We start from the raw sequence: 142,218 nt of genomic DNA on the forward strand, positions 1-142,218 counted from the left end.
ACAACAAATATAATAATATAAAACATTAAACTACATACAATTGAGATAATACGTTACTAAATAACTCATCAAGCTGTCAAACATTATCAATGTAGATGATGATTATTTATTTTTAATATAGTTTAGTTTACGTTGATGACTATATATATATGTGCGTGTGTAAAATGTGTGAATAGAAATTTCCATCCGTCAGTGGTGTATGTCCATCATCCTACAATAATTATTAAAACAATATTTAAATTTAATAAAAACGGTCTCAGGTGGATTATAGAATTGAAAAATAGGCATCTAATATTTGTGATGTAATCATGATTTTTGGTAAAAGAAATGATTTTACTTTTTCACGAAAACTCAATCATTGTATATAGTGTCTTCCGAACACATAACCTGAACACTAGAAGATTACTAGCACTTTTTGTACTACTGGGTTAACCCAACCTTGGTTATGTAATCATCATTTCAAGTTTTTCATGCATGAAAATATGATTGTAAAATTTGATCATATGATACTTGTTATTAAAATAAAGTATAAATGTTGTGTTATAAATATCAATTGTTATAAATATCAACATGAATTAAAGACAACTCCACAAACCAAAAGAATATCAAAATACTTTTTAAAGGGAGTCTTGGGATAACTAATACGTACCAACAGTAAAGGCTATACCATAACATAATAATACTTTGAGGTAGAAGTGCACCGCCATTTGCAGGAAGCAATAAGCCATGTATATACTTATATAATGGTTATATATAGTTTTATAAATTAAGATAATAATTAAGTAAGCTAAAAACTTTCTGCGGCGAATGAGCTGCAAATTTCACTTTACGCCTAATTGTGATGAAGCGATTCGTATACGTATCCAATGATATCATCTTCCCCCTTTTCTCTCTAACGCGTGATAATTGACCATCGTTTTTCTATTTGTTTACTTTAGTACTTTGATATATTGATCATTAATTTGCTTCAGTTTTTAATTTATGTTTAAGCTTATAAAGCCATGAAATTGGCATAGTAAAGAAAAAAGAGAAAGATATAGTTGGCATAAGAAACCAAACTAATTAAGGGTTTCCGAAAATATGGCTAATATTGCATATACCACACTAGTATTGTATCTAATTATAAAATAGAGTTTGGTACCTTTTATCGTGATCAGAAACCAACAAAAAAGTTATTAACTAGTGGTCGTGACTCACACGCACGATGATAATACCTTGATTCATACCTAATAAGCTTTTCTCGTAAACCATATTTCAAGTGCTTTTATAGAAAAGGTGAATGTATTGTTTAAAACCGTGAAAGTACTACGTATCCTCATTTCTCAGAAAGGAAAAAAAGTACTACGTATCCTTTCGGACCAAACGATCAGGATGAATTTAACGAGAGTGATTCAATCCGACAACGATGACTAACACTCTTAACCGGCTTGAAGCTAATAAGTTTGAAATGAGTGCATACATACATAGACATGCCAAACTCAAAGCTTCCAAAGTGTTGTGGCATGAAAAGAAGAGAAAACTCCATGGAAACCAAGGTTCTATGCACATGGCTTTACATCTCACTTTTAAGTTTCTTCTTTCAACAATCCTAACTAGTGTATTTTTTGTGGGATCCTATATTTTTTAGTTTCTATAAGTATATAAAAAACTTTTGACAAACTAAAAAAATTGACACATATCCACTAATATGAGTAGGGTTAGGCATTTTATTCGTTAAATTTGATTTGACATGTTATTTGCTTCAATTTGATCTAACAAACCCAGATATCCGTAAAGTTTCGGAGAAAAATAAATACTAAATATCAATATCCGTTAAAAACAAAGTAAATCACAAATACTAAAATTTTAATAAATGGATATCCGCTCCCCGACAACTATATAAATATAAATAAATATGTATGTATATATATATATATGTAGAGTTTTAAATGTATAAGTTTATATAATTTTATTTTATCATGTGGTTTAATAAATTATATTCACATTATTACTTGTAAAGGTATTAAAATAAAATAAAATTTATGATATGTATATTTTTTTCCTTAGGTTTATCTTTCTGATAACTAATTTTACAATTTATAGACGTATGTTTTCACTGTTCTTTTATTTTTTATTTTATATGTCATATAAAATATTTTAAAGAACAAATTTATCTTGATATTTTTCTAGATTAGTAGTATTAACTAAAATGAAATGATATATCCGTAAGTATCCGTAAATATCTACATATTTTATGGATATCCGTTTTTCAGGAGGCACAAAGCAAATTGAAAATTTTGATATTCGTAACATATGAACCAAATCACAAATACTTCTAAAAACCTGGATATCAGATCCATACTCCACTTTAAATATGAGTGCCTTTTTCTTGTGTACTTTAAAACATGCACTATACAATTGTAATTTCAAGTACCAATGAAAAGTAAAAGATCTTATCATTGTAGCTAAGTTAGTCACCATCACCTGGCTAGCATAGGTTTGCTAAATTGTGTGTCATTCATACTTTATTAAAGTTAACAGAGCCTTCTTAGACCACCGTTAACACTAGTTTTTAACTGGGATGCTTAGCTTCGGATAAGATACATCTTTTAGTTTTTTTTTAGATTTTAATTAAGAAAAATTAAGAATCATCTCTTAAATAAAAGATATAAGACCATAATTAACCCAAGTCTCTTAATTGAGATTCTTAGTTTCGCCTAAGAGACAGTTCTTAATTTTTCTTAGATTTTAACTAAGAGAAACTAAAAATCATCTCTTAAATAAAAGATACAAAAACCGTCTCTTAGCCGAAAAGTGTAAAAAAATAAAAAAAATATATCAAATCATAAGTTAAGAACTCCGGCTAAGAAACCGGGGTTAATCATGCCGTTAGTAACATATATGATATACCTATCACATATTATATTTTGATGGATTATATTTCCTAATTTACTTTCATATGAACAAATCTTATAAAAGTTTGGAGATGGCAATATTTATTTAGGTTGAATTTAGGAGTATAAGTTTTTAAAAATTCTAAATATTTATTTTTTATGAGAAATTCTTTTTTATTTTATTAAAAATTAAAGGAATAATCAAAACATTCTATTAAAGAGTAAATATACACTTATATATAGGGTTTAGAGTTAAAGAGTGAGATTTTGAGGATGAAATTTAAGATTTTAAAGATATATTAATTTAAAAAAAAAATGGTTCCAAAAAAATTTAAAATTTCAAAATAAATTGAAAACAAAATCTGAAAAAGAATTCCAAAAATATATATAACTCGAATTTGAAAGTATTTAATTCAAAACTATAATTTTACTTGATTATTTATATATCTATGAAGCAAGAAGTTGAAATGTCTTTTACTTCTTTAACGAAACATTTTGTTTATTTAATAAAATATATTTTGGTTATTTTAAAAAAAAATTGGTGATAAAAACTTAAAATGAACTATTTGAGAGAATTGGTTTATTTTTATTTGGAGAGTAAAAAAAACAAATTAGGAGATCTCAATGAATTTTATTCATTTTATGATGAAAAATACTTTAATAAATATATGATAATTAGCTACATATAGTACCACTCTTTTCTAATACCTACATAAAACAATTTCAGTTTTGAGTTAGCATAAACTTATATGGATTAGCTCAGTTTTAGGGAACTTTATATGAGTTTAACTCAGTTTACACAAACTCGTTTGGGTTAGCATAGTTTTACTTTAACGAGTTGTTATAAATTCATCGGTCTAAGATAAATAAAATAAACTCTCTACTCGTTTGGACTTTTATACTACAAGCATAAAATGTATGTATGTGATTTATAAATCGCAATTTCCGTATATATGTCATACGTACTGTAAAATATCAGTATAATAGCTGTTTTCAAATATATATCAAATATGAAAAAAATGAAAAATGTGGAGATGGCGGGACCAAGAAATTAATAATGGTGGAAGAGCTTAATTAATGGAAGAGAATGGGTTTGATGTGGTTATATTCATTTGGTTCCACATACATCACAGCTTGGCTCATCATCTTCTCCACGTGGCTTCCAATTCCACGTCATCATCTACTTCCCACGTGGCTTCATCTTATGGGCCCCGCAAGAATCAGTTCTATCTAAGAACTACGCGTCACCATCGTTGCTCTTTAGGGATGGCAATCAAGGACCTGGACCGCGGGCCTGGTCCGTAAAAGCTTGCTGCGGGGCGGGATCGGGCCTCCATTTGATAAGCACGCAAAATTACGGGCCTCGCGGGACGGGCTCAAAGCGGGACGGGTTCAAAATGGGATGGGATCAAAACGGGACGGGCCGAAAGCGGGATGGGTTAAACCGCAGGATTTTGAAGACCCGCAATCCTAAGTCGCCATTTCTGCTTTCACCTGAGAGAGAGAGAGAGAGAGAGAGAGAGAGAGAGAGAGAGAGAGAGAGAGAGAGAGAGAGAGAGAGAGAGAGAGAGAGAGAGAGAGAGAAGGGGATTAGACATTATGGAGTTCCGTTGATCGTGGTTTCAGGTTCGATGATGCTTCCGGTCTCCTAAGCGCCTCTGATCTGCGCCGATGGAGTTTCTTCAAGCCATCATAAATGATAAGAAAAACATTTGTTTTGTATAAACTTAATGTATTGATCTTATAAGAGTATGCTTGATCATGTGCAAGCTGAAACTCAATTCTTGTCTATGTTTGTTTGTACATATAAAAACAATCAATGTAATATTCGATGTCTCGCGGGACGGTCCGCGAAGGCCTACATATTTTGCGGTACGGGATTGGGCAGCTAATTTGAGAACCGCATCCCACGTGGGACAGGCCCGCCGTGTACCGCCAGAAGCCGAACCCGCAGCAGTTCAGGACGGGACGGGATGGGAGAGCCCAATTGCCATCTCTATTGCTCTTTCATTCCATCACTTTTATTTATTTTTAATTCCAAACCTTAATATATCATTAATGATTTTTCCACATATGTTTAAAATTAATTTTTTTATTTTAATCCTGAGTAATTTATTTTTGTATGATTATCGAGTAATAAACTAAAAAGGCAAAGTTGAAAACTTTTTTCAAATATACATACAATATCAAAAATAATGTTAATAAAATAATATTTTGAAGTGTAGAATATTACTCTCTCTATATCATTTTAATAGGTGTTTAGAGTTTTTACACAAATATTAAAAAAATTCAAAGTTTTATACAATTTTTGATTAAATAAAAATATCATTAAATAAAATAAATTCAGCCAATAGAAAAAATCAATAAAGTAGATGTAGTATTTTGTAATTGATCACAAATTTCATATGATATTAAATTTTATTTTGATTAATGAGAACACAGTTTATTATGAAACAAAATAAAAATCACTAAACACCACTTAAAGTGATATAGAGGAAGTATAACATAAATGGGCGAATTATAATGGTATTTATTTGAGAGGTATCGTTATTTTAGTTTTCTATAATTAACAAATGTGATAAGTTACACAAAATGGTCGGTAGAAAACCGTATTTCCCCAATACCAACATATTACTTCATCCCCAAGCACTATCTCTGTTTATTACAAGTGCTCAACCGTCACAAAACCATTAGCTAATTTTATATAAATAAATCCAACTCTAAGCAATCATACTCACAAGTAGCCTGTTATTATTAATCCAAAATAAATATCAGCAGCTCATGATCATAAATAGTATCAAATATCAACTCCTGGAAAAAATATTCAACGCCACATGGGATCTTCCCTCTATATAAACATCATAACCTCCAAACACTTTCTTCATTACAAAATCAAAACCATTTCATCTCTCTCTCTCTCTCTCTCTCTCTCTCTCTCTCTCTCTCTCTCTCTCTCTCTCTCTCTCTCTCTCTCTCTCTCTCTCTCTCTCTCTCTCTCTCTACAAATATTGACTCTCTCTAAAACTGTTAAAAACATTTATAAGACAAATGGAGAGTATGTTACGTTTGATGGATCAAGAAGACCAAGAAGTAACAACTAACCGGTGCATTTGGGTCAACGGACCGGTCATCGTCGGAGCAGGACCGTCCGGTTTAGCCACCGCCGCTTGTCTCCGGGAGCAAAACGTTCCTTTCGTCGTTCTCGAGAGAGCGGATTGCATTGCTTCGCTGTGGCAAAACAGAACATACGACCGTCTCAAGCTTCACCTCCCCAAGAAGTTCTGCCAGTTACCGAAAATGCCCTTCCCGGACAGCTTCCCCGAGTACCCGACAAAGCGTCAGTTCATCGACTACCTCGAGTCCTACGCCTCCCGGTTCGAGGTAAACCCGAAGTTCAACGAGTGTGTTCAGACCGCCCGATTCGACGAGACGAGCGGGTTGTGGCGAGTCAAGACCGCGTCGAGCGCTGAGTCAACTCGGACGGAGGTTGAGTATATCTGCCGGTGGCTCGTGGTGGCTACGGGAGAGAATGCGGAGAGAGTGGTGCCGGAGATTGATGGGCTTAATGAGTTCACCGGGGAGGTGATCCACGCTTGTGATTACAAGTCCGGCGAGAAGTTCGCCGGGAAGAAAGTACTAGTCGTCGGTTGTGGAAACTCCGGCATGGAGGTTTCTCTCGACCTCGCTAATCACTTCGCTAAGCCTTCCATGGTCGTGAGAAGCTCGGTAAGTCATTAAAGATTTCATACTTTAACGTTCAAGAATCAAGAATCAAGAATCAAGAATCAAGAATCAAGAATCTGATCAGAGCTTCAATCTTTTTTTTTTGTTCAGGTTCATGTGATGCCGAGAGAAGTAATGGGGAATTCAACGTTTGAGATCGCGATGAAGATGTTAGCATGGCTTCCTTTATGGCTCGTGGACAAGATATTGTTGGTTTTGTGTTGGTTCGTGCTCGGGAACATTGAAAAGTACGGTTTGAAACGACCCGAGATGGGTCCGATGGAGCTAAAGAGTGTGAAAGGGAAGACGCCGGTGCTTGACATCGGAGCTTTGGAGAAGATCCGATCGGGAAAGATTGATGTGGTTCCGGGGGTTAAAAGGTTTGATGGGAACAGAGTCGAACTCGTTAATGGCGAACAGCTCGAGGTCGACTCAGTTGTGCTCGCTACTGGTTACCGTAGCAACGTCCCATATTGGCTACAGGTGAGAAAACAAAACCGAGAAGTTTTAAAACTTTGATAACCGTATCCGGTTTAACCAAACTGGGTTTGTTCTTTTGGTCATGTGTACTGATTGTGTTTTGTGTTTTGTGTTTAATAGGAGAGTGAGTTCTTTGCAAAGAATGGTTTCCCGAAAGCAGCAAACAGCGGTTGGAAAGGAAGGACTGGTTTGTATGCGGTTGGGTTTACGAGGAGAGGGCTCTCGGGTGTGTCTATGGACGCGGTTAAGATTGCACAAGACATAGGCTCTGTTTGGAAACTCGAAACAAAACAACCCACAATACGGTCGAGGGCTTGTCATCGAAGATGTATCTCCCAACAGTTCTAACTTAAGCAGGAAGATTAGAGTTTTAGGACAGAGATAGATGACATCTTAGAGAAGCAACGAAGAATAGCCCTCTCTTGAAGAAGACCCATCACACAGGGTATTGTGTGTGTTTGGTTTTTTTTTGTTACCTCCTCCACTTGTTGGTTTGGGAGAACAGAGGATGATGTGGCCTTTTGTTTTTGTTTTTTAGGGGTTCTTTGATTTTTTTGTACAAGTTATCCTCTCATAATTTTGCATAGTTTTAACATCTATATTGTATACAGGTCTCTAGTATTTCTTAAGCAGAAAATGTTTCAGTTCATTTTATCATCTTTTCTATTGTTTTGTTTAAGCTCTTTTGTTTAAGTCCATCTTTTATTCGGTACTGAACAATTAAACTCCCTATTAATGATATTTTTGAGATTTTAATGAATCTCTGATATTATTGTTCATTCTCGACGTCAAGGATTCGAATCTTAGTTACTATCAGACATTAGAAATACACTAATCGACTTCTATAAGATTCATTCAAAGTTCGAATTCTTGAATTTTCGATATTAGGATTCATTCTCAAACTTCAATTGTGAATTTTATTTGTGACTTAGGAGCTTGAATGAATCTTTAAAAAAAAAAAACAAAAAATGACCTTGCCCAAAATTGGTCTGGTTCTGTTGAAATATCAGCGAGTGATTATTAAGATTTCTCCAACCTCATTCTATTATTCACTCTAAAATAGAATTTTGAGTAAAAATATTCCAATTGAACTATATTTTTTACTTTATAATAGTGTAAAAAATAGATTTACTCTATATATAGAGTAAGTTGTTATTTATTTCATCAGTATATTTTCCACTTTAAAATAGAATACCGTTAGAGTATATCACAACTATATTATAGAATTACTTTATTTTAGAGCGAGTAATTTAGTGAACTATTGGGGATGATCTTAGATAAAAATTATATATAAGTCCCTTAGAGGAATCCTATGTCAAATTTAAACTAATTGGGATTATGAAAAATCTTGATTTTCTTTCTATATAGAATATGTATAGATAGCTAGCTTAACCATAATTATAAGATTGCAATGGGCATACTCCATCCCGGATTTTGATATGTATCAAATGGTTTAATTAGATTTTATTCAATTTCACTCTGAGCTGATTAAGAAAACTTTTGACCTAATTTATGAGTAATCTCCATTTTAAGCTATAGTTCGACTTAGGCTGTTTCTTTCTTTTTAATATGGATTGACCGAAATTTATTCCTAGTTGACACGTCTATGACTAGTTAATATGTATGGACCGAAATTTATTGCAACTTAAGAACCAGCCGTTTCATTATTTCATATACCATGCAGGACTTCACGTCAAATTTGAAGACCTAGAATTGACAATCATTTTAAATGGCATTTACTAATGACCCGGACTTTAGGATTTATAGTCTATGAACGAATGAAATGGTGCTACTGGACAGTTAAAATAATAATAATGCTACTGGAAAAACTGAAACATTACGAGTCTATGACAACAAATTACTCGTCTATTTCATAATAAGTGTCATTCTAATATTTTTTTGTTACATAAAAAATTTATTTTATAATTTCAATGTAAATTATACTATTTCAAATGAAAATTAATTGTAAACTGCATTGATTTTATAAATAATTTTATTTATCTCAAATACTATTGACTAGAAAGATGTATTAATAACAATTTACAAATATTCCCATCATTTTTTAGTCTGTAAAAAAATGTCAAATTGACATTTATTTTAAAATAGAGAGAATATTTAGTAGTATATATTTATTTACATATATGTAGCCAGAAGGCAGAAGTCATCACTTCGTTTCATATACACAACACAGCACAGATCCCTTCATCAGGAAAAGCAAATTTCAAACTAGTTAAATTAAGTACTTTGTAGCTAAATACTTTCAAAAAGAATTAATTGTTAATCATCCTCAAACACATGTGTTAGCTAGGTGTTTTCTGCAGGCTGAAATAAAAAAATTAGCTTGTCTAACCTAATTAACAGAATTTATAATAAATCCCACTTTACATTCAGTTCGAGTCATTATATGCAATTATGAAAGTCTTGGTTCATGCATCAAGTTTTGGCTTTGCACGGAAAGAAAATAGGTACATTCTTTTATGTAACTAAGTTTCATTCGATAGAAGTTTTGGACCTCTTGACTTATCTAAAATATTTTTAACTATTAGGAATATTACATCACACATCCAGAATTCTAAGGGACATTAACTAATATATAAAGGGTTAGGGCCAATCCATTAATTACCAATTGGTTTTAAGTTGGAAGCCCATAATTAACCCGAATATAACATGGTATCAGAGCGATAAGATCCTAAAATACCATAAACTCTTAATTAATATTAACCCTACCCGACCGGGTTTATAGGTTGTAGTTAACCCTTCCCGACCGGGTTTATGGGTCGTAGTTAACCCTTCCCGACCGGGTTTATAGGTCGTAATTAACTCGTTCGACCGAGTATAACTGTCTTAAAGTTCCGAGATTTATAGCCAATAAGAGTCATCATCTCGAGGAGTGGTATTAGGAATATTACATCCCACATCGAGAATTCTAAGAGACATTAACTAATATATAAAGGATTATGGCAAATCCACTAATTACCAATTGGTTTTAAATTGGAAGCCTATAATTAACCCGAATATAACATTAACTATTGTGTAATATAACTAGAAAGGGCAAAAGGGGTTTCTTACGTTTCATCTGTTCCATTATAAACCTGTAATCTTAAAAATATTCAGTCATTCACTTTTTCACCAACTTTCAGTTTTCTTCAATGGTTTACAAAAATTCCATAAATCTACGAAAATACATCTGATTTTTGACAAAAATGAAGGATATAATAAGTGTTTAAAACATTTCCCGAATTCTTGGCCAAGCTGACCCAAATCGCGACGGTCTTTTCCTTGTTTTCCCGAGATATCCAAACACGGGCCAGGATAAAACGGTACGCTTTCCCGAGTTTTGCCATTTAATCGTACTTTCGGATGGGGGTCATGAGATATCCAAACGTGGGTCAGATTAAAATGGTACGCTTTTGAATTAGTCTATTCAGTAGCATTAAATACATTTTTATCGATCGGATAGCCATACAGTTTATAAAAAAAACTCGAAAGCAAGGAACTCACGTAATCTAAACAATCAATTTATAGGGGACAAACAAAAGAGAACGAGAAAAGTGAATAAAATCTTTTTTATAACATTAAAACCCACGTGTGTTGGGTCCAGTACTTTCATCTATATACATTCATTAATAAAATAGATCTTACAGTGTCACATCAAATGTTGATTGGCATACGTCCAACGTCAAAGGATAAAGCCAGCAGTTCGAAACCAATGTCGACCACAGCATTTGTACATTTATATTAATATTATTAGAATATTATTTATAGGCAGAGTTTATAATAATTTTGAATTTCAAACTTGTATATATTTTTCTCGCTTTTATATGTTATTTTTTATTGTATGAAAACATTATCCTCTTTGATAGAAAAAGGGATTGTTATCATATTCCATGTAACATTTCTATTTAAAAAAAATCCTCTCGATGTTATAATAGAGTTGAAAAAATCGAATAACTAAGTATACAGTATAAATTTTGATGCTAGAAAGATTATTGCGTCTTGTTTACAAAAAAAAAAGAAGATTATTGCGTCAATTTCTGAAATTTAGCATGCATAAATTATCGATAAATGTTAGGTACTGGATCATATAGACATAGCGGACGTCACAATCAAATTTTGACAATCGATTGAATAAAATAGCTCAAGCCTTTCTTCAAAAAAAAAAAAAACTTGTTCCATAAATAGTAAAATTAAAGTTCCACCAAAAATGCTTGATCTGGATATGTTTATAATAATATCTTGGAAGCAGAATTCTTATGATTGTGACTATATACATTATCATATATAATGCATGAATCTAGCCTCATGTACCGTCACCTCATATTTTACCTACTTAAGAACTACAAGGAAATCTTGACAAAATCTATACAGGGAGTAAAAGGGTAACACATGGGATTGGTCATAAATTATCGGAGGGAGTAATCGCTCATGTTCAAGGGCCCATATTGTCCATCGTACAAATTACCAAAGTCTGCAAAAACTAGGGTTTGTTCGTTTCACATGCCTATGTTTGTTAAGATGAACTACCACCTCTTGTGAAAGAAGTAAAAACATTCTTCTACAGTCTACACTAAATATTCGAAAGAAGAATGCAACAAGCACTTCATTTACTACACGCAATGTATAAAAGCTTACTTTAAACTCACTTTTACAAGTCCATTGCTCAATTTAGCAAAAACAAAAGAAGTCCATCGCTCGCAGTATTTACCGAAATAAATTTATAATAATGTATTTTATACGAGTAGGAACTACTTCTCCGACAAGTAATATATGTTTACGTATATATAGTTTATTTGATTCTAGTTCTTTACTATAAAAATGTACGCAGAGAGTAATAATTCAAACGTAAACTTTCATAATTTATAATTTAACTAAATATTTAACAATCATAATTTTAATTTATTAAGGGTATCCGTGTAATCAACCATCATGAGAGTTAACGTGAGCGCGACACATAAGAAACTGACTTTTCAAATAATATTATAGAGATAATAAGCTACAAGTTTATACAAAATTTATTATCTCTCTCGTTCTTTTAGAAATTTGCTTCTTCTGTGTATTAAATTGTCTATTTAATAGAATGATACATATCTCTAGTTTTTTTTTAGTATTTGATTTGTGCCAATGTTTAGTGTACGTAATACATATATACACATGGATGGACACGGACAACACAAGGAACTTGAACAAGTAAGAGTAATTGCCAATTATTTTGGTCAGAATTATAATATCATTGTTTATAATTTTTAGGGGATTATTTGTGTGTGTGCAAATATATATATATATATATATATATGTCAATAGAGCAAAGATTTGGATTATAAATGAATGAAGAAAATGTTGGTGGGATGGTGACAAAGCCAAATTCGGAACAATGAAATAATTCGAACCCATGACGTTACAACTGGTTAAAAGTCCCCACATGATCTTATCAAGGTAGGTCCATATATGAGTTGTATCTCACGATTTTTGCTATATGTCCTTTTAGTGTAATACGTACTTTTTGCTAAAGAATTTCCCGCAGTTGATATGAACATGGGGTTATACCAATATGCCACACCACGAGCGGATTAAAACGACAAACTTGCCACAATATTATTTTGGTAAAACTGAATAATGTAAAATTTATCATAATTAACCGTTGGAAAGAAAGAATAATAATCCAAATAGAAAAAGGATAATCCAATCCAAAAAAAAATCCAATCCAAAATATTTAATAAAATGTCTCCAAATGATTTACATTTTTCTAGGATAAAAATCCAATTAACATATAACATGCAAAGACAAAAAGGTCATACACAGAAAAAAACTCTATAAATTAAAAATGTTGGGACTATGATATTTTATTAATTTATAAAAGATATTTAAAATATTTTTCTTTTTATAATAAATTTTATTATAAAATAATTTTTTATTTCACTGTATATAAATAATTTATTATTTTAAAATAATTTATTACTTTTATTATATTATTTGGTGTATATAAATATGTTTCATGTAGTAAAATATATTTAAGATATGATTTTACTAAATATCATTAAAATATATTAAAGTATTAATAAAATATAGAAATAGTTTGTGGATATAAAAATAATACAATGTTTTGTTTGTATTTATATAATATATATATTTAAATTATTAATGATTTAATGGGGTCACCACATAGCTTTTCTAAAAAAATATTATTTTATGATTTATGTCATATTTTGGACTGGTTTAATTCATGATCAAAATTTTTTTTATTAAGTTATCATATTTATTAATTAATTGACTATTCATTTATAGATTTTCTACTGTAATTTCATTTAAGTATGCGTCTAGGACTCTTACTCTGTAAAATCCGGATACTGGCTTGCGTCTAAGACAAACCTTCACGAAGTTCTCCAACGAGCAAACGCACAACCCTCTCTCAATAGGTTAAAAGAACAGGAATGGCTCACGCAGACAGAGCCTAAGATCAAGCACTTCCTATGGAGAATATTGAGTGGCTCCATTCCTGTTATGGAGGCTCTATCAAAACGGGGAATGAAGGTGGATCAGAGGTGCCAGTATTGTGGGACGGAACCGGAAACGGCAAATCATGTGCTCTTTACTTGCCATGTAGCCAGACAGACCTGGGCGAGATCTTTGTTTCCTCTTCCAGAAAATGGATTCAGTGAAGACTCGGTTTTCACTAATCTCCACTACCTGTTCCAAATGAGTAAGAACATCAAGATCCCTCTTGAAATCAGAAGGGTCTTTCCTTGGGTGTTGTGGTCTCTATGGAAAAACAGGAACAAATTATTTTTTGAAGGGAAAGAAATTGATGGAGAAGCTTCTATACAGAAAATTCAACAGGAGGCTGAGGTATGGTTTTTAACCCAATCACTTGACCATCAAGAGGAGAAAAAGAAGGAAAGGGAAGAAGGAATGACCACCAGAAAATGGAGAACGCCGCCTACAGGTTGGCTTAAGTGCAATGTTGGTTGGTATTGGATAAAGAAAACCCGTTCTCTAGGATGTGCGTGGATTGTTAGAGACTCCAAAGGTATGCCGGTTTGGCACAGCAGGAGATCTTTTGTGGGAGTCCAAAACCTGAAGGATGCAAAGATGCAAGCCTGTCATGGGCGCTTGATAGCATGGTAGCTCATAGAGTGGAGAAGCTGATTGTGGACATGGAAGACCCATTGCTCTGTGGTATTTTGGAACGGCCAAAGGCGTAGCCATTTTTTAGAGTGGAAAGTTCTGCTCTTTTGAATATTTTGAGTAACATACCTAATTGGAAATCTGACTTAGAAGTCAAGGGAACTAACAAAGGAGTCTTTTTCATTGCCAAGAGTGCTACCGCCCTCCCATTTGCTCAGTCTTATGTAGCGGTAGGACAACCGGGTTGACTGTCGGAGCTTTTTGATAGTGAGAAAGTGGGATCCTCTGTTTAGTTTGCCTTTGTGGGAGAAGTCGACATTTTTTGGCTATGTCTTCTCTAGTAGGGTGGTCTTTTGTTTCTAACACCCTTTGTGGTTTGGCATCCTTTGCTGTGTAATACATTTGATCCCATGGGTTATATATAATTATTCTTCGAGGAAAAAAAAAAAGTGTGCGTCTAGGAAATGTCTATTGTTAGTAGGTATGTTTTGTTTGTGGTTTCTCGACATAAAAAAAAAACAATTGTTCTGAATTCCTCATTTTTGTAAAGCCTATTATTATAAGGCCCTCATAGAAGTAATGACTAAACGAAGCTTTTGTAGAGAGGAGAAAGCCCATTAATGACCATCAATCACATTCTGGGTATTCATGATTCAGGATCAGTTCAAACATCATCGACGTCAAGACATCACCGTTTGATACATAGCGGGTTATTAGTACTCCTTCCGTTTCGTTTTATTTGTATTTCTAGATTTCGACACACAAATTAATAAAATATTTAAGTTTGTATATTTACTAGATAAAAATATCATTACTAATATACCTAACTAGATTTCAACCAATAGAAAAATAGCTTAGAATAAAAAGTCAATAAATTTTGCATTGAAATCATAAAACGACACTTATTGTAAAACAAAAATTTTATGCTAAAACGAAATCTAATTCGAAATAGAGGAAATATTTGATTATGATATTGGCGTGGGACAGCTTCACGGCGGTTCTATTCTAACATTCTTCATCTCCGTGGTAGGAAAAGTCCATTGATATGTAACTTCGGTTGCAGCATTATTCTTCCATCGATGTAAATGGTGCATTGGTCGAATTTTAGGATCCAGAAAAATCACAAGAGTGGTTGAAGAAGTTACATGATGAGATCAAGCATAAAAGATTAACTTCAGAAACATAAGAAGAATTTTTTAAAATCTTTATATTTTTGATACAATATATTTAGTATCAAAATATAGATAAATATGAGTTATCGTTGAAACCATGGAATCCACAATGGAAGAAACCCGGCGAATATCTATAGCTCTTATCTGGAATAAGGTCAATGTAATACCACAAGAGAATTTGATGATTTGATGCGACGAAGATTTAAAGTTCGCAAGTATATCAATGGAGTTTGTACTCTGTTGATAGAGAAGGCCTTAGAAAGAAAATATCAATCGACTGTTGTTTTCTGCTCATTTTCATTATGATATTTGTTACTGTGTAGTTTCAATATTGTTTTTGTATAATATTTTAACTACTTAATTAATAAATTCAAGTTGTTAAAAAAAAGTACAACGCAAAGAAGCTCCAAGAATCTGTCGAATCTCTGAGAATCCAAAGGGTCACAGAAATCTCAATGGCAGTCACAGCTTTCTATTCAATGGAACTCACATCGTCCTCTCTGGATTCGGTTCCTTCAATCTCTTCTTCTTATTCCTTATCTCTGATAAGCGACAGCATCAGAAACTAGCTCCGTTGGATCTCCTTTCAAGAGACATGTTATGTCCGAGCCATGTCTTCTTCTTCTTCTTCGGCTGCTTCGGATCAAAAATGGAGGAGAACGTCAAGAAAACAGTGATTGAGAACATTGTCATTGTTTACTCCAAAACTTGTGCTTCTAGGTTTTGTAGTTCTTGAGATCTTATTTTTTCTGCTGACCTTTCTCAACACACGTTATTAAAACATATGTTTGTTCGTGTTTGGTGTGTATTGAAGATACTGTACTGAAGTGAAGACATTGTTTAATAGACTTGGAGTTCAGCCACTGGTGATTGAACTTGATGAACTTGATATGTGCTTAACAATTCTAAACAAGATTAAAAGTTCATATAATGGCCAGCTTATAATTGATTAGATCATGATAATATCAAACGTGGAGTTTGTGTCATGGCGTTACGCGTTAGATAGAGGATGAGAGAATGTCTTCTTAGTTGTTAGACCTTCGAATTATCCATTAGTATTTTTTTTTTACTTTTGGATTTGGTTTCATATGCACATACTAATCGAAGTTACAGTGAAGTTGAAAAGGAAAGGAGCTCTGACATTGATGTTAGCTAAAGCCAACGGTAAAACTGATCAGACTTAAGGAAACGATGAAACTATTTGGAGATTTTGCATGTGGAATTGTGGATGCTTGGAAGAGTTTTAACTACTTTCTCCGCTTTGTAAATATTAAACATCATTACATTATAATTAAATAACATATACTATCATGTTGTTTGTTGATCTCCTTTCTTTGCTTACCCTCGAAGTCACTTAAAAGTCTTCAAAATGATCCACAAGTTACAACAGCAACAAGAACAATTTTATAAATTTCATATTAGGTTACCTTACAAAAAGTAATGAAGTTCTTTGCTTGTAAAGTAAGTTTTGTTCTCTCTGTTTATGCTTTCAGTGCTGGTGCTAGAATCCGTAGTTAGGTTTTGTCTTCGTAGTAAGAATCTTTTGACGTAAAGAGTAACCATGAGCTGAAAAAATTCGAGTTTGTAAGTGTTCTTCAGTTGTTTATTTTCATGAAACAGTTTGTTAGATGAGACAAGAACCTTGCTGGTGTTTCAAATAGATCTGAAACCGGTTTAAACTGAATCTTGCATCCGTTACTAAGCTGAATGTGAGTGTGATTTTAGGTATTTATATCTGCTTTTAGAGGGGCTTGTAAGAGGAAGTGGTGTGGTTTTCCTCCAAGGCAAGCCTTCTTTGCACAGTTTCCTCCGGTTAAGTGAATCTGGACCTGTCTTCTTAAATCCGTTAAGGGGTAAAGAACGTAAAGTTTGTTATGTACCAGATTGTGATCGACATAACCGAACCGACCAGGACCGTACCAACCGCAGAAGATAATGCTTATCGACTGTTGTACTTATCCACTTATGATAAACACGACTTGATGTATATATATATGTAAGATCCCTGGTCGATATTAATATCAAGAAACACGTTTTCCATTTAGTTTTACAACACGTTATCAGCACGAAACCCTAGCCGCTGAGAAAATCCCAAAATCCCAACAACCTTTTTTAAAAAGAAAAAAAAATTCATCTTAGTTCACGAGATTTTTATCATTCCTCTTGCCGATGAAGACGTCTCCGTAGTTTCGATTGCTTCGTTCTCGTACTCACCTCCAGAAACACTTTGAAGATAAGTAACTCTATCTCAATTTATTTGTTACGGGTTTTGTGAGGTGTTAGTTTGTATTATATTTCTTTTATGTTATTATTATATATCTCAATAAATAGTTGAGATCATGATATTAAATCCTCTATGAACGGAACATGTGTTTGTTTTAGGGTTGTAATGCTTTATTATATAACTCTATATAATATGTCAACACACTCTTTCATAGTTTGATATTGATATGCTTTGTTAATGCATTTATGATTTGAAGCTACGTCATATATGTATCTACGTTCAAGCTTTTATATTTAAACCCACATATATATTTATATAAATGATTAATTATGAGACATGTTTGATCGCTTTGATTTATTTTCAGTGTGTCAAAACCTGGCTTCCTCTTGATGAGACGATGATGGCGTCTCTCGTCTCCGCTTTCTGCGTTTATCGAGCCAGTGTTAAACTATGGCGTATCGCTTGAGGATTGTCGATGTAAAGAATTATCGCCGACGTTGTCTTTTCCAATTACAGTTTCTATCACCTGTGTAACATCCAGAAATCATAGTCGACATGCCGGCTTGTCTCATTTTTCCATCAAGAGCTAAGTATTACTAAGTTTCAATCTTAATTTAATCGATCTATGCTCTTGTGTTTCAATTGGAATACATGAAAAAAAAAATTACTCATTTAAGTTAATCATACACATAGTTTTGATAGTCATATTAATTGTTTATTGTTACATCAACTGGTTTGGTGCTTATTTGATAATATGAGTGGACTGTAGCTAAGACCACACGTTTGTTTTACTGTAAAGAATTTATCAGTAGATCTTTAGTCACCACATGTTAAGCACTAGTTATTATTTTATTTTATTTTGCACAGAACAATGAGATCATTAGATGTTAATCATCCGATTATTGTGACTTAATTCTGAGAGAATAATTAAAGAAAAAGAAACCGTGAGCTTGTCTGCATAATCATATATATCTTTTGATTGTTTGGTTTTGCATTGGTTTGATTCGCCGTGGCCTATGGTCTATGAGTATCTATGGGCAAAATTGTTTATTAGTCAAGGTTAAAAGGCGAGATATATGGAATATGCAACTTGAAGAGTAGCAGACCAAATTTATACACCGAGACAATTTTCCCCAATGTCCGCTGCGCGTTTCCTCACAGAGATAAGTTTACTAGTATCTATCTATGATATATACTGATACACGGTTAAATACATGAGTATAGAACCAGTAAATATTATTACTTTAGAAGTATTATTATTATTTTTTACATAACAAATACTCATGTTTAGTTTATAAATATTATTTGATATTTATACATATTATATTTTATTACCATGATAAATATAAGAGTTTTAAGTATAAGGCTTGACTTTAAAAAATCATATGTTTTGGAGAAAAATCCAAAGAAAGGTATACACCAGAAGTGTTATTTAAAACTCATTATGTATTTTGTATCTAAAAAATTACAAGACATGAAGTCTGTAATTATATCTCAACTATATTGGATGTTAAGTTTAAAAGTAAGATTTCTCGAAGAAATTTTTACACACGTAAATGTTGTCCAGTAGACACATGATTGAGAAAAGAGATTAAAGAAGTTTATAATTATATTTTGTCTCTTTGAGACTGAGAAAATAATGAGTTATTGATATAATCGCGTCTAACTGATTATGAACCATTCTCCTGAAGAGAAATATGACATTAAGAAAAAATCTGAAGCAGCCGTGTCCAAAATAAGAGATGGAGTGGCCGGCTTACACATTAACTAAAGAGGATAAATTCCGACATTCTAATTTTGTATTTCATATGTTATGTTTTGATTTGATTACTTGTCATTTATAAAATTTACAGCAATAATAAAATTGATTTTGGTCTTATGTTTATCTTGCTTGAATTGCTTGATAATTTGTGATTGATAAATGACAAAATGACATCTTAGGATAGTCAATCCATCTATAAACCACAGCCCAAAGATACTGCCTAATAAAGGCACGAAATTACCATAAACTTAAAAGTCTCATAATCAGTGAGCAAAGGAAACAAAATTCTTTTCAGATTTTGAAAAATCGCCCAAAGCATTATAAATGTCTAAACCCACATTTTCTACTGATTTATTCTATGCTAAGGATCAGTATGAAAGAGGCAAATAGCCATGGTAACCAGTATGGTTCACCATGAAATTTTATACACTTTATGGCATGACTGGACTAGCCATCCAGGTCTTTAAAATTGATGCAAAGATTGATATCGAAAAAAGGCACAAAAGAGTTATCCCATACAATCTCACGTTGTGTAACATGTACACAAGGGAAACTCAATAGGCTATAATGTTTCAAGCATCTAAAAGATTTATAGCATGTTCATGAGGGGGAGAAATGACACTCCCGTGGTCCATGAACAACACTAAAAATCCGAGTGACATGGTCTATGACCATGATAGAACTTGGCCAAATTCTTTGTGATACAAAGATCACTAGCTAATGCTTGGGAACACATGGATTTACATGTAATAAAAATATGCATCAGGCCATATAAAGTGAGCATAGATATTCCCATCTAAGAATGATAAAGGGTCATGATCCAGACATAGACCATCCTAAGAGATTATGTATAGACCACCACAATAATATGTGCCGTCTAGGATGGAACCTCATAAGAAGATGAGATAAGACTGGGAATATATGTTGGATATGAGAATGCTTTCTCCCACGATTTTGTAAGAAACCTTGAGCCAAATATGGGTGATCAGATTAAGGCCAGGTTTACGGATTGCATGATTAAATCCGACTATCCAACATCAGGGGGAGAAAGAAATAAGCTGGTACAAGTATAAAGAAATGGAATGGTATTAACCATCCTTGTCTTGGCAAGATCCTCGGACCAGAGAATATGATTTAAGACGTCCAAAGAAAGATCATAAAAAGCTAGCTAAAAGAATGCCAGACAGATTAGACCCGAAAAGAAAAGAAAAAGAATGACTAAGTCATACCAGCTTAAACACCACAAAATTAATGTCCTAGAAGAGACATAATCAAGTTGCTATAGAGTCTAAAGATAGATCAATATGTTCCATAAGATAAGGAACCTCGGAAATGAAAAGAAAGGTGCATAGAAATGACATATCTGAGGTCATAAGGGAAACCAGACCAGACATTTAGATAAGGCTGCGCAGCTAACATCTAAGATACCAGACCATGTAGTTTGGGACGTCAAACTGCAAGGTAAACGAAGATTCTTAATAAGAATGAAATCTCTAATCGATTAGTTCATGTCTGGAACACGATGGAACACTATAAAAGAAGTGTCGACACATAAAAGATAAAGATGCATAAGGAAATAGCACTTGAGTTTAAAAGATATAAGCGAGGATCAGAACCCACGAGAATACAAGAATGCATTCATAGACTAAAGGAAACCGTGGGGGTTCAAAGAAAGATTCAATGAATCTATAAAAGAGATGGGTGTATTGGCCATATATAGAAACACCATCTGATAAGATAAAACCAGTGAAAAATAGGTCCTGTGTGGGAAAGGAAAAGAAATCGTGAGACATGGACTAAGGTTTCATATTCCTATTTAAAGCATTCAAGAAATGGCTTGATTACACAAGGATACTCACAGAGACCAAGGAACAGATAATAAGGAGATGTACTCCTATGTGGTGGATGCTACTACAAATTAGAAAATGATAAAGGTCTGGATATAAGAAAAGAGAAATGTAGTAAGCAGCATGATTGATCACTGGATAAAGATGATAAGAGTATCAGAAAGATGAGAAAAGAAATTCTCATAGAATAGTTTTGTTCCTAAGCTATTTATGGACTGAAATAAGGCAGCTGCAAATGATAAAGAAAGACTAAGAGAATACTTAGTACAATCAGTCCATAGATCCTTATAGAGGATATTATAATTCCTTGTGTTTATGTTTATATCAAACCAACCTAAAGAGAGGTTCAATGGTTCAATGATTTCAATGATACAAGTTATCAATTAATTTTGGACAGAATATGATGGGACTAGAAATCATAGCCGTGTATGAGTTGAGATCAACACGCCACAATACATGGTGTAATATGAGATGGTCGCAGGAGAAGGCAAAGAGAACCATTAATTCTCATGCCAAAGACCATCCGGCTCCATACATCTCAATCGTCCATAAGAATAACCAAAAGTAGTGTGGTGAATTGGTACAGATCGACCATATCGACCAGCATGCGTAATATATCTAATGGAAAGATCGACCATCATATGGTAGTATCATAAAACGTGTGGTCAAATACCAAATCAAGTATATGGGACTAATGAATGTCTATACATCAGTAAAGAAAGAAAGGAACCAATCATCATAAGAGTGGTCGAGGTTTATGGTCCGACCAAGTTCCACCAAAGTATAAGGTGGACCACGCCATATAATTGCAGTATCATATCCGGACCATATCATTATATCAGGCTGCAATACCTTAGCCATATATGAGTATATTGGCGTGTGATGACAAGGTCTATGACTTAACATGTATGTTTTCGAAAATATAGCATTGTCTACGACAAAATGAAAGAAGTCATGAGACATCATCCAGAGATAGTGACCAGAAGAATGTCTGAGTCAATAATAAAATGAAAGTGTCCACGGTATGGTAAAGCCATGAGACTAGAGGAACCATGGGACATGAGAGGACCTGCAAGAAAGATTTAATTGCAGGATAGAGGTACATCCAAATACTGGTCGAGTACTATCCGAGTACTGATTGAGCATCATCCATCCGACCAGAACATGGAAACATTGTCGAGTGGTCAGCATCAAAAGAGCACGTCTTGACCATGTCCAAATGAAGTTCCAGAAGGCCGGCGAAATTACAAAGTATTACAAGAAGCTCATCGACCAGATAGGAATGCATCGTCCAAAGATCTACAGTGATGCATTCATCAGGGGGAGTTCATGTGTTGTACTCTTTTTCCTGTCCATGATTTCCCATTTTGCCACATTGGTTTTGGGGTTTTCCAGGAGAGGTTTTAATGAGGCAACATTAAGCATGCAACGAACCAGTACCGGATGTGTCGATCAAGGGGGAGTGTTATGTACCAGATTGTGATCGACATAACCGGACCGACCAGGACCGTACCAACCGCAGAAGATAATGCTTATCGACTGTTGTACTTATCCACTTAGGATAAACACGACTTGATGTATATATATATGTAAGATCCCTGGTCGAGATTAATAACAAGAAACACGTTTTCCCATTTAGTTTTACAACAAAGTTAAGGAAATATTTCTACCTCAAAATTATTTGCATTTTTGTGGTAATTTAATTTGACAACGTTTTTAAAGCGGTTTGGTTAAGAGTTAACCATGAGTAGAGAAGATATAAAATTTTAGAAGTTGAGAGAAATAATGGTAAAATATTTTGGTACATAACGATTCTGGTCAAGCTACAAACAGATAAGACCGGTATGAAGATTAAACCAAATACACAACACTTCTTTTTAGGTCTCTCTCATTCTTAAGCTTTAACTTCTTCAATCTCGTCCAATGCATAGTTGTTGGTCGATATGTTTGCGTAGTTCACTTTCGCAAACCTGACCACAACAGGGTACCGGGTCTTCGGGTCCTGCACAATTTGAAACCCAAGTGAAGAAAATTATACAAACCTGCCTAATGATATTTGCATAAGTGACTTATATCGTTCCAGACCTACCTAATGATATGCATAAGTGGCACATAGATCGTTAATTAAAGACTAAATGTGTTTACCTGATCAACGGCCACAACCGATCCAGTGCTCTTGAACCAGTAGGATTCTTTCCTTAGAATCTTGACCTAGGAACCCCAACATTTTATGATATTAATGTAAGATGAAAATTTGTTATGAAAGATGTGACTAATCTAATAATTATATTAAAAACTTAGACTATTCACTATGAAGCCCATAAAAACTTCATAGTATGTGTTTAACATTTTTTCACTATTGAATTATGAAGTCACTCGATTAAAATTCGTTCATAGACATACAGACGAATCGATCTATTGATATGTAAATTTTGGTGTATGCGCATGCGTATGATAGTATACAAAGATGGTTTAGATTAGCTGACCTTGGTCCCTCTCTTAGGGCCAATAGGAGGCGGCTTGGGTTTCGCGGCAGGAGCTGCAGCTGGCGCCGCTACAGCTGCCGGAGCACCTTCTGGCGCAGCTGGTTCTGGAGCCGCCTCATCGGCTGCTCTGACTACGAGCCTAGAACCGGCGTTTCTCATCGGTAAGAAAGACACGGAGTTTCTGGACGACGAAGATCCAGCGGCCACTGTGACGTTGGCCGGCAAAAGAAACACCGAAGATGCTGACATCATCGCCATCTGTAGAGTTTTTTTTCTTTTCTGTTGCTTCTTACTGTTTCTTCCGACACGAAAGAGTGAGTTCTTGATTCGTAATATGTTGGAAAGGCTAAGAAAAGAGGGAGTGGTGGTGGTGTTTTGGATTAAACGAATCGTTTCCCTCCACTTGATATCAGCCACGTGTCATTACATATCGGTTCTTAAGGATAATGTGATGACATGTAATTTTGATACTTTTTCATATTTTGGTTGTTTCCTCCGATCAAGGAATGAAAAATCAAAAAAGGAATCACATGAGGGGAAAAAAAATTAAATTAATGTTTGAGTTGTAATTTAATCCATAGGCATTCTTTAAGCAATCATTTATATGGTCGGAAGTTATCACGGATAAAATCACAATAAAACAGTACTATTACATTCTCTTAACTATTACATTGTGTTTTTTTTTGCAACTATTACATTATGTTGTCAAAAAAAAAACTATTACATTCTAATCACTACTAGAGATTAATCCGCACTACTCATTTTAAATGTTAACTATATAACTATTTTTTTGACGTTGTATTCTAAATTATATGTTTGTATGAATACATGTTTGTTTTGTATATATTGATGGTATGCGTAGTAGAAAATTTTCATATTCTTTGGTTAAAGTTATTGTACTGTAATGTTCCTGTGATCATTTTTTGTGATGTTTGAATTTTGTTGTTATTCGTGTGTTTAGCCTAAGTGATATTCATACTTAACTATTTATTTATTTTCTGTAAACAAAAAATAATGGCACAAGGTGAAACATATATCAAAATGTATATAATTACACATATTGTATATTTACACATCTTTCTTAGAAAAAATCAGAAAACTATACATTTTTTAGATAGATGTTTAATGTAGTTTTTCATTTCTTATATTGTATATTTACTTTTCTTTTCTCATTTTTTTTATAGTTCCTCTGCTACCTATGTAAGTTTTCTTTTCTCATTTTTCTTCTTTAATTTTTCTTTTGTTTTTTTGTAGATTTTATTATTTTTAAAAGAATTAAAACATAAACAGACATAAAATATAAAAATTTCTCTAGTTTCACTATTCATTGATGTTTTTTCCTTTGGAAATAGATTAATTTTTATAATATTTTTTATTACATGTTTTAGATATTCAATTATTATATTTAAGGACAGTATTTTTTAAATATGATTTAGGCGCCGTTTACATACTACATGTGTATCTAATCTGCAACCACGAGGATCACAGTCCTCAGCTTTGTAACATCGAAATTGACCTTCACTCCTCATTATCATGCCTGTGTAACAAAAATTAAATTTCAAACCAAATCAAAGGAGGGGACGGGGGCGGGGGTGATGAAGAAAAACAAAATGTAATTAGAAATAATCATGTTCAATGTTCCTCTCTTAATTTTCTTAAAATTCATTTTTGATGTGGTGTAAAAATATTTTACCTAATCTATTATTACAAATTTCATCATTTTTCTCTTGTTGTTGTTTCTTGGAAATAAGAATATATTCGATTTATATAATACTGTAACTAAAAAAAAAATTTAGATTAAACGAACATGTATAAATATTCACATATCTTACGCCTGAAAACAAATGAAAAAGTTTTGAAATACTTACATGAAGAAATTAGGAGAAGAATGACGAAAATGATTGTTGTCTTTTCCATTCTATTTTTTCTACTTCAGTGTCTTTCTTTTATTTTGAAGGTGATAAGAGACATGCTTATATAAGTTTTTTGGTCATCTTTGTAATGGAAATAACTTTGATCATACACTTTTAAGGTAATTAGAATTCCAATTCAAGATACGTGCGAATTTATATTAATAATTAGCATATTTACATAAATGTTAAGATAATAACGTATAATTGGTTATATGTATTTTATATAATATTTTATTCAAAGTATGCTTTATTATTTTTCCTATTTAGACTTTTATACAATCATACTCTTTAAAATATCTAGATATCTTCTTCTTGTGTATGTAGATGTGTAAGTTTATTTATAAACATATTTATTTGTTTATTAATCTAATATTCTTACAAAAATATATTGATTGTTCTATTATTATTAATTAATATTACACTATTATAAATATTTTTATTATAATGTTTTGATCTATCTTTCTATTTTAATAACAGAAAAAATTAATGCATGTGCACAATATCTAACTTTACTTTGTATTTACCAAATTTTTACAATGGAAATTATAATTATTATATATTTTTGTGCATATATGTATTTGAAATACTCATATTTAATTCCTTTTTGGCAAATCGTATTTAATTCTTTTAAATGCATATCTGGTAGTATTATATTAAGATTTAGCTTTTAATGATAACAAATATTTTTATCAAATCTAAATAATAGTAAATATTATTTTAGATATAAGAAAAAGAGAAATAAATATATACAACTTTTAATTTAAAACAATATTTATTTATTAAACTAAACATATATATATATATATATATTATATCTTCTATATGAACTAGTTGCAATATTAATTAATGGCAGGACTGTGATGTTTTATTAGTTCACATCATATTTCATAAACTTAGATAATATAGTTTCCAATTAACGAATGTATAAGGAATATTTTTCATATCTTTATTTTCTGTTGTCGCTTAGACTATAAACAAATGTCAATATTATTTGTAAATACTATTCAAAATTTTAACTAATTTATTTCTTAGCCACTTTTGATTTTTTTTTGTACATATATTTCAGTAATATTTTCTTTCAAATATCTTTTATTGAAAGAACTCATGTGAGATAATTTTAAATTTTATATGTTATGTTAATCTATTTAGTAAAGTTTCATAAGCATATGTTTTATAACTACTATCGGTGAATTACATAAAAGACTTATGAAAAGTCACCATGTACTTTGCCTAATTGTTAATAACCATATTTAGAAAAGAACTTGTAGATTATGAACTATTTAGGGTCGTTTCATCAAAATAATATTTGAATAGTTTAATGAATATTTTGATTATGATTCTCTTAAAACAATTAGTCAAAATTTATGAAAATTCTAATTGTTGATAAGTAAATAACTATGTTAATTCATTTGGTTGATAAAAGGTCTTGTCCGAAAACTTGTCCAAAAAAGGTTGATAAAAGGCAGTTTTAAAAACATATAAATACACAACATGTTTAACAATATATGTATTAGATAAGTAAATTATTCTTACCATCATTTATTTTTATAGAGTTTTGTAACTTATTGTCAACTAAATAATGAATTGGCTCGGTAAAAAATAAGTATCACAATCAACTAGATAATTTTTGTAGCCGATAAGAATATAAATTAAAAATACTAAATTTCATTTAAATTTTTTTATTTATTTGATTAGTTTAAGTATTATGATATTAATTTTTTTTTTTTTTCATATGCTATTTGTATGTTTTGACATACTTTATGACATAATTTTTATCAAAATTTTGACGTTACTTTTTGAAGGGTTACCATATATATATATATATATATCAAGTAATTTTATTTTTTACTTTCATTTTGCTTTTTGACATTTTTAAGTTTATTTGATATATTTATTTTTAGAAATATAATTATGAGAATATTAAACTATGATGCTAATTTTAAATATTCTTATTGGTAAATTCAATTATATCTGATTTTTCAATATCATATAGTCCTTATCGTAAAAATCTTATGAACAAAATTAGATTTTTTCTTGTCAAGCTCTTATTATGTTAAGTTTTCAATTTTCAATTCATCTTTTTGTAGTATTGTGTTGATTTTATTTTATTTTTACATACATGATTTTTTTTAATCTTTATTTCTTTTTAAATTTTTATTTTTAGTTAATACTTTGTTATTTAAAATATTTATTTTATATATCAATTTAATTATTTTAAAAATATACATTTTCTTTGTTTACCTTATTTTATTTTGAGATAAATAATTTTGAAATTTTATATTTAAATATCAAATTAAAATGCTGATTTGGTATATTATTACAGTGATGTTTTCAAATTGGTTACTAAATTTATTATTGTTTTCCTTTTTTGGAAAGAAATAGGTTCAATTTTGAAATCACATGTTCTTTAGATTCATATGTGATGAAAAGTGCTTTAGATTCATATTGTTTTTATTATTTGAAGTTCTCGTATTATTTATGATTTTTTTTCTGGTCAATTTTAAGTTGATCTTTCAAAGATTTAGTTTATATATCAAACTTATTCCTTTAATATTTTTTCCTTTTTTTACTAAAATTTATATTTATTTCCTTTTTATTTTGAAAAAAATATTTTGAGAATGGATGTTTATTTTATTTATTATTTATTTCCTTTTTTACTAAAAATTATATTTATTTTCTTTGTATATATACTTATTATTTATTTACTTATTCTGATTTTTTATATCAATTGGTAATATTATGATAGATGTTTAATGTAATATTTCTATATCTTATATTATGTATTTACTTATTACTATTTTTTATTTATTATATATTTTCTTTTTATTTATGTTTTTATTTTTAATAATAATACCATGCAGGATTTTTTGGAAGAAATTTTTACGCTGAAATGGTTTTCATGGAGCCTCGAAAAGTCATTTTACAAGTATAGATTCTGGAAAATAGGCTAAATAGAATATAGCCCAAAAATTGGACCATGACATCATGTATCCGGCCCGTTGTCACTATGTTGTGATTTGGAATGAGTGAGCGAGCATATATATCATTTTTTAAGCTCCACTCTGTACCAAGTCTCCTAGGTTGTGCATGACTTTGTGCTGCAGGCTGCAGCTTGATAATATATTAATGAATAACAACATTCTTTGCAGAAATCCAGAGCCAAGCTTGAGGGAGGTGTCTTTAGTGGCATAGGAGAGGGCACACTTTCCTTTTTTTTTTGTCATACGTGTATGAGGAAAGATGTTGACAACTTGACAACATGGTTAGAGAGCTTATGAAGCCAGCCAGTCTAAAAGTCTTGTACGACTGGCCCGACTGCAGTATATGACAGTTTGGGTTGTTGCGCTCTAGGAAGATTATCATCCAAGAGGGTAGTGTGGGTTGTATCTGCAGCTTCACTGAAACTATGTCATTGTTGCTTTATACCATAATATACAGTATCATGAGAGTTTGTGATTACAAGAACTTGATGCTTAACTCTCATAGGAGCTAACCTTAATTAGCCGTACTTTATAACTTTACTTATTTCGTTTGCTGTATGAATCGGGCATATTCTACCTAATACACTTGAAATATATAGTTTAAGCTTGATACATTCTATTATAACCTTTGATTCAGTTTAATAATATAGATATAAAATTGCCTGTCCATTCACAAACGTCATAAAGTTGGACCATATGACATGATACAATGACTTCCTTTCTACGTAACAACAATCTTTGGCCTCATGTACCATTTGGTACTAATTTATGATATGTTCTTTGAATAACTTTCATATATAAATAAAGTTTGTCAAAATCTGAAAATTAATATATTTTGCTGTCAACTATCTCAACAGGGTTAATTAAGTTAAACGAGAATTTGTGCCAATCATAATCAAAGATTATCAAAAGAAATTGTGGATAAATGAATTTTGTAAACGGAATTCCAGATCAGTATTGAACTATACAACCAAGATATAAATATAACATATTATCTATTTATCTTATGAGATTTTAGATGAAATATTAAATCATACAATATTGAAAAGGTTTCCCTATGGTGTTGCACTTAAGGCATTCCTGGTTCTATCATCATGTTTCAAAGTTAAAAAAGATGTGGAGTGAAAAGGAAAGGTTTTCCACTTAATTATTTGGACTTTTAGAAAGCATATTGTGTGTATGCATGACGAAATTTACGTCTATTTTAAGTTTAGTGGCATAATTTTATTTATAATATATGAAGACAAAATCAAAGGAGTCAGACTCCTACACCAACTACTTATAAATAAATTAAAAAATACATCATAAATCGTTTGGTGATATATAATATTATATTTGGACATTCGAAAGAGGAAATTATATATGAGATTAGGTTTCATATTATTGATGGGGGGACTTTTAAGTAAGTGAAATGCTTATTTATAACCTAGATTCAGCGTTTCTTTGCATTCAATTTTATTAAAATGAGCTTTTATATTAATAATCAAATATGCGAATGTAATTTTTGTTATGAAATTGACACTATCAGCAGTTAGTTGAGCAACTAATATGCAATTTTGTTTTCACATACACGAGTTATGTTTTGAGAAATCGCTACCACGCAGTTTTTGCAGTTGATAACGGTTAACATCATTTTAAAATAATCATATAAACCGTTACAAATCGTTTCAAACCACTTTAAATTTTTTAAAATCAAACATTGGTTTTATTTAGCGTTTTCGGCTTCGGACGATTGCAGGTGGATAAATAAATATAAAATTATTATTTTTTAAGTATTTTAAATTTTTGAATTTTAAATTAAAAATTAAAATGAAAATATTATAAGTAAAATTATAAACACATTTTATATATTAATTTAAATTCACAAATAGTACCATAATTTCTTTTATAAAAACTTTAAACTAGTTATTCATTAGAATTTTTTTAACAATTAATATACATACATATATAAAGGTATACATATATATATATATAAAGAAACAAAATATTCTTTTAAATTTTTTAATATAAATCTCAAAACAATTATTAAAATTATAACTTTAAACTAATATAAAAAATTAAATAAATAAACATAATAATATTATTAATCTTATTATATTAATAACTATTATATTTTATCACAATAGTATGTTTTTATAATGTTTTTGGCACAAATATTTTTATAATATTGGTAATTTATTATTAAACCTATAAATATCTCATAATCAACTAATCATAAATATTCCGCAAACGTAACAATTTTAAAACGTTATACCAATCATACAAAATACTAAATAACTCTTGAAACCACAACCACCTGCATCCGCAAACTTCAGCACCAGTATTCGCAACCACGTTTGAACCATGCATACCCTTAGTAATGTTAGTCTAAACACAAGTACACAACATTGTAAAATGGTATAAATTTTAACATTTCATTTTTTAAAAAAACTACAGCAATTATAAAAATTAAATTAAACAACAAGAATTTAAAAGAAAAAACTATCAAGAGACAGAACCAAGGGTAGTTCATAAGTAGACGTATAACTGTATTATTGGTTATATGAATATGATGCAGTTGTTGATAATAAGTTGATGCAGTCATACTAATAGTCTAATATAATTGAAATGAGCGTGGTTGCTTCTTTACCAGGTTAGCTAACTTGTTCCATGAGACGAAAATAACAACTATTATTATTTTATAAATAATAAATAATATAAATTTGTTTATGTATCAATCTATCATATTTACACAAAGTATCTTTGGATCTAAGTATCTAACTAACCTGTGAAAGAATATTTTTTGTATACCATAAATCAAAACTAAATGTAACACGTCTGTAAAAGTTGCACAATTCATGAAGAAAAAGAAATAAACTAAACATTAAAGTGTTGGTATGTTGTATTAATTTGATTTCTTTTTTCTCTGTTAGCAAACCATTGAGCTGTTTTTCTAGCGATCGGCAGCCACAAACGCCGTCTTCTCTCCTCAATCTCAGACGCAGTCGCTGCGGTTGAACCGCTGCAATCACCATGAACCGCAATACTGAGTCTAGGAACCGTAGTTATCTCAGAGACCGATCTTCTTTTTGACTCGATCATAACGCTTCTCGATTTCGAACCAGAGTCTCTGTTTTCAGACAACAACATAGTTTTCATCGAACTCAACTTGTTCTCCATCTCTTCATTGATCCGCAAGACACCTCTTTGATCCTCTTCATCGCTTCTCTTAAATGAGAATCTCTCGCTGGAGATCGAACTAACCATCTCTGAATTCAAAAACATCAAATCTGAAGAACTCACGTTGCTCCAACGATTCTTGAACACAACATCTGACACAACGATTCTATGATTGAACTTATGCATCACCTTGTTCTCGTACTCATCGTTTCCTTGTTGCTCAAGCAACGGCTTTTCTTTATGACCTAATTTAAGAATCTTCCTGAAACTCCCTCCGATGCTGAATCTCGATGAGCTACCAACTTCCTCTCTCTGTCTACTTCTTCTTCTTCTCTCCTCTTCTTCTTCTTCTCTCTCGATGTAAATCTCCAAGCTCGAATCCTCTCTTCTCCCAGACTCATCCAAGAACCGAAAACTGTTTACATAAACAGAGGAATCTTCTTCCACAGAGACTCTGTCTCTGCAGAGAGGACACGTTGCGTGCTGCTCAAGCCACTGATTGATGCATCCGATGTGGAAAGCGTGACGACATTTAGGCAACAACCTAAGAATCTCGACGCTTTCGAATTTAGACAAACAGACAGAGCACTCAAGCCCTTGTTTTGATCCTTTCAAAGCAGAGAACCTAAACATAGGAAGCGACTCGATTGCTGTCTTGTCTAAACCGGAGAATCGAGCCGAGGAGTTATTTGACCTGTTGAAGAAAAACCCTTGTCGGAGCAGACGATCTTGCCGCCTTCCGTCGCCGGAACCTGATAGGAGATCCATGTGGCAGCACTTAGCGTATACTAGGAGGACGAAAGTGAGTGCGAACATGATGGCGAGAACTCCTGTGATGATGGCTAAACTCGGCTCGAAGTTGGCGACGAGGTCACCGTTGCTGAGCGGAGGAGCAGGAGGCTGAGCAGAGACATGGTAATAACCGTGGAAGGTTGTAAGAAAGAAGAGGAAGAAGATTTGATACATCGGAAGAAGAAGAATAGAGAACACCTTTTGCTTTTTCTTGATTTTCTTGAGAAAATGTTTACTTGCCACTAACTTATAACCAAGAATATTTCTATTCTAATTAATTTACTAATTGCAATTTATAAATGATAGTTGTTGAGATATATTAAATGGTAATGAGCTCAAATTATATTAAAAATGTTGTTGTTGCTGCTATCGCAGGAAATGTATAAGTCAACGACCAGTTGCATAAAATTCTGGTGCGTCTGTGATTACTCTGGTATACTTTTGAGGTTACGCAATCAATCACTAGGTCCTTTTCTTATCATTAGTGGGCTCTAAGATGATGTGTTAAAACCAAATCACAGGCTTACAATACTACTAATAGTACTAGTAGTAATACACACAAAACGAAGAGATAAAGTTGAAATGAAGATTTAGATAGATTGAAGAATCCACGGATTGACATAACATCAAAACAGAGACTTATATTACTTTATTCAGTCTAGAGGTAGTTTATAAGTTTTTCATCTTAATTACATTCTGTACAGCTTAATTTTTTATGCAGATTCCCTTGCTAAAAGAGTCCGAGTACGAAGTTATTTGTTTCCCATTTAAATCATAACAACAAGTCGTTAGCAACAAATCATTTGAATTAGCTACTATTAACTCATCCTGACTTGATGGTTATCGGCTTTAATCGACAAAAAAAGTTGAAATGAGGAAATAAAAAATAAGCATAGAGAGAGAGATTACACAATAACATAGTGGAAAGCTCCTTTGAAATTTGGCCTTGAGTTTGATCCGAGCGAGTAAGCATACAAAATGTATCTTCCCAAAAGAAACTCATGACAGACCACTCTTCCATTTGTTTACAAAGATTTAAGACATTTCTCCGGCTGATTTTTCAGGTAAGAGCCTAGGCAGCTATCATTCCCATGAATAGTTAGTTAGAGACTGTCTTAGAGACCTTTACTAAAGATGGCCATGGCCTACAGATCTTTTATCAATAGCTGGTTAAGCTTGGATTTCATGTCCATGTTTACATACCTTCTACCAAATCAGCTCCCGCCTATTAAATATCAGATACGCATGCAAGAGAAATTTTGTAAGCCACCCCTCCTGTTTAAGTCTAAATGTTTCTGCCAGAAAAGGAAACTCTCTTTTAAGATAATCCAAAATTTAACCAATCATTACGATTAATAATATATATATAGTTACTTGTAATTAAACACCAAGTCGCTTTGGCCGAGTGGTTAAGGCGTGTGCCTGCTAAGTACATGGGGTTTCCCCGCGAGAGTTCGAATCTCTCAGGCGACGTTTCTATTTTTATCTTCTGAATGTTTATTTTTTTTTGTCAAAAATACAATTTATAGGGATATACTTTAATCGGACGGTGGAAGGACAATAAAGCTTATATGAATTCAAACCGTAGGATCATTGTATTTAACAGAGATCCGTCCGATCAGATTGCCACGCAAATCGAACCGTCGAATATAATCCCAGAAAACTGAAATTTCAAAAACATGTTAGAGAGAGAGAAATGCTGTGGAGGAAGAAGAAGAAGACCGAAAGTATTCGCCTTTAATTAATCGAGAGCTAAAAACCCTAGTTTCCACCCCATCTCTCTCTCTATCTGTCTCTCAAAGCTTATCCCTTTATCTAATTCACATTCTCGTCTAAGCTTATATAACAGCCGCCGAATCTGTTCTAGATTCTTTTTTTTTTAATTTCGCGCTAATAAGGATCTGGGTGATTTGTGACTTTTTTTTTTCTTCAGAAAAGGAAACTTTTTTTTTGGGTTCCTTGGAAAATTTGAGATTTGAATTTTTTTTTTCTCAAGATGAGTGAGGGCGGCGGAGGAGGAGATTTCCCGCCAAAAAAGGACGGTGTGTCTGACGATTCTGGTTTCCCGGAGAAGAAGCCAGCGAGGCAGCTCGACTTCACTGGTGGTTTGGTTGAACGCTCAGAGTCTAAACCAGCTCCTACCGTCGTCACTCCCTCTGTTCGGATTCATCCGGTGACGTCACAGTCACTACAAATCCTTAACGCGCCAACGTAAGTTCTATCAGTTGATGATTCCCTTAGTTTCGATCAAGTGTTTGACTTTTGTGAAGAACAGTTCAAATTTTTGAAACGAGTTTAGTTCGAATCCTTCTTACAAAACTCTTATTATTCACCTTAATATTATTAATCTCAAATATTTCTTTTCTTTTTGAGCAGAAAGCAGCCGGAGGAATCTCCAAAATCTAGACCAAAGCCTGTTGTGGAAGGTAGAGATGGAACCCCTCATAAGAAGAAGCACTGCAACTGTAAACTCTCTCGCTGCTTGAAACTGTAATTACTCTCTCTTTCCCACTCATCTTGTAGTTTTTATCTATTTATGGTTTATTGTTTCTTAGACATGTTAATATATGATTAATTAGACTACACGAGCTATTGCATATTCTTATATTTCCCTTTTTCAGCTGCACTCCTTAGAACGTTTAGATAATCAACTCTTTTTTTTTTTGTTGTTGTTAGTTGTGGATTTGTGCATTAACAGTTTCTGATTTCGGCTTTAGTTTTTTACACCTCCATAATCTTTGACTCTGTTGCATCAGGTATTGTGAATGCTTTGCGTCCGGATCATACTGTGATGGTTGTAACTGTGCCAACTGTTTCAACAATGTTGATAACGAACCCGCAAGACGAGTTGCTGTGGAAGCAACTCTGGACCGGAATCCAAATGCATTCAGACCCAAAATCGCTACCAGTCCACATGGTGTGATGAGGGATAACAACAAAGGATGCCGCTGCAAGAAATCTGGATGCCTTAAGAAGTACTGTGAGTGTTTTCAAGCAAACGTTCTTTGTTCAGAGAACTGCGGATGCTTAGATTGCAAAAACTTTGACGGAAGCGAGGAGAGACGAGCGCTGTTTCACGGTGAACATGCCGACAACATGGCTTATCTTCAGCAAGCAGCAAATGCAGCTATTACTGGAGCTGTTGGTTCCTCTGGATTTGCTCCTTTCCCAGCACCTAAGAGAAGGAAAGGTCTAGATATTTCGTTAAATCAAGCAAACAAAGATTCATCTACCTATTGTCTTGGACAGTTTCAACAGGTTAGCAACTTCCCAGTTTAGTCTTATATGCATTTTGGTAACCGTTGCTTGGTGAATTGAAATCTTGTTGATGGTTTTTAGGAAAGTAATGGAAGAACTATTGGCCCAACCTCAGCTACATCTCCGGCAAAGTTTGTATATAGGTGAAGTTTCTGGTGTTCACAAGTTAAATAGTTGATCAAAGAGCTGCGTAAAACTGACTTTAAGTGTTGTAATTTTTTTTTTTTTGAAGGTCGCTCTTAGCAGAGATAATCCAACCGCAGGATGTGAAAGCACTTTGCTCAGTTTTGGTAGCTGTAGCCGGAGAAACAACAAAGACATTAACAGGTGAAACTTTTGAGTGGAAAAACTCTTCTTGCTGAGGTCTTAGCTCTGTGTGTATTATTATTCATTGATCTTCCTTTGAACCTTTGTTAGATAAAAGAATTGAAACGGAGAAACGGGTTGAAGATCAAAAAGAAACATCTTTAGCTTCTTCTTATAACTCACAAGGCGATAAAGATGCCAGTGATGCCAATATGGTTGCAGATGATGGAAATCAAGCTGATAGTTCTAAAGGAAAGCCGCTATCTCCAGCAACTTTGGCTTTGATGTGTGATGAACGAGACACTATCTTCATGGTAGCAGCAGCTGAACCTAATGGCTCAGTGGAGTACTCTGGTGGCTGCGGAACAAACTCACAGGAGCAGTCAGAGATTTGCGCAGAGCAGGAGAGAATGGTGTTAACTAAGTTCAGAGATTGCCTTTACCGACTTATCTCTTACGCAGAATTCAAAGGTACAGTTAAGTTTCTCTTGCTTCAGAACAGAACGCATTGAAGAAGCTTTCTTCTCTAAAGTTAGTTAAGTTTGTTGTTATGCAGAATCAAAGTGTTCGTATTTAGCTAGAAGGCATATACAGTCACCCTCAACGGTTCCAACCGTGACTGTGAAAACCGAGAATGGGATTCAGCCCTCAAGCAATCATCAGAAACCTCCAGCTTTAAAGGAGAAGAAAGACCTCTGAGTCAGATATACTCTACGTAGGACAACAATAAGTTACTAGCCTCACCACCGCCACATTGGCATGTGGTAATTAGAGAGTAATATATAGACACTAGTTTTCTTCCTTTCTTTTCTTCTAAAAGTCAACTCACCAAAGCCCTTGGCTGGTGTAGATTTTGCAGAGCTTCGTTTCTTTACTACACGGAGTTATATTTTACGAGTTAGTAATGATGTCTTCTTTGTTGCATTCATTTGTGGAACATCTTTGTTTGTTTATGATGTTCTTCTTTCTATTTCTGCAGAATTTGAGAGTTGCACATAATATGAATGGTTTCTAATTCTACAAAATAATGTAAATGTGTCCAGATTTTCTATGAGGAGAACAGGTAGAACATATCTGAGAATGATGTCGTAACGAATATTTTATTTAAGAACATAAAACTCGCTTTTCGAGTGTTTAAAACAACCATCTCATTTAGTGACTTAACAATTTCAGCATAATCATGTTCAAACCCATCTTTTGTTGCTTACTTCTTAAGTTCCCTTTTTGTGCATTCACAGTCGAGACCTCGACGATTTAGGTTCACTCTGCAGCCCAAAAAAACAAAAGAAGAGATTTCAACACAAACTACAGCGAAAAAGAATAAACTGATGCATTCATAAGCTTGGATACATTTATTTCATAGCTACAAGTAAGCGTAGACATTCGTTGTTCTAGCCAAACTACCAAAACAATCCTACAACCCAATCTCTTAGTCTCAAGATATCGTTCACATATCTCTAACCATGATTGGGTGATTTGCAGAAGATGAAACCATTTGATCGTTCAACTTAAATTCTTTTCTCATATCATTAATAGATCTGTCAATAAGAAAACTATCACAAACTGAAAAGAAAGTTGAGAGAGACATTACCAGATGCATTCCTTTCATTGCCCTTTCCTCAAGATACCTCGATGGTTTGAAAAACGCACCATAAGTCTCCGACAGTCTCTTGAGCCTTTCATATATGTACTTTGGACCAACCGTGTCTGCCCAGAATATAAGTCCCCCGCTAGCAACAAAGAGAGAAAGATTACAAAATGTTTTACCATAAGAAAACGATCATCTTCTGATAGTGTGACTTGTTAAGCAAATGACAAGAAGAGAAGAGACTCAGCGAGAGATGATTTTTTAACAATCCTCACCGGTAAGAAGGAAAACTCATTCCGAGGACAGAAGCAACGTCCAAGTCTGAGGCTCGGATCACAACTCCTTCATCCAGGACACGGCACGCCTCGTTAACCACCGGGAACAATATCATCTCAACAATCTCTTTGTCAGTTACTGTTATAGGCTGCAAAACAAATGACAAAGGCTGCATTAAAAAGACCCAATGCACATGAAGTTTAACAAGGACAACAAGGCTTCCTTACCTTCCCACCGGGCATAATATTGGTAAGTCTCCTCGATTCCTCAACGACAGACAGCACTGATGAATCAGGTTTTGGTTTGCTTCCCTTTTCGTAGATATAGTATCCTCTCCCGTTGATCTTCCCTGAAAGCAGCAAATGTTAAAAAGTCAGCAGATGAGAAATCTACAAAAGGCAGGAGGAGGGAGCAATGACGATACCATTTCTCCCGCTCTTGAGCAGAAGCTCTGTCAACGGAGAGACAAACATTCGGTCACCATAGGCCTTGGCGTATATATCCTTGACTGCTATTCCAATCCCGTGTCCAGCCAAATCACCTAGCCTGAGAAAGAAGTCAAAAGCTTTCTTCAGTAGCCGAGATAAGTCACAGTGTATGAAGTTAACGAGACAAGGTTAAGGAGATATTTTACTGGAAAGGACCCAACGGCAAGCCGAAAGAGGTGATAACGCTGTCTACTCTGAACAAATCAACACCAAGATTGACCAACATGTGTGCAGATTGTGTATAGGGAAAGAATGTTCTATTCACTGCAAAGCCTATGCAGTTCCCAACCACCACGGGGACTTTCTTTATGGCCTTCCCAAGCGCCATGAGATCAAGAATCACCTGAGCAGATGTATTCTCTGTACGAACTATCTCCAGAAGGGTCATCAGATGTGCCGGACTACACAAATAAAAGACAAAAAAAAACAATGTTGATTACATTAAAAATATAATAAGGATAAGAATGAAAACGCAAAATGACCTGAAGAAATGTGCACCAACAATGCGATCTTTTGAGTTAGTTTTCTCCCCAATTACGTTGAGATCGATAGTGGATGTGTTGCTAGCCAAAATGCAGTTTGGTGGACAGACCTCTTCGATTTCTTTGAATATCTTTTGTTTCAACTGAATGTTTTCAATCACCGCCTGAAAAAATGATACCAGGAGCAACATTTATACAACTAGAATTGGATACAGAACAGTAAAGGTAAGATTGAGACCAGACCTCTATGACCATGTCCACGTCTTTGAATTCTGTGTAATCAAGTACTCCCTTGAGCAAAGAGAAGGCCTTGCTTGCTTTATCTTGTGTCAGTTTTCCCCTAGAAACCAATCCTTTGAGATTTGCTGTCACAAGAAAAGAAAAAACTCACATCATTGCATCTATTATGAGCAACTGGGATGTGTTATGGATAGAGAGATAAGAACCTTCAACTGATTTCATTCCCTTGTGAAGGTATTCTGAATTGATTTCTTTGAGAACGACTCTTATATTGCTTAGAAGCAGAGCAGTAGCAATGCCAGAACCCATCAGACCTCCACCAATCACTGCAACTTTTTTCATCGGTCTCGGTTTCAGTCCAACGTCAGTGACGTTAGGCACCTTTGATGTTGCACGCTGCGCAAAGAAGACATGAACAAGAGCCTTTGCCGTGTCTGAGAGTAGTAATTGCTTGAAAACTTCTGCTTCCTTGAGAACGCCACTATATCCACCATGGATGATTCCATCTTCAATCACCTCGATGCAGGCATGGTGCTGAGGCGTGTTTGGGGCTATCCGCTTGGCAAGTCGTCTTGCACTCATCAATATAGCGCGTGCTTCAGATAAAGAACCGATTTTGTCTGTCCTGTGCAGTGAGCGCAAAAAGGGTTTACGTCGAGCTGCAATGTCTAGAGCCCACTTCCTGGACGTGGTCAGCAAATCTCCAGGCGGCACCAGAGCATCAATAAGACCAAGTTTCAACCCCTCCTCTGATGATATCGACTTTGAAAGCTACAAAAAGTAACAAAATCCTCAGCCAAGCCAGCTTGGTAATGAAAAACTGTTGATAACTGCAGAAAACGCCATGCTTTACCAGTATCATATCAGTTCCTTTTTCAAGGCCTACTAATCTTGGAAGACGTTGGGTTCCTTCATAGACACAATTAGATTTGATTACTTAACAAAACACTATTGAAAGAAGATCTAGCTGAACTAACAAATCTATACCTCCAAAACCAGGGATAATCCCAAGTGTTAGCTCTGGTAAGCCAAGTTGAGCTTTTGGACCAGCAACTCGAGCATGACACGCCTAAACAATTTCGAGTCACAGAACAATCAACACAGCAACGAAAAAAAGATAACTTTTAAAAGCACAAAGGGAAAATAAACTTGAAAAAGTCCCAAACCATTGCCAGTTCTAAACCACCACCAAGAGCTAGTCCTTCAACTGCAGCAACAAGCGGCTTCCTAGAGTCTTTAATAACCACAAAAAAAAAAACAGTATCAAACATCACAACGTGCTATCGTATTGAGAAACATATCAACCTAAACCAAAGTTAATACCTTCCATAAGGTTGCACACTAGATCAACGGATACCTCAGGCATAAGCGATATATCACCTGATAAGCAACAATATTTGTCAAACACACAGAATTGCATTTAGCTTCACTATAAAACTTTACAAAAGAAAGAAAACTTTCTTACCAGTTTTATGAACTTGCTGGAAGACATTGATGTCGAAACCACCCGAAAATCTTCCACCGTTCCCTGAGACACGAAAAGTTCAAAACTATCTCAATATTCACAATCTTTTAGCTTAAAGAAAGAACACAGAAGATCGATAACAAAGCACACACACTCTTGCAGATAAACGCTACACAACCCTTCAAAAGAAACTCAAATTTCATTGTTTTTTTTACCGGTCAACACGATGGCCTTAACGTCACTCCTCTGATTAGCGTCTTGGAACTTCTCCTTCAAACCAGAAATAACTTCCCACAAAAATCAAAGATAAGAAAACCAATCAGCTCAAAAGGAAAGCAACTTTTCAGATAAAATCGTCAAATTGATCCAAAGTATTGAGCTTTTCTTACTTTGACTAGCCAAAGAGTTGACAGGAGGGTTCGAGATGGTGATCACAGCAACACCATCGCTCCCAACTTCCATCGTCACTCCAATCTTCTTAGCCATAGCTTCACAACAACAACCCAAGGCTTGTTTTTTGCCTCCACCCAGAAAGTTTGATGAGCTTGGGGAATTGAAAAACTAATTAGAGTTTGGTGCCTGAGAGGATCGGATAAAGATCTGGTTTTTTTGATAAAAAGACAAATCAGGCGTTAAGTACACATTTGTAACGTGTCTGGATTCTATTTCCTAACTTGTTTGCTTACCCATTTTTTTGTCATAAGCAACCAAATCTAACTAGTGAACAAGGCCGTATTAGCTTTATACAATAAACAGGCCCGGCCCAATTAAAATTGAAGACCATGGATAGTCTTAAGACTTGGGATATTTTCAAGGCTTGTAATCTTTGAAATTTCATTCAGTTTTGGTCTATTGATGTTTAGCTTTGACACTCTACGTAGATGCAATATGAAAATGATGAATCCAACTGTGAAATTATTATTGAAAATCTTTGCAATGCCCTTTAAGGATAAAAAAGTTGGCAACTTTTATTTTTTTAAAAACTGTGAAAAAATATTCATAAAATTCAAGTCATGTTTTAATGAGTCCAACCACCAAGACATCTTCAAATATTTTCATGGATCTACTTGTGAAACAACATTAATAAAATGACCAGCTACACATATAAAAACAATATAATGTTCAAAACATAAAATATAAAGTAAATGTATAACTTTAAATATATAGTATTAGAAAATAGGAAATTAAAGTTAAGTTTGTATGTAATACTGTATTTTAAATCTATTGTTATTTTGATATACATATATTTAAATGTAAGCTCATACATGAAGTTTTGTGTATACTTTATGAGTTACTAGGGGTTGGTCCGCCCTACGGGCGTGTGAGTTTATTGCAAAATCATTTTATGTTAGAACATATTTTAATTTTATAAACATTTGAAAAAATATCTTGAAAGCTGAATATAATAAATATTTGTTGTTTATACTGAAAGTTTTAGATTTAGATTGTTCCATTTATAATAAGCTTATGCTGAAGAAAGATTTGCAACCTTGTAGTTTTTTTTTTTTGTAACTTGCAACCTTGTAGTTTTATTTAAACATTTGAACGAAATGTAGCACGATTCATTTGTAGTTTCAATGGTCTCGACTTTCTCAGTTCATAGGAATTCAGTTAAATATATGACAATAAAGATTGGGCATGTTTAAAACATGTGCATCATGAAAGTATGTAAGTGCGTAAAATTTTTTCTAACCTACGGGGAAGTTGAAATGTATGCATTGAGCTCAGCAACTATAACAGTTTCAATTTTGTGAACACCACCGTACTTGGAACCACCTCTTGCGACGATTTCGTGGATGACAACTAACCTCCGGGGGTTTTTCTTATTTACCAGCTACCGTTTAGACGTAAGTTTTATTGATTCAATAAAATTCTATGATATGAACTTAATCTACAGGCGTTGACTTGACCCAATATCTTTCTAATACTAAAAACGTGTCTCAAATGTTGGGTGAGAAAAAAGCGGCATAAAAAAAATCAGATATGCTAGATGTCATATTCCTGAGACCAACCATATGGATTAAAGAAGGCAGGGAATATGGATACAATATCTACATTTGGTCAACAACTATAAATAAGTGAGACATAGTTTTACCTCCCACAAGTTTAGGATTAAAGCTAAGGTCCACCACCGCTGAACATGGCAAGAACTACCGCGGATCTCTACCAACGGAGATGAATGGAGGGTGATTCTGAAAATACCTGAAGAAAGGTGGATACCAATCAAGGTCAGGGTGGTGGGATGCAGCAGCTTTACCCCGCCCAGTAAGAACCAATACCATGTTAAGTAACTTAACCTCCTTGGGTATTCATGTGTAGGGGCTGTTCGTCAATTGTTACTCTTGTTTGAGTGAGAGACTGAGAGTTAGTTTAATAATTCTTGCATGAGTTAAAGCAGCACCGTTCTGTTAAGATTTGGTTTGTTTATCATATATTTTCAGTCATTTATCGTTAAAGGCCTAAAGAGTTAATCAGAATTCATTGATTTCAGGGTAAAAATACCAAATTATCTTGATGGAAAACCATTTCCTCGTTGGTTATTGGCAGCTTGGCTCAGATAAGCAAGTGAAATATCTTTTCTTTTTCTCTCTTTCCTATTAGTTCCAAGTAGCTTAGCTGCAACTGGACCACCATATCCTTTTCTAAAAGCGATTTTACCAAGACTTGTTTTCTTCTTGTGAATCTGACAAGACAAATATACAAAAACAAAAAAATCATCAAGTTATTTCTTGTTGTCTGAGCCGTCCAAGGAATAGTTTATTTTACCTTTGTGAGTCTCTTCTTCAGTTTAGAACGTGAAGTGGTTCCATTCTCCTTGTTCTGTTTTGGTTTTATAGTCCTTCCTTTTATTTGGTCTCTCTCTTGATGTTCTTTCTTTCTTGCTTTCTACAACTCTTCTCATCTTCTGTCTTGACGTGTGCAACTTCTTCTGCTCTCATATTTTCTTGTTCCTTTGTTCTTGCTTTGCTTTCCAGCCAAATAAAGCTTGTCAGATGAAAACTCTTGTTTTGCTTTTATGTAGCTGTCCTAATAAAGCTTCCGTAATGTTCTCTAACCACAATGAAGTGATCTTCTCCTTTAATTGCTTGGATCTTGACCTTACATCCCAAATTTGTTTCATTAAATCTCTCATCTTCTCTTTCGTTACATCATTCAAGTAAGACAAAATCAGAATTTTTAATTATGGTGTATATAACTTAAATAGTTATAATTCATGTAAACAATGAATTGTGAGCAATACACAGTTAAGACACCATAGAAGTATATGTAGACACTGTGAACATTCGGGTTTGGTTTTGGAAGACCAGTGCATTTAAACATTGTAGAGGTTGCACATAAAATTACTGACTTGTTGGTGCTCGCCTTTGGTGTATTTCTTGTAAGCTAAAGAGACTGTTATTTGACAATTACTGAGACATTGTCCGGCCATTCCCTGCAATATACATTCATAGGATTAGTTGATATAGCAGCTATTTATGTGAAACATATGGAGAGTTTGGGATTTTCTGGTAGCCAGGTTTTTAGAAGTGATAACCACAAAAGAAGCTAAAAATAAATTGAATTACCACAAATGAATTTGTTTCATAAAGATTCTACTTGAGGATTAGAAGCCATCCCACCCAATACATCATACAAAGTCTTTTTATCCATATACTCTAAAAACCGAACCTGATCAGCTATTGTAGTTGACGTACCAAGATTTTAGAGTAAAATTACCACCAAGAGATATACTTACACGGTCAAGGTTTCCAATGAAAAAGGTTAGCACCAACATCCAAGCTCTTCTTATCTTGAGACGCCTAATACATTTTCAATCCAAAAAACAAAATGTTAGCAAATTCCTAAGAGGGGCAACTCAAAACTCATAAGAGCCATCTGAAAGAGTTATAGTTCCGTGAGAATTTCCTATTAAAAAAAAGATAGAATGCTTAATAACGGATGCTCCGGAAACAAAGACGATACCCGGTTAGCACATATAGACTTCCCATGGAGCTTAATCATGTTAAGAACCTTAATTGCCTGCAGAAAAGACGTTACCATTTGAGCAAACAAAAGAAGTCTAAAACTTTTTCAAAGAAGAGAAGGAGCCTGATTTACCTAGTCATCATTTTCTTTGCTTCAAAGTTCAGAGCTCAATGAATCCATATCCTTGGTGAAGATTAATCACCCTAGACGTTAACTAAATCAAACCATTAATCAAAGGAGTTAATGTCAAAATGATCATCAATTCCGACCAAGATAAGTATGATTATCAAGTTTCACTAAACAAAGCAACAGTAGCTATTATTGAAGAAACTAAGCGAGATTATTGATAAAATCAAAGTGAATTTACCAACCACCTTAAGTAGATGGTAGATGTCTGAAAGTGATCAATTGGTCGACATTGATTGAACCTTGAATGAGCGTCGACTGAGAAGATGACAACGATCCAGTAATATTTTGAATATATAAAGTTTAGGAGAAAATAACAAAATGCAATGACCTTCTCATCAAGGAGTGGCATGTGGACGCATAAGATCACCACATTTCTTGAGACTACGTGGTTCCCAAAAACGAAGAAGCCTTGTGACAACAGGATAAGGAGTACGTCCAGTCTTCAGTTCAGTACGCGAAACCTGATGGATTACTATGTTTTGAAGCGAAATGAAATATCTATATGCTGCAATTCCTTTTCGTGAAATGCATCAGTTCGTTGGAGTTCCCGAGCTGAAGACCATACGTTTCTGGTTTATGTTGATAATCAGTTCGAGAGAGTGAGCGGATTGGTGAAGAAGACCTTAATGCTTGGATAACTCTATAAATGAAGACGTTACAAAGACAACGGCCAATTACGGTGAAATGTGAAGAACCACGGCCGACTCTCCAACTCCTGATGTGAAAATGTAACAAACCTAAGCTGAACAGGGCCTTTTCAGAATGAAACCAATAGCCCACCTACTTAATCATATGACAGCCCATTTAAATTGTAAAATTTCTCGATAGTGAAAATTTTTGAGGTGACAGGTGGCGAAAAATGCCCCTTCCTCCGTGCTGACGTGGACGCAGGAGAAGCCATGAAAGTCTACTTTATATATGGACAAGACTTGGGTTCACCCCCTATGGTGAACCTTTAAATTCACAACTTCCCTAATAACCAATCAAAGTGCCAACTAGATTAATGATTTAAAAATTTTAAATATTTTTTTCAAAAACCAAAATAATGAAAAAAAATAAATAGTGTCAATTTTAATAATGCTAATGTCACTATCTAATCCATAAACTCAAACTCTATACCCTAAATCCAAATTCTAAACCCTAAATTCTAATTATAAACTCAAATTCTATACCCTAAACCCAAATCTTAAACCCTAAACTCAAACCTCATAAACCCAAAAACCTGAACTTTAAACTCAAACCTATACCCTAAACCCAAATCCTAGACTCTAAACCTAAAATGTAAATACAAAACCCAAACCATATACCCTAAATATTTGGATTAATATTGATATTGTTCTTTTGAAATTTAAGGTTAAGAATTAAAGTTTGGATTTATAGTTCATGGTTTGGGTTACGGACTAGGATTTGGGTTTAGGGTTTAGGGTCTACGGTTTAGGTTTAGGATTTATGGTTTGGGTTTAGAGTCTAGGATTTGGGTTTAGGGTCTAAGGTTTGAGTTTAGGGTATAGTTTTGGGTTTAGAGTTTAGATTTTTTGGTTTATGATTTATGGTTTAGGTTTAGAGTTTAAGATTTGGGTTTAGGGTATAGAGTTTGGATTTATAATTTAAAATTTAGGGTTTAAAATTTGGATTTAGGGTATAGAATTTGAGTTTAGGGATTAAATAGTAATATTAGCATTATTAAATATGATATTATTTATTTTTTAAATTATTTTATCATTAATCTAGTTGGCATTTTGATTGGTTATTAGGGAGGTGGTGAATTTAAAGGTTCACTATAGGGGGTGAACGCAAGTCTTGTCCTTTATATATTAAGATAATCCCAAGAGAAGAGAGAGACTATTGTATGGTGTGGAACTCTTTTGGTTAGGAGAAAAGAGCATTAAAGGAGGTAAAATAATTGAACTATAAGTAAGGTCCAACGAACATCTATTTTAACTGGCTTCACGCTGTCATTCTTAATGTTGCAGATGCATTATGATGCGTCGGATAGAATAATATTGCTACTGATCGAAATCTCGTGATCACTTACTTTTTCAGTGACCATTTACATTCCACTTTGTTATGGTTGTGTAGTTCAGTTATGAATTCTAACTCAGATGTATCTCATCTACCATATATCATATGGATCCTAAATCAAAGTCCGTGTGCTTAAAATATGAAAATGATTGTTCCTAACTCTTCTAAAATATACAAATCAAGTGTTTCTTTAACTTTGTTAATCTCCATATTACTTTTTTCTTGTCTTCCAACCTGTCTATTCAATGCATTTACATGCTCTATTTACTTGGGGCTTTGGATGCAGCCACATGCTCTGCATGCTCCCATTTATTGCACTTGTATTGAATATATAGTATTATGCAGTATACTATTTATATTACATTTTCGTTTTTATATTTACATATTTTGTTTGAGTGTCAATTTTATAAGTATATATAATACTCTTTTTTGATAAAAGGCCTATATATAATACAAATCTAATCTGCATACGAGTAACACGTAAAAACACGCTCGTATCTCTAATATATACAGAAACATATACGACGAGTTAAACGATAAAAACTGTGGTGGTAAAATTCTAAGAGCATCTCCAAAAGAACTTTCTATTTAAGAGTTTTTAAAATTTTAAGTTTGAAGTTTCAAAATGTTCTTCTTCAAAAGCAAACTTCAAATATAACTTCAAAATTATTTATATTTTACACTATAATCCTTATATTTGTTATAATTAATATAAATTTATAAATAACTAGCACATATATAAAATATCACATTGATATTGATTAATAAAATCTTACAGTAAATATATAAATTATAAATATAAATATATAACTAAATATTAAACTACAAGAAAAAGACGCTATATTTTGAAACTTGTAAAACTTCATATATGAAGTTTAAAGATGTTTTTAAACTTCATATTTGAAGTCTAAAGATGTTTTTAAACCTTAAAACTTCTTATTTTAAGGTTTTTATTTAGTTTTATGTGTAAAACTTAAATTTATGAAAACAAATATGAAATATTATGAGATATGATTTTTTTTTAAAGATTAAAATGATAAACAACAAAATATTTAAGAATCATAAAATATAGTATGTAATTGTAATGACCAAAATGCAAATAAAAAGTAAAATTTCAATGAAGTTTTGAGTAGTGACACTCTATATTTGAAGTTTCAATACTAAAACTTTAAATTTGAAGTTTTGAAGTTTCCTTTTAGAGAACAAAAAACTTCAAATATGAAATTATAAAATGTCTTTTGGAGATGCTATAAGAACTTGTTGCTCAAAAAAAAAAATCTAAGAGCGCAAAGAAATAATATTAAAAAGAGAAAACTATATGTTTTTTTATGTAGATGTTGACACAAAGAAAAATCAATACGAAATTTTATACTAACTTATCTGCTCAATTTGTCACTTTATAATTGATAAACCCTAATTATAAACCTGCATACAATACAATAGAGCAGTAAAAGTAAATGTTTACCTGGATGATTTGCATCGAACAAATAAGATATGAGATAGTGTCCAACATTTATTTATTACAAATACAACTTATCTCCATCTGGCTTTTTTTTGGTCAAATCGATATCTCCATCTGGCTTTATAACCCTAATTTTAACCATCCATTTTCCTATATAAGCCCTCCCATATTATGTACTCTTCACTACTTTTTCTACTTAACAAAAACACACAACAAAGTTACTTTACAAAAAGAGTAACAAGAGATGGCAATTAGGTGTTTAGCCGTGTTCCTCGTTGCTCTCACGGTGGCTCAGTCCGTCACTGCCACAAGACCGGCACCGACCAAGAATGTCGGAGCTGGTCTTGACGACCAAAAGAACTTTGTTGCTTTTGCTGGCGTCGGTGGAGCTGCTGGAGTTGGTGGTATTGGAACAGGTCTTGGTGGTGTAGCCGGTGGAGTCGGTGGTGTCGCCGGAGTTCTGCCTGTAGGTGGAGTAGGCGGGGGAATTGGTGGTCTAGGAGGGGGTGTAGGTGGTCTCGGTGGTGTAGGTGGTCTAGGCGGTGGTTCAGGTCTCGGTGGTGGAATAGGTAGTGGTTCAGGTCTTGGTGGTGTAGGTGGACTCGGCGGTGTAGGCGGACTTGGTGGTTTGGGAGGAATTGGCGGTGGAAGCGATTGTGGTGGCGTTCTACCTCACCCTTGATAATAAAAACGTTCTTTTCCTTTATAAACCAAAGATCGATCCAAGGGTTTATAATGTTTGTATCAGTTTTCTAAATGTTGTAAGTTTTTTATTTTCCCGATGTTATGTTTTAGTGTTTGCTTGCTTTATGTTATTTTCATGATGCTTGTTATTGATTAATTACTTGAGATAATACTTGTGCTATAGTATATATTTGTTTGCGTGAGGTAAAACAGTGTTGCTGGTGCTCCAAGTTATTCATATAAAAAAAAAAAAGCTATTCATATAGTTGCAATTTGCATGGAGGACAACAAGAATATCGATCGGTCTTAGAACTCTTTTTGTAAAAGTTGATGAAAAACAAAATCTCCTCTCACCGTGTGATTCCATCGCAAAGAAAGCAGAATATAAGTTCTGTAGACTAATCAAATAGTATCATTTAGATGAACGATATACACTTATAAAAAAACCAAAATACACTTATATATCAACCATAATGAACGAGAGGGGTTTTGTAGTTATTTACTTCTTGCCAACAGTCTACGACTTTTAACACCAAATAAATGAAGAGACCCATAAATAAATAAACAGCCGACATCAAATATTTTAAAACTTTTGATATTTCAAAAACAATATTGTTATTTCTTTTGCTTTTTTTCCTGAACTGATCCAAAAAAAAAATCAAACAGGGTTTCAAATTGTTTAATAAATTTCATTAAAATAGTGTGTAACTAATTAATTTGAAATAATATATTCCATCTGTTTCAAAATAATATATATTATTGAGTTTTCACAATTTTCAAGAAAATACAGAAAATTTGATAATAAATGTATTATTTTCTGTGTTCAACTATTTTTTATGATTTTTAACCAATCAAAATTCAGTAAATATAAGTAATGTTTTTGTAATTTACAATTTGCTATTATTAAATACATTGAAAATGTAAAAGGTAAAATTTTTATAAACAAAGTTTTTTATAAACAATTTTTTTTCTAAAACGTAGGTTATTCTGGTACGGGGAGTACTGTTTAACATATGGAGATTACTAGAGAGTCGTGTGACTCGAGAATATCGTCGGTGGAGTGTCTTAATATTAAATGGTGAATGCACTATAATGCATTGCTTGAGCTGTTTTCTATATACGGTGGAAGCTCAAACTATTCCTGCTCCATGACCATGAATCATGAAAAAAGGGTACCAAAACTAAAAGAGCATGAGTTTCGTTTAGGCACTTTGAAAGAAAACCCTAGCTGTCAAAAGAGAAAAAGAGAGATTTTCCATAGTTCCAAGCCGATGATCGGAGGCTTCTTCAACTCCGACATCGGCTTGTTTAATTCGTTTTGCATTTTTTTTTGGATCTGTTTTGTTTCCAGTCACTGTTTTATTGCCAATTTATTTTGAATCTGACGAAGTTTTTTATTGTTCTTTCGTATGCTTTTTCCAATTGGTTTGGAAAAACAAAACTTTTTGTTCAGTTGAACTATTTAGAAAAATTAATTGACAGATCTACTGTGGATGATGGCGACGGGTCTTACCGGCTTCAATTGTTGATGGTTCTTCATTCGATGGTGATGGAGTTCTTGCTGCAAACTATGGTTACTTCGAAAGGCAGCATGAAGTTCTATGGAACGGTAATCTCTTTGACTCTGATAATAGAGTAAAATAGAGAGTTGTCTTATCTCGGTGGCTCCTACTGGAGTAATAAAAAGAGAATGACAATCGTTTTCAACTCACTCTGAAGCGTGGTGCTTTTGGATTAATTTGAAGGTTATCTCCTTTGAGGTTCGTCTATTCCAGAAGCAAATATGAAGCTTTTATATGAAAAAATCTTTAGTTATCCATACGCAAAATAGATATGTTAGTTTATTTTGGATCCCTATTGGTGTATTCCTTTTCTATGTTGTTTTACTGGTTCTCATTGTTTAAAACTTTTTGACTTGAAGGCTAATAATACAATTCAGTGACAAAAAAAAAAGACCATGAATCATGAAAGTTTCAATTGTTGCAAAATATGTATACACACAGAAGCACTATATATGTATTATGTATATATGTTACAACTACCAAAAGCTAGAGAAGTCTTTTTTTTTTTATCAAGCTAGAGAAGTCTCTTTTAAAAGCTGTAGTTAGCTAGACGCGAAATACATTTACTACCACGTAGCTGAAGTTAAGTATGGTTTTATTAACTTACGAAAATGATTGAAGTCTATATATGTAATACACCAATGGTTGTTTTCTTTTGTTAAAATGCACCAAAGTTTTTATTACTCGCATCCTTGACACAAATGCATTACAAACCGTAATTTCTTCATGTAATTTCAGCAATAAAATTAATATAATGGTCTCAACCGACGAAATAGTCATTTTTTGTCAACGACTCGCACACTACCGAGTTAATTGTGGGTGGCTAAGATTTTTGTATGCATCATTCATCTTTTATCATCATCTCGACATATACAAAGAGAAGCAGGACATGATATTTTTTAAAATATTTGATCGCTTCTAGATAGAAGTCGTAAACTACTTATAGTAGTTTTTTCAAAAAAAAAAAAAAAACTACTTATAAGGAATTAAGTTAAAAATTGATAAGGAATTAAGTAGAGAGAGAAGAGAGATAAGACAGATCTTCTCCGGCGTACGGCCGGCGCCTGTGCGTCCGTGCCGTCGCCGGAAGAGTTGTTTTGTCAGTAATATTGTTCCTTTCCACCTCGCCTACGCGGTACCAACATCGTTCGCCTTGTCGAAACTCTGAGAGAGTAACTATTTTTGTCGGTGGGTAAGCTTTTGGAGTGAAGACGCGTTTGATGGAAGGTCCTCGAGGGAGTCGGAGATGTTTGCATGTTTTCTCCGGGCGATGGAGGCTTCTATATAGCCATCGACGCCGATCTGTTTTGGGGGGGGGGGGGGGGGGGGGGGGTGGATGCTTCCATAGATCCACCGTCGCCGCTCTAGTTTTCGCCGGCTTCTGGATGACGGAGAGAGGAAGCTTACAAAACTCCTCGAATCCGTGTTGAAACCCGAAGTTATTTGGGTGGTGGTGATTAGATCGAGGGAGTTTAAGTGCGGTTTGGCTTTTGTGATGAGCTCGTGGGCTGTCGAGGAGGAGATCTTGGCTGAAGATGAAGATCTCTGGTGACGGCGACGACGTACAAGTGGAGGATAGCGGTGGTTCTCGGCGTGCCTGTCCAGGATTTCCGGTGGGTAAAAATCGGAGGAGATCTCGTTTAGACGATGATCTCTCTGGCGTGAAGACAGAGCGTAGAACAGCTATGGAGACGCGGAGGTTCTGCAGTATCGGAACTCCGGCGAAACGAGGTTGTCGGTGGTGAGTTTTGGCGGCGGTGCTAGTGTTGGTCAAGTTGAGGTGGGCGACGGATGGAGTGCAGACGGCTCAGATTTTTACACGTGTCTCTGCCTGCCTTCTTGATTCACAATTAGAGCATCCCGTCTGGTTTCGTGTGTTTGGGCCGCTAGGCCGTTAGGTTAAGTGGGCTTCGGCCTGTGTTGTAGTAGTCCGGCTCGTTTGTGGGCTTTATGCTTTGTGTTTTGGTGTATGTGGGCTTTAGCCGTGAGTTTGGCTTTTTTTTTTAATAAAATAAAAAAACTCTTAGACGGAAAAAAAAGTTAAATGCATCTAATTCTTTTATTTTACCGTGTTTAATATATCGTTCAAAATGTCAACAACATTTTCTGACCGCATTGACTAGCTCAACCGCTAAGACGCTGTGGAAAGTTAGTTACCGCGCCACCATCAGTCATAAACTTAAACTCGATATCAGAGCCTTTGGTTAAAGCATTTACATTGGCAATAACTATCTACACCGGCCAATACTTTTTTGTTTCTTATATGTGGTCTCTCTGCCTTTAAAAGGACCCAACATATCTCCCAGATTTTCGGCAAAGCAACAAACAATTAACTCAAAGTTTATCTACTTTTTAAATACAGTTTTTAGCCGCTCGAGCAAGATTATGGCGAAGTTGTTTTTCACTCTCTTCTCGGTTCTTGCCCTAGCCTCAACTTTTGCTTGTGGCGCAAGAAACGTCCCAGGAGGACTCTCTGACCAGAGGAACTACCTCGGATTCGGTGGTGGGTATTCCGGCATCGGAGATAATGGTTTACCTTTTGGTGGCGTCGGTGGAGGTGTCTCTGGCCCCAGTGGTGCTCTTGGCTTTGGTGGACTTGGTGGTGTTGGTGGAGGACTAAGCGGTGGCTTAGGAAATGGGATAGGCGGTGGCTTAGGAAACGGTATAGGCGGTGGAGTTGGTGGGGGAAGTACCGGAGGAGTTCATTTTCCTTGAGTTGCTTAAACTGATGTCAGAGCAAGCAATAATAGTAATCATCTCTTTTTGGATTTGGACTTTGGATTTTCCGTTATATGTTTAACGTGCGTCTTAAGCTAATGTTGTGTCCTTAGAATCAGACTCGTGTCTTTGTCACGTCATGGCTTGGTCCCTTTCAATTTATATTTTGACTATTTTCGAGTGTTTCACTTAATGAGTTCATGTCAACATCTATGATCACTTTTAATAATAAACTATTTAGACTTTTTATAGTATAAGCTCTCTATATATAAATGTGTTTATAACGCACCACGAATTAATTGAAGTTCGACTTAACACCAAGGAAAGAAGTTAATAGACAAATGAGTGAAACTGAAACCAATTTAATTGAGTTGTTCAGAAGAAAACAGAAGAAAAAATAATTTCAATCTAATGAAATGGTGTTTTCGTTTTATATGACATTTAATAAATGTAACAAGTACTTATTTAAGGGAACAAGAAATAATACACTTAATTATCCAGAAATTACAGTATAACATACACTTGATACATGAGAGAGAACCCTGAACATATAGTCTTCAATCTTGATTAAGGCTTTGCTAAGATAGTATTGGGTTTGGGCCTGAGAGGTTGCAATACATGAAGGTTCTCTGACTAATCAAGAGTTAACTCAAGTGGTCTGGGGTTTTTTTTCTTTCAATTTGATTTAAAGTAGAGTAAGCAAATTTGAGTTTTCTCGTCGATGTTTGGTGTTGAAAGTGTTTTGAAGAATATTTTTTTGTCGATAACCTGAAATCTCTAGGGTTTGCTAAAGGTGTTGCAGCGATACTTGCATGTAGCTTTGCGCGGCAGTGACGAGGGTTAGATGCCGACACTGGAATGTCGGTGGAAGCAGCAAAGACTTCTGATGGTTCTCTCTTCAAAGACGCATGTTTATTGTTGTTTTGAGTAGATTAGATTAGAGCGTACATGGTCATGTATGTTTATTTATGTTGGACTTTTGATATGGAACTATATAGTTGAATATAATTTGTTGCATATGCACATTTGCAACCTTTTTAACTATAGATATTATAACACTAATGCAAGATCCTTAATATTTTGGATAGCAAACACATACAAAATTAATGCCAGGCGGTGGTAAAGGGACACATTTTCCACTAGAAAAATTTGATTCAATGCAAGACTGATTGCAGTGTGGAAACGTATAGCATGTACCTATCAGGATCGGTTTTCCTTTTCCTTCTCCTTGAGCTTTTTCAAAATCCTTAAACATGAATCTCTTTCTCTAAACTGTAAGAGCATTTCCAATTTAAAACTCAAATTTTTCCTATAAAATTGAGTAAAAAGGAATATAGAGTAAAAATACTCAAATTCTACTTCATTTCTCATTACATAATGGAATAGTGAACAAATAAAAAATAGATTACTACATCTATAAAGTAATTTTATTATTGAGTGAGATATGCAGTTTGTTTGGAAATATCCTAATGCATTATCCTGATATATTGTAGCTATAAAAACGTATATACTATATAGTATGCGTAGGCACATATATAAGACAATATCACCAAAATAAAAAATTATAGTTTAAATTACATACTTGGGATCAAGAGAACAGTGAGACATAACACCACAAGAAAAATACATTTACTTCTCAAAGCCATTTTGATCCTTTTGTCTTAGTTTGCTCTGTATGTGTTTTCTTTTCCTTCTTTTATACTAACGAAGTTAAATAACCAAACTTTTTATATACATAGAATGTTTGGATTTTATGTGAAAATATACTGGAAAAAACGACTCGATTTTGTCATAACGAAACTCAAAAAGAATATTTACCTAAAATTTATGACCCATTTTTACATGGGATCTCGCGCGGAAGAATCAAAAAATTATCTCCGTTCCAAATCATAACCAAAACCTATAAAAAAAAGAATATAAGAGGATCTTGGATAAATTCATGGTATACTTCTGAAGATTAATTCTCAAAAATTTGAACAAACAATAGAAAAATTTAAAAGAAAATCTTTATCAATAGAGAAAAAACTTTCTTTTTTTTTCAGAACCCCAAAAAATTCAATCAGAAAAAGAAATAAAAATTTTCAAAATTTTATTTGATGTCGTTGTAATTTATAATAATGATCAAACTCTTATAAATTTTTTTATTGATTTCCATGAAATTGGATTTCCATGTCATACAAATTAACAAGTGAATTGGAAGCAGTGGAAGGCGAAACTGAAGAAAATATACCAACCGAGCCTGGAATTCGTTATTTGTATGCTATGCAGGGTAAGATATTATATGCTTTTGACCGAGACTATTAGCTTTGAATACATTTATGGAAACACCTTCGGTTCTATGATTTTTTTTTCTTTTGATAACTGTAAGATTCAAAGACCCTGTAGGCCCAAAGATTTATTTCACCAAGCATGTCAACTAATTCACAATATGGCACAGATAGGTAATCAAGGAGAATCGAACCATGATAGAAGTTCCAACTATAGCTTCTTTCCCATCAACGGTTTCATGATTTAAATTTGACTTCTATTTCATTTAGTCTATGTCTCTATGAAAATACGGAAAAATATCAGTATGAGCAACTATGATGGCCATAAACGTTGAATGCGTTTTGAGGAGATGTGTAATTTTTTTCTATAGTTGTGGTTGAGAAATAGCGTTGGGACTCGTGGGACTCTTTTAGAAAAAAAAAAAAAGCGTTGGGACCACTAAAGTTGATTGTGTTATGCGGCCGATGAAGATGTGTGTGTCATCGTCAAAGAAGTAGGAAATTAAATGATGATGATCGACGAGACGATGATCTATTTTTCACGAAAAACATCTTACAACACTAAATATCTTCCGGATATAATACTACATCACCAGTAAATGATACAGTAAACCTTTAAATAAGTTCACTCTGGTCCATGCTCAAAGGGTTCCTCCAGCCGTCCTTCTGAAATGTCCTCTTTTACGACTCAAGATTCAAGCTAAATAAATAAATCTTGTACTAAGTTTCTTTGAAAAATAGTTTAAAATTTATATTTTTACGAATATTCTTTCCACAAGATGACTTCTATAAAATCATTGTAATTACATAACTTATTGGTTAACCAATAGGGAGTATGTAAAAGTCTGAGAGTAACCCGCCTTGCTAGTTCATGAGCAACTGCATTTGCTTCACGTTTGGCATGATAATAGTAAACTTCAGCAAACTAGCTACTCCATCTCGTAATAAAACTACAGATAGTCACAATACTGTTGTCCTTCACAGATGTGAGTAAACTTGGGATCAGTACTTGACATTTGACAATCTCCTTCAAAAATAACTTTTGTAAATAAAAATTTCATAGTTTTATATTTTAGACTACACAAACTTATTAAATTTGATTTATAGTTTACAAATTAACTATTAGCCATTTTAAAATTGATACTAAACCAAAATTAAACCGTATTACAACAAAACTCAACTCTTCTAAACCAGTTTTATCCCAAAAAACAAGAAAAACGTTTTGGATGAGGTGTATGTGCAAATCTGACGGCAAAGAACACTGGTAAAATAATGTCAAATGATTGTGGATGGTTGTTGGATTGAGAAGAAAATTGTGATAGTCTTAACCGCTAAATGTTTACAATTATGTCTTAAATGTGATAGTCGCACAAAACCTGCGAAATCTGTTCCAACTGTTGTGTCAGTACTTGCAGCAGACTCGTGTGTCAGAAATGGAAGAGTAGTTCCGGCAATCCAACACGGAAAAAACATTATACAGCTCGGTTATCTCACATCATAACTAGTCTTCTAATTTGGATCTCTATTGAGAGTATTTACTTCATTGTCTCATGAAATTACTCCACCGTAGAAATCATCTTAAAAATATTTGTAACATTTTTATTAATATTTTACCACTCGCTTAATATCTTAAACATATTATGTTGTTATTATATGAGATTATGCAAAACAGGCACACAACAAATTAGCGACAGCTGGACCCACTTTGATGCATTTTCCTCCACCCGGATATCTTAAGTCAATGCAATGTTGATTGCAGTCTGGAAATTTTGAGCAGGGACCTTGCACATATTCCCAAAATCTTCCACCACCTTCCGCTTGTGTAGATTCTGAAATTTATAATTAAAACAAAAGTTTAGTGTATTAATTATTGAGAAAACATAAAAGAATCTATGCAGTTGAATCTTTTTACGTAATCTACTTCATATATAATATGATTTACATAGTTATAAGTATGAAAAGGAAAATTATATCTTCATACTTGGGATGAAGAGAACAACGAGACATAAGAACACAAGAAAAAGACATGTCTTTGATGAAGCCATTTTAATGATTTTGTTGAAATCTGTATTGTGCTTTTTCTTCTCCTCGATTAACTTATGAAATTGAATAGTTCAAAATATTTAATATTATAAGTATTTCAGTTATATATATATATATATATATATATATATATATATAATCTTCTCATCCGTGTATGTGTACACTATACTCGGTGATATCTATTTTTGACTCAGCCAATTTGCTTTGACTTTGACTTTAACTAAGACCAACATGATTATCTATCTTATTAAAACAGAAGTACACATATAGAATACCCCTTAGTTTTCAGTGTTATTTATAATTGCATGCCACTGATAATTAAATTGAATTTCCTATTTTAATACTTGTTTTTTCAGTTATATTAATTTGTTTCTTTTTCTTTCCTATTTTAATGTTGTCTTTTCAGTTAGATTAATGTGTTTTTTTTTTCTTTTCTATTTTAATGTTTGTCTTTTTAGTTAGATTAATGTATTTTGTTTTTTATTCTTCAACAATTAATGATATTTTAAAGTTGTTTTTTTGTCAACTTAAAGTTATCTAAACTACTTGAAAATATAAAAAATAGTCAAAAGTAAACATATAAAGTAGATAAACAATAATCAAACACCAAAAATATTTAAAATATATATTTATTCTCATCCAAGTATTAAAGTTTAACCTGATTTTTAATTTTTAATTTAGGTATTTTTGGCTTACATTACTCAAATTTATATGTTTTGAGAAATTTAAAATATATAAATTTTGAAAATTTTAAAATAATTCAAACGGGTTATCCGTATTCGAACCGAACCCGCAAATACCCGAATCAAACCGAAACCAAAATTTATAAATATTTGAATGTTGCTGAAATCTTTAAACTCGGAAATCTCAAATCCAAATAAATTTTAACTGAATCAGTGGGTATCTAAATAGACATCCCTAACATAGTCAATGTAAAACGATCAAGTATTACAAATACATCATTTAGTATAAATAAATAAAAACTAAAACAGAAAATAAATACCCGTGCGGTCGCACGGGTCAAAATCTAGTTCATTTTTAAAAGTAAAATAATATTTTGTAACTAATTCCATTAATTTAATAAAATTTTATCATCTATACTATTAAAAACATAATCTATACTAAAATATGCAATTACTTTTGGTTTTATTTAGGAGAGATGTCATTGTCGTTTTTTACTTAACGTATTCATTAATCTATCTTATTAAAAAAAACACTGTGTTTGATCTAACTTTTATTTTATAAGTTTTTAAATTAAATACACATTTCTACTTTATAATTAAACATATATTAAATTATTAAGATTCATTTTTTATTTTACTATTTATGTTTCTAAACAATATACTTTTTATATTTATTATTATCCATGTTTCCAAACAATTTGTACTTAGTTATTTTCTATCTACCATTTCTCTATCAAAATTTTGTAAAAAATAGTAATTTCACAAATTGCAAAACAATGAACTTTAAAATTTGGATTAAAATGTGACAAATTATGATTTACCCCAACTAGAAAACAACGAATCCTAGTTTCATTGTTTCTCTTTTGGCTCTCGAGAGCAAATCAGAGATGATTTACTAACAATTAGTCTTTGACTTTGACTTCTTTTTTTTGCAACAAACTTTTAAGTCAGAATCAACAAATATTTTTATACTATAATTAGGATTACTCATTTACGGAATGAATTATATAAAAATAACAGTTCATTAATTCTATTAAAAATGTCATTTAAATAAAATAAAATAATCATTCTACTTGTATGGAAAAACTATACAAAATATAAAGTAAAAAGTTACTACAACTTTAATAAAAATAAATAAATGAGTCTACTCTTTTTTCTTCTATATTCTTTTCATTTTAATTTTATTGATTCCTTTTTATATTTACTATCTACAGTATTATTATTTATATTTTTCTTATTTTTACGCATCTGTAAATATTATAATATTTAAACTATTATATGTGTTAACATTAAAATGATTTTGAGAATCTTTCAAAAATCATAATTTAAACTTTTTCTTCCTTTTATCTTAAAAACTATAAAACTATATCACTACCTAATATAATCAATTAGATAATATAAAATATAATCTAAAATTATTAATATAAATAATTTTTAATTATATAATAAGTTAAATACCTAAATCATGGAAAATATGACACATAAAAAAAATTATTCCTCAAATGATATGATAGTATAGATCGCTCGTTTTATATTGGTCAAAATATAAACTAATCAACTATTTATTTATTTATTTATTTGTGAACGTTTATTGTGTTTGCTATATACCATATTTTATGTAATAATATGTTCTAATGTTTGTCTAAGACTCTGTATTTTTTAATAACTAGGTATTTTGCCCGCACATGCGGGCATAAATTTCTTATAAATATTTATTAGCTTTTTTTTTGACCAAATAAATACTTATTAGCTTATGTCTTATTAATCTAAAACCAATATAATAAATTATTATTTATGTTTTTAAATAGTTAAATCAAACATCAAAATATTTATATATGTCAAATACTTTTAATCAAATATATACTTATTATTGTGTTAAGTTTTTTTAAAACACTCATATCTTAGAGATAATTTAAAAAATATATTTATATTTTTTGGTTGACTAATATTTAATAATAAATTGTTTTGTATCTTAATTTTTTTAACTTTATAATAAAAATATTGTTTTCAGATAGGCACAAAAAAGAATATATATAGAAGAATTTTCTTTTTTTGATAATTCTCAATATTATTTTGTAATCAATTATTTAATATAGCATATAACATATAAACTTTATATCATTAAAATAAATTAGTGAATAGTTAGAAACTAATAATAAATTAATAACCTATCTAAAAATCTAAAACCTAATAAAAATATGACAAATAAGAAAAGCTAATATAACATAAAAATTTAATATTAATAAAATAAAATTCGTTTTTATTTATATAGAATATTTATCAAGGCTATTATTTTAGATTAATGATTTAGTGACTCAGCTCAAAACAAATAATACATCAATGATAATTTAACTTAAACTAATATTTAATTATAATTTTTTTTTGTATCTTAATTTTGACTTTTGTGATAAAAATATTGTTTCAGATAGCAACAATATTTTTAGAATAATATATATATATATATATATATATATATATATATAAGAATTATCGTATTTTTAGAATTTTTGATAAGTTATTATAATATTTTAAAATCAATTATCATATTAAATTTATTTTTAATTATATATAAAATTCATTAAGGGTATTTTAAATTAACAAATTAGGGAATCAAACTAATAATAAATCAATAACCTAGATAAAAGTCTAAAACCTAATAAAAATATGATAATAAAAAACTAATTAAATTTTAATATACCATATAAAATTAATATTATTAAAATAAAATTCGTTTTTAATATATATAGATTCATTAAGGGTGTTTTTAAAATTAATAAATTAGTAACTTAGATAAAAACAAATAATAATCAATGATTTAGCTAAAACCTAATAAAAACATGACAAATAAACAAAATAAGCTAAAATCATGGAATACACGACAAATCAGCAAATTTACTTCATAAATAATAGTATAGATCTCAAGAAAATTACTCAACCGAAAAAAGCATCTTAAAAATATTATTTCTGACTTTTTATTAATACTTTAACACTCGCTCAATGTTTTAAACATATATATTATCGTATAATGTTGATTGCAGTCTGGAAATTGCGAGCAGAAACCTATAGCATTTTTGATCCTTTTGTTTTAGTTCGTTCTGTGTGTTTTTCTTTTCTCTTTTACTATCGAAATTAAATAGTTGCAAACTTTGTATATAGAATGTTTGAATTTATGTTTTCTTGGACGATATACATATATTTATGTAACAATCTATTCTAAAGTTTGTCTAAGACTGTAAATTTGTTTTAATCTCAATAAATTACTCTACCGTAAGAAAATCATCTTATAAATATTTTAATATTACACTCGCTCAATATCTTAAACATATATAAGATTACGCAAAACAAGCACAGGACAAATAAGTGGCAGTTGGAGTCACTTTGATGCATTTTCCACCTGGAAATTTTACGTCTATGCAATGTTGATTGCAGTCAGGAAATTGCGAGCAGGGACCCTGTACAATGAGCCTAGTCCTTCCAGCATCTTCCGCTTGTGCAGATTCTGAATTTTATAATTAAAACAAAAGTTTAGTGTAAATTACGAGGTTGATTATACGGAGAAATGGGTAAAATATCCGTAAAATTTAATTCGATCCGTTATTTGTTTTGATTCGATCTGAAAAATCCGGATATATATCCATAACTTTGTGAATCGAAGTAAATACTAATATTCAATATCCGTCCAAAAAGAAAAAAATCACAAATACTCATTTAAAGAAAATCGAATATCCTATCTGATCTGTAATGTACATATGCATATACATATATATATATATAATTATATATAATTTAATACCTCTATATAAACTTTTAGTTATTTTATCTATTAAATTAATTATTTGGTCATTAAATTTTTTAAAAGTATATAATTTTAAAATAATTTGTAATACAATATTATTATTTTATATTTTTTTATTTTATTTTACTACATTTGAAAAATAACTTTTTATTATTTTTACCGGATCGACGGATCAAATCAGATATTCGGTAAAATATAATGATTTTTTGGATATTCGTAACACCGAATATCCAAAATATCACAAATCAGATCGGATCGGAAAATCGACTATTCGTAAGGGATAGATCTGATCACGTATATCTTTAAAATTCCGGATATCCGATCCGTGTCCACCCCTAATTACACGGAGCTCTAGACTTATGCTTTTCTTTACTATATAATTTAAACTGAAATTATTTTTTTTCTGGTTAGAAGAGGTTACAACTTTGCTCCGTATATAGTTTTGCTGTAAGATTTTGGTTATCGATTTAAAAAGATTTAATGATTTATTCATAAATTTTTAAGTCAAAATAAGTGCTATACCTTTATTGTTTTCAACCGCCAAAAATATACAAAAAGAAAGAAAATATATGTACCTTTAAAATTTTTATAAGACGGAAAAAATCTTTACAAAGTATTTTTTTTTCTAGAACGAAAATCTTTATAAAGTTTGACTAGAAAATATATGTTTTATAAATAATTTGAGTTGTAAAAAGATCTTACATATACTTTAAAAATATTTGCAAATCAACCTCAATTTTTTTCGTTTTCTGTTTCCTTCGTATATAATATGGTATATAGTTATAAGTATCTTTGATAAAAAAAGTTAAGTATGAATATAGATATATAATACAATGTCGTATATAAACTGTGAAATCATTTCATCATACCCGGGATCAAAAGAACAACGAGACATAAGAACACAAGAAAAAAACATGTCTTTGATGAAGCCATTTTATATTTTTGTTGTAATTTACAAATTGTGTTTTTTTCTTTTCTCGATTTGCTTATGGAATTGAATAGTTCAATATATATATGTATATATATATTGTTGATAATGTCCAAAAAAGAAAAAAATGTATTGTTGACTCAGACTATTTGTTTTGATTTATCGTTAGCTTTGACTCTGACTTTTTTCGCAACAAACTTTTAAATCATAATAAACAAATATTTTTTACTATAATTGGGATTATTCATTTATGGAATGAAATGATATAGAAATAAAAATTTATTAATTCTATTAAAAAATCATTTAAATAAAAAAAAACTATTTTACTAATTCTATGGAAAAACTATACAAAAATATAAAATAAAAATTTTCAAATACAACTTTAACAAAAATAAATAAATGAGTCTATTCTTTTAATTTTAATTTTATTGATTCTTTTTCATATTTACTATATATTGTCTTATTGTTTATCTTTGTCTTATTTTATACGCATCTGCAAATATTATAAAATTTAAAATATAATATGTGTTATTAACGTTAAAATGATTTTTAGAATCTTTCAAAATAAATTGGTCCATATGAAGTTATATTATATTCTCACTAAAAGAAACATAATTATTAATGTACAAACAAAAAAAATTTCTTCATTTTCTCTTAAATAAAAACTATATAACTACCTAATGTAACTAAAATATATATGATAAGTTGACAAAAATATGATAATTAATTATTTTAATATTAAAAATATGATAATAAATTTGTGTATCCTTTATATTTTTGTTTAATTTTATATTATAAAACTATATAAATTAAACGATGACACTAGTCATATTTAAGGATTTTTAATAGCAAAAATGTAAAAGCGTGCATGTTCAAATCTTCAGCGAAGAATTATTATTCGTGGAATGGAGTTATTCATTGTGTTGTTTGTAGTCGATCATACTATAATTCGATGATACGACAGAGCGAGAGAAGTTAGGTTAGTATTATATGATAACGAATCATTGCAGTTTATGGTTATGTTTGGTTCGGTCTTCGAAAAGGGTAGTCTTCAGTCTTACACATACCTTCTTCTTCACGTAGAATATGTGAAATACAATATTTACATTTCTAGGATATGTTCTATCCTATACAAAATTTTATTATAGATCAATGATTGTAAAGCTTTCACTGTGAAACAACCAGACATCTATGTCCAAGGAGTTGCAAAGCATAAAGTGATTGGAAATATGAAATTGTCGTGATGACAAGCATTATTCGTAAAATATATAAAAATGAAAAAAAAAAATTGAAATGTAAGACATTACGAATAATATATTTTTTGGTCAAATCATTACGAATAATATCTCTTATTTACAAGGATGCTAATGTTTACTTTATCGACGGCAACTCAAAAATCATCTAAAATTTTATAAACAAGATAAGGGTCAAATGACTCAAATCTAATGCATGAGTTCGAACAAAAAAAACGCCAATACAACTCACAAGATGATCTTAGGAAAAGTCAAATAAAATCAACATGTTGACATTTTCTATCTATATATTCTGAACTTAGTTTTGGTATTTTAGCAAACTTATAATACACAATCTTGGCCAAAATAAAGTTACCGACGGTGACTCCATCGACGAAATGCAAGCTGAGGCTGCTGAAGATGGAGCGGATCAAGGACTACCTGCTGATGGAGGAGGAGTTCGTGGCGAACCAGGAGAGGCTGAAGCCTCAGGAGGAGAAGGCGGAGGAGGATAGATCCAAGGTGGATGACCTGAGAGGGACGCCGATGAGCGTTGGGAACTTGGAGGAGCTGATCGATGAGAATCACGCGATCGTTTCGTCTTCTGTTGGGCCTGAGTATTACGTTGGGATCATGTCGTTTGTTGATAAGGATCAGCTCGAGCCTGGGTGCTCGATCTTGATGCATAATAAGGTAATGATGTGGATTAGGGTTTAAAGAGTGGGTCTTTGTTGTGAATTTGCAATGTGGATTCATTGTTTTTGTTGGGAACTAAGAAGATGAAGTAGACTAGAGTTTAAAGAGTGGATCTTTGTTGTAATTATGAGATGTCTTTTAATGGGTTTTGTGTTAGGTTCTGTCTCTTATTAGGATTCTTCAAGATGAAGTGGACTAGGGTTTAAAGACTGAGTCTTTACTTTATTGTGAATTACAATGTTTCTTTAATTGGGTTTTGTGGTAGGTTCTCTCTGTCTCTGTTGACGGGATTCTTCAAGGTGAAGTGGACTAGGGCTTAAAGAGTGGATTTTTTTGTTGTGATTACGATGTTTCTTGAATTGGGTTTTGTGTTAGGTTCTCTCTGTTGGTGGGATTTTAGAAGATGAAGTGGGCTAGGATTTAAAGAGTGGGACTTTGTTGTGATTATGATGTGTCTTGAATTGGGGTTTTTGTGGTTAGGTTCTCTCTGTTGTTGGGATTTTGCAAGACGAAGTGGATCCGATGGTGTCTGTGATGAAAGTTGAGAAGGCTCCTTTGGAGTCGTATGCTGATATTGGTGGTTTAGAGGCTCAGATTCAGGAGATTAAGGAAGCTGTTGAGTTGCCTTTAACTCATCCTGAGCTGTATGAGGACATTGGTATTAAGCCGCCCAAGGGTGTGATTTTGTATGGTGAGCCTGGAACTGGGAAGACACTCCTTGCTAAGGTTTGCCTTTCTACTTTTATGATATAACATGTATTATTAGTATCTGTTACGAGAATAGCTTAGTTCCCCTATTTAAGTTTCAGTGACATTAAGTAACTAGTTGTTCAGCTGAATCTAGAGTCTCCCGTGAAGTATATTCTCTCTGATTGCAACAAATTTCGTCCTGTTATATAGCTAAAAGAATCTTCTGAGACTCTGTTAGGAGCATTGCTTAGTTATATAGATTCTTTCTGATTGCAACGCAGCTCTTCATGTCATCTAGCTAAAAATCTTGCGCGGCTTTGCTCTTAAGCAGAAATATTTGAAAAGGCCAATGATTTTTAGAATCACTTGGATTTGTGTAGTGACTTCTTTTTTCTTTGGTGTTGTCTCGGTCACATACATGTAATTGCTGCAATTTTGGTGGCTTGTTTTTTTTTTTTGTTTCGGGCATGTTATTACTTTAATTTTGAACAATGTTGGAGTGAGCTCTTGTATGTTTGTTTTCTTTCAGGCGGTGGCTAACTCTACATCAGCTACTTTCTTGAGAGTTGTTGGTAGCGAACTGATTCAGAAGTATTTGGGAGATGGTCCCAAGCTTGTGAGGGAGCTTTTCAGAGTTGCTGATGACCTTTCACCGTCAATCGTCTTCATAGACGAGATCGATGCGGTTGGTACCAAACGGTAAGTCAAAATCTAACACACAGTCATGATACATGACCTACTGTTCATCAGAGATAGTAAACTGATTTGAGATTGAAATAAAACAGGTATGATGCTAACTCAGGAGGTGAGCGTGAGATCCAAAGAACTATGTTGGAACTTCTGAACCAGCTTGATGGATTTGATTCAAGAGGAGACGTTAAGGTCATCCTTGCAACAAACAGAATCGAGAGTCTTGACCCGGCACTTCTTAGACCTGGACGTATTGATAGAAAGATCGAGTTCCCACTTCCAGATATCAAAACCAGAAGACGCATCTTCCAGGTAATTTAACTATGCTGAGAAAACAAAACCAATCGCTTGTTCAAAAGTAGTTTCTTGTTCATTGAGCTTTTGTCTTTTGCTTAAAACAGATACACACATCAAAGATGACACTATCGGAAGATGTAAACTTGGAAGAGTTTGTGATGACGAAAGACGAGTTCTCAGGAGCTGATATAAAGGCTATTTGCACTGAGGCTGGTCTACTTGCTCTCAGGGAGCGCCGTATGAAGGTAAAAGACACTGAACCATTGTGTTTACACACATACACACAAGTCACGGAATCTAATGTTTGATTGTGATCTGTTCAGGTGACGCATCCGGATTTCAAGAAAGCAAAGGAAAAGGTTATGTTCAAGAAGAAAGAAGGCGTCCCTGAAGGCCTTTACATGTAAAACCATCATCACATACATTTGCTTCTGCGTCTGGTCGTATAAACTGTTGCCATCTGATATTCTTCGAAATAACAATTCCTCATTTTGCATTTACATGCCCGACTTCGGAGTCTCGTGTTAAAACATGATCAGATGAAACCAAGACGAAATAGTTATTACATAGTAGTAGTCTTGTAAACACATTATTTAGAGCCTAAGATTCAGCTGTTTTTTTGACAAAATCAAAATTTGCTTTATTAGACATAAATGAAGAAAATGATCTTGTGTGTTTGATCCTTTAGCGCCCGTGTGATGCAAATGACTCCGTAAATGTAACTGTAGCGATCGAACTAGGCTGCGCAAGAGACACGGTTGCTTCAGTGGCTACAAAGTTCTCTCTAGCTTGCACTATGTCAAGCAGGTTATGAGGTAGCTGAGCCACACCATCCAAGAACTGGATGACGCTGGACATGCTCGGTCTCACGGCTGCAACCGGATGCGAACAGAGCAAGCCTAGCTTCAGAACCATTGTTACTTGCTGCTCAAGGTACTTATCATCATGCTTCACCCTCTCATCAACCACTTGCAATATGTCATCTTCCCAACAATCTAGCACCCAGTCAGTAAGAACCATCTCGCTTAGGGAAGACACACGTGGCAAGACGGGTCTTCTCCCGCAAGTAATCTCCAACATGAATACTCCAAAGGCGAACACATCAGAGCTTGTGCTTGCCTTTCCTGTTCTCGAGAGCTCCGGTGAGATATACCCAAACGTGCCAGCCACGTTAGAGGTTTGCGGATCGATTCCGTGTTCACAGAGCTTGGCGAGACCAAAGTCACCAAGCTTTGCGTTCATAGATTCATCAAGAAGGATGTTTGCTGGCTTGATGTCCCTGTGAATGATGACTTGAACCCATTGTTGGTGTAAGTAGCAGAGACCAGAAGCTACATCTCTGATGATCTTGAATCTTTGCGACCAATCAAGACTCTGTTCTGGTTGGTGGTATAGAAACTTATCTAGACTGCCCTTTGACATGCAATCGTAGACCAAATAGAGTTCCCCCTTGCGTCTGCAGTAGCCAAGAAGCCGAACTAAATTAGGATGTCTGAGACGGCCAATGGTGGCGATCTCGGCTATAAACTCTCTCATTCCTTGTCTCGAATCATGAGAAACTTTCTTCACAGCGATGGCTAGGTTAGATGACAGTAGTGTACCTTTGTAGACTTTCCCAAACCCTCCTTTGCCAAGAAGCTCGCTGTTCTTGAAACCCTTTGTGGCAATGTAAAGATCCTTGTAAGCAAACCTATGCGGACCAAACTGAACCTCCCAGTCTTCAAGAACTTCCATTAACTTCTTTCTTTTCAAGAAAAGCATGAAACTTATGGTCAGGAAGATGAGGACTGCGAGGCCGGTCATACTCAAACTGATAGCCAAGATCTTTTTAAAACTACTCCAAGAATAGTCATCAGGAAGTTTTGGAAGACGAGATGGGTCTATGTCTGAAGCTTTGCCATTGAGCTTGAAGGTCCAACCAAGAATATAATGAGATGAAAGAAGATAGCCTGTGGATGAAGTGAAGCCAACGTACATGGACTCCAGGAGATATGGTGATAGATCTTTGGTTAGAGAAAGAAGTGGCCTCTTTGGCTTAGCGACATGAAGAGGATGAAGAGTGATACTGAGTTGTTTCCTTGATGAATCATATTCAACCCAGGCTTGTATCCGTTTACCACTTTTAAGAGATATGTTTTCGAAAGTACCGTCATCTTTGTAATAACCTGCGGAAGCTGCTTTCACTGATGTCAAGCTGTTGATGTCGATACCAACATGGTTATCACTGATGTCACCAAACTCAGGGCTAAGGGCTGTATCAAACTCAACTGCTACAACATGATTTGACGAATTTCCATTGCTTGTAGTATTAAAGAGCCCTAGATACTGTGCGGTGTAGCTATATGGCAAGCCTTTGGTAGGAGAAATGGCAAAAGCGATTCCAGGGCCGCCATCTGTTGAAATCTTCGAGGATATAGCGAAAACAAAAGTAGTGGAGAAGGACGAAACGGTACCGTTTGGTGAGTCCTTGAACGGAACTGGGAAGTTGTAGAAAACTTGACATGTTTCTGCTTCTGTGTAATTTGTAAGCTTCACTAAGCCATTGGAGTCAAGATTGGGACTTCCATAGCTGTCGTACAAGTAACCATCGAAGCCAAACTCTCCTCTTTCACCCTGAGAAACTGCCTTGTTCAACAAGAGAAGAAGCAGCACCACAAACATTTTTGATATTTCTGCTGAAGAAAGAAAAGTTGTGATGAAGATGAACAATGATCTTTACCACATATAGCAAACGACTTGAGAGTCTAATGCTACAAGTCTTTGGTACGTAAATATTAAACTGTCCCACAATCAGTCACTTGTACGCGTTTTGAGTATTTATGGACCTTTGTTACTCTAGACAGCCAGGATATTGTTGATTGTGAAGCCATAATAGGTTATTTACATAGAGGAAAGGAAAAAATTACAGAAAACCGAGTATTTATATAATATTTACCTTATGTAGCAGTGGAATATTCAAAAAAAGTTATATGTTTCGACTGAAGTTATATAATAGAGTTATTTTTTTATGTATTTTTTTTTTTTATTAATTTTTTAAAGAGTTTTTCAATGAATTAGTTATGTGAATTCTGAATCATCTCAGCATCAAGCCCATAAGCCCATATTGGATAGAATTGTCTCAGCTTGAGTTGCCAATAGAGCTGGGAATTTTAATCATAACCCACGGGTCCTGATCCATTTGATCTGCTGTGGAGCAGGTGCGGGTCGAGCGATTTCAAAATTTTGATATGCGGGTGCGGATGCGGGTGCGGGTCAACCGAATATGAGTCGCGGGTATCCGTCAACCCGCAAATTTTAAAAAATGATTTTTAAAAAAAAAACTGATTTTTTATTTTAAAAGCTTATTTTTTTTCAGAAAAAAAATTATTTTAAAAAAACCCCCCATTTTCTTAAAATATATAAAATATTTATATAATTTTAATTAGAAACACCTTATTTTAATATTAATTTTAAAAAATAAATAATATATAATTAAAATAATTATTTTTAATATAATTATTAATACCCGCGGGTCGGGCGGTTTACCCGCGGGTTTTAGCGGGGCGGATGCGGGTATGAGATTATTGGTTTGCAGGTCATGCGGGTTGGAATTTTTGAGTCGAAAAAATGACTCGATCCGCGGGTCGCGGGGCAGGTTGATCCGCAAACCCAGCTCTAGTTGCCAAGTTGGAGCTGACTGATGCCGAAGAGAGAGAGAGAAGACAGTCATCTGTACCTCTTTGAAGACACTCTTATCTCTTTATCCACGAAACCAAAGAACAGAGACAGACAAAATGAGATAAGCACTCGAAGCCTCTCACCTCTTTCCTCGCTTCTCTTTAGGCTTATTTGTCAGAGCAAAGACGAACTTACAAGGTAGATCCTTTCTCAGTTGTGCTGCTCAAACGGGTTTCTCTCAATGTAATCGTGCAGTCATTGTACATACTCTTCGCGGTGTTGCTTAACTAGACTGCAATGCAAAATTTTCAATTTCGAAATTGATAAAAAAAAAAGAGTGGCCTTTTTTCTTCATATCAGTCTCTGTTTTTTGCTTAAATAAGCTTTGACAGTGTGTAAAATGCTTTATGTGTTATAGTAGGTGATGGCTACGGTTAGTCCTTCTTCTATCATCAGCAAAGCCTGGCTCATTCCCGGAGCTGCTTTCACTGTGAAAAAGAATGATTGCTTCTCGCCTAAAGCTGGACAAAAGCAGACACCATCATCAACTCAGAGACTCTTCTTACCTCTTTCGACTTCGCTTAAGTTGTTTCCTACTCAGTTTGTGTTGCATCCTCATCGTAGTAGAGCAGCCACAGGGACTGATGTTGTGGCGGCAACAGTAGAGGAACAAGACTCTCCTCCTCCTCCTGTTGCGGATGATGCAGCAGCTCCTACTACTACTACAACAACATCTCAGTCAAGGGGAAGGAAGAGTGAAATGCCTGCAGTTAAAAACGAGGAGCTTGTTGCTGGTGCTACCTTCACCGGTAAAGTACGAGCCATCCAGCCCTTTGGTGCTTTCGTCGATTTTGGCGCCTTCACTGATGGACTAGTCCATGTCTCTCAACTGAGTGACACCTTTGTCAAAGATGTTGCTAGTGTTGTGACCATTGGGCAAGAGGTTAAAGTAAGGCTTGTGGAAGCTGACATTGATTCCAAACGTATTTCTCTTACTATGCGTGAGAATGACGATCCTCCCAAACGCCAGCCCGGTGGTGGTGGGAAGAGGAATGCTTCAAAGGAAGATGGGTTCAGCTCAAAGTATGTGAAAGGGCAGATGTTGGATGGAACGGTGAAGAATCTAACGAGGTCAGGAGCGTTTATAACGATAGGAGAAGGTGAAGAAGGGTTTCTACCTACGAATGAGGAAGCGGATGATGGGATTGGGAGCATGATGATGGGTGGTGGCTCTTCTTTGCAAGCTGGACAAGAGGTTAAGGTTCGTGTGTTGAGGATAGCGAGGGGACGTGTTACTTTAACTATGAAAGAAGAAGATGATGGTAAGTTTGATGAAACGCTTAGTCAAGGGGCTGTGCATACGGCCACGAATCCGTTTGTGCTTGCTTTTCGAAAGAATGAAGAGATAGCTTCGTTTCTTGACAAGAGGGAAGAAGAAGAAGGGATAGAGACCAAAGCTGAAGATGGTTCACAGGAGACAGTAGAGCAAACTGATAAACTTGCTGCATCAGCTGAGGTTGAAGAGGTGGAGAAGACTGAGGAAACGCCAGATGTTCCTTCAGTTCAAGAAACCAAAAGTAGGTTGAGTTGCCTTCTACTATATTGAATCAGTTCATTGTTTTAATGTGTATTATCATTTACCCTTTTCTTCTACTGGTAACCAGATGAAGAGGAAGTTGCTTGAGCAGCCTTGCATTAAAGATGACAGTGTCTTGGTAAAGGATCTTGTGAAGCAAATTGTGGCAACTCTTGTGGTGAAAACAGGGGGAGTAGAAAGCATGCCTTGTTGGTCAAGCTGGTAACCAGATGAAGAGGAAGTTGCTTGAGCAGCCTTGCATTAAAGATGACAGTGTCTTGGTAAAGGATCTTGTGAAGCAAATTGTGGCAACTCTTGTGGTGAAAACATCAAAGTCAAGAGGTTTCTCAAGTTTACTCTTGGAGAAGACAACTGATTGGAGTAAAATCAGTTTTTTTTTTTTTCTAAATGAGTTTCCTTTTTTTTTTTTCTAGACAAAATCTTCTGTATTCACCTTTGATTAGAGTCTTTAATCAAAAAGCTGTAATTGTATTGTTCATGAAAATATATGATTGTGCCCATATGGGCTCAAAGCTCGGTCCATTTATATTGTCGGCCCAATAAAACTGAAGGAAAGATTCAAATTGTGTCATTTGTGGAGGAGAATGAATGAGCAACCTGTGAACTGAATACTTCATACTTTAAAATGGATTGTGATAAGGTTTCCTGAAAGTTCTCTCTTTATCAACACTAGAAAGGTCGGTTTCTAAGAAGTTGCAGGCCCAAAGTCTTGTTTTTTTTTACTAGAACATGATGCTCTTAGTGATTTCTTGTGGATTGTTGATACTTGGTTTCTGAAGTCATTGTGTGCACTCTACACTGTGCTGTTCACAGATGAAGTTTATGTTGCCAAGTATGTCCTGGTTTAACTGCAACAGCTCGAAGAAAGATGTAGCCTTGGTAGAAACCGTGACATCCACGGCTTCTCTCCTTGAACAGCCTGATCAAGGGAGAGGCTTGTTTGGTATAAAAGTATGGACTTGGTCCCTCGGTTCTGTTATTCCATGGGCTGCAACTTCTGGTGAGAGAAAGCAGAAACCCACCACTGTAAACAGAGGGTTGAAAAGGCATGCCGTGTCTTGCAAGTCTTCCAGGTCAAGTAGTGTGAGTACTGTTTATAGGTTTAGACCCTATGTGTCCAAGGTTCCTTGGCACACAGGACTGAGGGCGTTTCTCTCGCAGCTTTTCCCGAGGTACGGCCATTATTGTGGACCCAACTGGTCTAGTGGGAAAGATGGTGGTTCACTGGTATGGGATCAGAGGCCTATTGACTGGTTAGACCATTGCTGTTATTGCCATGATATTGGTTATGATACTCATGACCAGGCAGAGATGTTAAAAGCAGACATGGCGTTTCTTGAGTGTTTGGAATCAAACAAGCGCGTTGTTACAAGGGGAGATGCGCACGTTGCTTTCTTTTACAAGACAATGTGCATAACAGGTAACTGCAGTTTGATCAAGATGATGTTGTATCAATGTAGCTTGGGGTTTGGAAGTCTAACTATTGACTCTAGATGTAGATAAGTTAATGTGAAGACCCGAAAATGTTGGAGCATTTCTAAATTTGGTCTTGTTGTTATGTTGATATATCACATTCTGTCTTGAATGCTCTCAGGTCTCAAAAGCATACTAATACCTTATAGAAGCTACCTTGTGAAGATACAGTATGGGCAAAACCAACTCGATTTTGGCTGGATATTGAGTAACTTTAGCAAGAGAAGCTGAAAGTTCCAGAAGACTTGAGACACAAGGAAAGCAAATTGGAGTTACTCTACAATCCCTGTAAGCCTTTTCTCTGTCAAGTTTCGTTTTGTACATAGAAGTTGTAAAGAGAAGGAAACTGAGAATTAGGTTCTGTACTATTACATAAATAAACATTTAACATGAAACTATAGAAACGCTTGTAAGTGGTGTGCTAAACATAAACTCTATGAACTATAAAATAATTTCTTTATGAGGAGTTTCTGATGATGTTGCACTATTGTTTCATTGAGATACAATCATTTGGTTACAAATTACCAAACTTATTATGTACATATGAATAATGAAGTCTTTCCTTAGCAAAAACACACATAACATGAGTAAGAGGAAGAAGCCTTTTTAGGACTTGGTAGATACTACAAACACACACAAGAATACTTCAAAAACAAAATGGCTATTACATTGTCATAAAAAACTTCTTTAGCTCCTGCTTCTGCATTTCGCCAATACCTGTCTCGGAGCAGCAAAGGAACAAGGTTTGGTGTAAGGAACAGTTGCTTAATTTGGTGCAGTAGTGATATCTTAGTGTGGAACAGACTCATCTGCGTAGAACAAGGATTTAGAGAAGAAAGACATAACCTAAGCCAATAGTCTCAGTGCTCTTCATGATTCTCAACTTCTTGCAGGAACGTATAAACATTCTGCAGAGAAAAAGAGAGCAAGAGCGCCACTGATCTATATTCCTCGGTTAGGTTAAGATAGAACATTAATATGCTTAAGATAAGACATACAATGACCAAGACTAAAAATATGATACTATTATACTAGATGTAAGTATATAACAATGAAAAAAAAAAGTATATAACAATGAAGTTGTTAGACTTTACTCTCAAGGGACATCACCAACAAGCATCCAGTCACTGTCTTTATCTTCATAGGTAAGAACATACTCAGAACCACGCTAGAGATCGGTCAAGCGACTCTCGTTTAACCCATCTCGGCCACATCCTCCTCCATGAGACCCAAACTGACCTGAACAGTAACACTAACTCAGTCACAGGTATTATTAATCTTCAATGAAAGAGACTAGAAACTTTACTAATAGTGAAGCAACTGAGCATCTTCTCAAGAGCAGAAGAGTGTTCGACGTAGCTCTTATAAGTCTTTTGAGATCGATTTTCCTCAAGTAAGGAGCACCTTCACATACAAGCAAGGCTCTGGTCCAGACTTAGCTCCTTCTTCAGTTTCGGAGTTATTATTACCACCTTGCTTCTGAGATTGAGATGAAGCCATCGTGTTCTTTCTGAACGATCTAATCGGTGGCCAACCCAGCTCTTGTGCCCTGCTCAACCAGAAAGTCCTAAACACGATTGAAACAGAGACTTTCCAACGGAACTTGGAAGCTGGAGCTGCTGCAGAGCTCTTCTTCTCCTTAAACGGAACGCCCGGTTTATGATGGCGTCTGAGAACACCCTTTTGGCTCCTGGCACAGGACATGAGTTCTTAAGAGGCAAGAAACGTTGGTCTAGTCGCTCCGGTGACCCGGAACCTGGTAAACCGAGTCTCAACTCGGTGGCCTTGAAGGTCAGACCGTCGTCGCTGGCTTTAGTTTTGTCAGACATTGTTGTTGCTTCAATGGTTGGAAACTCTGTTTTCTGTCTTTCCTAAAAAAACTGTATGACAACTTAGTCATACCTTGTATGTTTGTCCTTTTTAATAGAAAGCCCTTTTGTCAAAAAAAAAACATATGTAATGATGCTCTGCTACTACAGATTCAGACATTTTCAAATATATTTAGGATAACCTTCTGAATCGTTTAGTGATTAGAAAAACAGTTAAAAAAACTATGTGTGTGGGTGTGAGAGAGAGTGAGAGACTTATGACATGTCGACAAGTGTAGTTATTATTAGTTCATAAAACTCAACTCGTTTTCTAAAAGAATAATGAACAGTTTTAACCCTTTTTTGGCAACAATGAACAGTTTTAACTTAAAAACCTAACGTAATAGTGAAATCTTAGCCGACACCGACATACTAATAGTATTTTCAAACTTATTGCTATTTTTGCTTAACAACATTTAGAATCAGTTTTATTTCAATTCATTGTTATTTCTTCCCTTAAAATAAAGATTGATTTTTCTTCTATATTCAAGAAAAGAAATAACAATTATACTTTTACTCTATAATTTGAAAATTGCTATTATAAATAAATACTAAACTAGGTGTTTTCCTGCACCATGTGCAGAAATAAAAGTTTTAAAATATAAATTTATTTTAAAATATAAATTTTGTTAATTTTTGATTTTGTTAATTTTTGATTTTATTATTTGCTTACAATATACAATCTTAATTTAATCATATGTAAAATTTTAAGATTAAAAAAATATTTTTATTCAATGTATATTTAGTAATATACTAATATATATGTATATCTTTTGTAAAATATATTAAATCAAATTTTGTAAATGTAATAGAAAATTTTGTTAAGTGTATAATTATCAAAACATAAAACTAAATAATTTTCTAAAATTTGTGGATCTTAAAAATAAACTAATAGTATTGGATTAGAAAATTACATTTAAAAACTGTATAATTCTGAAGAATTGTTTTACTAATAATAATTATAAAATAAAATTAACTTTTGAAAAATCAAAAATAATATTATATTTCTATTTATAACATAATATTATTTATTGCTATATTAATGATGATCTATGAGTTATTACCATATTTTAAAAATTTATTAAAAATACAAATCAACAATAAAAGTAAATGTCTATGTCACTATTTAAAGAAAATTATTTGAAAAAAAATATACTTATAAAAATATAGCTATTGCTATATTAATGATGATCTATTAGTTATTACCATATTTAAAAACTTACTAAAAATACAAATCAACAATAAAAGTAAATGTCCATGTTACTATTTAATGAAAATTATTAATTTTTTAAAAATATACTTATAAAAATATAGCTAAATAATATTTCGAAATTTTAATTATTATTATATTTTTATTTAATTTATTATTTATTTTTATATTAATTATGATATATAAATTATTACCATATTTTAAAAACTTACCTTAAATATAAATCAATATTAAATATAAATATGTCATAATTATCTATAAGTTATTATCATATTTTTTTAAAAATATCTTAAATATAAATCAACACTAAATGTAAATATCCATGTCATAATTTATTTCAAACCATGTCATCAATGTTAATGTGTCATGTCATAATTTTTCTTTCAAAATTAATATGGTGATGACACATGTCAAAATCACTTCTCAAATATAGACTAGGAGATACTAGATGATAATCCGTGCAAATGAGTTTTTTTAACTATAATGTATTTAAATATTATAAATAATATATTAATAGTTTCTTTTATATTTTATTAAAGATAGACATTCGAATATCATTTGGTTCGGCTTAGTTATGTTCAATTCGGATCTTTGTAGATTTGGTTCGATAGGTTCAGATTTTTGCGGATTCAGTTTGAGTTCTCATAACAAATTTAATTTAAAAAAAAAAATTTCATATACAATTTTAATTTCTAAAAATCTAAAGAATAAAGATAATATATAACATATAAATTTTAATAATGCATGTCAAAATACTCTTAACATAAAAATTAGTTTAATTTAAATATTTGGATAGAAAATTAATAGAAATTTTAATTATTTTTGATATTTTAAGTATCGTTTAGCTAGTTTAAACATGTATTTTATTTGTATTCGTTGTTAGTGGACTGGATTCTATTCGGATTTTTGGTTTCGATTTTTTTGACTACCCTTAATTTTTACTTTCTCAAAGTGAAAGAGAAATAAGCCTTTGCACGTGCATGCCATGTAGGCCACCGATCCAAATCAGATTTTCCTACAGTTTTGTCTTGTAGTATAAAAACAACGGGGGCCTTAAACATGGCATGTTCCGATTACTATTTTGAACGACAGCAGGGGTTTTCTTCTTTTATTTTTATTTTCTGTTAAAACTTTTTTTTTTGAACTGTTCTGATTTTCTGTTAAAACTTCTATTTTGCATTTAAGTGTAAGAACGCAATATCCAAAAAAAAAACTGGAAAATATAAAGTGTATATTGATGTATTTTAAAATTGTCTCTTGTGATGATAATTTAAATGATTGTCGTCTAAACAATTTGTTCTTATATTGGAAAATATAAAGTGTATATTGATGGATCTTTAATAACACTTCAATTTGTATCATATCTCTTTATATCTAAAATTCCTGTTGATTAATTAACAGATTTTTATTTGCATTTTTCACTAAATAATGAAGTATTTCTCACTTAAACGAGAGTTTAATGAATTTTCTTTTTTAAAATAAAATATATCATTTTATCAAAAATAAAATAAGCTATACGTGTTTAGAAAGTCTATTACTGTATAATAATGCATAAATATATTTTTATGACATGTGGTTTTCATATTAATTCTTATAATGGCTTTTACAAAACAAATTTAATAAATTATACATAATTGAAATTTTGATAATTATATTTATTTAACAAAAATTTAATTTTTTTAAAACCACATAAATAATAAAAATAAAGTATCTATAAAATTATATATTTAAAATTTTTAAATTTTAATTTCTTCCTATTTTAAAGACCTCATAAAAATATCTTTAGTTTCAAAAGTATATTTTTGTTCGTGTTTAAAAGGAAAATATCATATTTTCAAATCTAAAATTTAAATCAAAATGAATGAAATGAAATTAATCAGTTTTAATCTATTTAGAACAAAATAATAGTTATGGTTTATTTTTTAAAATATATATACAGACAATGAATAAGTATCGTGACTCTTATATTCAAAATCAAAAGTCTATTTAAGTCAGCAATATATTATTAAGAATAATTTTATATTTATTATGCTTATAAATAACACACATAAAATTAATGAATAATGGAAAATAATATATTAATAAATTATAACGATTTAATCTAATTATAAATATTTATATACATGCGTAAACTTTCAAAATACTAATGATTATATGTTCAACTACGTAACTTTTAAATGAAAACACTTTTCTATTTTTTCTCAAAATAACATATATCAAATTAAATATATTATAAATCCAAAACAATTAAATAATTAAGTGTAACTAACAAAATTAATCTTATTTTAACCTATTCAGAATGAAATATTTATGGTTCATTTGAGATCTAGTGAATAAAGACAAGCTCACATACCTAAAAAATAATTGAAAGGATCAAATTATTTATAAGCAAAATCAGTTGTTTGCTTTTAAAAACTTTATATTTTTCATATATATAAATTATAAAACAATTTAAAACTTATAAAGATAAAATAAAATATTAATCAACTAAAAATGAAAAAAATATTAATCAATTGTTATAAATTATATATTTTGTAAATGTTTTTATCTATATGAGCACATAAAATTATCAAATACACATATATTTACGTTGACTATATACTATGTATATTTTTATTTATAATAAAATAATGTATTATATTTATTTTTGAAAAATGCATAAAATAATATAATATATATACTGTATTATATGTATGTACCCTATATATACTCGAGTTGGATAATATTTTTCTCCACCATCCACAAAAGTATAGTTGGCTTGCTTTATATGTGAGGAAAGTAATTAGAACTCAATGAGTGGAGAAAAAACTGTAATTGAAAAGTTAAAATATACTAAATAAGCTTTATATATTTATATGGAAGAGTGTTTAGAATCTGTGATTTGGTCACCCTTATTATTTTATATTGAGAGTGATGGATGGTTTTTCTATAACCATAGATATGGTCTACCAATTCAACTATTTTTATTTTATATAAGTGATATATGTGATATATATATATATATATATATTTGACATGGAGCATATGGTAATTGTCATGGGGTTTTAATACCAAATAAAAGTTACTAGAAACAAACCTTGTTTCTGTTTATTTCTCGAATAAATAAACATAATTTAGATGATACATGTTGTGATTTGGATCCCAAATCCAAATTTAATTTTAAAACCTAACATTTTAGAACATTAAATAATTGGGGTCCAACATGATGTATACATTTATGTTTGATTTTTTTTAAATGATTTTTTATTAACCTATTATCTATTAAATAGACTATGTAAGTATTTAAGTTTTTTCTAACATCATTTAGATGTTTTTTCTGTTTGAAAAAACATCATTTAGATGTTTGGGACAAATGGTTAAGAAATAGTGTTCCGGTTATCCAATGATCATATTTTAGAAATAGTGTTCTAAATTTGAGGAAGAAATAGGAACGCCATTTAGAAGTTTAGAAAAGGGTCCATTTCAAGTACAAATTCACACATCCGAAAACAAATTCACGAACGACTACGGCAGCTTTATATTTTAATAGCGATATCTAGTTTGTAAGTCCTGCCAATACGTAGGGATGGGCAAAATATCCAAAAAAATTAATTCGATCCGTTATTCGTTTCGATTCGATCCAAAAAATTCAAATATCCGTAATTTAACGAATTAAAATAAATACTAAAATTCAATATTCATCAAAGACTAAGCAAATCACAAATACTAATATTTTAAGAAATAAATATCAGATCTGATCCGTTATATACATATATATATATATACATGTTTATAAAATTATATAATATATATACTTTTATATATATCTCTATAAAAGTTTTATAATGGTTTTATTCACTAAATTAATTATTTAGTTATTAAAAATTTTGAAAGTATGTAATTTTTTAAAAAAAATGTAATGAAATATTATTATTTTATATCAGAATTTCTTCTTCTTTTTTTTTTTACAGATCGAATCGGATATCCGGCGAAAATTCGGATATTTGCGGATATCCGGAACACCGGATATCCAAAAAGTTACGGATCAGATCGAATCGAAAAATTGAATATTCGTAAGGAATGGACCGGATCACGGACATCCTTAAAACTCCGGATATCTATTCCGTGCTTACCTCTACTAATACGCGACAGATATGTCGGCTTCATTCCTTTTAAAAAGGATTATCTTTTCCTTTTTAATATTTTTTGCTTAGAAATTTCTTTGCTTTACGAACAATTATTGGTCTTTTCTTTAATTCAACACTAAAAGTGAAAACTAAATTTGATCAAAATATATATAACTTCTAAAGTTAGGGAGATTCATGGGATAATTTTTTAAAAACAAATTATTTGAGTGTCCATTGACCGTAAAAATTGTTTTTGGATAATTCCTCAAAACAGTGACAGTTAAACGAACTGATGTAGTAATTCACTGAAAATAACTTTTTAGCAACATTTGATTGAAACGAAACATACAATAATATATATGATAGTCTCCAAGATTAACTGCAACTTAACAAAAGTAATTAAAATAACAAAACGATCATATGATAACTGAAAATAAAACTTTCTCAAAAAAGATAACTGAAAATAAACGTAGAGGTTCGTAAAAATAAAGAGTTTTTATTTGTAAATAAGTAGTTTGATTTAATATTTGTACTTCCTTTGTTTTAATCAAATACTCGTTCTATCAAGTATTCGAGAAAAAATAGTACTTGCAAATTATTTGACTTGCTATTTGGCAAAATCAAATATGTATGTCATAAAAAGAAATAGTTGAGACGTATCAATACAATTAAAACATAAGTTTTTTTAAGATACTCATGATCTTTCAAATATTTACAGAACTACCACTACTTATTAATTTAAAATTATATTTATTTAAACAAAACAAAAGATTCCTAAAACTACTCCACATGAAAATAATATAATTAAAAGAGAAGATTTTTTTTTGAAAAAAATATCCTTGATTTGTTTTCTTTAAATAACTAAATATCAATATATCATAAATTTTAAATTCCCTAACTAACTAGATTGTCATGTGTATATGACTTTATTCATATATATTCTACGTACGAGTAAAAAAAAATTCTTTTTGAAAAGAAGTAACAGTTTTTTTTTATTTGGACGTAAATTTTTCAATTTACTTATATGATCTTTAGTTACTGTTTGTTCTTAAAATAAGGACAAACGTATTGCCTATGATTAATTTATACATCAAACAAAATGGTTACGTTAGGAAAAAGAATACAATAATCGAATAGTACAATAAGAAATAAAGTATCTAATAGTATTTTCACTTTATATTATAATCTTTGCTATAAGATAAAAACATTTGAATGAATAAATATTAATCAAATTTTAGATACGATTATAAAATATGAAATAAAACAAACTATAGTATAATAAGTTTTTTTGTTTGATATATTCTTAAATTATAGAACTCATGTCTAAAGTTTATTGTATTAAATATATAATATAAGCATTGTTTTTAAAAGTAAATCCATATCTTATACTAAGATATTTTTAAAAAAATCTTGTGCAATATATCTTTCCAAAAATACTTGAATGTTATAGATAAAATAGTTATATATTTATGATTTAAAGCAATCATTTTATTTTAAAATTTCACAATATATATATATACATACATATATATTATTTTACGCATCATTTCTATTACAGTCTTTAGTGCTTGGCAAAAAAATAAAAAAAACAAATCCAATCTGAAAAAAATAGTATAGAACCCGAACCAAAACTGGTTAAATATTTGAATGAGTTCAAAATGTTATATTTAGACAATTAGAACTAAAGCCGAACCATACTGGAATATTCCAGGTATCCAAATATATATATATATATATGAATTCTATTTATATTCTTAAATATATTAGTTACTTTAAAAATTAATATCCAAAAAAAATTCAAAATAGAAGATACTTTGAAAATTTCCAAAATATTTGAAAATATATAATAATAGTTAAAAGTAAATATCTAAAATTTAATATTTGAAAATATATAATAATAGTTAAAAGTAAATATCTAAAATTTTATACAATACTCAAAACATCAAAAATACTTAAAATATCTAATGATTCTCTATACAAATTTCAAGCCATACCAATTTTTATGTTAAGTTTATGTATTTAATATTTTTACTTTTAGAATTAAAAAAGTTTACAATCTATATGAATTTCAAAATTTTAAAATAGTTTAAACGGGTTATCCAAAACCGAACTAATCCCGCAAAAATCTGAACCGAACCTGAACCAAAATTATAAATACTGAATAGGACTAAAATTTTAAATCTCGAAAACCAAACCGAACTCGAATAATCAAATAGCCACTCTCCATATCTTTCATTCATGTATATACATCTTTTACAAACATCATTTACATATTCATCTCAAAATCTCTTTTAGTTTAATGATAAAGATTTTTTTTTTCAAATGTCACTATAGTTTTCATAAAATAAAAATTAGAATTATATTTTCGAAAAATTAAATTCTGCGCTTTGAAAGCGCGGATCAAAATCTAGTTATTAATTAATATGCTTATTTCTTATTTATAAAGGCGTGTCAACTTAGATTACGTTGAATGGATTGTGATTATTCAGTTATATACATAGCCACAAAGATATGTACGTACATTCCCCACGAAACATCTAAAAAGAAATCTCTTACATTATTAATTAAATGATTTTATTCATGATATAGACACACATATATATCGTTTCTTTTGTAGTTACTTTTCAAAATTCACTTTTGTGGTACTGAAGTACTACACATTAGAAAAAAAAAAGTACTACACATTACACAACAATATAATTGGGTTGATACCCAATCATTCCAGGAAGGATTGGGCATAAATTAGATACTTGCAAAATTTTCAGGTATTTACGACTTGATTTGACGTGTTCGAATAGTTTGATTTAATACTTGTACTTGCTTTGTTTTAATCTAATACTCGGTTTATCAAGTATTCCAGAAAAAAATAGTAATTGCAAATTATTTAACTTGTTATTTGGCAAAATCAAATATGTATCTATAAAAATATTGATTATATTTAATTACATAAACAAAAATAAATAAAAGAAATATTTTTAATGAGCAACAAGTAACTTTTAACGAGTACTAAGTACTTTTCAACAAGTAATAAAATTTTGTACCAGATAACAAATATTTTCTAAAACACGTACTGAGTGATAAATAAATAGACAAGTATCAAGGTAACTAGTATTAATAAAATAACAATACTTTATATTTGGTCAGGATTTGCAAGTATAGTAAAATTTGTTGATAACTAGACAATATCAAGTATTCGGTTTTTTAAGGTAAGTATATATTCTTTCCATTTCAAAATGTTTACATATTTTATTTTTTTCACATATATTAATAAAATATATTAAATATGTATATTTTTGTGATTATATTTTTCATAATTTTAAACCAATAAAAATTCAATAAATACAATTAAATTTTTTGAAATTTACAATTAGTAAATAAAACATGCGTTAGAAATATAAAAAATAAATCTTTTTAAAACAAATTTTTTTTCTAAAATATGTAACTTTATGAAATAGAGGGAGTATGAGGCAAATACCAAATACAAGTCAAATAGCAATTAATAATGTCCAGCCCTAATTCCAGGTTACTATCAAGTCTACCGAGTTTGATTCTGTGGTTTATCTCCAACTTTAGTCTTCTTAAAAATGAATAAAGGTAAATAAATAGTATGAGCTATGAGAAGTGTCATTTACAAAAAAAAAAGCTAATGTGAAGTGCTTAAATAATTTTGAGGAAAAAAGATGATCGAGGAAGACAAGAAAGAGGAATTTGGTGCTTGGTGTTTGTTTGCAAGCATTAAATGATAAAAAGAAAGCTGTTAGAAAATATTAAAAATCTTTGCAAAAAAAAAATATTAAAAATGGAGAGAATAATTATGGGAAGAAACGACACATCCTCTCCGACAAAGATTTGGAAGCGTGTTTTTTTTTAAGGATTTGGAAGCGTGTTAGAAAGAACACTCAAAAACATATTGAAATCGGAAGAACCAAATTTGACTCTGGACCAAATGCATTCTCTGGCTTTGGTAAACTAATATTGTGAGTTTCTATAATAGGTTGATATTTTGAAATATTTGGATACAAATATGAAATAAAATCAAACTTCATTTTCATAAACAATTATTCTTTTTAGGCAATGATTATTAATCACCATATTTTTTGTTCTGATTTATTTTTTTCTCTTTATGAAAATAAAAACAATAAACAATTAATAAAATAAATTAATTCTCTTTAATATATGTAAAGCCCAAAACATCAATCAATTAGATATAGAAGGAGTAATATAGTTCAAATTAAATTAAACTGTATAAAACATAAATTCGTAACCCTCTATCAATATTTATAGACTAGTTTGCACCATTATAGATACTATCGCTCGATGTAAATATTTGTTACTTCTAACTTTTCACATAATACCATATAATCATGAATATAATATTTGTAAAGACTGAAGAAACTTATTTTTATGTATAAATAGAGAGAGATATTTGAGAAGAAGTTAAATGTATAACTATAGCTTATATGTTAGGATAAATGAACTCATTACTTAAATCTGAACTTCAAGATTAAAAGTAGCAACTTTATCCAAGTTAGATATCTATATATATTACTATTTTTTCTATTTGAATTTAAGAAATTCTCACGCCAAAAAAAAAGAATTTAAGAATTTCTAGACCAAAAACTCGTATTTTGTTTAGACCAGGTACAAAAACCAGTGGCTAAATTCCCTCTCTACAGGTGATGAAATTTAGACCTAGCATTTATACCTTAAGAAAAAAGTTTACCGGTAGATATAGCAGCTCCGAGTAAATACCTATATATTTCCATCTTGATCTCTAACTAGACTTTGATATGTGAGTCCGCGCGAACATATTTTTTAAAAAATATGTTAATATTTATTTTTCATGGTACTATTATATATAATATATATAATTAATCTTATTTATACATACTATCAATATAAATAATCACATATATTATATTTTTAAAATTTAATATGAAGTATAAAATCTTTAATTTAAGTTAGTTTTTGAAACTAGGATTTGTATTTTATTTTTATTCAATTATTGAAAACATTATTTACAATAGTTATTAGAAAATATTCTAGTAAAGTTTTTTTTGATTATATGTATATTTTAAATCAATTTTTGATATAAATCAAATTTAAATTATTATTTTGATTTGAAATATGTATACAAAATTTAAATTGTGTTTTATGATTATTTTAGACAAAAAATGTTTTTAGATAATTAAATTTAGTCATTTTCATATATTTAATATCCAATGCTAGATTCATATTGATATAAATCAATTTTAAATTATTACGGCCATTTTCATATATTTTAGACAAAAGATGTTTTAGTGATATTGATGCTACTGTTAGATTCATATTTCATTATTAAATTTATTTAATACCCGATCAGCTAAAAGTATCTTTGGCCATGGTACATGATCTAGTTTTCAGTTGCGTCTAATTGGAAATGTAGATTTTATCTGCTAAATTATTCTTGTAAATGTGCGAATAAATGAACACTATTATGAGTTTCAGTTTATGTATTAGTATAGACATATGAAATACTTATTAACAAGTATAGTATTTGCTTAACAAGTACTAGTATTAGTACATATATTATATTTTCTGACACGTATATTGTATCTTTTACAAGTAGATGTAAGAATTTCTTGGAAATTGAAATCACTTAGGAGGAGAATATTAGGGATCTCCAAACCCTCCGTTACAAAAAAAAAAAAAAAAATCTCCAAACCCTAGAACATCGACTAGTTCGAGAAATTGGTCATCTTCCTTGTATGCAATAAAAGAAAAATCATAATTGTAATTTTATAAAAAAAATCGTTCACGCTTAATTTAAAAATATTCGGATTTCTTTCTAGAGCAAATCCGACAAAATTGAGATTTTCGGCCGACGGATTTGGCTTCCATAGGCACCATCGGTCCGGTCTTGAGTTTTCTGTTAGTTTCTTTTCTGTGCATATCTGTTTTTTTTTCTTTGGGCTTTGGTTTTTATAACCGGTCTTTGATTTCGGGAGATGAAGGTTTGCGCAGCTCCACCGTCGCTGGCTTTCGACCTCGGGGATATAAGCTTTCTCAACCGAGCCTCTTCGACTTTTGTTACTTTCTGGTTTGGTGCTCTCTTCGGTGTTCTAGTTTCGTTTTTAGCGGATGAAATCTTGATATGGCTTTGATTGAAGCTTTCCAGCGGTAGGGCTATGGTAGAGAAGAAGCAGGAGAAGGGTGTGGTTTACAGTTGCCAGTGTTTGCTAAGATGAATCCAAATGAGATCTCGGTTTAAACTTGATGAAGCTCTTCGATGGAAAGAGTGTGGGCGGCGATGTTGGATGCGGTGGTTTGTCTCCGGCGTGTCTCGGCGATTTGTCTCCAGCGTGTCTCTGTGAAACAAGTTTAATTTCGTTTTCCTCCGGTGAAAATCTCGGTCTTTGGATCACGAAGTGGTGACTAGGTGACGCGTGTCTCATGCAACCGGTGGTTTTTACACGTGGACGGTCATGCGTAACTCATTGAAAGCGTGGTTTGTGTGACGTCGCTTGGATGTGTGGTTTGGAAAGGCCGAGAATAGTGTGCCCTTATGTCGGGCTATTGTTGTTTTTTTAGTTGGGCCTACTGAATCTTGTTGTAACGAGTTGGGTTTGATCATGTTGGACCTTGACCCTTTAATAATTTAATAGTTGGGAAAAAAAAATCTTTCACGCTTAGATATTCGAGTTCCATTTCTGTGCAGTCATACACAATGCTCTCGTCATCTTATGCGTACTCAACAAATCTTTTTATTACATCTAATCTATATTATTAAAACTAAAGTACAAATTGAGTTTGTTTGGAAACATGGATAACAATTTTTAAAAAAATGTTTGTTTGGAAATTTGGATAGCAGTTAAAAAAAGTTTGTTTGAAAACATGAATATCAGTTTAAAAAATAGGTTTGTTTGGAAACATGAATATCAATTTAAAAAAGAGGTTTGTTTTGAAACATGAATAGCAATATAAAAAGATATAATGTTGTTTGAAAACACATATAGCAGTATATTAAGAAAAGAATGAATTTATCTTATTAAGAAAAATTGGAAATCTATTATATTATGAGAAACTATATATTTGGGTCAACTTTAAAATATACGAAAATTAGTTAATCCAATTATCTAAAAATATCATTGGTCTATAATAATCATAAAAAAAATTTAATATATATATATATATTTCAAATCAAAATAGTAATTTTAAGTTCATTTATTTCAAAAATTGATTCAACATATAAATATATTCAAAAATTTATTTTTGCTAAAATATTTTCCAATAACCATTATTGAAAAATCTTTTCAATATATATATAAGAAAAATACAATAAAAAGTCAAATTTCATATACCAACTTAATTTATGATTTTTTTATTTCACATTAAATTTTTAAAATATGATATATGTGATTATTTATATGATAGTACGCATAAAATACTATTAATTATATGTTTACTCTGGTTTTAAAGGAAAAAAATAGATCGTAAATTAGGGGTGGGCGTTCGGGTTTGGTTCGGGTCAAAGATTTCAGTCACATATAAATTGGTTGATTTAAATATTTGAATAGAGAATCAATAATTATTTTATATATTTTAGTGTTTTGATTATACTTTAACGATTTTAGATATTTGCATATGACTATTTATATATATTATCAATTATTTAAACCAACTTAAAAGTATCAGATATATTCTGGATGTTTTTAAATATATTAAATCTAAAATATATATAAGTATATAAATCTATTTTGAATATGTTCGGGTATCTAAAATATTTTGATTCGAATCGGATTCGTCAGTTCTCTAAATATCAACATTTTGATTAATTTAGATATTGAATCAATTTCGGTTCGGGTTTGGTACTTCTTTTTGGATCGGGATCGGTTCGATTTTTTGGATTCGGATTTTTGTCCAACTCTAATATTGACATGGAAAATAAATAACAACATATTTTATAGAAAATACAATCCGCACGAACGTGCGGGTCAAAATCTAGTTATTTCTTAAAATCAATTTCCTCAATTTTTTGTAGAACAATTTTCCTCGATTTAAACTAGTGGTGTATATATGGCCACATTCATATATGCCATTTTTAATCCCCCCCCTGTTATGGTTGATAAAGAAACGTACAGTTGTTTATGTATATATAAATGCATACAAAACTACAATTAAGAATATCTCCAACAAGTATTCTTATTTTTCTGAATGAGTGAACCGCAAAATAAAGGTTTTAAAGGGTAAATTGCTCCAATAAAGAATTTTAAATTTTTTCATTTTTTCCACCAACTCTCTTTTCACAAATATTGATTATCTGTCTTGGAGAATTTTAACAAAACTCGAGGATCATTGATTCACATATATTTTATGATATATTTAGAAAGAAAGAAATAATAAAGTTTTCAGCAATTTAGATGTGGATCCTAGGGATACTCTTCAACTGGCGGAAACAGAATCAAAGCTTTGACTGAAGCACAAATATTACCTATGCCGGTAACAGATCGCTAACAACCGAGTTTCTCGTCCATTCCATAACGTTGGTATTTTCTGGATGGGTCTTAGAAAGAAAATGAAGAGTTTTCAGACCAGGAATGGTATAATACCCTTTAAGGTTTTGCGGGTTTAATGGGACTGGGAGCAAGAAATGTAAAGGCTTCTCTTTCACTTCTTTGAAAGCATTACTTTGGGCAACAAAATATATGCAGAATTTGCATCAGTTTCATGTCACATTTACAACAGATTGTTCTCATTCGGTAAAGATGGTGTCAGAACCAGAAAAATGACATGCGTTTGCAACTTATTTGGCAGATATAAAGACATTGTAAGAAAACTTTCATAACTCAGAAATCATTTATGTCCTGCGCACGCAAAATTTGAAGGCCGATAATTTAGCACGTTTTGCTAGGAAACAAACATCATTTATCGTGCACATGGATGCAGAGCTACCAATCTGGTTTACAGAATCTATATGAGTCTGTAAAAGTCGATGATAAAATAAGTATTTATAATTAATTGATATTACAGCTGATGATTAAATTTAAAATATTATACTAAAATGTAACACATAATATTTGTAGCTGATCTATGAATATTTTGATCTCACCAAATGAGTAGATGCTTAATTTTTTTAATGAAAGTGTGGCAATTGAGTATAAGTAATATTTCTATTTTACATAATACTATTTTATATTAATAATTTGATTTTAATTTAACATATTTTTATATTTTATGTACTAATAATATATATTTAAATATATATTTAAATATTTATCTGAAATATAACTAAGGATTAAATGATACAAATCAATGCCCCAAAAAAATGATGCAAATCAATGTTAGTAGAATTATATGTAAGTTACACAATTATAGGAGAAAATTATTAATGTTTTTATGTTTTGAAAAGTAAAACTTTGAAAATTTAGAGTCAAAATCTCAAAATTCGTGAATTTTACAGGTTTACTAAAGATGCTCTAATACTAAAAAATATATTTTACAACAATAGTGCATGCAGGTAGTTAATTACATCTCTTTGAGAAAGGGCTTTAGTTAAATACACTATTATAAATAAAATTTCAAAAAACATGACACTTTGTAAAACAAGACACACATAACACCCGAAAACTAATATAATAAAAAATATGTTTAGTAATAAAAATATACATGAGTACATGAATATAACGTGTAAGCAGTATATACATAAGGTTATTTGTAAGAAAACGAAACATTTAACATACATAAAATATTTAAAATTTGATTACTTGCAATATATACAGTCGCCAATAATTTTGCATTGTATTAATAAAATTGCAGTTGAGCTGATGCTGAGATTTTGTTTTCTAATATATATATATATAATATATTCATTAAATGAAAAAAATGTAAAAAAAAATATAGTAATGTTATAGTGATTTTTTTTGAAAATTTAATCATCATATTTAATTTATAGATCTGTTTAAAAAGTTATAAACCTTTAGTATTGCTAAGAAGATCTCTAATTTAATACTTACTGATTTATTTCGTATGATGAAAAGTTTTTGCGAATACTTTTTAGGTGACAATAGATTACATTACATATATACAAATACACAGTGAATTTGTTCCAGGATGAAATGATTTTTTTGGTGATTCTTTTTTTAAAGGGGTGTAACATGAGGATTATTCGGAAGATCACTGTCCTATTACTACTCTTGTCCAAATACGATTAACTGCAGAGTTCTGGTGGATATCAAGGCATACATGTTCATACGATTGTTACCTTCCCCTTTCACCGGAAAAGGAGGAACGCTTTAAAGAAAAATGTCGAGGAATTTGATCGACATGTGAAATGATGCATGCGGACTTTGTGACTCGTTTCTATATATCATTTCTATCAGCTAAATACAGAGTTCGTTAAATGTATTTCCGTTTACGGATACAGAAAACCCTACGCAACATATTTCACTAATCACTATACCAGGTATTGATATGTTCAAAGTGTTATCAAAACACAATAATTATTCTGTTTGTAGGTTCTTTTAGTCATTATTTACAATTTATACAATGTCCTCAATGAGTAATTTGAAAATTCAGTCATAGCAAGATCACAAAACTACTTGCGGTATTAAAATAAAAATCAAATAGCAGCGCGGTTAAGAAAAGTATAGTTGAAGTTAATTTATCAACAAAAGTTTAGCTAGTTTATCATTTTAATTTAGTATAGGGATATTAAATTAGGGGAAAACTGTTAGCTCTAGTAGCTAGTAATTACAAAATCCAAACACTGGTATTGGTTCAGAATATAATCATTGCGAGTTAATAAATATTAATCAATCTAAACCATTAAATCAAAAAGGCAATTTTACTAATTGATAATAATATCACTAAGTTTTAAGAATGATTAAAGATGGAAAAAGGATAATTAAATTTACATTCGATTAAAAAGGCGGATGCATAGACCATAGACGCAAGACACTTGTGATATGCCAAAACATTTTTAGTAAAAAAAAATATATATATATATATATATGTATATGAAAATTTTATAAACCGTATATAAAATAATCGAATAATCTTTATTTTCTTGATTTAAAATACTGTTTGTTTGTTTTTTCTCAACTCATGTTTGATTTAAATAATAAACGTAGCTACCACCTTTCTCTGCCCTACTTTAAGATAAAGCTAAAGCATGGGGGGAAAGTATATATGATATAGAATAAAGTAATTATAAGAAAGAAATTAAAGGAACGAGAAAGAGAGAAGAAGAAGAAGACAAAGACAAATATTAAACAACTTTTTAAAATTTAGAACTCCAAATAATATTAACATCACATGTTAACAAATGAGATGAAAATATAAGTTATTTTTGAGTTTTCATTCTCTCTCTCCTTCTCTTCTCCAAGAAACTAATACTACTTAAGCTAAAGAACAAACACTTCTCAAAGTTTCTCCAAAGCCCTTGATTAGTAAACACATAAAGAGATCTAAAGAGAGACTGTAGAGAGAGAAGGGAATGAATAGAGGAGCTTCGGAGAGTTCGCCGGTTCTTCAACAGCTGATGGCGGCCGGAAACCCTAATTGGTGGAAAGTAAGCGGTGACATGAGGCCACCACCACCGTTTATGGGTCATCAGCAAGGGCCATTGTTGCCGCCACAAATGACTCATAACAACAATTATCTCCGACCTCGAATGATGCCGACTCTCTTACCGCACAGCTTCTTACCATATCCAGCGACATCTTCTTCACCGTCTTTGACTAATAACCCTAATCTATCTTCTTGGCTTGAAAGCAATGATCTCCCTCCTGAGTCTTGGAGCATTAGCCAACTTCTTTTGTAACTCCCCATCTCTCTTTGTCCCTCTAACGGAAATATTCTCTAAGGACATGATCTTGAGTTCTCCTAGTTAACTTTATCGCTTTGTTCTTAGTATTTTCGGTATCAAATACGCAAATCTAATACAAATATTTCATTTGTGACCTAAGGGGTGGACTGATGATGGGAGAGGAAGAGAGATCGGAGATAATGAACCATCATAATCATCATGATGGACAACACCACCATAGTTTTGAAGGGAAGATGAGACTAGAGAATTGGGAAGAACAAGTCCTAAGTCACCAACAAGCTTCCATGGGGGTTGTTGACATCAAACAAGAGGGTATCGTTAACAACAACAATGGACATCATCATCTCATATGTTCTCCAAACTCACCTCCTAACAAGTCTTGTGTCACAACCACAACCACAACAAGCCTCAATAGCATCGACGATAACAACACCACCAACAACAACAATAGTATGTTTGATTTCTCTAGCAATCACAATGGTCTTAATTTGTCCGAGGGTAGACACACTCCCCCGGATCTATCTTCTGAGGTAGTTCTTTTTCTAGATCTAATAATTTATTGTTCAAAAAAAAAGATCTAATAATTTAATCTAATAAATATTTTTTAAAAATAATAATAATAATGCTAAATAGAGTTAAAAGAGATAGGAAAAAAGAGAAATTCTGAAATAAGATATAATTAATATACATATAAATCAGTAAGCACATCATCTACTATGTAAAAGTGAATTCTTAAAGGTCATTTATAAGAATAAGACAAACTATATCTTATTTCAAGGTATGGATCTAAAAATAATTCTCACCAAATAGGTTCTGCTTTGATTTTTCGCTTAGTGACTAATGATCTTGGCTTTGTTTGGTATATATATATGCGATGAAGTGTAACAGCTTAGAGATTGGTGGGTCTACTAATAAGAAGCCAAGGCTTCAACCTTCTCCTTCGTCACAGTCAACCCTCAAGGTAACGAATTGATTATATCATCGAAACTTTAATTAACCGATATAACTTCAATACTGAAAATCTCTCCCTGACATCATAATAACAAAACAAAAACCCAAACACAAAGGAGAACACAAGAAACATACAAAACAGAATGGGCACGGAATAAACTGTGGTTTTTGTGTTTCGTAAGTCTTTTGTTCTTTCTTGTTTTGTCTTCTTCCTTGTTCATTATTCCCTTTTCTCTATTTCTTTCACAAAAATCAAACTCGAATACTTCTCAACACACCCGCAGATATTATATATTATTTTTTTAGATTTCAAGGTTTGTTCTTACTGTAACTTTTCGATACGTAGCAGTGGAGAAGCTCGTATAAGAATTCGGACTCGATGCCCCTTTAAAGGATTTTTATAAATAATTAAAATCTGCTAATATGTATAGGCCACATTTTTGTACGTTGCTTCTAGTCATATAATTGTCAAGACCAGCTCTGGATATAAATACAAATATATTAATCTCTTGTACTTGCAAGGCAAGCACGTTTTCTCTATGCATGGTAATTAGTAAGAAAATATAACCACACATGCATTTTTTTTCTCAACAACCACACATGCATATAAATTAAGGTTTTACTTTATGCTATATATATAATTGTGATATATCGATAATTAAAGGTGAGAAAGGAGAAACTAGGAGGACGGATCGCAGCGCTTCATCAGCTAGTATCTCCATTTGGCAAGGTAGATAAATTTATTTTTAATTAATCAATCGCATTATTAGTCTTATCAAACCTTTTTTACATAGACATATTTAAGTTTTATATATATATATTTATCTAAATCGTTATTCTCCCTTTTTACCCATCTTTTGCAGACTGACACAGCTTCTGTCCTGTCGGAAGCTATGGGATACATTAGATTCCTTCAGAGTCAAATTGAGGTGTGACTCGTCTTTTCCGAATTCTCAATATTCTCATTTTCCTTTCAGTAGAGTAAGAAATCATGCTAAACTTAACTTCGAGAAAATATTTATCTGTTACAGTAATCCAAGTGATTACTAAAACAACAATTATAAATTTATATCTCAAAATATTTTGGGTATTGGGCCTCCGAGTATCAATTCCTGGTTAGTGGAAATCCATCTCAGTATGATATCACTAGATTAACATATTTTAGTTCTGTTACAAAGAAAAAAACATATTTTAGTTGTATACTTATAGAGTATGAATAATTGAATATTTTTGAACAAAAAAAATTGAATATTAATATATTTTTTTATTTTTTGTGAACAGAAAGTCTTTAGCGAAAATTATATTTATTGGTCAATGAAAATCATTTCAGTGATTTTGATGATGATGAAAAGACACACATATTATTAAAAATTATGAAAAGATAGATAAAGTTTTTTAATAATATTTAAAGTTTTTTAATAATATTTCAGTATAAAGCTTTGTTCTCTCCATGTTAAGTAATCTTTGATTGATGTGATTATGTTTGATTATGTATGAAGTATTTATATATTTCTTTTAACTGTTGGAGGCTCTGAGTCATCCATACTTTAGTACGACTGCATCGGGGAATACGAGGCACCAACAGCATGTAAGCACCAAATTTAAGTTCCACATACATGGCATAATACGCACATATATACACACTGATGTAGACACATCATCATAAAATAGTTTATACTTTATACGCTGTAATTTGATACTCGTATAAAAAAGTCCATTAATCATGGTTTTGTAAATAGTTACAAGGAGACAGAAGTTGCTTATTTCCTGAGGACCCTGGTCAGGTAAATCCATTTTATATGTCTGTTTTATATATACCATTGTTTAATCGCTAATTCACTATACTTTTTATTGGATCAGTTGAATCCAATTCAAAAAAAATTGGACAGCTTTAGTTTCCAAAATGTATCCGCTTTTCTTTTCTTTTCTTTTCTTCTACTGTTTTCTTTAAAGATAGAGTTGAATTATAAAAAGATGCAGTGGCCAGCCTTTTTTATTCACCACCCTTACATTATTCATTGTTATAAGCAATAAATTTTGTTAAAACGAACAAAGCCACTAAACTCATCTATTAAAACTTTACCCAAAAAAACTCATCTATTTAAAGTCATCTTTTTCTCCTTTTTCCAACGTTTTCTCCTTATTTGTTCTCCATCAAAGTCCATTTCAAATTCTTTAGGCGGGTCTTTTATTACACTCAAGTATATATACAAAACCAATTTGTTGAATCTCAAGTATATTATGTCTTTCTGTTCCACTGTGCATGTCGATTCATATTTTCACACATTAAATAGTATATTGAACAATCTAATATATATATATATATATATATATATATATATATATATATATATATATATATATTGTTGACAAAAAAAACACATATTAGTTTATTTGAATAGAGTATATTTGATAAAACTATTAAGACATGTGTAAAAAAGATGTTGAACTATGTTTTCTTGTAAGATACAGATTTACATTACAAATTACCTTGTTAATATATATGTGCCAATGCTATAAATCTTAAGTTATTTTTAATTTTATTTTATGTTCAGCTCGTGAATGATCAGTGCATGAAGAGAAGAGCAGTCTCTTCATCCACGGACAATCAAAATGCAAATGAAGAACCTAAGAAAGACTTGAGAACTCGAGGTTTATGTCTTGTTCCAATCTCCTGCTCCCTCCAAGTCGGCAGCGACAACGGTGCGGACTATTGGGCTCCGGCGTTTGGCTCCGCCGGTTTTCAGTGAAAGCCAATGAAACATGCGGCACGGAAGTCCAACCTTAGAGAAAATGATATAACATCACGAGCAGTCAGTCTACTGAGAAACCAAGAAATTGAGTTTCCTAGGCTGATTGCTCATGATGCTATACAAAGTACTTCTTTTATTAATACTTTGCTAGAAATTTGCGTTTAGCATTTGGTGAATATATGCGTTTACGATTTTATCATTCGTTGTGTTATCAGATGATGATCAAGCATTATGTCCATGCTTTAGGAGACTGTTTGTTATATTATCGGTTGTAATTTGTGGTTACTTATTTAAATTACTTCCATGTGATTTGTATCGTCATCTAATGTGATTATACATCAGGCCATGAGGTTTCATTCATTCGCCTTTTCAATGCGTGGTTCTTAATTTGTGGAAAGTTATAATGTGTGATAACCTAAAAAGAAGGAAACTCAAATAAAGAGCGCAAAATGTTAATGGCAATTCTGGTTAATAGATTGTGAATTTTATTAGGGATTTATTATAAACAAATGGATTTGAACATATTAGGTTGACCAGACAAGTGCATTATCTTTTTCGAGCATATACTCTCACAGAAATTTAATAGCACCAATTAGTAATACGGCATCTAACGCATCGTCTTTATGTTATAGATTTCTGAATATATCAGGTTTGAATCATCTACTACTTTAGCTTTGTTTACTCTGTTTTTGATTCCTAAAACATCAATTTAAAAATATATTTGATATGATGAATGCAAGCAAAGAAGAAACGTTTGAGTTTCATCTCACTAAGAACCACAAAATTTACATGAAAAGCATCGTTTTTACAGCTTTGAAACACTACAAGACTGCAGAAACTTAATCTTTCTCGAATAGCTTATCTCTCTAACTATGTGACACTAGCTTTCTTCTGTTCTAGCAGTCTGGAACGAGATGAAATGGTTCTTGTTTGATCTCTCCATTCTCATGGAAGTGTCAACTGGTTTTGCGGTTTCTTTACCGTACAAGTTTCAAGAATGAAGTCAAATAATCAACGTCTCTCTTTTCAGAAGGATACTTGATCGGTCTTGAAGAGTTCTTAGGGAAGACTAGTATCATCGGGAAGCTACCGAGCTGCAACCCCTGCTTAGCAAACTCCTTCTGGCCACCATTGGCTCTGAACTTGGCAACCTTAATCCCACTTCCAGCCAGTTTATCAACCAGTTCATCATACGATGCTTCCATAGCTTGACAAAAGGGACACCACGGAACATAAAGCACAACGATCCAAGGCTCTCTACTTCGATAAGCAAACTCCACCCCATCCACGGAACAGCCACTGTCTCACTTTCCGGAAGGCTGCGAGTCTCTGGCGAGGAAGGCCCAATCATGTGAATCAATATATCAACCAACGTTTATTAATACAAATCCAACCAAATAACTAGGTTCAACTCAATATTTGCTCCTTTGAATTTTACCCTTAAAAATATTTATAAATCCACTCAAATCAAAATTCAAATGAAATCTATAAACAAATCTATACTATTGAATAACACTTAATTCCAAAATCTATTTTAAAATCACAAAACCAATAACAACGTATTTAAAATTGGATTTTAAAATGATAGAACCAATAATACTATATTTGGTTTGAATTTATGAATCCATTAAAATATACAAACCAATAACACCTCCTATTATCCACTTATTTTCATTCTGAAATCTATATCATTGATTTTAAAATCAAATGATTTGTCAAAGATTTCTAAATCCAATTTTTTTTCTAAATCCATGAAAATAGTAGAACCAATAACCCCTACTAAATGTACTTTGTGTAGAGAACTATACGCGATTTTTTTAAGGTGACTAGAGCGGTTGAGTCAACTTTTCCCATACCCCTATTTCTCTACACACAATCTCCTATGGACTCCCTTGAACTTCTATACCAATTTTTCATAATTCTATTTTTGATCAAAACACCAAAATCTCAAATCAAATCTCCCCCCTCCCCTCTTCAAAACTAAACCCCTAACCCCCCTCCTCCATGGATTAGTGAACCCATGGACAAGTATTTACCTTGTATACCTTTTAAATCTGGAAAAAAAAAAATTAAAATTGTTTTTAACCATATTTTGATGATTTTCGTAAAAGTATAAAAAACAGTCTTTTTGATTTTCGAAATATTTTTATCAAATTCTATAAATCAAATAAAAAATATTTCATGTTTCCAATTTAATTTTATGATTTTTCTTTAGACATATAAAATTAAAAAAAGAAAACTGTCTAATAGAAATTAAGGAATGAGATATAGGGCACGAGAGGAATTGCCTCAGAGCGGTTAGAGACAAACGCGATTTTTTTTTCTGTGGGTCAAGCATAGGGACCTCGTCTTGGACCTCCCTGTAATCTTCTTAAGGGCACTCTGTGTTGAGATAAGCTTGAACTAAATTGGTGAGCAAGTTAGCTATTTTCTACCAAGATATGGATTAGGAAATAAGAAAATATTTGTTGTTTAGGAGTTATCTAATTATCTATTATCTAGTGATTTTATGATTTATTATTTATATATATGGAGATGCCAAAGTGTGACATAACGTAAGAGTTTGAGAAAATTATAAGCCAGAGAGAAACCCTAACCGTCAAGAGAGAGAAAAGAGTTTTTTTCATAGTTTCAAGCCGATGATCGGAGGCTTATTCAGCTCCGACATCGGTTTGTTTAATTCATTTTGCATCTCTTTTTTGGATCTGTTTTGTTTCCAGTCGCTATTCTATTGCCAATTTATTTTGAATCTGGCAAGGTTTTTATTGTTCTTTTGTATGCTTCTTCCAATTGGTTTGGAAAGACAAAACTTTCGGTTCAGTTGAACTGTTTAAAAAAGTTAATTGACAGATCTACTGCGGATGGTGGCGACGGGTCTTACCGGCTTTAATCGTTGATGGTTCTTCATTTGATGGTGATGGAATTCTTGCTGCAAACTATGGTTACTTCGAAAAGCAGCATGAAGTTCTATGGAACGGTAATCTCTTTGACTCTGATAATAGAGCAAAATAGAGAGTTGTCTTATCTCGGTGGCTCCTACTGGAGTAATAAAAAGAGAATGACAATCGTTTTCAACTCACTCTGAAGCGTGGTGTTTTTGGATTAATATGAAGGTTATCTCCTTTGAAGTTCGTCTATTCCAGAAGCAAATATGAAACTTTTATATGAAAAATCTTTAGTCATCCATACGCAAAATAGATGTTTAGTTTATTTTGGATCCCTACTGGTGTATCCCTTTTCTATGTTGTTTTCCTGGTTCTTATTATTTAGAACTTTTTGCCTTGAAGGCTTAATAATACAATTCAGTGACAAAAAAAAAACGTAAGAGTTTGAGAGTTTTAGGTTTTTGAGTGAATTTTTTTTTTAGTGAGTTTTCCTAAAGCATTGAGAGAGAGATTAATAAAGAGTTTTGTGTTTAAGAGATTGTTTGATTCAATACTATGGGCTGCTGATTTCAGCTGTAAACTCAAGTGCTGGTCTGATATTACCAATGTTCTAAAAAATCGGTTGAAGGTAGTTAGACACCTTATAAAGGATTGTTGTTTAGGCGGGCCTAGACAGATTTTTTTTTTTTTTTTTTTGGTAAAATGTTAAGACCTAGACAGATTTTTTGAACCGTCTAAATCTGTTATTATAAAAATCGTTATGAAAAAATCATTTTGTTTATATTTGATTTGTCGACTAGGCCCACCGATTTTTTACAACACTCGTGTTACTGCGTCTGCATTGTGCTGCAATGATGATAAACCCAGGAGCAAATCAGTTGATGATAAGAAGAAGAAATCAGAGTCTGTATAATAAATTTGAATGCAACACTCTTTTACCTTTCGTTCACTGGAGCACAAAAGCGGTCTTTTGTCACATATTTGGTACATCCAACCGGGCTTCGTAGCCTGGTGGTAATGGAACCTCGGCTGAGGTACCCGCCACCCAGCTTCGAAACCCGGCCACAGCGATTTAACATCCTTACTGCTGGGGCGCTGGACCCCTTCGGGGGATATTTGGGAAAGTGGCTGCCCAGACACCAGAGATATCAAAAAAAAAAAATATTTGGTACATCCTAGTTGATAAGTCATGGAGGATAGCATGCGTCCTACATCATCTATGGTACGTTAATACACAGTGACAGACAGTTACTATTTAGAGTTTTTGCAGACGGTCTCCAGTAGTACTATGAGTTCAGTAACCTATAGAGTTCTGTCCATCTGGGTTAGCCTTCCCAAATATTTTAAACACACAAAGTTTAGTTATGAATACGCGTTACCTTGAGTCTTGTCTGTCCTGCAGTCCCTTTAACCAACCCATTCAAGCACAGGCCCTTTCTCATTGTGAACCTGCATGAGAATATCATTCAATAATCAACATACTAGTATGTATGTTAAGGCTCTATTGAACTTGCAATACCTCTACACAGCCCCAAACAGATGCAGGATCATACTTGAGCTGTAAAAGATTTTCCTCTGAAATGTCTATGGTGTTCTCTTTTAAAGCATCTTGCACACTAATACCACTGAGTAAATGAATATGGGAAAAGTGAGTATTGTATACTCAAGTCTACAAAGAGGGAAGAAGGTAAGGTAATCGAGTAAAACCTCTTATCAGTAACCTCCAAGCGAGAAACTGGCATGATACCAGCAAGAGCAGCACTACCTAGAAAAGTAGATTGAAATCTCACACCTTCCTCATCACTAAACGCAATCACCTGATCCATACATAGATTGATCCATTTGTAGACTATCTAAGTGACTATTAGTTTGACTAGGCGGCATATAACTGGACTAACACTAGTTGGAGGACGAGTCCCGTATCTGTCCTATTGATGATATGATTTTCTGATGACCCTTCTTTAGACAAAGCAGAGTGAATATTTTGCTGAAATACGGAGGTAGAATAGGCTTTGGACACGCTTCAGTAGCTGACGAGGCAGATCATTAATTTTTTTTACAAGCTGCTTTGGGCACCAACATCAAATTCTGTACCTACATGACATATTTACCAACTGCTACTTTGCGGTAGATGAGAGGGTACATGCAATGAAAAGATTTGGTTTCATCCTGTGAAAGAAGACCAAGTTATACCTCCTTGACATTGGGATGGATGATTTCGGAAACTCGCCGAGCAATTCCACACGAGTTCCTTCCTATAAACTAGAAGAGTTCCCTTTCATAGCTCAAAGAAGTTACCGGCGACAGCACCGAGACTAACTGCAATAACGACAATAACCCAAAACCCGAGTCACCAAGATAGCACCAAACCAGTGAGGGGCATTAACCACTAAGATGAGGCACTGAAGGACAAAGAACATAGAAGAAGAAAAGGTTTGGCGGTGCCATAGCATAGACAACTCCGCGGACCAGGAAAAGGCCATAACTCTACGCCCACCGTTGGGAAACTCCAACGCACGTCCTGAAGGAAGGAGCCCTCGAGGTCCGTCCTGAGAGCATAACGATGATTCTGTACACCAAGGCGATAAAGGAGAAGCCATCGACCACCACGCCACTCCGATGAGGACACTGTGAAGCATCACAAAGCTGGAAGAGTCCAAACTGAGCACACGCGCCTCCACAACCGACTAGATCAAGCCAACCAAAACCAGATTTGAAAACCGGTTTACCCGATCTACGCCACCCTAATAGCCGAATCCTTCCTCTTTCCTAGTTCACGAGACCTCGTCTCAACTCCGGAACAAGCTAGCTTGGAAAAGAGGTTATTCAAATTCCATTTTTAAAAATTAAAAACGTCATGTACATGTTCTCATTTACTATTTAATACTTAAAAAGGCTGATCCTCTAACCCAATTGTTGAATTATCTTCTTTTTTTTCTTGAATTCCAGAGGTTGAATTTCTTTTATTTTTTTTTCCTTTTTTTGCAAATTTTTTTCTATTGAATGTAAGAGTTTACAAAACATACAAAATTTTGCTAGTTTATTCTTAACATCAAGGGTAATAACCGAAACGGAAAACTTTTGTTCGAATGGTTGACACCAAAAATGGTGTTGGGTCTAGTCATTTGTTCAACATATTTTAGAATTATAATCAATTGATATGGTTGTTACGCTCTCCTGCAGGCAATGGTTTTATCAAGATATATAGCTGGCAAACTATTTGTAGTGTAGCGATATTGAAAACGGGATGTTTCTGCATGGTCAACTTATATTTATGTGTCATTTTATTAGTCCGAACAGTTTGTTTATGGTTTTGAGTATAACCGTCTATGAGATTACAAAGAAAACAACCGACTATGTTGAAAATATAGTGCATGGCAAAGAAATTACAACCCAGTTGTGTCATCCTATTGACTACATGACAAGTATGTCCTATCTCTTATTTTTTGACATCTATTAAAAATAAATCATTTACTTGACGTAAGGGGTATAAATAATCAAGTGGTTTAAATCCATTGGATTCATTTTGTTGATCAAAGGAGATTTCAATCTATAGTTCTATACTGTGTGCATGCTTGATCACTTTAGTATTCACATGGTAGATGCAGATTTTGGGTTAGCATAATTTTAAAACGTAACAATTTTATTTATTACTTTAAAATTATTATATTTTGTGATTTTGATCTTCTATTATATCACAATGTATCATATAAAAATCTTAGATTTATAACTAACTAGGCTTATATTATGAAATATTATACTAATAATATATGAATAAATTATTTTATATTTTATTTATATGTTATATAAATTGATTATGATGTGTAATTTTTATTTTATTATTTATTACTAATAAATATTAAAAATATTTAATATGTTAATACAAAATATATTAGGAAATCTATTTGGGTTAAGATTTGATTAAGGAAATCTCTTATTTAAATTAGAAAAAAACATTCTATGGTTAAATCTATTATTTAAATTAGAAAAAGATAACCATACTTAAATATATGTTCAATAAATATTTCAATGGCATTCTAATGTAATTAAATAGTAAAACTAAGGAGTAGTTCTTTTTGTACTTCTCTTTTAATAATATAGATACATTTACTTTTTTCCATGTATGTTTTTATCGTCAACTTATTAGTTTGTGTATTATTAATTTTCTATATATTAAAAAAGAAATATTTGAAAAATGGTAACTTCAATTTTGTATTACAAGAGATAGAAGAATACTTTTACTTTTTCTATGTATGTTTTTATCGTCAACTTATTAGTTTGTGTATTATTAATCCCCTATATATTGAAGAAGAAACATTTGAGAAATACTAACATCAATTTTGTACTAATTAAAAAAAAATCTCTTTCTTATTTGGCAATCAATTAGATATCCAATATTACTATGTGTCATCATTACATTCAAATTGAAAAACATGATGATCCAATTTAAAAATTCATTAATTATTAATATAAAATTTTTCTCCATTATTTTCTAAATAGAACATACGAAATTACCTAATCTGATCGAATAGATATGCTAATTAATGATTTGAAATAATAAAGATTTGACAATAATTTATACATCCTCTATCATTTTGTTTTATATTTATAATATTAAAATAAATTAGACAATCAAATTAACCAAATAATGAAAATTTTGATTTTTCTATATATGTTATATTTTGAATTTTTAAAATGAATATAAATTAATAAAATTTTAAAAAATCTCACTTTGAAAATTTGTGATCAATGGTTTAATTCCTTATATATTAATCGAGGAAAGATACAAAAATTGTTATCATATATTTATTATTTATAATCATTAATTATTCTTAGAAAAATAGATGGGTACATCTTAATTTATATTATTTTTTTTTTATCAAACTAACTATCAATTGATAAATAGTGTACAAAATAAAATTCTCGCACTTTCCTTAAATAGAAACTATGGAACTACAAAATATGATCAACATATATATATATATATATATATATATATATATATATATATATATATATATATATGTGTGAAAATTAATGATTATGAACAATAAATATTTGTTAACAATTTTTGTACATTTCTTGTCTAATTTTATATTATTAAAAGAAATTAAAAAATCACATTAACCATATAATATAAAAATTTAGATTTTTTCTTTTATGTTATATTTTGAACTTTTTTAAACAACTATAAATTATTAAAAAAAAATTTAAATCTCACTTTGAAAATTTGTGACCAATTTCTTAATTTGTTTTGTTATAAAAAAATACAAATTATCATAAAATTGTGTTAATATAGATTTTTATTTAATAAATATTCAAATTAAATAATATATATATATATATATATTCAGCTAGCAACTTAGAGTAAGAAAATCGGCTGCATCAATTTAGTCGTCCAGTTGAAACCGTTCAAAACTATATGAAAAACTAAGGTCAAAGTAATTCGATTTTCAAAAAATACTAAGTTGCTGGTTCTAAAATTATTAAAATGGTTCTTAGTGATGTTATAGTAACGTATTAATTGTAGAACCTGTTTTGTAATAAAAGTTCACTTCATGGCCACATTACGGTTTTTATAGGTATAGACAAGGTGATAAATTTTTTTAAGCTTAAATCGATCGAACTCATCATAAATTAAATAGATTTTGGTCCATAATTACAATTACAAATGTTCGGCCCAAAATATAGATGATTATATTAAAATACATAATTGTATGCATATTAAAAAAAAATCAAATAAATATACACATTTAGTTTATCAATACTATATTATTTTTAATATATAAGCTCACCATGCGCAAAGCGCAGGTCTTATCCTAGTTAAATAGTAAAACTAATGAGTAGTTCTTTTTGTACTTCTCTTTTAATAATATAGATACATTTACTTTGTATTTAATATTTCAGAATTTATTTCTTTATGGTAATGTATGATATAAATACATAAAATAAAATACATTATATATATTTTTTGAATGAACATATATATATATATTTAGCTAGTGTATATTGTAGAATTTAATTGTTTTGATTAATAACATTTGTAGAGTTTTTAAAAAAAATATTAAAATAGTTTTATAAACTTGTTATAGGTTGTAACAATTACTACTATATTAACAGTTTTAATAAATATTAATAATGTATACCCATTTTAATATAAATAATGTTATTATTTAATTTAATATTTATTAAATACATTTATTGTGTGCCCCCATCAAATAATTTGTATGGATTTGCCACTCAATATAAATCTTTGCAAGGATCAAGATCTTTCTTCTTCATAATCATCAACGTCATGTGTAACACATCAACAACAACAACAACCAACGGCATGGCCGTGTCCGAGAGCCAGCAATCTCAAATTGGAGTCTTACTCGATCTCTTCTCGTTCAAAACCTTCGAACGACACATAAAGCGAAGTCTCCTGCATTGCGACAACAGAAGATCTCCACTTATGTCCGAAGCTGTAACGGAGGCCAAATCTCTCTTCACGCTCGCGTTTCCGATCGCCGTGACGGCTCTAGTCATCTACCTTCGCTCAGCCGTCTCCATGTTTTTTCTTGGTCGTCTCGGTGACCTCGAATTAGCCTCCGGTTCACTCGCCATTGCGTTTGCCAACATAACCGGTTACTCTGTTTTATCCGGTTTAGCACTCGGAATGGAACCACTCTGTTCTCAAGCCTTTGGTGCTCACCGCTACAAACTCCTCTCTCTCACCCTCCACCGAACCGTGGTTTTCCTCTTGGTTTGCTGCGTACCGATCTCGGTTCTCTGGCTCAACTTCGGTAGAATCTCGGTTTACCTTCACCAAGACCACGACATCGCGGAACTAGCTCAGACTTATCTCATCTTCTCCCTCCCTGATCTCATTACAAACACTCTCCTTCACCCAATCAGAACCTACCTTCGCGCTCAAGCTATCATTCACCCCGTCACTCTAGCAACTCTCTCCGGCGCCGTTTTTCACTTACCAGCTAATCTTTTCCTCGTCTCGTACCTCCGACTCGGCCTAACCGGCGTTGCAGTCGCTTCTTCTCTCACCAACATCTTCGTCGTTGCTTTCTTGATATGCTATGTCTGGGCGAGTGGTCTCCACGTGCCCACGTGGACCAACCCGACATGGGACTGTGTCCGAGGATGGGCTCCTCTCCTCCGCCTCGCGGGACCGAGCTGCGTCTCCGTGTGTTTAGAGTGGTGGTGGTACGAGATCATGATCGTTCTTTGCGGGTTGCTCGTGAACCCAAGGTCAACGGTTGCTGCTATGGGAGTTTTGATTCAGACAACGTCCTTTCTCTATGTCTTTCCGTCTTCTCTAAGCTTCGCTGTCTCTACTCGTGTCGGGAACGAGCTGGGAGCGAACCGACCAAAGACCGCGAAGCTATCCGCGACGGTGGCTATCTTTTTCGCGTCGTTGACGGGGATAACCGCGGCGGCGTTTGCTTACTCCGTTAGAAACGCTTGGGGAAGAGTTTTCACCGGAGACGACGAGATTCTCCGGCTAACAGCGGCAGCGCTTCCGGTTTTGGGTTTATGCGAGATCGGAAACTGTCCTCAGACGGTGGGATGTGGTGTCGTGAGGGGGACGGCACGGCCGTCTACGGCGGCGAACGTGAACCTCGGTGCTTTTTATCTTGTGGGCATGCCGGTGGCTTTGGGTCTCGGGTTCTGGGCTGGAGTTGGGTTTAATGGGCTTTGGTTAGGCCTCCTCGCCGCGCAGATTAGCTGTGCTGGTCTTATGATGTACGTGGTGGGGACTACAGATTGGGAAACGGAGGCTAAGAAGGCGCATACGGTAACGTGCGCCGAGACGGTAGATAGTGATCATATTAAGACGGTGGTGAATACTGTAGGCGCCGACGGTGAGAGCGATGAGGCTGATTTAGAGCTCTTATGCACACACCAATTAACCTAGTATGCCAATTAACAAATCATGTTAGTTTTGTTATCACTCGTTCCACGACGACATCCCCATCAACATATCTGCTAATCTGAAAATTTTGATTATTAGTTGTTGAAGTTTTTGGCAGTATATATCGTAGGACAAACGGCTACATAATCTAGTAGCTATGATTGGATAAAGTTTAGTGTTTCAAAAGAAAAAGACAAACGACTACATAATCTTGTAGTTATGAATCGTTGCTAACAATTACAAAACGAGTAATAAAACGCTCACCTCTAAGAACAACAGTGAAACAACAACACCAACGAATACTATATTTTCTAGTTGAAGGTGTGGCCTTCACTGATTTCTAGAGTTTTAGACTATGTGTCTAAACCCAGTTCGATATTAGTGTCTTGTTCCATGGTTCTTAATCATAGTCTAACTAGGTGTTTTGCCCGCATATGCGGGCTTAATAGTTTAAAAATGAGAAAAAGACAAAAATAGCACCAAATTAAGTTTTTGTCACAAAATAGCATCACAAGGAGGAAAATGACCAAAATAAGTTTTATTGAAGGTAAATATGCATTTATAACTCTTGGGTTAATTAATTTAAGACTTAGGGTTTAGAGTTAAGGGATAGGTTTTAGGAATGTGTTCAAATTTTTAAAAATAGAAAATAAATATTAAAATTTTCAAAATAAAATGGTGCTATTTTGGTCATTTTATTTTTTGAGTGCTATTTTTGTGACAAAAGTTTAAAATGTGATATTTTTGTGACAAAAACTTAAAATATGCTATTTTAGAGATTTGCCCTTAAAAAAATATAAATAAATATATCATCAATTTAAAAACCATTAGAATAAAATTATTCTCATGTTTTGTAATATTTAATAATTAACTAAATATTATTTTATATTCAATATTTTTATTTTAATATACGTAAAATAAACTTGAAATATTCATAATGTACATAAATTTTATTTATTTTTTAAATTATGATGTAAAATAATTTTAGGTAATACTCTCTCTGTTTCAAAATAATTGATGTTTTGGTTAATGCACAAGAACTAAGACATACAATTTTACCTAGAATGTATCATTTAAATTATAAATGAAAACTAATTCAACCAATCATCAAAAAACTATAAAAATATCATTGGCTACACAATCTTCAATAAACTAAAACTAATATAAAAATATCAAAACATCATGTATTTTGAAACATCAAAACTCTTCAAAACATCATCTAATTTGAAAGAGAGAGAGTATAATATAGAACTTTTTAGATAATGATGAATATCAAACTAATGAAATTAATTTTTAATTTATGGGTAATTAAATATTAACAAATGTAACCTAATTATTTATTGAGAATAATAAATATTTTCAACGCTCTAAATTTAAACGCAAGAGCAAACAATTTATTTCACAAATAGTAGTATAAATAATTTTGAGTCTTTTGCCAAATTTTTCAAAAAATTATCACAATAAGTTATTTTGATTGTTATAGAAAATTTATCGTAAAAGATAAATGAATTATTCTATCTTATTTGATATATATATACATATATATATATTTATTTATTAAAATATAGTCAATTTAATATTACTAAACCAAATATAATATAAACATAGATGTAATACTTTAATATTATTAAATTGTAGTATATAAGTTTGGCTAAGATATTTTCTGTAGAATATTTTAACTATTTTTAAGATTATGATAAATTATCAGTTAAATTACTAAAATTATTTTAAAATATTAATAATTAAGCATAAAAATGACTAAACCTATAATTATGCAGAGCATAAAAATAAAGAAATTCACTTCTCAAATAATAGTATAGATATATTGTTTTATAATTTTTTAACTTTTATAATAGAAAAAATTATTTAAGATAACAACACAATATAGAAGAATTATATTATTTTAAAAATAATTAAAATTATTAATATAAATTCGTTTTAACTGTATAATAAATTCACAAATAATAGTAGATATAGATAAATTGTTTTATATCTTATTTTTAAAAACTTTATAACAGAATAATTATTTTAAGATAAAAACACAATATATAAGAATTATATTGTTTTAAAAATTAATCTGATTAATATAAATTCATTTTTAATTATATATAAAAATTCATTAAGAATATCATTACCTTTAACCGCTATATATGTAATACTTTAATATTACAATATTATAGTGTATAAGTTTGGCTATGATATTACTTTTAGAATATTTTAACTATTTTTAAGATAATGATATATTATCACTTAAATCACTAAAATTGTTAACTAATATTAATAATCTTATTATATAAAGCTTGGTTCTTCAAAGTTACTAATTAACATGATCGCGACACATGGCAATTGTATATTTAAGATTATAACATGTGTTAAGTTATAACTTTATATAAATAGTTAATTAATAGTATTTTCCTTTTTAAGTTTTAAACAAAATATTGTAAACAAATAATAAGTTCATACATACAATTATTTAATATTATTTTCCTTTTTTATGTCCAAAAAATAGAAAATTTAAACGTTATATGAACATAATTTTCCTTAATTATGAACAAATATAATTATAATATTTATTTAATAGCATTTTTCCTTTTTAAGGTTTATACAAAATAATTGTTAACGGAAAAAATTATATACTAATAATTATTTAATAGTAAGCTTCCTTTTTTAAATAATAAATATAAAATTGTATAAGCTATATGAAAATAATTTTCCTTTTTAATAAATTTTAATTTTGCTTTTTAAAAAAAAATCATGAAAAACAGAATTATGAAAGAAATAGTAGTTTAAAATTTTCTAAACTAATTATAAAAACCTGAGATTTAAATTGTAAATAAAAATAGATTTATAAAATAGAATGTGTTCCATTTGAAACAAATCCTAACATAATAAATAGTCTTACAAAAATAGTCTTTTAAAGTTCAATTTATGAATTAGTATTTTTAGAAAAGGAAAATTTACAAATTACCATTTTTATATTATATACTGTTAAAAATATTTGATAGTAATTTTAATTTTTTGATTGCGATATGTGTCAATAAATTTTTAAGATTGTGACATGTGTTAAAATACGATACAATTTTTTTTTGTAAGGATTTTTTATTATATAAAGTTTGGTTCTTCAAAATTAGTAATTAACATGATTGTGATACATGACAATCTAATCTATTAAAAGTGAAGTACAAATAGTACTTAACCCCAAGTTTTCCTTAATATTTACCATTATATGCCATTGTTTTTACACACAGTCGTTTTTGACTTAACAAACTATGTATATCTGATAAATTAACGTGCACTTAAAACGGAGTGAAATAAGACTTGGTTAATTTTGACACGCACGCTTCACTTAAAACCAGAGTTAAATATGATTGGGTATAATTTTGACCAGTTATGTCGCTTTACTTAATCAAGTTAAATATGCCACCAACTATATATGACTCGGTTTAATTTTTTTCCAGAAATCAAAACAAACATGTTTTAATACACGGTCCACTACATAAAATACCAATATTTCTATAAACATGTTCCAATAGAAATCAAAACAAACATGTTCGTGTGAATTATTATCCAACATTTTGTATATACATAGTTCGGTTCACAACATAAAGAAACAAATTCTGTAAATTCTTAACCATGTAAATACCAATGTCTTGGTTTAGTTTGGTCTGCAAAATTCAAAACAAACGTGTTTCCATATAAAATAATGCTCGGTTAAATATTGATCTACAGAATCAAAACCAATATATCATTAGATATTATTGGTGCACTAAATCAAAACCAATTTAACTCCTTTGATTCCTAACATTGATAATATTCTTTAAAAAATCCCCTTATTATGCAACCATCTAAGAAGAATACAACCAACACAATCTACATATAAACTTGCAAATCACGTTTGGCTTATTTACAAATAAAAATATTCTGATAATTATGATGATTTAATCTAAAAGGAATGAATATTAATTAATTCAAATTCATATCTCCAGTGAAAATCGATTTGCTTATAGTATTCTATTTAAAATGCTGGGTTTAAAATTTTAATTAATATATAAATAAATAGCTAAATAAACTTTAAAGATATATCAAAAAGTTTTTTTTTTATTTTTAAAAAATTGCAAAAAAAAAGAAAACTCGGAGAAAACATTATAATTTTTTAAATTCATTTGGATAGCATTCCAAAAATAGGTTTATTTGGAAAAATGAATATTAATTACAAAAATAGGTTTCTTTGAAAACATGAATAACAATATAAAAATATATAATATTGTTTGGAAACATAGATAACAGTATATTAAAAAAATGAATTTATGTTATTAAAAAAATAGAAATCTATTATAGTATGAGAAATTATCTATTTGTGTCAACTTTAAAATATACAAAATGAGCTAATCTAATTATCTAAAAATATCATTTGTCTAAAATAATCATAAAACAAAATTTAAACTTTATATATTTTTTCAAATCAAAATAATAATTTAAATTTGATTTATATCAAAAATTGATTTAAAATAACATATATTCAAAAAGATATTTTTAATAAAATATTTTCCAATAACCATTATTAAAAAATATTTTCATTATATGTGATTATTGAAAATATAATATATGTGATTATTTATATGATAGTACGTATAAAATACAATTAATTATATGTTTGATGTGTTTTTAAAGAAAAAAAAAGTAGATTGTGAATTAGGGGTGGGCGTTCAGGTACACATTCAGGTTCGGTTTAGGTCTGTTTGGGTTTCGGGTTTTCAGGTTCAAAGATTTATGTCCCATTCATATATTTCAAAATTTTGGTTCAGATTCGATTTGGATCTTTGCGGGGTTGTTCAGGTTCAGATAACCCATTTAAAATTGTATACTCTAAATTTCTCAAAATATATAAACAAAATAATGTATTACATATAAATTTGAACAACATATATCAGAGTAACTGAACTTAACATATAAATTGGTTTGATTTAAATATTTGGACAGATAATCAATAATCATGTTAAGTATTTTTGGTGATTTGATTATACTTTAACTATTTTAGATATTTACATTTGACTATTTATATTTATTTTCAATTATTTAAATCAATTTATAAGTACCATATATATTCTGGATGTTTATATACATTAAGTCTTAAAAAATAAAATATATATATAAGTATATAAATCTATTTCGGATACATTCAAGTATCTAAAATATTTCGGTTTGGATCGGATTCTGTTTCAGTTCTATACATACTAAAATTTTGATATTTTAATCAATTTCAGTTCGGGTTTTATACTTCTTTTTGGATCGGGATCGGTTCGATTTCTTAGATTTAGATTTTTTTGTCCAACTCTAATTTTAACATGAAAAACAACATATTTTATAAAAAATATACACCCGCACGGGCGTGCGGGTCAAAATCTAGTTTTATATTTAAGATTGTTACATGTTTTAAATAAAATATTATTATAAATAATTATTTAGTAGTAATTTTATTCTTTTTGTTAGTAATTAACATGATTGTGACACATGACAATTTTATATTTAAGATTATAATATGTGTTAGATAAAATCTTATTATAAATAATTATTTAATAGTAATTTTCCTTTTTTAGAAAAGGTATTGTAAGTAAAAAAATTTCCATACAAATAGTAAATTAATTCCTTTTTTAAATCAAAAATGAAAATTTAAAAAGCTATATGAAAATAATTTTTCTTTCCAAAAAATTCTAATTTTCCTTTTTGTGTTAAATAAAAAATTTCAAATAAATAATTATTTAATAGTATTTTTCCTTTTTTGTGAAAAATTATTGTAAATAAAAAATTCCCATACAAAATGTAAATTAATAATAAATTTCCTTTTTATATCTAAAATGAAAATTGTAAAAGCTATATGAAAATAATTTTTCCTCTCAAAAAATTCTAATTTTCCTTTTTTTAAAATCGTGAACAAATAGAATTATAAAATAAAAATATTATTTTAATAAAATTATTTTTTTAAAATTATTTTTAGTTATAAAATAAATCTTACACAACGTATGCAAATAAATCATAAAATTATAATGAAGTGATTATTATTTTATGTTTTTTATTAAATTAAAACATCAAACAAAACCGTTGCAACGCAACGGGCTCATATCTAGTTAAGAATAAAATATGACTCAATCTATAATTATGCAGAGTTTGACAAATAAGTGAATTCACTTCTCAAATAATAGTATAGATAGATTTTTTATATCTTAATTTTTCAACTTTTACAATAGAAACCACTATTTTAAAATAACAATATATAATAATTATCTTATTTTAAAAAGAATTAATATTATTAATATAAATTCATTTTTACCTATATAATAAATTCACAAATAATAGTATAGATATAAATAAATTGTTTTATATCTTATTTTTTATTTTTAATAACAGAAATAATTATTTTAAGATAACAACACAATATATAACAATTATCTTATTTTAAAAAAATTAATCTGATTAATATAAATTCGTTTTTAATTATATATAAAATTCATAAAATTGTATCATTGATTTTAACTGCTCTAACTTCTGAAAAAAAAATTAGATACTTGTTTGGAAAGTAAGAAGGAAAATCATGAGAAGGAGTAGTGTTTGTCATTCGATAAAACATCAACATCAACTTCTTTAGTCAAAAAAAAAAAACACATCAACTTCTACAAAAATGACTTTCCTATACTTTGTTTCATAATTCACAAGTGTAAAATTGCTTATAAGAATTACAGCCTTGGTTAAATAATTTGTTTTGCTTAGAAAGATAAGTCCAATGATAAAAAGGATAATAATGACGAACAAAGTTTGAAACGAAACGTGTGATTTTAAATATAATCAAAAAAGATATGCCTCATTCTTGAAATCTTTATATACGTTCTATTTAAAACATATAGCTACTTTTGTCCAAATAAATTAATTATATAACAACAATATAAATATAAATTATTCATTAAGGGTATTATCGATATTAACCGCTCTAACTTTTAACGTAAGAGCTACGTTGCGAAAAATCACTTCGCAAATAATAGTATAGATATCGATATGTGATGGGCCCTGAGGCTATTAAATAAAAAATCTGAAGAATGAATCAGCCCATTTGAAGGACTCACCTTGTTTGTTAATGAAATCTTAACACTCGTCATGTAAGTTAAAGAAATGGACATTCTTTGATGGATCTAAAGCTCATTATGGACCTTAATAAACACTGGATAATTAAGAAATAAATCATGTGCTGAAGTGCACAAAAACTAAAAATCATCTGCTGACAAAGAAATATGAATTATTATAGCTAGGTTTACACGATTACTGTTTTTTTCCTATACATTACACGTTACCAATTGATTTTCAACAAATTATTAGTTTGTCTATAAATTGGGTGTTGTTCAGAAAAAGAGCTATAAATTGGGTTGCCGGTGGCTTTGGGTCTCGGGTTCTGGGCTGGAGTTGGGTTTAATGGGCTTTGGTTAGGCCTCCTCGCCGCGCAGATTAGCTGTGCTGGTCTTATGATGTACGTGGTGGGGACTACAGATTGGGAAACGGAGGCTAAGAAGGCGCATACGGTAACGTGCGCCGAGACGGTAGATAGTGATCATATTAAGACGGTGGTGAATACTGTAGGCGCCGACGGTGAGAGCGATGAGGCTGATTTAGAGCTTTTATGCACACACCAATTAACCTAGTATGCCAATTAACAAATCATGTTAGTTTTGTTATCACTCGTTCCACGACGACGTCCCCATCAACATATCTGCTAATCTGAAAATTTTGATTATTAGTTGTTGAAGTTTTTGGCAGTATATATCGTAGGACAAACGGCTACATAATCTAGTAGCTATGATTGGATAAAGTTTAGTGTTTCAAAAAAAAAAGACAAACGACTACATAATCTTGTAGTTATGAATCGTTGCTAACAATTACAAAACGAGTAATAAAACGCTCACCTCTAAGAACAACAGTGAAACAACAACACCAACGAATACTATATTTTTCTAGTTGAAGGTGTGGCCTTCACTGATTTCTAGAGTTTTAGACTATGTGTCTAAACCCAGTTCGATATTAGTGTCTTGTTCCATGGTTCTTAATCATAGTCTAACATCGATATGTGATGGGCCCTGAGGCTATTAAATAAAAAATCTGAAGAATGAATCAGCCTATTTGAAGGACTCACCTTGTTTGTTAATGAAATCTTAACACTCGTCATGTAAGTTAAAGAAATGGACATTCTTTGATGGATCTAAAGCTCATTATGGACCTTAATAAACACTGGATAATTAAGAAATAAATCATGTGCTGAAGTGCACAAAAACTAAAAATCATCTGCTGACAAAGAAATATGAATTATTATAGCTAGGTTTACACGATTACTGTTTTTTTCCTATACATTACACGTTACCAATTGATTTTCAACAAATTATTAGTTTGTCTATAAATTGGGTGTTGTTCAGAAAAAGAGCTATAAATTGGGTTGCCGGTCTAAGCAGACTCGCTTTCTTAGTGATGTTGCAAACAGTGCTGGATCAATGTCATTTTCTTTTCTATGATATAATCAAATTGTACTGGATAATGTCAATATCGAATGGGCAGCCCAAAAGCTAGATGTTACACTATTGAACAAGTCTATCATTGGTTAAAATTATTTTCAACTTTTGTTAAATCAATTACTAATTACTCATCCACTTGACTCATTCAATCTTTTAACACGCAGTCAAACTCTGGAAAAGAAATTACAACTTTATAATAACACAAATAAGTCACATTTAGCATTCCATACAAAAAAAATATTTAGCAAAAAAAAAGTCACATTTAGCATTATCGTATAAGTAAAACAAAAAAATATATTAACAAAAGATATTTACATTCCATACTTACAACGAGATTACAAAATTCACAGAAAAATCCTTATTTAGTTACTACTATTATTATCAGATAATACGAAATTAGTTAATAATAATGAACAGATCACGAAAAAAAACGATGACTTATCAACGAGTTCTTGACATTCGGGTACCGGTCGTGTCTAGTGCTCTTACATCACCAGCTCAGATACCCACCTGACATCAGGAGCTTCACCCGAATTTTGATCTGGTTTTACCCGATCCATGCAATTCTCCTTGCTCAGTTTCTCAAACATCTTCGCTCGTAGTTGACGACCCGAATCTACGACCCGCTCCATTGCGGGCTCTTCCTCTAAACCAATCTCCCAAATATCCAGATTACCGGGTCGGGTCGGCGTTGTGGGAAGACTCTGAAACCCAGGACCCAACATGGATCCTCGGGGCGACCCGAATCCCGATTGGTAGCACCGAAACGGATTGCTATAATACGGAGGAAATGATTTCAATCTCTCAAGCTGTAAGTTCCTAAACGACGTCGTCACCTCGTTTATATAACTAGACCCGAGCGAGCGACTCAGTGACTGAGAACACTCCGAGTCAGCTCTCGGACTCACCGGCGGCGAACTAGAAACAGGCGATACCGAGAGCTGAAACGCTCTAAAGCAGGAATCGACCCGATCAGGGCTTCGTGCCTGGACATACCTAAGCTGCTCCGGCGAGTGAGCAAAGAAACAAACTTTCCGGCGACATCCACCGCCGTCTTTACACGGCTGAGTCCGGTAACGTGAAGGATGAAGCCAACACTCGAAAACTCCGTGAGCAAACTCGCAAGAGTCCCCTTTCTTGCAACTGCCTTTTCTGAACTCCGGGCAAGCCGTCCCGGAGTAACTGCACTTCGCCGGATCTCTCCGGCGAGCCTTTTCTCCGGGATGAACGTACGGACACTCCGTCCAGTCATGGCTCCGGCCGCGAGCGCACCTCAAGACTTTGAAGTCGTACATGCGGAAACGGTCGCTGGAGTAAGCATCGACGGGAGAGTCCGGCCCGAATGGTGGTTCCGGGTCGGAATCCGGATCCGGTTCGTTGGACGGAAGGTAACGATGTAACGCCGTTAAAGCTTCAAGCGTGCTGAAATCTGGACTGTTCATCGCCGGAGAGAAAATCTCCGATGATGTCAAGTATTCAGAAACAGGCCATGTAGGAATCTGCACCGTCGGGTAAGGCTCGTGAGTTTCTCCGATCATCTTCTTTCTTTATTTTTTTTTTCCGGCGAGAAGTAACATTCGTGGTCGTCTCTCTCTGATTTTTATTTGTGTTTGCTATTACACTTGGCAAAGGCTTTATTATAGATGAAACACGTAATTGTGGTTTGGTTAAATATTTTAACTATGGTTAAGATAGTCAGCTTTAGACTAGGAGCTGTATGGGGTCAAATACTGTTAAATACATAACACTATTAAATAATTATCTGAAAAGTATTTTACTGCTTATCTGAAATTTAAAATTTTGGGTGTTATTACTAAAGAAATATCTATAAATAAAATAAAACTACAATAGTGTCATTATTATGAAACCTATAGATTATTGTTGATTTTAACAAATGTGTATGTGTATTAGAAAAATAGAATAGCTCATATTGAATTCTGGAAACTTGGGTCCAAGTAAATATTTTGTTTAACAAAAATAAAGAAGAAATTGATAAGAAATGTGTCGGATGAAGAAGACATGTTCGAAAAGATTTGGAATAAACGTTTAAAGACATTAAAAGGCAAACATTTTATGTTTCTACTTTATTTGCTAAAACTGGAAGCAATTCCATATTCCTCAAGCACACAAATTGACCTCTCATATTCCCTTTTTCTATTACATTTTTGTTTTATTTCCTATGATGTTTTTTTGGTCTGTTACAAAAACAAAATTGGTCCTCTTTCTTTCTCCCATCCTCTATATTTACTCTAAACTATGTATCTTAATTCAATTTAAATGTTATGGCCTTAGATTTCAAGTAACTAGTTAACTGTAAATGCAATTGGTACAATGTTGAATAATTAAAATGGTAAAGAGTTGTCATTTAGACCATCTCCAATGGCATTCTATAATTTTTTTCTATACTTCACTTTAAAATAGAATAATTCTATTATATAGTAATATTTGATCCAATAGTTTATTCTATAATAGAGTGGAATATAGAAAAATATTTTTTTTTACTTCAAAATAGAGTAAAAATTATTATATATATATTACTTTATAATAGAATAACTCTATTATATAGTAAACTATCAAATCAAATTCTACTACATAAAAGTGTTATTCTATTTTACAGTGAAATATAGAAAAAAATTATAAAGTATTATAGGAGCCCTTAAACATTGTATATTATGTTTTTAATAGCTAGAGACTAGAGATGTTATTTGATAAACTGTGAACGTATTACAAAAAACTTGTACAAGACTCGGCATGAGTTTTTTAGCAAGAAAAAATTAACATATGTTGGCTCGTAGTCTTGGACAGCCTTGGTCAGAAACTGGCCTTTGATCCCTTCCGTGTTAATCAATAATACTACTCTCAAATGGTATTGGAACTTAAAGATATAGGTAGCACATCTTTTTACATAAAGTTGTTTTTATTCTTATACAGTTTAATATCAAAGATTGTTCGTAAGCGGTAAGCCCAATATGAAAAATATTTTTATAAACATCAATATTTCCTAGACTAGGACAAGTTGCAAATATCTAAAAACGTGTAGCTCATACGATATTCAACGAGCAGTTATTATTATTGTATCTCTCTTTGGAAGATAGTGTGTTATGTTACACATAACGTCATCGTTTTCATAGTCATTGAACCGTTTAACGCATTCTTGTATGTACGGATCAAAATATCTTTCGTGTCGTAGCTCTCGCGGGCTGAACTGTATAACTTCAACAAGTAAAGGGGGACAAATATGATTGAATGGGATTTATATAGTACATACTAGGGACCATATAGACATAGATATGCATTATTCACTCATTAATGCTTCTTTAAACATTAATGATTCCCCATCAACTTGCAAATGCAGTCCAATCGAAAGACGGACTTCAAAAGCTTATATGGATTGTATCTCTGTTTTGATGTCTACTCGCTTAGATATTTGTCCGACATTCACTTGTTTGGCAGCCGTACTTTTTGTCTAATATTTGAATGGAAACTTTGCTCATTGGATTATGCTACTTCGTCTTGTAGCACATAGTTTTAAAAGTATCTTTAATATATATCAACGCTATTATTATTAGTGAACATATTTTCTTGTAGATATAATCAAAGTAACTTTCCTTTACTTTGATATTTCCTTTACGTCACAGCGTTTTACGAAAATAATACACATTCTCTAGAAAATATTTTTTTTTTTAATGGGAAACTTATACTATAGAACCATTTAACTATAATATGTGATACAAACGTCTTCCAAAAGTGCTAAAAGTAAATAGGTTTTGATATACCTTTACGTTTTAGTCTTTATATATCTCTTTTCCTCACATTATAAATGTAGCAGCTTAATCAATGAGTGAAAATTGTTTGAGCGAAATATTGGATGTGGTTATTTATTTTAACATAATGTAAAGTTTATAGGTCAAAAAGACCACGTGACCCCAAAAATGTTATACTGGTTTGACTTCTTTGTATTGGTGGGTTATATGGTTCCGGTTAAGTTTACGTGATTCTGAAAACGCACTTTTGTTTAGTCTAGGTTTAAGTAAATATATGGAATTGATTGAAAAATATAGTTTAGGTGTAGAATCGATGAATTGATTAAGATTTTATTTTTACTAAAAAAAGAGTTAAATCTGGATCTATTAAAGATACAGACTTAACTTTCCAGGTGGAAGGTGCAGTCCACAGATAAATCATTTTTCGGATATTCAAATGGATCGTAAACATGGATCCATATCCGCATGACCACATATGAAACTAATAATTTTGTATTAGAAAGGAGTTGAACCCTGATCTAGACCAACAAGGCATCCTTTCTCCACTCTACACTAGACCACTATAGTGTGATTAATTGATTAAGTTTGGGTGGGGGTTTTAAGGAAGAGGAATTTAAAAGTGCGGATAAATTTAGTGTAGGTTAATAGTTTGGAGGGTCTAAAGAATTTAAACCACAATGGATAATCTGAAGTTCTGAACCATAAGTTTTAAGATGTCAATTTATTACTTTTTACATTTTCATTTTGCTTCTCAACATCATTTGTGTTCAATTAGTTCAATTAACAATCTATCCACATCTAACATCTTTATCATCGAGCAAACATATCACACAGTGACATTTCTCCATATGATTCCAAAGTACTATATCTACATTTCTACTACGTAGTAGCCACATGGTCATGGACCATGACTCATGGTTTACTTCCGTTGTCCTTTTTATGGTTTTGCTAGTTAATCATCGACATATATTGATATCAGGAAGGGTATAGCACTCACTGTTTTGGGGGTTTAAAATAACTAACAACGAATTTTAACAAAAGAACTCGCTAGTAATGTCTAGTATTGTAGTTATGAAACTCCACTACAATTTCCAGAACTAAGAACATGATCATCATTGTTTTTATTAGAATATGACTTTTGAAATAATTTTATGTTTTATATATCACAGCTATATATTGATTATGTACCAAATTTCCATTACCATTCCGTTCCCGTATTGTGTTTCGCTTTACACTTATTTCCACATTTCTAATCGATTATTTAACAGCATTACGTTCACTAGATCATAGTGTGTTAAGCTAGCGGTTAAAAGAAGTGGTAACAATTAAAGCATCTAAATGAGAAGCCAATTATATGTCTTCACGGAATGTTTATAATGTAAAGGAGCTTATGCATGTGAGTGATATACGTAAAGAATGTATACATAGACGCGTCAATATCAAACATGATAAGAATACCACCTCTCAAGAAAGTATGTCCAATAGTTCAAAAAGAAAAGAAAAGAAAGCATGTCCACCTTGAGTCCTTGACCGTTCATTACGCTTGCTTATATGATTTTTTTAATGTAAGTAGTTTCTTATAAAATTCCATCACTCATTTGTTATAGATATATCTATCCCACGATCATGACTGCAGACTGCTACGTGATCTCCTTTGTTCGTCCTTAATTACTCAGTTTTTTATTTACTATACTCACCATTTTTTCTTGGTCTTATCCACTAACTTTTGTTCTTATCAATCTTTTTATAAAATAAAATATTATAAATTAATAAAATATTATAGTTCTACTAAATTAAGAAAAAATACTTTATTTAGAAAATGCTCAAATCTGTCAGATTATGTAACACCTAATACCCATTAATAGGGATAAAATCTCAATAGAAATTCACGTGATCTGCCTCGAAGTCACGTGACACCGTTCACAGTGCTGACCAAGTGTCTTATTCCAACAGCACGTGTTCTTCGTAGACTTGGATCAAAAGACATTGTTGCCGGAGAAAAAGAGTTTTTAAATCTCCAACTATTTAAAATCAGTATTTTCAATATCCAATTAATCATTAAGTTATTATTGACTGTGTAAATCAGATAAAAAAATCAAAATTAATTACTACAAAAAAATGAATTACAATTAAATAAAATATTGATTTGGCTTTTAAAAACTTAGAAATCTTTAAAATCGATGCTATATGAATGATTTCGAGAGAGAACAAACAAATATTATTGTTAAAAAAATGAATCGTATTCTTTATTTTTAATGTCAAAAGTTTTATATTCTCATTAGAATTTTCTTTATATCAACGAAATTATCTAAACTCGACGAAAATCTCTTCCGTCACTTTACATAATTGATTTTAAGAATTTTTGGGGTTTTAAATGTCATACCGATCGATTTTTCAATTATAATTCATGTAATAATTAATTTTAATTTTTAATGGTTGATTTTGTGCAGTCAACGATAATTTGAAAAATAAATATGCGCAATTGATATTTAAAAGCTAATTTTCCCTCACTTATCACGTGCCGTTGTTCATAAAATTGTACGATCACGTGAAACTTTGGCCTTTGACCACTTACGTGTCCTTTAGCGGTGACACAACGCAAAGAGAATCTGAACGTTCGCTATTGTTTTGCCACGAGACAACATCGACGCAACTCCAACATCTTATGAGTTTTTATATATGGCAATGTGATATTGAGTTGAGCTGAATAACATTTGGTTTACGCCTATACCGAAAGTTTTTGGTTTGTTTCGCCTATTTGGATTGTTAAGTTATAGTCATAATCCTATTCCATTGACCAAAATAAAAATAAAGTAAATAATAATATTAATAACATAATCCTATCCGTTTCGACATATCTATGCTAGAAGATGATCTATAAATATATGTAAAAAGGTTATCAAAGTATATTATAATAATACGACCCTATTACATTTGAGTAACTAGCTCTAATTAGAGTAAAACACTCGATGAAATGACACTTTTCATATCCCAATTACCTCAATTTTCCTTTCGGGGTGAATAGATAAAAACTTTAGCATTAGACTTGGCTAAGTGAAAATAGTACATTACTATCTCTCATCTCCGATTGCGAGGGCAGTTTCTCTCGCAATTGATCACTATGTCACCTAAAGAAATAAAGAAATAAAGAGAACTATGGTAGAAAAAACCAAAAGTAGTTGATGTGATCAATTGGTGTTAGTTTATTTTTATTATTGACTATTAAGATTAAATCTGCCCTACGGACGGGACAATAATATACAAACAATTTAAATATATTTAAACTATTTTCATTTCTATCTTAAAAATAAATTAATTTTTATTAAGTCAAATTTGTCTATTTATTTTACAAATTATAAATTTATATAAACCGAATCTAATCATTTTACAGATCAAATTAGAAATTATAAAATATAAATTTTCAAAGTTTATTCTAATTTAAAAGACACATCTAACTAATAACCGTTACTTACGTTGGGGTAGCGATTTTAAGACTTAGCTTGATTTCTTAGTTATTGTTCATTACTCCTTACCATTATTCCAAAAAGTTGTAACTCGATATGTTTTCTTTTCTTTTTGTTCTTGGTGAAGAATGATTCTTACTCATTTTTGTGATAAACTGAAATGACTTAAAACAATCATGTGCATGGTAATATTCTCATATTTTTTTTCTAGTCAATCTCTTCATCTAACTGGTTTGGAAAACATATATTTTTATCCGAAATGCAGTCTTTGTTCTATATTTCCGTTGCACTTGCAAACGCTATAACCGTAGGAGTGATATTCTTTCACCAACATGTGTACATGTGACTATTTCACCTTCGATAGCTCGTTTTGTCACATGAGTCAGGATGAGTCTTGTTTCATTGCAAAAACATTTATAACGATGTGTTTGAAAGCGAGATAAGCAGTTTTTCATCTAAAATATTTGAAAATAATAAAAATGTAAAACTGTACATTTTTCAGATAAATGTTTAATTTAGTATTTTTATTTCTTATATTTATATTTTATGAATTTTGATTTTCAAATGTTAACTATATCTCTATTATTTTTCACATTGTATTTTTGAATGTTCGTATGAATACATGAGTGCTTTGTATTTATGGTTTGCATAATAGAGAGTTTTCATATTTTTTTACTTTAAAATTATTGTACATATAATTAATATTTATTTTTAATAGAAATAGAAAACAGTATCACAAGGAGTAACATATAGCAAAACGTATCTAACTATACATATTGTATATTTACACTATTTCCTTTGAAAGAAAACAAAAACTATACATTTTATATAGATGTTTAATATAGTTTCTCATTTCTAATTTTCTTGATTTATCAAATATAATATTACGATAGATGTTTAGTGTCATATTTTAGTTTCTTATATTGTATATTTATTTCACTATAATTTTTTCACATAGATGTTTAATATAGTTTTCCCTTTCTTATTTTGTACATATAACTGATATTTATTTTTAGTATATAGTTTATTTACGTATCTAATATAACAATAGATGTTTAATGTATTATCTATATTTTTATATTGTATATTTAGTTATAATTTATTTTACTATAATTTTTTCAGACAAATGTTGAGTTTAGTTTTTCAATTTTTATATTGTAAACTTACTTATTATTTATTTTTATTATTTTGTATATTTACTTATTCTAAATTTATTGCTTTTATATCAAATGATAATATTATGATATATGTTTAATGTAATATTTTTTTATATAGTATATTTACTTATTATTATTTTTTTCTTACATTGTATATTTACTTATTTTAATTTTACCGATAGATGTTTAATGTAATATTTCTATTTCTTGTATTGTATATTTACGTTTCCTATATTGTAATTTACTCATAAAAATATTTGAAAATAATAAAATGTAAAACTATATATTTTTTCAGATAGATGTTTAATGTAATTTTCCATTTTCTTATATTGTATATTTACTTATTATTTATTTATTCTTATATTGTATGTTTATTTATTCTATTTTTTTTGATTTTATATCAAATGGTAATATCACAATAGATTTTAATGTAATATTTCTATTTATTATATTGTATATTTACTTAGTATTTATTTTACTATACATTTTTCCTATAGATGTTTAATGTAGTTTTCTATTTATTATATTGTATATTTATTTATTATTTGTTTTTATTCTTATATTATGATAGATGTTTAAACATTTTTATTTCTTATATTATATATTTATATTTATTTTACTATATATTTTCAGATAGATATTTAATTTGTATTTACTTATTTTAATTTATTTTGCATATCAAATCATAATATTACGTTTAATGTAATTTTTTATTTCTTATATTATAGATTTTTTACTGTTTTTTTTACTTATTCTAATATTACAATATATTATAATATTACAAAATATGTTTAATATAATATTTTTATTTCTCATATTGTATATTTTATTGTTTATTTTACTTTACATTTTTATATAGATGTTTAATTTAGTTTTTTCATTTTCAATTGCATATTTACTTATTTTATATATTGTATATTTACTTATTTTAATTTTCTTGCTTTTATATTAACTGATAATATTACAATAGATGTTTAATGTTATATTTCTATTTCTTTTATTGTATATTTATTTACTTATTTTCTTAATGCCATTTGGCATCTTTTGGAGAATTTTTCTCGATGATGTAGACACCGTATGGAGCTCCAACTTGAGATCAAGAGAAACTCGAGGAGTCTTTTTAGAGAGGTTTTCCATAAGAACATTTTACTTATCATTACCACCAAACTTTACAAAGATCTGAACAGACTTATTCTCTCAGTTTCTTTGCCTCGCCAAGGCTTCTTATATATAACTGATGTAGTATTTCCATTTTTTTAATTTTTATTTACATTTTAAGATAGATGTTTAATGATTAATGTATTTTTCAACTTTTTATATTTTGTATTTCCTTATTAATATTACTTTTGTATATTATATATTTACTTAATATCTATATTTTACATCAATATAGATGTTTAATGCTTAATGTACTTTTTCTATTTTTGTAAATTGTGTATTTTATTTTTTAAGATAAATTTTATAATGCTTAATGTATTTTTCCATTTTTAATATTGTATATTTACTTAATAATATTATTTTACATATTATTTATTATATACATATTATTATTATTTTCGAAATTATTTATATGGTAATCTTGCATATGTTTAATGTAGTATTTCCATTTCTAATGTTGTATATTTACATATTATTTATTATTTTCAAAATTATATATATCATGGTAATCTTACATATGTTTAATGTAGTATTTCCAATTATAATTTTGTATATTTACATATTGTTTATTATTTTCTATATTATATATATATATATATGGTAATCTTACATATGTTCAATTTTTTCATTTCTAATGTATATATTACATACTATTAATTAATTTTCAAAATTATATATATCATGGTAATCTTACATATGTTTAATTTAGTATTTTCATTTATAATTTGTGTATTTATATTAATTTATTATTTTATTTATTATATACATATTATTTATTATTTTGAATAAATATATTTGGTAATCTTACATATGTTTAATGTAGTATTTCCATTTCTAATGTTGTATATTTACATATTGTTTATTTTTTCAAAATTATATATATCATGGTAATCTTACATATGCTTAATGTAGTATTTCCATTTATAATTTTGGTATATTTACATATTAATTATTATTTTCGAAATTATATATATATGGTAACCTTACATATGTTTAATTTTCCATTTCTAATGTTGTATATTTACATATTATTTATTATTTTTGAAATTATATATATTATGGTAATGTTACATATGTTTAATTTAGTATTTCCATTTATATTTTTTTATATTTACATATTATTTATTATTTTCGAATTATATTTACAGTTTAAGATAGATGTTTAATGCTTAATGTATTTTTATTTTTTATATTGTATTTACTTATTAATATTATTTTGTATATTATGTATTTACTTAATATATATTTACATTTTAAGATAGATGTTAATGTTTAATATACTTTTCTATTTTTTTTAATCGTGTATTTTATTATTTTAAGATAGATGTTATAATGCTTAATGTATTTTTTCCATTTTTAATATTGTATATTTACTTAATAATAATATTTACATATTATTATTATATACATATTATTTATTATTTTTCGAAATTACATATATGGTAATCTTGCATATGTTTAATGTAGTATTTCTATTTCTAACGTTTTATATTTACATATTATTTATTACTAGATATGGACCCGTGCGTTGCACGGATTTTATTTGATTTTTTAATTTCACGAACACATAAAAAGGATGAAAATTATTTTTTAAATTATTCTTGGATTTTCCGTATATATTGGTGTCATTTTAATAACAATAATATGTTTTTTACATAAATTTTGATTGGTATTTATATTTCAACAATTATATTGTTTTAAATAGTATATTGATATTTTTATTTTTAATAAATATTTCACTTTTAATTATTTTTAAAAATAACATTATTTATAGTTATTTGAAACATGTATAACTGTGAACTTTCTATATTTTTTATATTGTGCGAGGCAAACTAAAAACATCTCGATTCAAAATATTAATGTTAGACCATCAACAATGGTTTCAATACCCTCTTTCCTTTCAACACCCTCATTTTTTTTTACATTCTACATCATCTTTCTTTTCTTCCACTTCATTTATTCAATACCCACTTCAATTTAAACCTCTACAATGATTTGTTTAAAAAAATTCAACACCCTACCCAAGACTTTTAGTTCATATTATTTGTTTTTCTTACCATATAATAATTACATATTAATAATTAACATAAAATTAATATAACATAACTTTTAATAATATTTATTTTAAATAATACCAAATAAATATTAATAAAAAAATAAAATTAAGAACATATTTTTTAACAAAAAAAGAATAAAACACTAAAAATATTTATCATGATGAAAATTGACGTTTTTCTGTATTCAAATGAAATGAGAGTTGTCTCTATTTATAGATAAGAAAAAATATGAATTGTGATATAATTTTGATATTTTTTTAAAAAGTTTTATTATATAAAAAATACGTTTGACTTATTGGGTGAAAAACAAAACAAAAAAATCTGAACAACCAATCAGAACATAGTTTTTAAATATTATCCAGATTTAAGAAAAATGGAAAGCGTTGCGCGTGGATACACACACACACCTATTTTAACCCAATCAATACGTGACACGTGGCAGTTGTAGGCCAAAAAAAAGTTTCAACCGTTGAAACTTTACAACATCCATCTATGCCACATGGATTTTATATATTTATCAACACCTTCATTGGAGAAGGTTCAAATGTTGAAAAGGGTTATCAACACCCCATTGTGGGTGGTCTTACGCAACACCAATCAATATATTTTATTGATAGTCAACTAAATATCGAATATATTGCTAGATAAGACATCAAAATTGTTTACTTTAGCATTCATGGCGTGATTTTAACCTTCTTTTCTATATATTATATTTTATAAAACACTATGGTCGCTATGCCTTAAAAATCTAAGGAGGGGTTATTTAAACTAAAATTTGTGTGGAGTTTTAGAATTTTACAAGTTAAGAGGTTTTTTAAAGTTGAGTAGATTTGATGAATTCATGCCAAAAATTTTGTATAAATTATCATTGATTATTATTGATTATCATGAATTTCCATATATAACTTTCTTTCTCCAAAATTTCCTTCTAATACATATGTGTGTGTGTGTGTGTGTTTTCTAAAAAAACACTTTTTGTGAAATATTGTTATTTGATACTAAAGTAAAATTTTGCTTTATAATAATGATAGTCTTGCTTAATTTTTATTTATATTCTTATGTTTAATATGTATATATATATATATATATATATATATGTGTGTGTGTGTTCTAAAAAAAATTCGTGAAATATAGTTATTTGATACTAAAGTATTTTTTGATTTTTAATAATGATGTCTTGCTTAATTTTATTTATATTCTTATGTTTAATACAAAACTATGAATTTTCTCATAATGTTGTCTCAAATGATTTTGTTATAATTTTCTTTCTTTTACTATCATTCACTTAACAGTAAAAATGTAATACAAAACTTTTATATTTGTGTGTCTGTGTGTTTTAATTTCATAGATTTTAAGAATCTTATGAGTGTATATGGTATTTCCAAAATTGAGTATTATGAGTAAAACTAAAGAAAATCCATGTTCCAATAACAAGAAACTTTAATATAGTTACAAAATCTATAAAAGCTAAACTTTTTGAATAACAAGAGATTTACATAGAATTTAAAAGTCCATAAACCAATAACAAAGGATTTTAATAAGATTGTTAAAATCCACATACCAATAATAATGGATTCTCTAAATTTTCTAAATCAATTAAAATTCAACCACCAATAACCCCCCCTAAAGCTCTCCAATTATAGTGACTCTTGATAGTGCAACATATAATTGTAAGATTGAATTTGGCAAATAGACCAACCTTTTAAACTTTAACCTTAACTCTTGTTTATAGTCGTTGCATAATAAACTCTTATAGGAAATTGAAATCTTTTCAATTTCAAAAGTCATCCTGCATCTGTTGGTATGAGACTTATTCAAAGAATAAAAATATGTTTTCCACATAACTTCCGGTTAGGATTTCTCCTTCAATAATCATGTTGCCTAGGCGAGTTATTAGTAACATTGTTCTATTGCAAATCTTTCTCTTTGAACTAAATTTCTTAATAGCATGACCTACAACATTCAATTGCAAAGTTGTTCTCTTTGATTTAAATTCTATAGTAGCATCTACAAAAGCATAACCAATTTTATATATCGATAGATCAAACACACAAAAGCATAAACACACATAAGCATAATAGTCACATTAACTTAGCCACACCAACAGAACATCTATATAGGGATGGGCAAAATATCTGTAAATTTTGATTTAATTCGTTATTCATTTTGGTTTGAACCGAAATTTCAAATATCTGTAACTCAATGAAGCAAAGCAAATACTTATATGCAATATCCAAAAGAAACAAAGAAAATCACAAATACTAATATTTTTCAGAATGGATATCTGATCCGTTATATGCAGATACATGCATGTATTAAAGAATTATATATATAAGTTTTATAAATATTGTATTGTGTATAAGTTTATAGTATTTTTATTTACTAAATTTATTAAGTTATTTATTAGAATTTTAAAAATTAATAATTTTTATTTCTGTAATAATATTATATTATTATTTTATGTTTTTATTTTTTAGTTTTAATTTATTTTTACGGATAGAATCTGATATCATGTCAAAATTATAAAATTTTATGGATATCCAGAACACCGAATATCCGGTGGCTACGGATTGAATCAGATCGAATAATTGATTATTCTGATAGAAAGATCGGTCATAATATCTCGAAACCCCAAATATCCGATTCATTTTCACACCTACATCTATATGTACAAATGCCTAAGTATAATTGCAATAATAACTAATGTACAGCAGCATGACAGTTAATTTTTTTTTTAAATTGATCATCAATTTTATTTTCTCACCATGTGACACCCAAAGAAAATGATAACACACGAGGATATGAAAGAACATGCAGAAAAACTCACCTCATATTTTTCTAGTGTCTCTTGACAATATATGAGAGAGTTTAATCACATATCTAGATGTCATTAATTTAGTTCATTTTGGTTTATGATTTTTAAAAGAAAGTTAATACCAAATAATTTTTTACAATTTTCTTTTTTTTTCTTTGGATTTTAGAAAAGGAAAATTAGTATTGAATAAGTTATTTTACAAAAAAAAATTTCTGTAGAATTTTTAAAAAGGAAAATTTCTAGAAAATTACTATTAAATAATGATTAAAACTAAATTTTAATATTAAATAGTTTTGAAAATTATTATCAAATAATCCGTTGCAATTATCTTTTGTTTAGGATTTTAAAAAGGAAAATTACTATTAAATAATATTTATAACTCCTTCTAATAATTCTTTTTTTGGTTAATATCTTAGTATAAATTTTTAATTATTAGATAGATAAACACATGTCGCAATCTTAAAATTTTTATTGACACATGTCCCGGTCATGTTAATTAGTAACTTTGAAGAACCAAGCTTTATATAATAAGAAGTATATACATGTATTAAAAAAGTATATTATAAGTTATATAAATATTGTATTGTGTATAAGTTTTACTAGGTGATTTTCCCGTGCTCATGCACGGGTATAAATTTATAAAATAAATATATTATAATAATTGATTGATATTTAATTTTAATTTTATTAATTTATAAATTTTATGCATAATATTATAATAATTATAATTATATTAAATTAATTTAATTAGACATGATTTTAGATATGTTATATCTAGTTGGTTTATTGTTTTTACGGTTAATTTAGTTATCATTTGGATATATTGAATTGCATATGTCTCTCTAAATTTAAATATAATATTTTTTACTAAATATATTAATTTTTTAATTTTGTTATTCATATTTAGGTTGTTTGTTTGTCTTAGATATATAAAATATTTAGGAATATTATGTATAACTTAAGATATATTGTGCTTAGATTGAAATAAAAATAAACCAAAATGTCTGATTCCAAATTACATAAATTAATATAACGATAATATATTGTGCATATATATTATTATATTTTTACCAAATAACTAAATTGTAACAGTTGGTTAATATTTTATTTTCATTGTTAATACGTTTTGAGTTATCCTATAATCTATATTTAAAAAAAATTATTATTCTAAAATTATATTTTTTTATTGCCGTTAAGTTTATGATTTTATATTTAAGTTGAATTAGTTGAGTCACTCATGTTGTGAATATTTTTAGTTAAATATATTCTTTCAAATTCAAACTTAAATATAATTATTTTATTATATTTAAGTTAAATCAAATTAGTCTTATTTATCATTTAAATGTGCATGTGTTTTCATAGTATTTCTCAAATTATATATTGATTATTAAAAAATATTAGATATAAGCGATGATCAATAGGAAATTACAATTTAAGTAACTGTTACATTTTTGAAAGTTCATGAATATATATCAATATTACAATAATTAAAATGTTTTATAAATTCTAAATAATTCTTTCCTTAGATTTATTGAATTGTAACTAAGCTAAAATTTATTTTAAATAATCATAAAATGAGAATTCAGATTTGTCTTGGTATTTTGATTATGGTTATATTAACTTTCACAAACATTAAAACATAAAATTTAAAAATAAATTTAATATTAAGAGAATAAATAATTTCAATAGTGATAAAATGTAATATACCTACCTTGTCAGAGTATATAGTGCTATGTTATTTTAAATATTTTGTAATTATTTGATCAAAAGATGTTTAGTTTTTTTTTTTAGTTTCTAATATCTCTTAAAAATAAGCAATAAAAATAGTGTGCTAGTATTTGAGAAGTCATATTATATAATTAAAAATACAGTTTTAGATATTTGTTTGCTCTAACTGAAATATATTATAGTCAACTAAATATAAAAAATAAATAGAATATTTCAATACTAATTATAAATTTTTTTAGTCAAATAAAAATATATCAATTAATGTTACTTAAGAAAAGGATAGATATATAAAAGTACTTCTATTACATTGAAAATATATGTTTTTATATTGTTAAATTATATTTTAAAATAAATAATATTTCTTTTTCTATATCACGATTATATGTGTGAAAATTCTTTTATGAAATCACATTATATAAAAATATAAAATTTTCATCTAAGAAAATATTTTATCACTTCAAAAGTATTTTTATGTTATTTAAAATATTTCTTTTTTTAAATGGAATATTACTATTTTGTGAAATTTCCGTTTTGATAAAATCACATTATATATACATATATTTTCGTTTTAAATTGGTTTTTTAATTTATACATGTTTCCTTTATATTATATATGTTATTTGTAAATTTTTAAAAATAAAAGTAAATATTTCAACAATAATATTTAAATGTAATAATTTTAATTCATTAAGGGTATCACTGTAATCAACCATCGTGAGAGTAAACGTGAGTGCGACACATTAAAAACTGACTTCTCAAATAATATTATAGAGATAGTATTTTTATTTACTAAATTTATTAATTTATTTATTAGAATTTTAAAAACTAATAAATTTTTATTTTTGTAATAATATTATATTATTATTTTAGCTTTTTATTTTTTATTTGTTTTTTAATTTTAATTTATTTTTACTGATAGAATCTGATATCATGTCAAAATTCTAAAATTTTATGGATATCCAGAACACCGAATATCCGGCTACGGATCGAATCAGATCGAATAATTGATTATTCTGACAAAAAGATCGGTCATAATATCTCGAAAACCCTAGATATCCGATTTATTTTTACACCTACATCTATATGTACAAACATCTAAGTATAATTGTAATAATAACTAATGTACGGCAGCATGACAATTATATTTTTAAAAATAATTGAACATCAATTTTATTTTCTCAACATGTGACACCCAAAGAAAATGATAACACGCGAAGATGTGAAAGAACGTGCAGAAAAACTCACCTCATATTTTTCTTGTGTCTCTTGACAATATATGAGAGAGTTTAATCACATATCTAGATGTCATTAATTTAATTCATTTTGCTTTATGATTTTTAAAAGAAAATTAATACCAAATAATTTTTTACAATTTTCTTTTTTTTTTATTTGTATTTTAGAAAATGAAAATTAGTATTGCATAAGTTATTTTACAAAAAAAATTCAATAGAATTTTTAGAAAGGAAAATTTCTATAAAATTACTATTAAATAATGGTTAAATTAAATTTTAATATTAAATAGTTTTGAAATTATTATCAAATAATCCTTTGCAATTATCTTTTGTTTAGGATTTTAAAAAGGAAAATTAATATTAGATAATATTTTTAATTAATTTTTAATAAAAATTGTTTTTGTTAATATCTTAGTATATATTTTTAATTATTAGATAGATAAACACATGTCGCAATCTTAAAAAATTTACTGACACATGTCGCGATCTTGTTAATTAGTAACTTTGAAGAACCAAGCTTTATATAATAAGATTTTCAAAATTATATATATCATGGTAATCTTAAATATGTTTAGTGTAGTATTTCCAATTATAATTTTGTATATTTACATATTATTTATTATTTTCAATATTATATATATATGGTAATCTTACATATGTTTAATTTTCATTTATAATGTTGTATATTTACGTATTATTTATTATTTTCAAAATTATATATATATGGTAATCTTACACATGTTTAATTTTTCATTTCTATTGTATATTTACATATTATTTATTATTTTCAAAATTATATATATCATGGTAGTCTTACATATATTTAATTTAGTATTTCCATTTATAATTTTGTGTATTTACATATTATTTATTATTTTCGAAATTATATTTATCAGTAATATTAAAATGTTAGACTGTACATTATATCAATATTTCAAAAAAATGTAAAACTAAATATAATAAGATAATAATTTTAGTCATGCCACGTGGCTTCTTTTCGAAGAGGGTCTCAAAAACGATGTGAACGCTCCCTGGAACCTCAAAAGGCTACTTTTATTAGTATAGATTTATTACAATGATGTTTTACTTTAGGTTTATTTTAGATTTGAAGTTTAATTTATTATTCACATTAAATATTTACATATTTATAAATTTTATGTCTTGGTTTTTTTAGATGTCATGATTCTTAATCCCCTAGTCTATATTTGAGAAGTGATTTTGACATGTGTCATCACCATATTAATTTTGAAAGAAAAATTATGACATGGCACACCAACGTTGATGACATGGCTTGAAATAAATTATGACATGGATATTTATATTTAGTGTTGATTTATATTTAAGATAATTTTTTAAAAAATATGGTAATAACTTAAAGATAATTATGACATATTTACATTTAATATTGATTTATATTTAAGGTAAGTTTTTAAAATATGGCAATAATTTATATATCATAATTAATATAACAATAAATAATAAATTAAATATAAATATAATAATAATTAAAATTTCGAAATATTATTTAGCTATATTTTTATAAGTATATAATTTTTATTACTAAAAACAATTCTTCAAAATACTATGCATTTAAAAAAAATATATATTTTTCTTTAAATAGTGACATAGACATTTACATTTATTGTTGATTTGTATTTTTAGTAAATTTTAAAAATATGGTAATAACTCATAGATCATCATTAATTTAGCAATAAATAATATAATGTTATAAATAGAAATATAATATTATTTTGTATTTTTCAAATTTAATTATATCTTATAATTATTATTAGTAAAACAATTCTTCAAAATTATACAGTTTTTAAATATAATTTTCTAATCCAATACTATTAGTTTATTTTTAATATCCATAAATTTTAGAAAATTATTTAGTTTTATGTTTTGATAATTATACACTTAACAAAATTTTCTCTTACATTTACAAAATTTGATTGAATATATTTTAGAAAAAGATATACATATATATTACTAAATATACATTGAGTAAAAATATTTTTTTTAATCTTAAAGTTTTACATATGATTAAATTAAGATTATATATTGTAAGCAAATAATAAAATAAAAATTAACAAAATAAAAAATTAATAAAATTTGTATTTTAAAATAAATTATATTTTAAAACTTTTATTTCTGCACATGGTGCAGGAAAACACCTAGTTTGTTACAAAAAAAAAGAAATTTAAATAGTCTAAACTATATTTTGATATTTTGAATGTCAAATGAAAATATTTAATTTTAGTTTCTATATTTTCTTTTTTATAGCTAATAGATTATTAATATAATAAAATCAATTCATTTATTAACTTGCGGTTCATTTGCGGTCGATCCAATGATTCAATAATCTGGTAAATCATCCGGTTTAGTGTCCGGGTCAGGTTTAAAAACATTGGTTATACATCTTTATCCGTAAAATAACTCGTCAAGAAGAAAGCAAACTATACAACAATGTCAAATATATAAAGTTGCCTGGTTTGCTCATCTGATTAGTAAAACCGATTATGAAAGTCCAGTTTTGAGAGAAAAAAAGAAAAAAAGAAAAACCAGATTAATTTTAACATTGAATTGCCACTAAGTAATCAACCACCCAGTGAAAAAACAAAAGAAAATTTTCGAGGCCGACGCCCATTAATTCCTAGATCATGTACATCCCCGAGTCTCTTTCAGTTTAAAATATGCATATTTTATTAAAGCAATCCAAACATATGGGTAAGCAGACTTTTGTGTACGACGTTCTATATATATAAAACGCCTATGATTATGATGTAAGAAAGTGAAACTTGGCTAGACACTGAAGGAATAGAGAGGTCCTATGGTAGAGGATGGTTCATTCCATGGTAATATGGTAGTGATGGTTTGTTCCATGGTACTATGGTAGTAATGGTTAGTGTGAAAAATAGAGAGATGAAGATCCTCCAAAGCAGCAATAGTCTTAATCAGATGGTGTTCCAAGCCCTTCCCCTCACCATTCGACTACAAGATCCTGGACAAATCCCGAAGGAATCTTTGTCAAAAACCTCTCAGACCTCAACATACTTCATCTCAATAGTAACAGATTCTCCGGCCAGAGTCCAGATTCAAGGAAAGTAACAACTAACAACCATTACACTTCTTCTCCATGAATGTGTTATCATGTTCGTTTGAACATTAATTAATGCTCTTATAGTAACATAATTGTAATTTGTAAGTAGTAGAAAAATTAAAATTAACAATATAAATTAATAATTTACAGTCGCGCGATAGTAAACAATCAAATTTACTACTAGTTGCATCAACATGTGAAAAACTGCCCCATGTGATTAGTAGTCACACATGAGCTTGTTACTCAATACATAGATCAGAGATTGTCCATCAAGGAATGTAATACATCGGGTTTGGGACTTTGAAAGAACGATCAGCCACAGCAAAGCCTAGAAGATCACTCCACTGATCACCGGTATTGCCATGGATTTTAAAGCCTTGGTCGATCAATTTCGACCGCTGCTCCGATTTATAATTCGTAGCTGACTTCCCTTGATCATCTTGACCTCTGCAATTTAACCAGCAAGCTTACTTATGTACCCGTTTAGATGGTTAAATGGGTTATAAACCGGTTTGAATGTTCTCATCGTATCAAAGAACAGAGCATTTTGGTATAACTTTTACCTCAAGATAAGCCTTTCCCAACCAGAATAACCGACATCTCGGAGATTTGTCTCCGTGACATTCCTTTGGTCCTCGTCCCGACCAGTTAGCAGAACAATAGTGAAACCAAGTTTCTTGAGAGCATTGTACATTCTCAAGCTCGCAGCAAAAGCTGGAGCTGTACCTTGTACCACCCACTCATTAAAGCTTTTGGAGTCAAACGGTTCAGACCTAGATACACTATAGAAAAATAAAAGTCAACGGAACTGATCGGTACGCTAGGTCAAACTATGGATAAAGACAGAACCGGATCTAAATCAAATCAGTGGAGACCGTACTACACTACAGCATCAGAGTTCGGTAATTCAGTTTGTTATTATCACAATCATCAGGACCGTTGATTTTTAAGATCCGTCAAATCCAACGGCTGATAATAGAGAGAGACCATACCCGTAACCATGAGCTCTGTAGTAGCCGATATTCGTGAGTAACGTCTCGTCTATGTCAAAGATCCACACGTCCTTGCCGTCGCCGGAGATCTTAACCGTTTTGGCGAAGGCCAGCGCGTAATCGACGATGACACTGTAGTCGGAACCGTACTCATCTCCTTTGAGGTAACCGGCGACGGAGTCAACGCATAAGGACGGAATCACATCCCATGTTCCGGCGTTGTTGGTCTCGACGGCCAGTCTCCAGCTCTCGCAGTAGGTGTCTGCGGCGGAGGAGCGAGAACCGTCGCTTCCAGGGAGCTTGATGATGGAGGTGCGAATAGAGGTTGCGGGATTTATTAGAAGGGCGAGTAGAGGAAGGACGAAGAAGGACATTGAGAGATCACGAGGAGGAGAAGCCATTGGAGAGATACTAGAAGAAGACGCTTCTCTTATTCGTTTTATGCTTAAGATCTATAATCATCTTTGCTAAAGCATACTTTTTTTAACAACAATCTTTGCTAAAGCATACTAAACTATAAAAAGACTTAATTAATTAGTAGAATTATTAAATTAGGTTATTCCAGATCATACATTACTCATCTTTTGTACCTAATCTAATTATTTAAACATCTTAACATTTCTTTAAACCCTATTAATTTTTTTATATTCATCCACACTGAAAGAATTGTTACAAAATAGAAATAAAATAAACATAAAAGGATTTCTTTTATTCCTTGCAAATAGTGAGAGAACTAGATATATTGAAATGAGTTTCAAAGACTAGAAAAGCAGTGACATATTGCCACATTGGTCTTCTTTGAAAAGAGAGAATCTCAAAACAAAAATTTATTAGTATTAATTTTAGTTTAAATACAAGTTTTATGAAAATTTATTAAAGATGTTTTTAAAAAAAAAATCACTCAATTTTGTTTTTAACCAAATCAGTAAACCACTCAAAATTTTTATGTAAGCTTTTCAAAATTTAGAAATTATCTATTAAAAATTAATAGAATTATATATTATATTTGAAAAAATAAATTTTGTGACGAGAGATTCACTCGCAGAAAGTCAGGGGATACCAATAATTTTGTCTACTCGTAATTGCAGATAAAATAAGTAAGAAAGCATTGAAACATACTAGAAAAGGAACATGGTACATAAAAAAGGAACATGGTACATATTACTAGACTGGTTGTTTTCGGACCAATCACGAAAGACTTTCGTAACTTCTTATTAATACATAAATTATTAAAAGCTCTTGCAATAGCCGATGATCAAGCAATGTAGTACATTGGATTTGGGACTTTGAAAGAACGATCGGCCACAGAAAAACCTTGAAGGTCACTCCATTGATCACCAGTATTTCCATGGAGTCTGTAGCCTCTCTTAACCATTCTTGATCGCTGCTCTGATTTGTACTGTGCAGCTGCTTTCCCTTGATCTTCGTGACCCCTTCATTAATCACATTAACCCAAAAAGGAAGAAGAAACCTTAGTCTTGATATCACTAGTAACCCAGTTTTCTTTTCTTTTTTTCTTTTTACATGTTAATGGTAGTAACATATTACCATCAACATATTTTTCCCACCAAAGTTTAATTCAGTAATCAAAGATCAAACAACTTTTACCACCAAAGTTTAAATCAATAGTCAAAGTAGTGGTTGTGTTACAAAAAAAAAGTCAAAGTAGTGGTTGTGTTACAAAAAAAAAAGTCAAAGTTGTGGTTTAAGGTTTGAAAATTACAGAAATAAACGAGTCCTATTATTAATGAATGTGTTTCAAAAAAAAAAACTGAGTCCTGGAGTTTTAAACCAAAGATAAGAGATATATTTTTGGTATAGCTTACCTCAACAGAAGATACTCCCAGCCGGAATAACCGGCGTCCAGGAGATTTTTCTCGGTAACACTCCTTTGAGCCTCGTCCCGGCCAGTTAGCAGAATGAGAGTGAAACCAAGATTCTGGAGACGGGTAAACAGTTTCAAACTCGCAGAAAAACCTGGGGCTGTACCTTGTAGAACCCACTCGTTGAAAGCAAGCGAGTTGTAAGGCTCAGACCTAATACGACAAGAAACATTATTCAACCAAACTGCTTGGTACGACAGAAAAACCAACAATTAAAATAGCACCAAAATCTTAAAGAGGGAACGAGATCTATCTAGATGTGTATATATTGACAAAGAAAGAAAAAACAAAAATTTGCATAGATACTGGAAGCCTGGAACTCAGTCCATAGCCTACCCATAAATAGCGCAGTGTCTAAGATTTTGGGGACCTTAAACAATTTACTAATAAATTTAGTGAATTTTCTTTTAACAATTGAGATATCTATGTTCATATATATTAACTTGAAGAAAATTGGGATCCTAAAACTAATGTTTCAATTGACTATATCAGTGATCAATTCTGCCCATAACCTTCTAACCACTGAAACAAGCCACTAGACAATGTTCAAAAAAAAAAAAAAACAAGCCACTAGACCACACCACACTTTTTTTAGTTATAAACGTTGATATAAGATGCATTCTAGACAACAAAAATCCAACAACTAAATCTACAAGGAGCATTACCCGTAACCATGAGCCTTGTAATACTCGAGGTTCGAGAGGAGCGTCTCATCAATGTCAAAGACCCAAGCGTCCTTGCCGTCTCCCTTCAGCTTGATCGTTTTAGCGTAGGCGTAGGCGTAACCAGCGACTACACTGTAGTCCTTGTCGAACTGGCCTTTGTTGTAATAAGTTTCAAGAGAGCTTACACATTGGGAAGGAACCGTCGTCCACTTTCCGGCATTGTCGGTCTCGACGGCCAGTCTCCAGCTTGCGCAGTAGGACTCAAGAGAGGAAGAGAGGGACTCATCGAGGGAGGCGGGGAGCTTGATGAAGGATGAGACGCGAGAAGAGATGGCGGGACTGACTAAGACAGCGAATAGAAGGAAGGTGAAGAATCTGCTACGAGGAAACGCCATTGGAGAGAGGCTTTTTCCCCGAGTTGTTGTGTGTTTGAAGATGAAAGAAGAAGATTGTTGGGCAAGAATTTAAAGGGCATGATGTGTCACCTCCTTGTATTAAACCACGTGATGTTCGTTGCAGACGTCGCGTCGGTCCCCTCATGCATTATTTTGAACACGTCGCGTTGCCACAAGAACACTGGCTAGAGTTAATATCTTCGGTAAAAAGGACGTTTTAGAAAGAGTATATTATACTATAATTGATGAAAACTTAATGTAGTCGTTAATATGTACTATATTAGTATATTGTAAAGATTGTACCTCTGAATCACTCTAGTTTATGTTATTTTCTTTATGACAACGTAACTACAATTTTAAATTATCTTCCTTGAACACCTCGCATGTTGGTGGAGTTAGTGCTCTTAACCAGCTTATGTTGGTATGTTGGAGGTTAACAGCTTCGGACTCTGAAGACGTATATTTGTGAAAATAAATTGGTTTCAATTCAACGTGCTTAAGAACAATTAAGCTGAGTGTGTGAGCCACTATGTGTGTCGGCTTTGGTCCAAGCTCTTTAATATAATGGTTTTGGTTTGATCAGTGGGACTAAACTCAGCTTATTCCAGATGTGATTAAAAACAATAAAACAAATTCGTTGTAATGAAGTGAACTTAACATATCACTCTTTGTCAAAAAAAAAAACTTAACATATCACTTTTGAATTTCTTTTTGTTAAAAATCCATGAACATGTGTTTTCACTAAATTGCTCCATCTTCCTTTGTTAGATTAAAATTTATTTATATAACTATTACATTATTTTAGATGTTAATTTTACTTTTATAGTATTTTAGCAATGTAGATGCTCCAATATATTCCGGTAAAATATTGAAATTCAACTGCCCCCCCCCCACACTCCCCCACCAGTTAATATAGGCGAGGGAAATTACATAACTCCTACAAAGCAATTATGTTTAAAGCTTCATGTTGGTTTTGGGATTTTCTTATATGCTCTGTTCTTAAATTTTGCTGAACGGAAAAAGAATAGTGCTACTTTATAGAACACAGACAAGTATATATAAATGCCCTGGTCTACATGTAGTCATGTGACTCGTGTCTTATGTGTACGAATGGTCAGGAATTGAAGCACGTTTTTCTCACATCTTAACTTGGTTGTTGGCACTTATAAAATCCAATCATTGATCTGCATTTATACGGTCCATATGTGAGAATCGTTATATGGATCATACATGTATTTAGCTCTTTTTATTAACTTTTTTAAACTAAAATAGCCTTCAATAAAAAATCTTGATGGATGGACCAAACCATATAGCAATTTTTGTTGTTGTTAGACCATTTTTTTTTGGACAAATTGTTGTTAGACCATAAACTAGTAATCCCGAGGATTTTATATGTTCCATTCGTTTATTTTAATTGTAAATTTTAGATTTGCATACACAAATTAAAAAAAAATATTTAATTTTGCAAATTTCTAAAATAAAAATATTATTAATCATATTTCAACTAATAAAAAATGTAAAAAAATATGGAAAAATTGTCATTTAAATCATGAACTTTTAAATTTGGTTGAAAAAAGTATGAACTTTCTCTTGGACCATTTAAAGCACCAACTTAATTTGACTAGCCATTTTAAACATCAATTTAGTTTGACTAAACCAAATTAAACACGACATTAACTCGGGTAACAGAATGATTAAACGGAGTTAAATGCCGTCTCTAATCTCTGTTAAGTCCAAAACGACGTCGTTTAAAAATCTTTCAAAAAATAGCATCTGCATGGAATTGAACCCATGACTATAGACACACACATGTAAGGCTCAAACCACTAGACCACTTAAATTTTTCTTAACATGATTGACTAGTAATAGTTATTATTGTGAAACCTCCATAACATCTTCTTCAACCCTATATCCCTAAATAATTTTAATAATATTAAAACTTGAAAATAAATTATTAACTATTCAAAATTTTGTGAACATTATTAAAAATATTAAAACTTACAATAATTATTAACTTATTATAATATTAAGTATTATTTACAAGTATTATTAAAATACTACTTATAATACTAAATGATTTTTAATTATAATTTTTAATTAATAGAAATACTAAATGATTTTGAAGTATAATTTTTCATAATACTAAAATAGTTTTAATTAAAAATCACAATTAAAAATCATTTTGTTTTATTAGTCATTAAAAATTATAATTAAAAATCATCTAGTAATTAAAATGATAATTAAAAATCATTTAGTATTACTAGTAATGAAAATTAATTATTATTATAATTTAGACAAGTTATTATTAACTATAATTTTTAATTATAATTTTTAATAATACATAATTAAAAATCATTTTGTATTATTATTAGCTAAAAATTATAATTAAAAATCATTTAGTTATTTATATTCACAAAATTTCGAATAACTAATAAGCTATTTACAAAGTTTAATATTTATAAATCATTTAAGGATTTAGAGGGGAA

At 30.7% G+C, this 142,218-nt stretch overlaps 20 protein-coding genes, 1 long non-coding RNA gene, 1 other non-coding gene and 1 pseudogene across 25 annotated transcripts; 10 read left to right on the top strand and 13 right to left on the bottom strand.

Annotated features, from left to right (window-relative positions):
- Positions 1-5,833: 5,833 nt before the first annotated feature.
- Positions 5,834-7,733, top strand: LOC108821009 (probable indole-3-pyruvate monooxygenase YUCCA8). Its single transcript, XM_018594055.2, has 3 exons — positions 5,834-6,599; positions 6,708-7,079; positions 7,197-7,733. The coding sequence occupies exons 1-3, from the start codon at positions 5,922-5,924 to the stop codon at positions 7,422-7,424; spliced, it is 1,278 nt and encodes a 425-aa protein (XP_018449557.1). The 5' UTR covers positions 5,834-5,921; the 3' UTR covers positions 7,425-7,733.
- Positions 7,734-22,962: 15,229 nt separating this feature from the next.
- LOC108819317 (photosystem I reaction center subunit IV A, chloroplastic) lies at positions 22,963-24,032 on the bottom strand. Its single transcript, XM_018592332.2, has 3 exons — positions 23,690-24,032; positions 23,349-23,414; positions 22,963-23,205 (listed from the first exon to the last, which is right to left on the bottom strand). Exons 1-3 carry the CDS (start codon positions 23,945-23,947, stop codon positions 23,098-23,100), a joined length of 432 nt encoding a protein of 143 aa, XP_018447834.1. The 5' UTR covers positions 23,948-24,032; the 3' UTR covers positions 22,963-23,097.
- A 7,221-nt stretch (positions 24,033-31,253) lies between these two features.
- On the bottom strand, positions 31,254-32,797 carry LOC108821090 (E3 ubiquitin-protein ligase ATL42-like). Its single transcript, XM_018594137.2, has one exon. The coding sequence runs from the start codon at positions 32,706-32,708 to the stop codon at positions 31,440-31,442; it is 1,269 nt and encodes a 422-aa protein (XP_018449639.2). The 5' UTR covers positions 32,709-32,797; the 3' UTR covers positions 31,254-31,439.
- Positions 32,798-33,925: 1,128 nt separating this feature from the next.
- TRNAS-GCU (transfer RNA serine (anticodon GCU)) lies at positions 33,926-34,007 on the top strand. The gene has a single exon. It is a non-coding gene; the product is annotated as a tRNA-Ser (tRNA).
- Positions 34,008-34,169: 162 nt separating this feature from the next.
- LOC108822760 (protein tesmin/TSO1-like CXC 5) lies at positions 34,170-37,097 on the top strand. Its single transcript, XM_056992373.1, has 8 exons — positions 34,170-34,261; positions 34,531-34,745; positions 34,911-35,024; positions 35,291-35,792; positions 35,874-35,935; positions 36,025-36,119; positions 36,210-36,569; positions 36,655-37,097. The coding sequence occupies exons 1-8, from the start codon at positions 34,214-34,216 to the stop codon at positions 36,795-36,797; spliced, it is 1,539 nt and encodes a 512-aa protein (XP_056848353.1). The 5' UTR covers positions 34,170-34,213; the 3' UTR covers positions 36,798-37,097.
- An 82-nt stretch (positions 37,098-37,179) lies between these two features.
- Positions 37,180-41,262, bottom strand: LOC108822759 (peroxisomal fatty acid beta-oxidation multifunctional protein AIM1). The gene is made up of 16 exons (XM_056992372.1): positions 41,027-41,262; positions 40,853-40,924; positions 40,638-40,700; positions 40,496-40,552; positions 40,339-40,406; positions 40,160-40,241; positions 40,026-40,081; positions 39,379-39,943; positions 39,176-39,297; positions 38,933-39,096; positions 38,597-38,851; positions 38,387-38,508; positions 38,190-38,311; positions 37,962-38,110; positions 37,690-37,828; positions 37,180-37,363 (listed from the first exon to the last, which is right to left on the bottom strand). The coding sequence occupies exons 1-16, from the start codon at positions 41,121-41,123 to the stop codon at positions 37,331-37,333; spliced, it is 2,166 nt and encodes a 721-aa protein (XP_056848352.1). The 5' UTR covers positions 41,124-41,262; the 3' UTR covers positions 37,180-37,330.
- Positions 41,263-43,979: 2,717 nt separating this feature from the next.
- Positions 43,980-45,391, bottom strand: LOC130498685 (uncharacterized). Its single transcript, XR_008937628.1, has 5 exons — positions 44,978-45,391; positions 44,736-44,817; positions 44,601-44,657; positions 44,374-44,437; positions 43,980-44,070 (listed from the first exon to the last, which is right to left on the bottom strand). It is a non-coding gene; the product is annotated as an uncharacterized LOC130498685 (long non-coding RNA).
- Positions 45,392-48,448: 3,057 nt separating this feature from the next.
- On the top strand, positions 48,449-49,130 carry LOC108836858 (glycine-rich protein 5). The gene has a single exon (XM_018609961.2). The coding sequence runs from the start codon at positions 48,521-48,523 to the stop codon at positions 48,956-48,958; it is 438 nt and encodes a 145-aa protein (XP_018465463.2). The 5' UTR covers positions 48,449-48,520; the 3' UTR covers positions 48,959-49,130.
- A 3,699-nt stretch (positions 49,131-52,829) lies between these two features.
- LOC108821545 (uncharacterized) lies at positions 52,830-53,447 on the top strand. The gene has a single exon (XM_018594552.2). The coding sequence runs from the start codon at positions 52,908-52,910 to the stop codon at positions 53,235-53,237; it is 330 nt and encodes a 109-aa protein (XP_018450054.2). The 5' UTR covers positions 52,830-52,907; the 3' UTR covers positions 53,238-53,447.
- Positions 53,448-54,312: 865 nt separating this feature from the next.
- Positions 54,313-57,552, bottom strand: LOC108819915 (defensin-like protein 32). The gene is made up of 3 exons (XM_056992226.1): positions 57,489-57,552; positions 57,316-57,336; positions 54,313-54,467 (listed from the first exon to the last, which is right to left on the bottom strand). The coding sequence occupies exons 1-3, from the start codon at positions 57,550-57,552 to the stop codon at positions 54,313-54,315; spliced, it is 240 nt and encodes a 79-aa protein (XP_056848206.1).
- A 4,013-nt stretch (positions 57,553-61,565) lies between these two features.
- LOC108836056 (putative defensin-like protein 31) lies at positions 61,566-62,962 on the bottom strand. Its single transcript, XM_018609265.1, has 2 exons — positions 62,899-62,962; positions 61,566-61,732 (listed from the first exon to the last, which is right to left on the bottom strand). Exons 1-2 carry the CDS (start codon positions 62,960-62,962, stop codon positions 61,566-61,568), a joined length of 231 nt encoding a protein of 76 aa, XP_018464767.1.
- Positions 62,963-64,540: 1,578 nt separating this feature from the next.
- Positions 64,541-67,062, top strand: LOC108822863 (26S proteasome regulatory subunit 4 homolog A; the record flags this gene model as incomplete). The annotated part of the gene is made up of 6 exons (XM_018596050.2): positions 64,541-64,882; positions 65,366-65,611; positions 66,105-66,274; positions 66,361-66,577; positions 66,667-66,807; positions 66,886-67,062. Coding segments are annotated over 6 exons (1,200 nt in total), but the record flags the coding sequence as incomplete, so codon positions are not given.
- Positions 67,063-67,102: 40 nt separating this feature from the next.
- LOC108822862 (L-type lectin-domain containing receptor kinase V.9-like) lies at positions 67,103-69,425 on the bottom strand. The gene has a single exon (XM_018596048.2). The coding sequence runs from the start codon at positions 69,221-69,223 to the stop codon at positions 67,247-67,249; it is 1,977 nt and encodes a 658-aa protein (XP_018451550.1). The 5' UTR covers positions 69,224-69,425; the 3' UTR covers positions 67,103-67,246.
- A 772-nt stretch (positions 69,426-70,197) lies between these two features.
- LOC108822816 (polyprotein of EF-Ts, chloroplastic) lies at positions 70,198-72,338 on the top strand. Of its 3 annotated transcripts, none has more exons than XM_056991690.1 (3): positions 70,198-70,417; positions 70,638-71,796; positions 71,890-72,338. In XM_056991690.1, exons 2-3 carry the CDS (start codon positions 70,644-70,646, stop codon positions 71,901-71,903), a joined length of 1,167 nt encoding a protein of 388 aa, XP_056847670.1. In that variant the 5' UTR covers positions 70,198-70,417; positions 70,638-70,643; the 3' UTR covers positions 71,904-72,338. The 3 variants fall into 3 exon arrangements, with proteins under 3 accessions (XP_056847670.1, XP_018451493.1, XP_018451492.1); XM_018595991.2 differs by having other exon boundaries at positions 70,201-70,417; positions 70,641-71,796; positions 71,884-72,338; XM_018595990.2 differs by having other exon boundaries at positions 70,202-70,417; positions 71,884-72,338.
- Positions 72,339-72,431: 93 nt separating this feature from the next.
- LOC108822818 (uncharacterized) lies at positions 72,432-73,773 on the top strand. The gene is made up of 2 exons (XM_018595993.2): positions 72,432-73,236; positions 73,411-73,773. The coding sequence occupies exons 1-2, from the start codon at positions 72,630-72,632 to the stop codon at positions 73,518-73,520; spliced, it is 717 nt and encodes a 238-aa protein (XP_018451495.1). The 5' UTR covers positions 72,432-72,629; the 3' UTR covers positions 73,521-73,773.
- A 60-nt stretch (positions 73,774-73,833) lies between these two features.
- LOC108822819 (auxin-responsive protein IAA27-like) lies at positions 73,834-75,374 on the bottom strand (annotated as a pseudogene).
- Positions 75,375-91,761: 16,387 nt separating this feature from the next.
- LOC108837405 (transcription factor bHLH68-like) lies at positions 91,762-96,304 on the top strand. Of its 2 annotated transcripts, XM_056992799.1 has the most exons (8): positions 91,764-92,269; positions 92,419-92,809; positions 93,160-93,240; positions 93,895-93,960; positions 94,094-94,159; positions 94,759-94,818; positions 94,970-95,014; positions 95,786-96,304. In XM_056992799.1, the coding sequence occupies exons 1-8, from the start codon at positions 91,947-91,949 to the stop codon at positions 95,978-95,980; spliced, it is 1,227 nt and encodes a 408-aa protein (XP_056848779.1). In that variant the 5' UTR covers positions 91,764-91,946; the 3' UTR covers positions 95,981-96,304. The 2 variants fall into 2 exon arrangements, with proteins under 2 accessions (XP_056848780.1, XP_056848779.1); XM_056992800.1 differs by lacking the exons at positions 94,759-94,818; positions 94,970-95,014 and having other exon boundaries at positions 91,762-92,269.
- Positions 96,305-96,787: 483 nt separating this feature from the next.
- Positions 96,788-97,837, bottom strand: LOC130498959 (5'-adenylylsulfate reductase 1, chloroplastic-like). The gene is made up of 2 exons (XM_056992824.1): positions 97,773-97,837; positions 96,788-97,282 (listed from the first exon to the last, which is right to left on the bottom strand). The coding sequence occupies exons 1-2, from the start codon at positions 97,835-97,837 to the stop codon at positions 96,961-96,963; spliced, it is 387 nt and encodes a 128-aa protein (XP_056848804.1). The 3' UTR covers positions 96,788-96,960.
- Positions 97,838-100,247: 2,410 nt separating this feature from the next.
- Positions 100,248-101,694, bottom strand: LOC108821630 (allantoate deiminase-like). The gene is made up of 3 exons (XM_056992034.1): positions 100,576-101,694; positions 100,388-100,493; positions 100,248-100,317 (listed from the first exon to the last, which is right to left on the bottom strand). The coding sequence occupies exons 1-3, from the start codon at positions 100,692-100,694 to the stop codon at positions 100,276-100,278; spliced, it is 267 nt and encodes an 88-aa protein (XP_056848014.1). The 5' UTR covers positions 100,695-101,694; the 3' UTR covers positions 100,248-100,275.
- A 3,388-nt stretch (positions 101,695-105,082) lies between these two features.
- LOC108839247 (protein DETOXIFICATION 51-like) lies at positions 105,083-106,780 on the top strand. The gene has a single exon (XM_018612050.2). The coding sequence runs from the start codon at positions 105,164-105,166 to the stop codon at positions 106,778-106,780; it is 1,617 nt and encodes a 538-aa protein (XP_018467552.2). The 5' UTR covers positions 105,083-105,163.
- Positions 106,781-115,599: 8,819 nt separating this feature from the next.
- On the bottom strand, positions 115,600-116,941 carry LOC108819481 (zinc finger CCCH domain-containing protein 49). The gene has a single exon (XM_018592523.2). It carries the CDS (start codon positions 116,859-116,861, stop codon positions 115,809-115,811), a length of 1,053 nt encoding a protein of 350 aa, XP_018448025.2. The 5' UTR covers positions 116,862-116,941; the 3' UTR covers positions 115,600-115,808.
- Positions 116,942-135,912: 18,971 nt separating this feature from the next.
- LOC108822403 (acid phosphatase 1) lies at positions 135,913-137,331 on the bottom strand. The gene is made up of 3 exons (XM_018595472.2): positions 136,790-137,331; positions 136,361-136,579; positions 135,913-136,244 (listed from the first exon to the last, which is right to left on the bottom strand). The coding sequence occupies exons 1-3, from the start codon at positions 137,188-137,190 to the stop codon at positions 136,067-136,069; spliced, it is 798 nt and encodes a 265-aa protein (XP_018450974.1). The 5' UTR covers positions 137,191-137,331; the 3' UTR covers positions 135,913-136,066.
- A 600-nt stretch (positions 137,332-137,931) lies between these two features.
- On the bottom strand, positions 137,932-139,801 carry LOC108822405 (acid phosphatase 1). Its single transcript, XM_018595473.2, has 3 exons — positions 139,338-139,801; positions 138,616-138,825; positions 137,932-138,222 (listed from the first exon to the last, which is right to left on the bottom strand). Exons 1-3 carry the CDS (start codon positions 139,730-139,732, stop codon positions 138,045-138,047), a joined length of 783 nt encoding a protein of 260 aa, XP_018450975.2. The 5' UTR covers positions 139,733-139,801; the 3' UTR covers positions 137,932-138,044.
- Between the last annotated feature and the right edge of the window lie 2,417 nt (positions 139,802-142,218).

This window comes from Raphanus sativus, chromosome 8, assembly GCF_000801105.2.
Source record: "Raphanus sativus cultivar WK10039 chromosome 8, ASM80110v3, whole genome shotgun sequence".
Classification (NCBI taxonomy): Eukaryota; Viridiplantae; Streptophyta; class Magnoliopsida; order Brassicales; family Brassicaceae; genus Raphanus; species Raphanus sativus.

What these genes read in the sequence shown, in the direction of transcription:
- LOC108821009 (XM_018594055.2), top strand. Translation starts at nt 5,922, where the DNA reads ATGGAGAGTATGTTACGTTTGATGGATCAAGAAGACCAAGAAGTAACA. An exon ending in CCATGGTCGTGAGAAGCTCG is followed by an intron (nt 6,600 to 6,707) that starts GTAAGTCATTAA and finishes TTTTTTGTTCAG; the next exon opens with GTTCATGTGATGCCGAGAGA. An exon ending in ACGTCCCATATTGGCTACAG is followed by an intron (nt 7,080 to 7,196) that starts GTGAGAAAACAA and finishes TGTGTTTAATAG; the next exon opens with GAGAGTGAGTTCTTTGCAAA.
- LOC108819317 (XM_018592332.2), bottom strand. Translation starts at nt 23,947, where the DNA reads ATGGCGATGATGTCAGCATCTTCGGTGTTTCTTTTGCCGGCCAACGTC. An exon ending in GCCCTAAGAGAGGGACCAAG is followed by an intron (nt 23,415 to 23,689) that starts GTCAGCTAATCT and finishes TGGGGTTCCTAG; the next exon opens with GTCAAGATTCTAAGGAAAGA. An exon ending in CGGTTGTGGCCGTTGATCAG is followed by an intron (nt 23,206 to 23,348) that starts GTAAACACATTT and finishes CAAATTGTGCAG; the next exon opens with GACCCGAAGACCCGGTACCC.
- LOC108821090 (XM_018594137.2), bottom strand. Translation starts at nt 32,708, where the DNA reads ATGTATCAAATCTTCTTCCTCTTCTTTCTTACAACCTTCCACGGTTAT.
- LOC108822760 (XM_056992373.1), top strand. Translation starts at nt 34,214, where the DNA reads ATGTTAGAGAGAGAGAAATGCTGTGGAGGAAGAAGAAGAAGACCGAAA. An exon ending in GTCTTGGACAGTTTCAACAG is followed by an intron (nt 35,793 to 35,873) that starts GTTAGCAACTTC and finishes GATGGTTTTTAG; the next exon opens with GAAAGTAATGGAAGAACTAT. An exon ending in AACAACAAAGACATTAACAG is followed by an intron (nt 36,120 to 36,209) that starts GTGAAACTTTTG and finishes AACCTTTGTTAG; the next exon opens with ATAAAAGAATTGAAACGGAG.
- LOC108822759 (XM_056992372.1), bottom strand. Translation starts at nt 41,123, where the DNA reads ATGGCTAAGAAGATTGGAGTGACGATGGAAGTTGGGAGCGATGGTGTT. An exon ending in AAGGAACTGATATGATACTG is followed by an intron (nt 39,944 to 40,025) that starts GTAAAGCATGGC and finishes TACTTTTTGTAG; the next exon opens with CTTTCAAAGTCGATATCATC. An exon ending in GCTCAAGAGCGGGAGAAATG is followed by an intron (nt 38,312 to 38,386) that starts GTATCGTCATTG and finishes TGCTGCTTTCAG; the next exon opens with GGAAGATCAACGGGAGAGGA.
- LOC108836858 (XM_018609961.2), top strand. Translation starts at nt 48,521, where the DNA reads ATGGCAATTAGGTGTTTAGCCGTGTTCCTCGTTGCTCTCACGGTGGCT.
- LOC108821545 (XM_018594552.2), top strand. Translation starts at nt 52,908, where the DNA reads ATGGCGAAGTTGTTTTTCACTCTCTTCTCGGTTCTTGCCCTAGCCTCA.
- LOC108819915 (XM_056992226.1), bottom strand. Translation starts at nt 57,552, where the DNA reads ATGGCTTCATCAAAGACATGTCTTTTTCTTGTGTTCTTATGTCTCGTT. An exon ending in CGTTGTTCTCTTCATCCCAA is followed by an intron (nt 57,337 to 57,488) that starts GTATGAAGATAT and finishes TATAAATTTCAG; the next exon opens with AATCTACACAAGCGGAAGGT. An exon ending in ATCTACACAAGCGGAAGGTG is followed by an intron (nt 54,468 to 57,315) that starts GTGGAAGATTTT and finishes AAAAAGCTCAAG; the next exon opens with GAGAAGGAAAAGGAAAACCG.
- LOC108836056 (XM_018609265.1), bottom strand. Translation starts at nt 62,962, where the DNA reads ATGGCTTCATCAAAGACATGTTTTTTTCTTGTGTTCTTATGTCTCGTT. An exon ending in CGTTGTTCTTTTGATCCCGG is followed by an intron (nt 61,733 to 62,898) that starts GTATGATGAAAT and finishes TATAAAATTCAG; the next exon opens with AATCTGCACAAGCGGAAGAT.
- LOC108822862 (XM_018596048.2), bottom strand. Translation starts at nt 69,223, where the DNA reads ATGTTTGTGGTGCTGCTTCTTCTCTTGTTGAACAAGGCAGTTTCTCAG.
- LOC108822816 (XM_018595991.2), top strand. Translation starts at nt 70,644, where the DNA reads ATGGCTACGGTTAGTCCTTCTTCTATCATCAGCAAAGCCTGGCTCATT. An exon ending in TTCAGTTCAAGAAACCAAAA is followed by an intron (nt 71,797 to 71,883) that starts GTAGGTTGAGTT and finishes ACTGGTAACCAG; the next exon opens with ATGAAGAGGAAGTTGCTTGA.
- LOC108822818 (XM_018595993.2), top strand. Translation starts at nt 72,630, where the DNA reads ATGAAGTTTATGTTGCCAAGTATGTCCTGGTTTAACTGCAACAGCTCG. An exon ending in CAAGACAATGTGCATAACAG is followed by an intron (nt 73,237 to 73,410) that starts GTAACTGCAGTT and finishes GAATGCTCTCAG; the next exon opens with GTCTCAAAAGCATACTAATA.
- LOC108837405 (XM_056992799.1), top strand. Translation starts at nt 91,947, where the DNA reads ATGAATAGAGGAGCTTCGGAGAGTTCGCCGGTTCTTCAACAGCTGATG. An exon ending in TCCTTCAGAGTCAAATTGAG is followed by an intron (nt 94,160 to 94,758) that starts GTGTGACTCGTC and finishes TAACTGTTGGAG; the next exon opens with GCTCTGAGTCATCCATACTT. An exon ending in ATACGAGGCACCAACAGCAT is followed by an intron (nt 94,819 to 94,969) that starts GTAAGCACCAAA and finishes TTTTGTAAATAG; the next exon opens with TTACAAGGAGACAGAAGTTG.
- LOC130498959 (XM_056992824.1), bottom strand. Translation starts at nt 97,837, where the DNA reads ATGGGAAAAGTTGACTCAACCGCTCTAGTCACCTTAAAAAAATCGCGT. An exon ending in CGTATAGTTCTCTACACAAA is followed by an intron (nt 97,283 to 97,772) that starts GTACATTTAGTA and finishes AAAGTGAGACAG; the next exon opens with TGGCTGTTCCGTGGATGGGG.
- LOC108821630 (XM_056992034.1), bottom strand. Translation starts at nt 100,694, where the DNA reads ATGGATCAGGTGATTGCGTTTAGTGATGAGGAAGGTGTGAGATTTCAA. An exon ending in TTGGAGGTTACTGATAAGAG is followed by an intron (nt 100,494 to 100,575) that starts GTTTTACTCGAT and finishes TCATTTACTCAG; the next exon opens with TGGTATTAGTGTGCAAGATG. An exon ending in CTGTTTGGGGCTGTGTAGAG is followed by an intron (nt 100,318 to 100,387) that starts GTATTGCAAGTT and finishes ATTCTCATGCAG; the next exon opens with GTTCACAATGAGAAAGGGCC.
- LOC108839247 (XM_018612050.2), top strand. Translation starts at nt 105,164, where the DNA reads ATGTGTAACACATCAACAACAACAACAACCAACGGCATGGCCGTGTCC.
- LOC108819481 (XM_018592523.2), bottom strand. Translation starts at nt 116,861, where the DNA reads ATGATCGGAGAAACTCACGAGCCTTACCCGACGGTGCAGATTCCTACA.
- LOC108822403 (XM_018595472.2), bottom strand. Translation starts at nt 137,190, where the DNA reads ATGGCTTCTCCTCCTCGTGATCTCTCAATGTCCTTCTTCGTCCTTCCT. An exon ending in TACAGAGCTCATGGTTACGG is followed by an intron (nt 136,580 to 136,789) that starts GTATGGTCTCTC and finishes ATTTTTCTATAG; the next exon opens with TGTATCTAGGTCTGAACCGT. An exon ending in TGGGAAAGGCTTATCTTGAG is followed by an intron (nt 136,245 to 136,360) that starts GTAAAAGTTATA and finishes GTTAAATTGCAG; the next exon opens with AGGTCAAGATGATCAAGGGA.
- LOC108822405 (XM_018595473.2), bottom strand. Translation starts at nt 139,732, where the DNA reads ATGGCGTTTCCTCGTAGCAGATTCTTCACCTTCCTTCTATTCGCTGTC. An exon ending in TACAAGGCTCATGGTTACGG is followed by an intron (nt 138,826 to 139,337) that starts GTAATGCTCCTT and finishes TTGTCGTATTAG; the next exon opens with GTCTGAGCCTTACAACTCGC. An exon ending in TGGGAGTATCTTCTGTTGAG is followed by an intron (nt 138,223 to 138,615) that starts GTAAGCTATACC and finishes TGATTAATGAAG; the next exon opens with GGGTCACGAAGATCAAGGGA.